Here is a 113799-nt window from a genome sequence, read left to right as displayed (position 1 = left end):
GGGTGTATGTTTTTACAGTTCAAAAAAATAATAAGTATGCTAAAACATATACTCTGTTGCTCTCTCGACTTTTTTTGTTGGATCATTTAGAATTTAGGCAACAAAAAAAAATTAGGCAATGTTTTAAAATTGTCTCACTTCAACTTAAGTCATGCTGTAATAATAAATAGTTATTTTTCCAATACCTTTCACGCAAAGAAAGAAGCTCAAAGAGTGGTTCAAATAAATATAATTTTAAACAGAATGAGGCAATAGTTCTATAATAGGTTTTGGGGCCTTCATATTCACATAGGGCCCAACAGTAACAGAAGTTACAGGGAGCCCTCATAGTTCAATTGCCTTGTTTATTAAGAGGTCTTGTATAGGCTATGGGACACATATATTACAGCATAAATAAACATTTGTTTTCATTGTTAATGGGTTTTCTGAACCAAACTGGATCACGTGGCCATGATGAAGGATCAAGAGACGGAAACATCCAGGAGAAGTACCGACGGTAAATGACAATGTTATGAGAATATATGTTCTCTGCCGATATGCAATGGGCCGTAAGCTGGGGCAAGGTGGTTTTTGGTGCCGTCTATGAAGGCACTCGTTTGGCGGATGGCCAGAAGGTTTGACCTTTTTTTTTTTTTTACTTACCACTACTAGTTTAGCAAATTGTTGATCTGAATTATTTCTCATCCTTTGATATCTCACTTTATCCTGCAAGCCATCTTACTGTATAATATATTCTCTATTTAGTGAATATATTAAACTACTTCTTAACCTGTTACGATTTAAATTCTTGGTAGGAATTTATGATATTACCTCTACACACATTAATTGCTTTTTTGTTTTGTCCATCAGGTGGCAGTGAAATTTGTCAGAAAGACGAAACACACGGAAAGTATCAGCATTGTGAGTATAAGTGATTTTTCAGCAGACTTTTTTCAGCAGACAAACTCATACAAACTGAGTAAAATCCATATTTAAAACCATCTGACATCAAATTATGTTTCTTTCTTCCAGCCAGAAGTCGCTCTGACAATCCTGGCCAGTAAAAAAAGTCCAGCGATGGACATCATCAAGCTGCTGGACTGGCAGAACCTCTACATCATGGTCCTCGTAGAGGTGCCTATGGGCGGCAGTGGCTCAGTGGTTCATGTAGGTTGTCTACAAACCGGAAGGTTGGTGGTTCTATCCCTGGTTCCACCTGACCAAGTGTCGAGGTGTCCATGAGCAAGACACCTAACCCCAGCTGCTCCTGACGAGCTGGATGCCGCCTTGCATGGCTGACACCGCCGGCGGTGTGTGAGTGAATGGGTGAATGTGAGGCAATATGTAAAGCGCTTTGGTGGCCATTGGGTCTGTGAAAGCACTATATAAATGCAGTCCATTTACCATCCTCGAGCGTTTCTCTCACTGCATGGATGTGTTTGACTTTGTGAAAAGCAACGGTGGCAGCAAAAAGCAGTTTGCACGGCACATCATGTGGTCGGCAACACTAGCCGCTGTCGCAGTGGAGTTTACAAGTACAGGAATGTTACAGTGACATTACACTTTGGCTTTCTTGCAACTTTCTCCAATTAAATGAGAGTAAAACTGAGGTTTCTCCCATCTCACCTACCTTTCCTGATCATTTAGGTTCCTTGTCCTTAAAGATTGAAGATCATGTAAAGAGTTTAGGGGTAATTATGGACTCATCACTAAATTTTAATAAACAGATTGGTGCTGTTGTTAAAGGTAGCTTTTTTAACCTGAGATCAATTCCTAAAGTAAAGCATTTTCTATCCAGTAAGGATTTGGAAATTGTGGTTCATTCTTTTATCTCATCAAATATTGACTATTGTACGTCTTTATAGATTGGTCTCCCCCAGGCTATGCTAGTCCGCCTACAGTTAGTGCAAAATGCAGCAGCAAGGCTTTTAACGGGGGTGAGAAAGAGAGACCATATTACCCCTGTACTGCAATCCTTATATTGGCTTCCTGTTAAATTCAGGATTGATTTTAAAGTTCTCTTGTTTGTCTACAAGGCCCTATCAGGCGTTGCCCCCCAGTACATCAGCGATCTTATTATTCCCTACTCCCCTTCTAGAGTTCTCAGGTCCTCCAATCAATGGCTTTTAAAGGTCCCTCGTTGTCATTTAAAATCAAAAGGAGATCGTGCCTTTTCCGTGGTAGGTCCCAAACTCTGGAATAGTCTCCCATTCCATGTGAGGTCAGCTCCATCAATTGCCACTTTTAAGTCTTATTTAAAAACATATTTATTTTCTTTAGCTTTTGAATAAGTTATGTTTGTTTTGTTGTATGATTTTAATGTTCTCATTTTTGTAAAGTACATTTTGTAAAAATTGTTTGAAAATGTGCCATATAAATTAAGTTGCTTGCTTGCTACTACCATGGCGACATCAAATTAGAGAACCTGCTGATAAACGTTAAGAACCGCGATGTCACACTTTGGACATCGCCGGCTTTCTGACCTGAAGATCTTACAGCTTAGAATAATGAAAGTAGAGCGGATGTAAAGTTTACGGTAATAATCAGACGTCTCTCCATCTTTCTCACAGAATGCTGCCATTTGATCTGCTCCCTTCAGTAGCAGAAGCCAGAGTGTCGGCTTGATCTGGACAAGATTATTCAACACAAATGGTTTTAGGTACTGAGCCTTGAGCTAAAAACTATTTAAGATGTATTTTGAAAATCTCACCTGTTCTAAGTGTAATGAATTTAGCACCCTTATTTCTGTTTTTTTTTTCCAGGTGTAAAACCGGTCAGAAGTGTCATCTGTCCAGAAGATCTCTTTCCGTTTGATGAAAAAATCCACCAAAAACAAGAGCTCAGGATGAGATGATGGACCTGAGACGGAAACATCCAGGAGAAGTACCGACGGTAAATGACAACTATAGCTCCCTCCAGTTAACAGATACGGACACAAGGCGTTCTTGTTTACGGGCATTTATTAGTCAAATGATGTCCTCGATGCCATCAAACATGCCGTGAGAACTAAATAAACATAAAAATCACATGACAAGTTACAGAAATAAGAATATTCTCACAGAGAATAGCACATTAATAAATAAAAAACACGTTAGATTGACTGTTATTAAATCGTCACACAGTTATGCTTTACATTGATAATTACACATTAAAAGAACTATGCATACCTCATTGGCCGCGTTAACTCCAGGGGAGTGAAACAAACAGGTAACAAAGGCAACTTCTCTTCCGTGTGTCTCTCGGTGAACTTACAAATGTAATGACATTACCAAAAACGTAACGAGCCGCAGTTAGCTCTGATGCGCTATGACATTCTCCGATGCTACGATGCTGATGTAACATCAATAAACGTCTGAACCAACCGAACCTCAGAACAATAGTTCCGCTATATAAGCCTACATAAACAAATCCGCTTGTACATATATTTCAAAATAAAAGAAATGCAGATTAATATAAATATATTATGATATATTTAAACGTGGTTACTTATTAAATTAAAACTATTATTTTATGGAACTTAAATTATGCAACTGTCTCTGCTGGCAGCTACACTCCCACCAAATCACTGGTGATTTCTTATTAACTTAATAAACATAAGATTCCAACTTAAAATTATGAGACTTGGTTTAAGTGAGGTAGCAACACCCAAGGCTGCATTAATCAGCTTCAAGCAGAGTTACCGTCTTGTGAATAGGCCGTTCTAGGTAAGTCTGCTTTGTGAGCCGCTTTCCTTGGTCATCCAGTGCTGATTCACTGATCAGCAATCGCAGCTTTCTCACATGTCCATCTTCACCAGGATACACTTCCGTGACCTTGGCGAGTTTCCACTCATTTCGTGGTGCATTGTCATCTTGCACGATCACGATATCGTTGACCTGCGCATTTCTGCGGGTTTTGTGCCATTTTTGTCTCTCTTGAAGATTTAACATGTATTCCTTTTTCCACCTAGACCAAAACTCATTGGCTAAGTGCTGAACTTTATGCCATCTTTTGCGAAGATAAAGATCTTCTTTCACAAAGTCCCCAGGTGGTGGCAAGACTATGGAAGACTTCATCGTCAAAATGTGATTGGGCGTAAGAGGCTGTGGCCCAGCTGGATCACTCAGCAAATGTGCTGTTAAAGGTCGGCTGTTTATAATTGCCATTACTTCGTAAAGGTAAGTTCTCAAAGATGAACTGTCAAGTCTTTGGGATGCCTGATCTAGAATGGATGTCAATACACTTCGTATTGTCCTGATCTGCCTTTCCCAGGCTCCACCCATGTGGCTAGCAGACGGAGGGTTCATGACAAACTCACAGCCCAATTTCTTGAGGCATTCCTGATCCATCTCTTTAACCCCTTCCAGGAATTCACGCCTTGCGCCAACAAAGTTGGTGCCCTGGTCAGAACGAAGTTGTCGAACGTTACCACGCAGAGCAATGAGAGCACGAAGAGCATTGATAAAAGCATCGGTCGTCATATCATCAAGCACTTCTATGTGCACAGCACGAGAACACAGACAAGTGAATAGCAGGCCATAACGCTTCACTTCCCTCCTTCCATCTTTGACGTAGAATGGCCCGAAACAATCCATCCCACAATATGTAAAGGGGGGCGTTGTCTCCATACGTTCACGAGGTAAGTCTGCCATTCTTTGTTCCTCAGTACACCTTCTGAACTTTCGACACTTGACACACTTGTAGATGTAGGACGACACTGCATGACTGCATCCAAGTACCCAGATCCCGTTAGCTCTTAGCTCATTCATTGTAATGCCACGTCCTTGGTGTTGCACTCGCTGATGGTAATGTGCAACCAGTAACTTTGTTATGTGACTTGTCTTTGGTAAGACTGCCGGGTGCCTGATGTGAGGGTGCAGAGCAGCATGCTCCAATCGACCTCCCACCCTGTGGATACCTTGTCCATCCACAAAAGGATTTAGCCTTTGCAGGTTGCCTTTGGTTATTTCCTTCTTGCACTGAAGACTTTGAATCTCCACAGAGAAGTTCTTCCTCTGGACGATGCTTATGATGGTAAGTTCTGCATCTTCTCTCTCTTCCAGACTGCTGGCTTCGTTGGTTCTTAATGTCAACCCTTTGAACTCTTTGACACATCTCTTAAGTCTAGCGATGGCTTTGACCAACCTCGTCCAGCTGGAGAACTTGAGAAAGCGTTTAATCAGTGAATCTTCTGTTGTCAATGTCTTTTGCACAAAGACCTTACGAACTTCTGGGTCTTCAACTGCAATGTCTCCCACCTTACTATCTCCACTAGGAAGCTCTTCACACCAAAGAAAATCTGGACCGTTAAACCAGTTAGAAGCAATCAGCTCTTTTGCCTTAAGGCCCCTTGAAGCATGGTCAGCTGGATTTTCTTCCGAGGACACATATCTCCATTGACTTGGTTTGGTACTGTCCTTGATGCGCTGAATGCGGTTTGCCACAAAAACATGGAATCTTCTTGCATCGTTGTTGACGTATCCAAGGACGACCTTGGAGTCAGTCCAGAAGAATTCCTGAACCTCTGCTATATCCAACTCCTTTCTGAGCAGATCACTTGCACGCACAGCAACAACAGCTGCTGACAGCTCAAGTCTTGGAACGGTTGTGACTTTCGTAGGAGCCACTCTGGCTTTACCCATCACCAAAGCACAGTGAGTTTGTCCTGATGTCCCGATCACTCTCAGGTAGCTGCACTCTCCATATCCCGTGATACTAGCATCAGAGAAGTGATGGAGCTCATATTTCCGGTCTTCTGGAAAACTAGCTGGAAGGTAACATCTGTCTATCTTGAGATCATCTAAATTCTGTAGGTCCAGGAGCCAGGATTCCCATTGTGGTCGAAGATCATCTGTCAGTGGTTCATCCCATCCGACCTTGTCCCGGCACATATGCTGAAGCATTTGCTTTCCGACTAGAACGAACGGTGCTACAAAACCAAGAGGGTCATAGACAGACGCAACGGTCGATAACACTCCTCTTCTAGAGAACGGTTGTTCACTCACCACTATTCTGAATCTGAACTGATCTGAGGTAATGCACCAGTTAACCCCTAGGGCTCTCTCCATTTGGTACTCTCCCAAGGCTAGGTCGTGATGTATTGCTGTTTGAGCACACTCTTCTTTGGGAATTGATTCTAGCACCTCCTGGCTGTTAGAAACAAATTTGTGGATGCGTAGCTTGCCATCGCTACAAAGCTGTCTTGCTTCACTGATTAGCTGTTTCGCTGCTTCTTCTGTTGACACACTGGTCAGCCCATCATCCACATAAAAGTTTCGTTCAATGAAGCGGATGGATGCTTCACTGAAGCGACCTTGTCCTTGTGCAGCAATGTGTTTGAGGCCGTAGTTCGCACAGCCGGGTGACGAGGCTGCACCAAACAAGTGCACTTTCATCCGAAAGACAGATGGTTCGAAGTGGTAGTCCCCATTCTCCCACCAGAGAAACCTTAGATAGTCTTGGTCTTCTGCTCTTACGTGAAATTGATGGAACATGCGTTCTATGTCGCACATTATTGCTACTGGACCCTTGCGGAATCGACAGAGAAACCTACCAACGTATTGGTCAGCTCTGGCCCAGTAAGCAGATGATCGTTCAATGACACGCCTTGAAACTTTGCTGAGCAGTCGAACACAACGCGTATCTTGCCTGGTTTTTGTGGGTGATACACCCCGTGATGAGGGATGTACCAAGCAGGGCTCTTGTTGATTTCCTCTTCAGGAACTTTCTCAGCATCTCCACGCGTCATTGTTTCTTTCATGAAGATTAAGTAGTCCTTGTGGTACTGTTTGTCTTTCTCAAATCTCCTCCTCAAACACTTAAGGCGATGAACAGCACATTTCCTGTTGTCTGGTAGACTCGGTCTGTATTCTTTAAATGGCAAAGGCATTTCACAGTGACCGTCAGGCTTAATCTTGATTCCTTCCTCCATTATTGAAATGAAGCGAAGATCTTCTTGTGAGAAGTGAGAATCCTCCACGCTTCTTTCATTAAAGTCTGACTCCAACATCTTCATAACATTTGGCGGAGTGACTAACTCCTTGACTTGTGTTCGACATATGTATCGGACTTCACTTGTCAGATTGGCAGACGACTGAAAGCATGGCATTACTTGTCTGACAATAGTTCTGTGGCTGCTTCCAATTGCATCTCCGTAGTCGACACAGGAACTTCCAGAGCCAACAATACTCCAGCCGAGGTCTGTTTTTTGAGCAAAAGGCTCCTCATCTCTGCCTGACACAACTTCTCTGGGTAACAGAGCTTGAGAACAATTGTAACCTATAAGCAGACCAACGTCACAGTCAATTAAAGGAGCAATCTCTTCTGCAAGATGCTCTAGATGAGGCCATGCTCTTGCTGTCTTGGGTGGGGGAATGTGACTTACATTGACAGGAATAAAGTCTCTTGAATAGGTTACCGGAAGAGTGATTTTCTTCGCTGAATAAAAACCTCTGATCTGCAACCCAGTTACCTTCTGACTTGGAATGATTGTACTTCTAGATGACAACGTTGAGAGTTTTAGTTGCACTGGCTCCTTCTGTGTGTCCAGAGCGTCTGCCTTTTCTTTCAGGATAAAGGTGGTGTCACTTTGGTTATCCAGTAAAGCATATACGAGAACTTCATGCTCTGGGCTACTTGTTGTTGACAACCACACTGGAATAATGGTGGACGTGTATGTTCCATTCATGTTTTGCACCACACGGTTAGAGGTGGCTTCCTTAGAAGCTCCATTTGACTGCTTAGAATCCGTCCTTTCCTTTGACCTCTCTTTGGCTTGGTTCCAACACTCCTTTCTCTCGTCATCTCTGTGATCTTTCTTTCCATCATCCTTGACCCGGTCTTCATGCAAACAGGTTGGGTGCTTCCTTTTACATGTGTCACAGACACTCCTCCTTTCACAGTTCTTAGAACGGTGTCCTGTCTTCAAGCATCCAAAACACAGTCCTTTAGTTTGCACAAACTTGACCTTTTCTGAGATTGACTTTTCTTTGAATTTTCGACATGTTTGAATGCCATGGTGCAACTTCTCACAAAAGAGACATGGTTTAGGGTCTGGGTTTTCTTCTGAGCTGCTTGCCAGAACCTTTGCACCAACATTTCGAGGCTTTTGTGTCTTAACCTTTTCACTATCACCAGACTTCAAAGCATGAAGAGATGTCACAGGGTTGCATGCGATCTTGGCTTCTCTTGCAACAAACTGAACAAATTCGCTAAAGCTTGGAAAATCATGTGTTGATTCTTCAACCGCAAGGACCTTTCTGTTCCATCTGGCAATTAGCCAATCAGGAAGCTTGTTGAGCATTCTTTGGTTTTCACCGCAGTCATTTAGGACTGCAAGACTCTTTATCTGCAACATTGCTGCTTCACAGCTTCATAGAAAATCTGAGAATTCTCTTAGTTCAATGCTGTCCTTGGGTCCTATTTTTGGCCATGAAGTTATCTTATCCCTGAAGGCCTTGGCAATCACAAAGGGGCTTCCATACCTTTCTTCCATGATGTCCAATGCTGAATAGTAGGCTGCATCCGTGCCCAGCAGGAAGTAACCTTCAATAGCTTTCCTTGCAGGTCCTCCAACATACTTGCGGAGGTAGTAGACCTTCTCATTCACTGGAATATTCTTCCTACCGATCAATGTCTCTATACTCAACTATACCATGTTTTGGATCACTATGCGCTATGACATTCTCCGATGCTACGATGCTGATGTAACATCAATAAACGTCTGAACCAACCGAACCTCAGAACAATAGTTCCGCTATATAAGCCTACATAAACAAATCCGCTTGTACATATATTTCAAAATAAAAGATTAATATAAATATATTATGATATATTTAAACGTGGTTACTTATTAAATTAAAACTATAATTTTATGGAACTTAAATTATGCAACTGTCTCTGCTGGCAGCTACAACAACCATGTTATGAGAATATTGAACTCTATGTAGGCTAGTTTCCCGTAGCTCTTTACATGAAAAAGCCACTTCATAATTTACACCTAAAAATGAGAAACTGGACCTTTTCTCACCTGTTCTAAGTGTTCATTTGTGTTTTATTTGTTCCAGGTGTAAGACTCCAGAAGTGTCTGATCAGCTGTGTGTCCAGCGGACTGAATCGACTGGTCTCTCCATCATCCGCTTTAGCCTCTTGCATCTTGGCTTGAAGAAGCAACATTAGCATCTGATGCTATTGCTTTCAGAAGGATGTGAAAATAAATCATTGTACTTTTGTAAATAATTTGAGAGTTGATTAGTTCCTCAGAACAGCCACAGAGGTTCCTGTCAGAGCTTCAAAGAGATCTACTCTCAAGTCACTGCTCCTGCATCTCTCACTGCTCCTGCATCTCTCACTGCTCCTGCATCTCTCACTGCACCTGCACCTCTCACTGCATCTCTCACTGCTCCTGCACCTCTCACTGCCCCTGCACCTCTCACTGCCCCTGCACCTCTCACTGCTCCTGCACCTCTCACTGCATCTCTCACTGCTCCTGCACCTCTCACTGCATCTCTCACTGCACCTCTCACTGCTCCTGCATCTCTCACTACTCCTGCACCTCTCACTGCATCTCTCACTGCTCCTGCATCTCTCACTGCACCTCTCACTGCTCCTGCATCTCTCACTGCTCCTGCACCTCTCACTGCATCTCTCACTGCTCCTGCATCTCTCACTGCATCTCTCACTGCTCCTGCATCTCTCACTGCTCCTGCATCTCTCACTGCTCCTGCACCTCTCACTGCTCCTGCATCTCTCACTGCTCCTGCATCTCTCACTGCATCTCTCACTGCTCCTGCATCTCTCACTGCTCCTGCATCTCTCACTGCTCCTGCATCTCTCGCTGCTCCTGCACCTCTCGCTGCTCCTGCATCTCTCACTGCTCCTGCATCTCTCACTGCTCCTGCACCTCTCGCTGCTCCTGCATCTCTCACTGCATCTCTCACTGCATCTCTCACTGCTCCTGCATCTCTCACTGCTCCTGCATCTCTCACTGCTCCTGCACCTCTCACTGCTCCTGCACCTCTCACTGCTCCTGCACCTCACTGCTCCTGCATCTCTCACTGCATCTCTCACTGCACCTCTCACTGCTCCTGCATCTCTCACTGCTCCTGCACCTCTCACTGCTCCTGCACCTCTCACTGCTCCTGCACCTCTCACTGCTCCTGCATCTCTCACTGCTCCTGCACCTCTCACTGCTCCTGCACCTCTCACTGCTCCTGCACCTCTCACTGCTCCTGCATCTCTCACTGCTCCTGCATCTCTCACTGCTCCTGCATCTCTCACTGCTCCTGCATCTCTCACTGCTCCTGCACCTCTCACTGCTCCTGCACCTCACTGCTCCTGCATCTCTCACTGCATCTCTCACTGCACCTCTCACTGCTCCTGCATCTCTCACTGCTCCTGCATCTCTCACTGCTCCTGCACCTCTCACTGCTCCTGCATCTCTCACTGCTCCTGCATCTCTCACTGCTCCTGCATCTCTCACTGCTCCTGCACCTCTCACTGCTCCTGCATCTCTCACTGCTCCTGCATCTCTCACTGCACCTGCACCTCTCACTGCTCCTGCATCTCTCACTGCTCCTGCACATCTCACTTCACCTGCACCTCTCACTGCATCTCTCACTGCTCCTGCATCTCTCACTGCTCCTGCATCTCTCACTGCTCCTGCATCTCTCACTGCACCTGCACATCTCACTGCATCTCTAACTGGGCCTGATCTTCTCCCTGGGCCCCTTGCTCTTACTCTTCCTTGTCCAGACATTACAGTGTTTGTCTTTTTCTGTTTCCAAAAAACATCACTCTTCAAAGTCCTCCTTTTACTGTATAAGTGTCAATGTAATAGAAAAAAAAAACCCTGCCACTGAGTCTAAGCCAGACTGGAATCAGCTGTGGTTGGCCCAATTTACCCAACATAAATAAGCTGTGGGTCAATTATTCAATTGTTTGTTTATTATCAGCTGAGATATATTGTTTTTGAACTGATATCATTGCAGGAGCAGAGGTTTTTATACTGTATCTAAGGTTTGGAATATTGTTTTTGCAATTGTGGGATGGTGTGTGTTAACATTTGTAAATAGTATAAAAACAATCCATAATTTTGTTGGGAGGTATAACTTGTCTGTTAAGAAAATGTAAGCATTGAGGAAATGTGTTCACTGACTGCATATTGTGTGAAAATGACATGAAATGTGTGAAAGGTATGGCCACAAAAGACCGATGCTGTGCTAATTGTGTTTAGAGTTTTGAAAATGTGACAACTGGTTGGACAAACGCTTGTTAGCGACTGAAAAAAACTGTAATGTCATAACCGCAAGGAGCAGTGTCATTTTTATGCTTTGGTCTAAAATATTGCTTGTGTAAAGTCAAGCTTGCGAGTCATGGCAATATCTGATTAGTGAGCCATATTGTATCCGAGTCAGATTTTTACAAGTATTCATTCAAAAATGAAGTGATTCACATATCGGTCTGAACAGTTCAATATCAAATGTGAAAATCATCTTTAAAAATCCTTATCTTTTAAATCACAAGTGAATGGAAATGTCATAGGAATTCATTATTCAAAAAGTGTGGTAACTGGTAACCCTAAAAAAAAAAATCCATTCTGCTATCTCAGTTTAATGACAAAGAGACAACTCTTGGCAAGACAATTTCATGTTGACTTCCCAAAAATAATGTAGTGTCTTTACCAATCTAGAGATCTCCAAAACTAAGGCAAAGAAATATTAAAGACTATTTTTGGAAAGCCAACATGAAAATGGCTTGCCAAGAGTTTTTTAGCAGTTACCTAAGATTTAACTGTGTTTAATGCATGCAACTTGTTTCCATTTGTTTAGATGTAATGGAGTGCTGACACACATATTAACAGCAATTGCAATATTTAACAAAAATTGTTTATTCACAAGTGCACAAGTCAAGTTACACCATGGTTGTTTTTAAAAAATCAAAAAACAAACAAACTTAAGCGCAAATGTGAAAACATGCACCAAAATGTGAGTGAACAGAAAATAAAAACAATTTGAAGAAAATGGAAAAGCATCTTTACATCAGCTTGCCCAAATTAAAGTCTTCAGAGATCCAGGATGTCCATTTCAAAATAAACTCACTTCTTTTTCCGGTTGATGATCAAACTGAGAAAGTAGATGACAAAATGTATCAGATATTGGGTAAAAATTCACATGACATTAAAGGCTTTTACATTAAACTTGTTACACAAAAAGTTGCTGAACAGTTTGATGCACGAACTGAGGCTTGTAAATGAGCCTCTAAAGAAAATGATGATGTATGAACTTATGTTCAGAGACCTGAAGAGGTGCTTGTGACTAAAAGGAGTAAAACTCACACCAGCACACAAGGGAAGGATCTGTTATAAAATTAGTTTTTGACACCTTGTGGTTTACCAGGCTTTTTGTCTTGTTGCTGTCCACGACCAGTTCCCGGCATGCCTCTACCACGGCCACCAAAAATACCTTAAAAGACAACAAAAAGTGTCAGTCAATTGTGTATTAGAGATGCACAGTTGACATCACCCGAATCCATATTATCTAAGAAAAAATTATTATCATCCACCCGCCACCTAACTTACCTATGAATTTCTCTGATTTAGATATCTGCACCCGATCGTCACATTACAAATATTCTAATTCTCAGTGTGTTAAGTGTGATATGGTATGATATTACACTTAAGTAGGCTGCTTTTAAATGAACATTTATTAAAAGTAAAAGTTCTTCTTTGGCAAAATTGCATTTCCTTAATAACCTGAAAACACAGGCTTTACTCCCTTCAAACTAGAGATTTTAATTTACACAAATCCCCATGACCGATCGTCATTCAATTGTAGGGTCGTCTACAATCCGTTGCATCAGAATGGTAATGTGTTTTAGCCTATGTATCGCTCTCTACAACGTCAGACACATAGCGGTAATTAATATGATTAGCCTTTTGCTTGACGTTATCAAACAGCTAATAATGTGTTGCTAATGTTACACAAACCATGTTCCCGTTCGTCATCTCAGAGTCAGGAAGCTGCCTTCTAAAAATCCTTGAAAAGCTTTGAACGTCAGTGGAGAAAGTCATACAGTTCATCATAACATCGTCATATACATCATATACGTGATTCACCTGCTATATTACTAAATGTACCCGATTTGTCATATCAACAGAAAAATGGCTTCTCTTGAGACTCCCCTGCCTCGTAACAAGATATGCTAAAGCCCGCTCGGACTTTAATGGGATCGGTTACCATTGTATTTGTGACGTCAGAAACACCAGCGGTTTCAAACTGCATTTTTGAGTCTTTGGTTCACTGTAGTTTTAAGGAGAAAATACTCAGCAATGGTGTTGACTTGTGAATTTGCTCATGGTTTGTTTTAAAGCACAATAAAAACACCACATAGACATATAAACAACATTAAAAACTTGATTTGTACCACAGGGGCTCTTTAAAACTGCAAGTTGCATTTAACTGCAGTATATGCAAATGCAACTCAAAACGCCAGCTTCCTCACTCGAATGAAAAGGTTATTAGTCTTAATAAAAGGCTAATAGTATTGTGAAATGAATCGATGTAAATATGATCATTTGATAAAATGAGGCGAGCGCACCGTAGTTACATTTGAAAGTAAAATAGTGACACACGTTTGTAGCATTTTACAGTGAAATGAGATTTTGACTTTATTAAAATAAACACATTATGATTCATCTCATCCACCCGCAATAAATTGGAATGTTATTTTTTCATTACTTGGCCCACCGACCCACTGATTATCAGCAGTGTATGCAGATATTACCGTGATCCGTGCATCACTAGTGTGTATGCATTTCACAAATTATGACCGCAACATTTAAGTTAACCCAACATTTTTGACAATTTTGTCACACTATTCCTTTAACAAGGGCTTTGAATTGTGTCTTACCTCGGCCGGTTCCACCACCTCTTCCAGGTCCACCTCCTCTCCCTTTTCCCTGTGGCTTGTTCTGCTGCATACCTCCCCGGCCACGTCCCTTTGATTGTACTTCCTCTTTCACCATATCTATGATCTCATCAGGGATTCGCAAGTATTTGATGGTGCTTCCTCTGATGTAGCATTCCGGCATCCTCCAAAATTTATCTCCATCCTGCAAATCAAAATCAGCAGGCAGAAAAAACCTTTACATTTCAGCACACACACAAACGCCATAATCGCTCAATCAAATTTGCAATCAATAATATTCAAAGAACCCCTCATCTCGAGGAATGAGGATTTAATTACCCTTGAAGTGCAAATAACTTCTCTCAAGTTGATGTTCATCCAGTTGTCACAGCTGACCAGATGGCCATTGTACGTCTCACCATTCTTTAACTCCACCAGCTAAAAACAAAAGCAGACTAAATTAAGAAACAGGTAAACTTTTTAATTGCCATTTCTTTGTATTGGTTATGTTAGTTGGGTTTAACTTCCCTTATAAAACAGCATAAAACTGAATGCCCCCTTTTCAGGGGTTCTTTTACTCATTTTCACCATAGGCATTTAAAAAAGATTCAATTAATTGTTTTAAGCCTTTAAAGGTGCTCTATGTAACTTTTCTACTAAAATGAATCCTTTTTTTATTGCCTGTGTGTGAAGGGGTTGTAATCACACATTAAAATGATCCACTTGTCGAGTTTTGCAAATACCTCTGAAGGCCAGTATTCCTATTTCTATGTGAAGTCTCCGGGTCGGATTTACAGCGAAATCCAACGGATGTGACGTGCAAGCGCGCTCCCGAGCCTCTCTCCTTATATACAGTAGACGGTCAGGGAGTTACGTCCGGTTAAAGGCGCACGGTTTTCGGCTTATATCTCGGTCAATCTTTGATCAATATTCCCAAGACTCTAATCGTTCGTAGTGCTGGACGGGGCCTTTCGAACGAGCCCACCCCCGAGGTCCAACTCGCCCGGCTGCCCGAGTTATAGCCGTTCGAAATCGGGGGTCCCAGCGAACGGGGATCCGGTAGGGGGCATCCCCGAGGCCCGCCACTCTAGCGTTCGGGCAAGGGTTCCCCTGGGACCTCCTCCCCCGAATTTGAGCTCTCTGGGTCTTTGCGTTCCAGAGATACGAGCGATTTTCTTCTGAGATCGTGACGTCACCGGCGTCCGCAATTTTGCAGCGCGCCCGATGGTTTTCTGCTAATATCTCCGCGAAAACACCACCAAAAACTATGGAACTTATATGGTTCTTTTCAGCTCGACTAGATGGTCCCAACGAGCTCGGTGCTCGCCGAATCCGTCTAGTATTCGCCGAGATATTTGCGTAATAGACGGTATTGTCTATGAGTTCGAGCACGAGCGCTCTTGTAAAATTTGGTTGCAATCTGAAACATCACCACTAGAAGCCGCTAAAAGTCACAGAGCACCTTTAACTAAACCAACCAGAATCACCAGAAAACTTCGATTTGAAGAAGAAAAAAATGGTACAACACAAAACTATTGACAATATATTTGGTTATTCTAAAATATTCAGATATATCAGTTGATTAAGAGTGATGGGAGGCCTTACATCATTTTCAATGCTTTATGGATGTGGATGGCCAATGCAGTGCTAGAATTTCCATTCCTATGGTAACAGTGACTTTTCTGATTGATTGGTGGCTGGCTTTTCATAATTTTGGGTAGTATAGTTTTTCACAGTGAATTCAGCAAGTACTCTTTTTTTATCTTGTTAAAATTACATTTATAGTTTATGACTTTATACTGAAGTTAAATACTTATAAGTACATAATCTTGAAAGTTGTCTGGAATGTACTATATAATTTTGATAATAAAATAAAGACATTTCTCTATGAAGAAAAGTACATGTACTATGGTATTGCTACTGTACTCCATTCCAAAAACAGCAAAGACCATGGCATGTTACTCAGGACATGGCTATGATAAAGTTGCACAAAACTGTGCACACAGCGCACATAATGTGAGTTGCCTCATACTCACCATCGGGTGGTTCTGTGCCGTCTTCAGTAAAGATAACGGGAGCTAGGAGAGAAGACATCAACCAGTAATTTGGGTTAAATGTTTTACTGGTGTCAATTCCAAAATCTACTGAAAACCCTTATGAAAATTAACCATGGTTTTACCACAAAAAAAGGTTATTAAACCATGGTAACTGCCTGGGTCAATGATATTACGTGCATATTTTTGTGTCCAAATGCATTATTTCCTTTTGAACATACATCACTTTATTGTTTATTCTATATGCCTATTTAGTTTGAAATTATTTTTAGTACATTTAAATAATAGATGTTGTTCATGTTTTGTTATCTTTAACCCCCAGAATGTTAGCTGGTGCAACTTTCTGAACAAATGAACAGACTAATAAATAATTTAAAATGGTGTCTTAACAACAAATTTAAAACTATATACAGTACTATGACATCATTTTAGGTTTGAAACCTTTCATATAAACATTTTATAAATATCAGTAGTTTTAAAGCTGTTGAGATAGCCTAATTGAAAAACTTTTGTCTAGAAATTAGTATATTCTCAAATGTCAGGGTGGCACATCTGCTGCAAACATGGCTCTTTTGTTATGAATTAATAAGGTAATAACAGTAAACATGATGATGCATCATCCAGAGGACCCCGACTGATCTTTGAGGCAGAGTGAAAAGGTTTGTGGATCTCTCTCAAATACTACTAATTTCAAGTATGGACATTCTATGGTATGGTACACTTTCCATGTCATGTGGTACAACTACAGTATAGGCCTATATTCACACAAATATTTAGTTGAACCGCCTAACATAAAAACAGTCACAAATTTAATTTAAACACTTTGAAATGTTATTTAACAACTGAAACTTGTAAAACACATCGTTCATGACTCAAAAATATGCATTGCATCAGTTAAAAAAAAAAAAAAAAAAAAAAAAAGCTTCTTGTCAAAGGCCCAACCACAAATTAACCATGGTTTTGCTACACTAATCATAATTTAACCATGGTATTTGCAGTAAAACTGTGGTCAAACAAATAGTAATCAATCCACCAAAAAAATAAAATAATGTTACTACACTTTACTATAACAAAACCATGGTCAATTTTCGTAAGGGAGTGAACATCATTCATGACACCATTCATCTTTTTAAATATTTCTTAGTAATGGGAGTAAGTTACATAGTGTAAACTAAATGTGTTATATTGCTTCTCTTTAGCTGACATTGAATTGTATTCTGTCGGCATTGGCCTTTGAAAACGCATATTCTGTTCACTACTAAAGCGCATCGCGTGTCTGTAGCACTGGTCTATAATATATAGATTATATAGATAATAGATTATTATCTATAATACATAGATCAGTGGGGTCTGTAGTGGTTTGTAACGGATATTATTTTTTAAAGCAATAAGTAAATTATTATTTAAAACCCGGTTCTACGTCTACCGCAAAGATAAAAGGTGTTCGTCTATATACGACGCTGCATTAGGGCGCGCTCGAGAATGCAGATCAGTAACTTCTCTACTAAACACAGGAACTGAGCTTCAGTTTGACTAGTCTGTACGTTTATAGACGTTCGCTTACCATGTCAGCTGAACGACTGATCAGCCCTTATAATCTCTAGTAAGGTTTAATCAGCTGAGGTCTTAAATCACGAATGTTTGTTGTGAATCTTCTTTGCAGCACAAGGTGGTCTGCGAAGTGCGAACCATTTACTGTTGTACTTCCAGGTGAAAGCGGAAGTTGTCAAGATAAAAGTCCACCAATTTATTATCACTGCAGTTTCAGCATTGTGATATTTACTGCAATAATAGTAAACATTTACGGTACACGTGGCCGGTTTCACAGACTAGGTTTAAACCAAGTCCCAGACTAAAATGAAAACAACTGAAAACAACTTACACAGATACATTTTAATATATGCCAGTGCCATTGTTTTGTCTCAAGATGCACACTAGAAATGTTATAAGGTGTTAGTTGTAATCAGTAGTAGCATTTTATTATTATTATTATTATATGTTTGTGATTGGTTGAAACTATTTGTTATTGATGTTTGTCAAAATAAAACTTTTGGTAAATCATATTGCTTGTTTTCCCCATTCCACCTAGCCTATAGAAAACCTTGGAGTTTTAGTACCCTCATAGCAACAAAAAACTAAATCTGGTTCAGGGGTGGGGGGTATATTATGATGGCTATATATTATCAGGGACCCCCAAGTTCCCAGAAAATGGGGTGAAATAATCCCCCCCCCCCCAAAATAAAAATGAATGCGGTAAAATGTCCTAATTTAACTAAATTTAATCTAATCTAAGCCCCGACTGAAACCCGGCTACCATGTGTTTATTAATTTAAGAACACACTCAACATAGTTCATAAAATGCAGTTTATTTTGAAATATTGATCAAAGATATTTTATACATTCGTTTATGCTATATACACACCCATGTAAATGTACAATATCAAGAACACTTTAAGAGTCTACTTCTGTCGTTTTTGCATTGTTTTTTTTCTTTTCCTTTTTGTTCTGGAGGCTTTCTTGATTTTTTCCTTTCAGTTTCTTCTTGTTTCTGTTGATCTTATCTAGTTCATTTCTCCTTTTTTCTTCCAAATCTGGATCCTGTGATTGATACAAAAGGGACAAATTCGTAATACATGGTTAATTCGTAAGCGTTTATTTATGCATTATATTTACTTAATATCTGAAGAATGTGAGAGAAAAAAAAAACAAGCACCACAAAGTCATTCTGCAAGTTCTTTAAAATCCTGTCATCAAATCTAGACAAAAAGGCAACTTCTATATATTTTTTTGATAATCTATAATCTTTTCTGATAGTGTAATATGTTTAAAGCATGCATTTAGAATAAAAAAGTTTACTTTTCCCTCCAGAATCATCTGTTTCCTTTTGTTTATCTTCTTTTTCTCATCAAAATCAGTGGACTCCAGTCTCTATAACATAAATAACAATTATAAGATTATGGTTGCATGTGTTATATAAAATGTATATTGAAAAAAAAATCTTCTCTCACAATTTCACACTGTCGTCTTGTTACGTTGACTTGGGTGAGGATCTTCAACACCTCTTTCTCTTCAACAGGATACTCCTTCAGTTTCACCTCTAAACAGTAACCATAAACATACTCTTACAGCAAGTAATTTCATAGAAAGTCCATTACTTGCATTTACAATGCTTTTATCACAATAGAATATTTAGATTCTAGAGTAAAGTTCTCTCTAAATGAGAAAATCTGTTTTAGTTGTGAACTTACGGGTCTGTTCCTCAATAGCACTGACGAGGTGGATGTCATACTGTGTGACTAGAGTGATTGACACACCATTTCGGCCTGGACAACAGGAAGAGGACGTTATAAAACAGATGGTCCAATTCTGAATTTGTATTTGTTACAGCAATCCAATTAGATGTAGTCCTGCTGCTTCAAAATATGCTGTTTACATTGTTGTTTTTGCACTGGTTCAGCATTGTATCCAATCACATACATTTATTTTAATAACCAGGCAGCCCTAAAGTGAAACGAGTGTACAGCGACCATAGCAGATGTTATGTCACGTCAGAGATGATATATTTTAGCACAGTGGCTTTTCAACTGGTGGGTCACACTCACAACCCAAAAATGGGCCGCAGGTCTTTTGAACAAATTCATCTGTCACTTGGTATGGCTAAGACTAACACAACATCTGACCCAGTGTTTGTAAAATCCCAGTTTTCCATGCATATATAAAATTGTCGCTTTTTGTCATGTCATGTTCATAATTTAATTTAGTGGTTGGAAGTTCACAGTAAATGTTAGAACACAGGGGTTGGATAATGAAACACTATTTTAGTATGGTGGGGCCATACTGTGCTATTGATGCTGTAGACAATACAGCATCAATTTGTCCTGGGAATGACAGATACAAGTCCTTCACAGTGGCCAGAGTGATTTTGAGCCACAAGTCTCTATATGATGCTGACTTGCTCCTCCAAAATACCCCAAAGTAGCTGGCTTCAACTTCACTTTCATGTTCATCAAACCATTCTGTCACAACAAAATTTAAATACAGGTACTGCGTTAGATTAAACTGGGAAGGGTCACAGCACTTGCATATTGTATATGCAATATCCAATTCATCTTTGCATAAAAGCGTCTGCTAAATGAATAAATGTAATGTAAGACTGGCTGTGTATTGGTGCATTATCATGCTGATACACGGAACCCCCTTCAGGGTACAATGTTTGAACCATTAGTTTGCACATGGTCCTACAGAATGGTTCGGTAGTCCTGGGCAGTGACGCACATCAAGCACAGTATGGAATGCCATGATATTGAAGCCCAAACCATCAGTGGTCCAACCCCGTGCTTCAATCTGGACTCATCAGAGAACAATACATGTTTCACATGGTCCACAGCCCAGGATTTGCACTGTTGGCACCAATGAAACTGACATTTGGCACTGGCACGAGTCTGTGGAGCTCCCGACCAAAGGTTTTGGTGGAAAGAGGAGAGTTGAGGTGTGCATTTAATTCTGCAGCAAGTTGGGCAGCTTTTATGTTTTTTTTTGTTGGATAAAATCCAGGTTGGTACTTGAACATCCCTTTCAGACAGCTTTCTCTTGCGTCGACAGTTACTTCTGTTGGATGTGGTTCATCCTGCGTGGTGGTATGCCGACATTATCCTGAATACCAAAGCTATCGATACACCTCAAAGACTTGCTGTCCTGGTCACAGATGAATTTGTCATCTTTTGTACTGTGATATGTCTCCCATTATGTTGTGTGTATTGCAATATTTTATGTACAGCTGTGCTATTGCTCTGCTAACACTCTGCTCTTACAGCATATATAGGCGCAAAACCTCCAATAATATATTGGCCAGTGTTTCAGTTCCATTGTCCAACCCCTGTATTTCATGTGTAATTTTAAAGGTAACTTTTGCTACTTCGTATGATTCTTTTATAGAAAATGTTTAATTATACTGTATATTATAAGGCTGTTAGAATATTTAAAATGACTGATTTTAGTCTTTAATGTTTTATAGGTTTAATACATATTACAGAAACATAGTATAGAATTTGAATATTAGACCTAACATTAAAATAATCTGCTTATTGGTATAAGCCAGAGAAGAATAACAATGTCTAATTTGCAAGATAACAAAACTTTAACTGTGGGTTGACATTTAGTTATGTTACACTGGACACTGGTGCTGAGATTGAGGAGAGAACCCCTGATATGATTGTAAAGCGCTTTGGGTGTACAGTAGTACATATGAAAGCGCTATATAAATGCCTCATTCATTCATTATGTTAATAGAGCTCTAAACTCACCAGCTCGAGCGGTTCGTCCCACTCTGTGGATGTAGATTTTTGGCAAACCTGGTGTGTTGTGATTAATAACAACTTGCACTGTAGGAATATCTAAACCCCTTCAGATAAGAACAGAACAAAAACAAAAAAACATGAGAAAGTGGAGTAAATTAGAAAATGGCAAAGAGGAATGGTGAGGTGTGTTGAGAAATGTTTGCTCTGTACCTGGCAGCCACATCTGTGGCAATAAGAATTTTAAAGACGTTGGACTTGAACTTTGCAAGGTTGGCAAAACGCTGTCTCTGAAAGGGGAAGAAAATAAAAGCCATTAGTAGACATTAGGCACTGAGTGAGAATCAATTTTAACTTCATAACGTGTCACTTACCTGCTTCATCATTGAGTGCAGAGAGATGGTTGGGAAATTGAATTCACGCAGCATCATTGTGAGTATTTGGCAGTTCCTGGAATATTTACACCACAATATCACAACAATAGCAACATTATCAAATTATCACTATTATTGGTTTCAAATAGATTTGTACATTTTCCTTTTAAAATGTGAGTGGTGTTTGCCTGTGCAAACTTGCTAACATAATGCTAAGGAAATCTGGGCAATTTGGGTGTTCAGTTGGTTTACCAGTTCAAAAGAGCCCCTTAGATATGACTCAGTTTCTTCCTTTAATGCAAGTCTATGGGATTTGTCCACCAAGTAAAATGTTAAGTCCGATTGCTTAGAAAAGCTCCTCAACAAGATGTCCATTTTGAGGTAGCATTCATGCCCACTGTACAAGCAGTCTGGTTATGATGTAAAGTTGAATACTTATAGTAGGGATTTGCCTTACCAAGCACCACTGATAAACCCTGTAAATGACTTTTTTCGGCAAATGAAAACTTACTTGCATGTGTTAGTGAATATTATGATAGACCAATCATCATGTTCATCCTGGAACTTTTGGATGAGATTGACCAAGTACGCATCTTTGACTTTCTCAGGAGTGAGGATGAATCTCTGATCCAGTTCTTCTACAGTCCGCACACTGTGAGAGAGAGCCATACATCATAAACATAATATTAGGCCTTTGTCAGAACAGCTTTAATGCCTATGATAACACTCTTCCACCAAAATAGTGTTGGTGAACATCTCTGAATTAGGGTATGACTTCAGAACCAAATGACGACGTAACTGCCTACATTACAACATAACCTGGCCACAAAGAAAGTCTCGCTCCTATTTGAGAAAATACTTTAACATCCTAAGTAATTTAATCCAGTGTCTTTCCATGAGTTAGAAATTCATATATATATATATATATACACACACACACACAATGCTGGTCAGAATTATTTGGCCCCTTGGTAAATATGATCAAAGATGGCTGTAAAAAATAAATCTGCATTGTTAATCATTTTGATATTTTATAAAAAAAAAAGGGGGGAAATCACATTATGAAATAAACGTTTTTCTCCAAAACACATTGGGGACAATTATTTGCCCCCTTTTATTAAACAGTTTTTGCAACCACCTTTTTCCAAGATAACAGCTCTGAGTCTCTGTTGTATACCCATATAAACCCATATACGGCACTGTATATATATATCAAAATATTTATATTTCAAATAAACACTGTTTTCTATTCATCAAAGAATTCTGAAAAGAAAATTTATGACAGTTCCCTTAAAAATTTTAAGCAGCACAACTGTGTTGTGTTTATGAGTGAATTGTGTTGTGGACTCCTAGGCCCTGTTTACACCTGGTATTAAGGTGCATTTTGGTCGATCGGATCATAAGTAGATGATACTAAATACAATGTGAGAAATGGGGTTTTGAGCTTGTCCACTTTCGACGACTGCCTAGAGGTAGTCAAAAACGTATTTGACCGGATTGCTTTCATAGTGTAGACACTCATGTGATCGAATGTGTTCAAACAGCCAGAAAAGACCGTCTACTCTCCGCCTACTGACCTAATGCTTAAACATTATGGGAAGCGCACTAGCCAGGCTGGATTTAAACTTTGTCTGCTGGAGAACCAAAGTTTGGTTTGAAGACGAAAAATGTCCCAAGCACAATGTTCTCTCACCATTCCTGATTTCTAACACACACTCTTGTAGTGTTGGTCTTGCGGCTGTCAGAGCAGAAACGAAAGCTGCTGCTTTCCGTATGTTTTTCCTTCGTCTGCTGGCAAAGTAAATTGGGGGGCAAGCTTATTTTGTCCATAGATTAGCCGACCACAGACCCTCTCCTCTAAGAAATCAGGACAGAAGTGGTTAAAAGTGGACAAAAGAGACGGATTAAAACACCAGGTGTAAACGGGTATGTCTCCCTCGTCTACTTGTGATCTGATCGAACAAAACACATCTTACCAGGTGATAGCAGGGCCCTATTTTGAAAGAGGAAGTCAGAACTGTTGATGTTGTTCCTGAAGTGATGTACTGATGTAACGTGTGTAAGAACGGAAGTGACAATGAGTAAACAATATGGATGAAGTTTGCTCCTCCTGGCTCACGCGTTTCGTTGGACAATAACTTCTGACAGACACCACAAACTGTTTTCAACACTGATAATAATTCAAAATGTTTCTTGAGCATATTAGAATGATTTCTGAAGGATCATGTAACACTGAAGACTGGAGTAATAATGGTGAAAATTCAGCTTTGCCATCAGGTGAAAAAAATACAATTTATTCCTTTATATAAATATATATTTTTTAAACAGATGGGGACAGTGAAGTGACTGCAGTAACATTGTGGGACAACAAACATAGGAATGGATGTCTGTTAACAAAATGTGCAATTCATTACATTACAGTGAGTACTTGGAAGTGTTTAATAGGAAGAAATATAGTTGTACTTGCTCAGGTCTGACATCCTTATTAATTATTATGAATTGTCAAGTAGCCAGCATTAGTCAAAGATGATTATGAAGATACTTAATATGCATTTGATCTGCAAGTAAGAAAAAGTTTTATTTTACTACCGAAACTTGTCATACACTGATCACTACTACTACTGATAATTATTGACAATTCAAGTGTGCAAACAAGTGAAAAAACAAACAAATCCACCATATAGTATATAAAAATGAAGAAAAACTAAATGCGTGTTGACAAATATAAACATACACTATAAAAACAGACATGACACTATGCAAATATATTAGTTCTATATAATTTGAAACTGCTACGGCAGCAGGGAAGATGCATGAGCATTAATTTGCGTTTTTTAAATGTTATGTTTTAACTAAAACCTACCCTGTTCAGACAGTAATACACACAAATGTGGACATGTCCACATTCAAGCATTTCATACAATGGGCTTACACAGCTCGTCCTTTTACAGCAGATTTAATTCAGGAACATCATCAGTCACACGTGCACTCAAGCTCAGAGGATCTCCCGTTCTCGGCTCATTTTGAATCGGACTTGTGAACCCAGCGAATTGTTAACTGGAGACTCGCTCTGACCAGATCATTTGAGTCAAGCCCCTTTCACACAGAGCGTTGATACCAGAAAATTGCCATAGAATTCCTTGAGTGCCTTCTGTGTGAATGCATACACGTCCAGGGATTGATCCCGGAACGTGCCCTGTGTGAACAAAAGGCAGGACCAATGCCGTAAGGGGTGTGTCGTAGTGATGTGTCGTTGAAATTACGTTGTTTTTGTGCGACTCTTTGACCGGGGGTTTAAAATCAACGTTCACATTGCACATTAACAAAGAAAAAAGTTTGTGTTCGTCAAAGAACAAAGGAAGAACCATGAAGCAGAGACCAGTGAGCTCCTCACCATCAATGCTGAAGTGGAGATCGTTCGCCAGCTTAGTGGAACGTTTTGACCCATACATTACACATACCTGCCAACTTTTGAGTTTTGCTCGGCGTGAGATTTGTTTAAGGGGGGGGGGGGGGGGGGTAGAGACGAGTGAGATTTGTTGACGGGGGGGGGGGGGGGGGGGGGGGGGTGGTAGAGACGAGTGAGATTTGTTGACAGGGGGGGGGCGGTCTCGCTCGCGCAAGGTCTCTCGCTCGCTCTTTTGAGCACAATCTCTGTCTCGCATGCACGCTCGCTCTAGATAACGGGAGATTTTTAACGAATTTGCGGTATAACTAGTCGATCACGAGTGGCTCAACAGGTAGATATATAGATAAACTCATCTTCCAGGCATTTGACCGCCCGGGTTGACACTTCAGCGTGAGAAATCGGGAGTGTGGCGTGTGAGCGTGTGAAACCAATCAAATGCGGGTGTCTCACGGCCAATGCGTGAGAGTTGGCAGCTATGCACACGTCACATCCTGATGCCACATGTCTTTACAGGATTTGTGTGAACGCATGCACAGATTCCAGAAAATCAATGTATTGTCCCTCTACACTCCGTATTCAAGGACACAACTCTCAGGATGTAAACAGATAACTTTTTATTCTTCTTCTTCCTCTATCATCACCCCACCTTCAACCTCTCCAGTGCCCCACTGTGGCCATAACCTGCCATTACAATCACTGGCAGTGTGAATGAACCAATATCAAATGATCCTGGGAAAAATCCCAGGACACATTATCAGTGTATTTTCTGGAATCTCCGGCCAGTGAGTTGTTGACTCGAGAACAGATGGAATCGGATTTAGTTCCGTCCAATTCACAAATGAATCGTTCAGGGATTCATTTAACAGGCTAGTTGATGAAAAAAATCAACAATGAGCAATTAAATACATTTTAAGATGATTTTAGGCTAAATGGGTAAAAAATAAAAATATATTATCACTAATATTCACTAATATTATCACTAATATATAAAGTCACTAATATTATTATTTAATGGTTTGTTACTTTTGACCAATAGGTGGCACAGTTACGATATTGATGTGATGTGGTCAGAGTGAGGTGACAATGACACATACAAAATTTGGTGTCAATATGTCAAGGCATTGCAGAGATAAAGCCTGAATAGTAATTTTTGCAACATGCCTCATCGTTGCTGCTGCGGTATACGAAAACAGTTTCTTCTATCGATACAAAATCCATAACATTTTGTCGGCACGGTCTGGAGATGATACGATTCGATTTTGGTGAAAATCGGACAAACGGTATAGGAGAAGTTTGAAAAAGTAGATTTAAAAAAAATAATAAAGATGGCTGACAGGAAGTTTGGCTGAATATGTCAGAATTGGTATCTATGTTTTTGGCATAACTCAATGAATCTATTAAGACCAGTGTCATTACAATAGGTATATTTATTCAAAAGTTATTAGCATTTTGGGAAATTGTTATAACTTTTTTACCACAAGGTGGCGCTACCGCAAAACTTTTGGAGTATCTTCAAGGCATGGTGCTACTGACTCGTATGACTGATGACTCGTGTATTGAAGTCAATGGAAATATTATATTTTTCTATTATAGCGACAACAAGAGGCACAATCCCACTTTTTTGTGTGTGTCCTCAGAGTGAGCCAGTACATAGGTGTGTCAAATTTGGTGAAAATATCTAATTTTGTTTTGGAGTTAAAGACATTTATATGTATAAACACATTAAAAAAATGACCCATACGTGACTTTGTTTGTATATTCTTGCCACTTACTATTAATATTTTGACATTTGGGCATTAGCATATTGCCAAAGACCTATGTTTCCGAACTTCCTAAGGTGTTTTCATCTCGATCGGTCTAACGGTTTCAAAGATATTGGCAAATGTTTTTTAAGCGCTAAATCACAACTCTACAAAAACCGTAAGGAAAAACCTAGCATGTTTGATATCATTGGACTCGGCAAGGATTCAGGAATCTAAGGAGAAGATCTAACGAGATCATTTTTAACATTTTTGGACAAACCTTTCTGAATACGATAAAGCGTTGCGGAGATACAGCCTTACGTCTGTTTTCGCAAGAGCTACGTAAAATTAGTTTGCGCGGTATTTGAGAATGGTTTGACGAATCGACATGAATTCCATAACTTTTTGTCGGCATGGTCTGAAGATGATCTGGTTAAATTTTTGTGAAAATCGGAGTAACGGCCTAGGAGGAGTTAGAAAAGGTAGGTTTTTCGGAGAATTCAAAATGGCGGACAGATTTTCATGACGGAAAAATGACGTCATATGGTGCAATCAAATCGCCTTGAGCCGATTTCAAGACGTGAATTTCAATTTTTTTTCAGTTTTGTTTCTAGCGCTTATGGTTCAAAAGTTATTAGCATAAAAATGAGTGAAACTTTAGACAGTTGGTGGCGCTAGACCACACAGTTCCAACCACACAACTTTGCGATGCTGTTTGCGAATGTTTGTTAGAACTATGTTTTCAGGAAACAGCAACTCGTTGAACTATGCTGATAACGACAGAACTTGCGACCATAGTTGGCTAACGATGCTTTTGGGAAACGCACCCTAGGGCAGCAATATTAATAGGTGTGTTCAACTTGAAGTGGCGCTGCACAGACATCAAAGAACCGCGAGAGCAATTCGAAAACATACAGAGCCGTCTGCTCTCTAATCGCTCTCAAGGTACTTTGATGATCGGTCTGCAGAGCTTCAAGCTGAACACACCTATTTTCTCCTTTACATCTCAAAACATTCTCCTGACACACTTTTGAGCATGACTTACTCTGATTTGTGCTCCCAGAAGAAGGGCCTGTTCATGGCGATGCTCTGCAGCTGCTGTAGCGTGTCTGTGAGTGTGGCACTGAACAGCAGCGTCTGGCGTTTTGCGGGCACAGCACTGAGAATGACCTCTAGATCTTTAGTGAAATCAGTGCAGCCCTGCTCTAAAAGACGGTCAGCTTCATCCAGGATCTGCAGAGAAACACACAACGATTCAATGAAAACTTCTTAAAAACAAACTAGCTTAAGAATTTAGGTAGATAAAACAACCATTTGAAAATACTTCAAAATCTTACTAGAAATTGGATTCTGTTCAGGTTAACTGTGTCAGAGCTTCGGATGTGATCAGCAAGTCGTCCCGGAGTGGCAACAACAACATGCGGCTTTTTCGACAACTCCAAACCCTGAGTGACCATGTCTAATGGAAGAAAAAAATAAAATAAAGTTTGTCTCTTAAAGTGCCCCTAATATTCTTCTTCGGATATTACCTTCCATGCAGTGTGTAATATAGTGGTTTGTGAATGTAAAAGGTCTGCAAAGTTTCAAAGATCAAAGTGCACAATAAATGAGTAAAGATTTATTGTCTCCCAAAGGAAAGAACCGAATTTGAACTGCCTGAAGCGAGTCGTCATTAATTCTAACCCATGTAGGTTTGTAACAAATTTGCATAATGCCAGCCTATGGCCTTCCAACAACATCTACTTTGACTCGCCCTCAAACTCTGTAAGTGTGGCCAGGAAGAGTTTGTTTCATGTAGTCGACATGTTGAAAAGACGCTATAATCTGTGCTGAGAAAACAAATCCACTGCATGCACTTCCATAGCATGAGGACTCGGGCTCGAATTGATGCGGTAAAACCAACGCCATCGTTACTGTTCATATCACTGTGTACTGTATCAAGTGCTGAGGAAGCCTCTGGAGATGAAATTCAGATACGGTAATGGGCGTTTCGCTTATAGCATGAGTTGTAAGTAGTAGACCAATCAAAACAGACTGGGCCATCTAACCAATCAGAGTAGAGTAGGCTCTCAGAAAGGACAGGTTTAGAGAGACTGAATCCTTCATCAAACAGTTTCAGTCATAAAGTAGTGATACACTGCAATGTATATTATTATTAGAGTTAATTAAAGGTTGTTGTTTTTTACCCTGGATGCATGTAAACCTATTGTCGGAGACCTCCTAAACAAAATTCGGAACCTTTAAAATAGCATAATAAGAACACTAATACATATGCATTCTATAAATGACAGTTTTCTATAAACATTAAGCACTGTTTTTGCTTTGTGAATAAATGAGCCCTAAAGGATGACAAAGTAGAGCTCTGCATATTATCTTACCCATTCCTCCCACAATGATACAGTCCTTTAAGCCTAGGGGCTTCCCTAATGCTCTGAACTGTTCTGCAATCTGGTAAGCAAGCTCTCTGGACAGAAAACAGACAAAAATTAAAACATGTTAACTAATAAATTTGTATAGATTTTAAAGTGATTTCTCTTTAGTTAATGAACTATGAACTAACATGAATGATCAAGGTATAATAAATATATTAATATTTTTTATATTTAATAACATTTTCATGGTTCAGTACTGTTTTTCAATTTTTGTAATAAAGTTCAGCACTATTTTATGTGTTATGTTTGTTTTAATTCAGTATCCATGTTAAAAACTATCGGTTGATTAATCGGTTATCGGCCAAACTTTTCATTATTGGAAAAATTCACTATCGGTTGACCTCTATTTGAAATATCTTTATGTAAATAAATAAAGATTTGAATGTTCTGGCAAAAAAAAAAAAAAAATCATAAAGTATAAAAGTTAACCTGGTGGGTGTTAACACCAAGCAGAAAACACCATAAGGGTCCTCAGATAACTTCTGCACCACTGGAAGAACAAATGCTGCCGTTTTTCCACTTCCAGTTTTTGCACAGCCCATGCAATCCCGACCTATGTGAAAGACAGAATTCAGATTAAGCAAATTAAAAAATAAAGAACAACTCGGTTTTGTTCAATATGACCCCCGATGACAGCCAAAATCACAATCACACTTTATTATTAACACACTTAATTCCACCAGTGACATTAGTTTTGAGTTTAAAGAGTGTAAACTATAAATGAAAGGCCAGATTGTCTCAATTACTTGAAAGATTTTTTTTTTTTTAAATGTGTAGTTGTCCATAAAAGCAAGAACGTAAATCCCGTCATGATACAGATGCAACAGATATATTGGGCACATATACATGATATCCAAATGCTTATTATTATTATATCATATTATTCATTAATGAGATTACTCGTAAACATGATCACATGTCATTCTGTTCACAAAAGTTAACAACAGTCAAATAACACAAAACAACAACAAAAAAGGTTTGTATAAATGTAATAATAGAAATATAAAGGCATAACTTACTAAACATAATTATTAGTATAGTCTAATAATTATAGTTATTATTGTGCCAAAAGCAAACATATACATTTCCCCCTCCAAAATACTTTCTAGTAAAATTATTAAGACAATATTAAACCAAGAATAAATACTTTTAAGTTTTTTGTTGTTATTGTTGTCTAGAAATGACACCGTTTGATTGTGCCATCCATGAATACATGTGCTTGCGAATTAATAGTTCTATTTGATCTATGTAAAGCCTATGAACGCGATCTGTCCATTTTCATTGGTGTTTACAGTTTTTAAAAAAGCAGATATATATCTGTACCCTCCAATATGGCAGGAATGCATTTCTCCTGTACAGGGGTCGGTCGGCTGATGCCCATCTGCTTACACTGCTGAATCAACCACTCACACAGCCCGAGAGACTCAAACGTGGCCATTTTACACAGGGTTATTTAAAAACGAAATGTCCAAAACATAAACTAATCTGTATAAATGTTGATTTGAGCGCATTTAAATATCCTCTACAAGTTGATAACAAGCTTCCTCGTGCGACTCTGTGACGGACGCGTGAATTGGACGTCATATGATGTCGCGTTGAAAAGGGAAATGACCACGCCCCTTACGTCAAGAACTGCGCTTTTTGACAGCGAGAGAGATTATGTATGATAAAAACATTGCAACAAACTCGCCAGGCTAGGTATAAATGCATTATTCCCCCCATGCAAATGTATTTACATGAATACACGTGCTTTATTCTGATTAGCTGTGTCATTTGGGGGCAGATGTAATGCGAAGGAGCTCGTGAGCGCGCAGCTGAAACCGCGGGGTCGAGCAGAGAGGGTGAGAGGCGCGTGCAGGTGAGCTGAACAACTCTGTACTAGTGTTCAGGCCCCACAATATTAATGCAGTAGAAATCATTACTTTCCTTTCTAATGTTCTCATTGTCTCGTAGCAGACTATGCACTTGAAACTGTAAGTATGATATGGGTTGTTGTTGTTGTCATTGACGTGTTGTATTCCCTATTTTATTAAGACTGAGAATGGTTTGCGGTTATTTGGGCTTCTGCACATGATGACCTTCCTCATCCTCATCCTCATCCTCGCTGAGCATGGCGGAGTCAGATGGTGTGGAGTTCTCTGTGAATCGAGCTCAAAGCAGGTATGCATCGGATGTAGCATGAACTGTGGCATACGAGGCGTTTGATGCATGCATAGAGAGAGGTTGCTCCAAAATTCAACAGGGTTAAGTGCTAATATTAGTAAAGAAAACTAAATTCATTGGTTTTATTATTCAGTCTTTATTTAGACATTTTTTGAATATTAGGTGCACTCAGTAATGTTTTGTTAAAGTTTTATACGTAAAGAAATGAAAAGTACTTTTGAAAAATATCATTACAATGATATTTACCCCAACATATATAATGAAGAAGGCTTCAGACATATTTTTCAAGAAAAAAATTGTTTTTGTTTTGCATGGAGTGGGTCGCCCTCTTATGGGCGCAGCCATGTTGACATCACATGACCAGCTGTGTAGGAATTGCATTTCATCTGTCCTGTATTGGTAATTCAGCGATATTAAGAGTTTTTTGGGTTTTTTTTTTACATTTATTCCTATCAGTTGGATATAAATTGAAAGTTGTCATTGTGCATGCTCTTTCCCCTATTTTTACGTTTAGATTGCCTTTCAAAACTAAAACACTAATAATTTAAGAATGTTTAATGTAATATTTAGCAAATTTTTAAATTAGTATCCATTATTTATACTGTACATTAGGGCTGCAACTAATGATTATTTTGTTAATCGATTAATCTGTTGATTATTTCATTGATTAATCGATTAATCAGATAAAAAAAATCCACAAATTATATTTTAAATAAAAAAATTAATTAATTTAAAACTATTATTTCATATCCTTCCCAATGTTGTCCTCAAAATAATGTGAAATATGAAGGCTATGAAAACAAATATAGGGAATGTATCTATGTAGGCTATACATTGTTTGTTCAAAAAAGGGTTAATTAACATTACATTCTAAACCAAAAAATATCAACTGGTTATTTACCATTTTAAAGCAGAAGTTAAAATGACTAAATCAAAAATTTTAATAAACGGAGCAATTCCAAGAGGGTCCTCAGACTCCTCACACCATCGGTGCTCGGGCCCTAATAAACAGAAACAAAAGCACAAAATGTTAACTTGTACAAGGTATGAGGAACACACACATTTACTCGACTGAACATAATAGCCTCAGGGCCGGATTAAGAATTCAGAGGCCCCTGGGCACAATGTCTTGGGCAAATGTAGTTTGTTCAAGGACATTTTAATTTGGCATTAACAGTTTTACTGACTTAAAAGGAACTTGATTGTACTATGCTGGAGTAAAGTTCATAAATGATCGTTCTTTCCCATAGGATTTTGTAAAACTATGTAGGGTGAGATAGTTTTGTAAACCTCTGTCCCTCAAGAGGGGGTTCGGGGGCATGCTTCCCCGCAAGAAAATTTTGTACATTTTAAGGTTAAAGGTGCTATATGGAACTTTTCTTCTAAAATGAATCCTTTTTTTATTGCCTGTGTGTAAAGGGGTTGTAATCACACATTACAATGATCCACTTGTTCCGTTTTGCTATTACCTCTGAAGGCCAGTATTCCTATTTCAATGTGAAGTCTCGGGGTCGGATTTTCTGCGAAATCCATCGGATGTGACGTGCATGCGCGCTCCCGAGCCTCTCTCCTTTTAATATACAGTCTATGCGACGGCACTGCAGCTAACGACATGAGTCTGATAACACCAAAAAACGACCTGCCTCCAGCACAACACACACTCCAACACAAACTCCACATAAATATAAAAAACAAAACAAAAATGTATCTGCTGAAGCTCGTCAGGCGAAACGTGAATCGGATCGGCTTAGGACGAAAACACGGATCAACATCGGCAGAGCGTTTGAATTATGGAGAGACCTCCGCTATTTATATTGTGATAAATTACAAGTTTTCAGATATGCTGAAATAAATAATGGTAAACTGTAATGAAATAGCAAGGTGAACTACAACATACATGAGACATGAAATTAATACAAAAGACTCTTCCAGGATAACAAAAAGTAGGTGCTTTAGGATGTAACTTTTATTTTATGTACACTCATCCCACTACTATCATATTGTTTATAATACACATTTCCAGACACGTTCAGTACAGTAATGTTACTTCCTACGATCTTACTGTTACACTGAAATTGTTCAGTCTAGTCACTAACCGTTTTCGTTATCATATTATACATTCATCTATGTTGACATTGCGCTGCCTGATTGTGAAAGATACACGAATAGTTAATGAAATGCCTTATGCTAACACCACATGCCGGCTAAATGCAGTCAATGTAACGTTATCATGGTCCGAGCATGGAGCATTAGTTCAACGTCAAGCTGATAAAAGTAGCCTATTATTGTAACGTTGCAGTGGGAGTTTACATGAGTTTCCAGCATGTTGTGTGATGCTTTCTCCGGTGTGTTGAAAGTCTCAGTGTGGCCGGTACCATGAGTGCTCGCTCGTGTGTTCGAGCACGCCCAAGAGCACGAGCGCTCTTGTAAAAATTGGTTGCAATCTGAAACATCACCGATAGATGCCGCTAAAAATACATATAGCACCTTTTAGTGCATCAATCTGGTGCACTTTGAGAGCTCAAAATTAAGAGCTTCAACCCATGAACTGTGCACAAAGAAAAAGCACTGACTTGTACCTGGACATTAAAGAGGGCTCAAACATTTTTTTTTAGTTATGATATAGAGTCTCAGTCTACATTACATTATCACTGGTGTTTTAGGATGCCAAACAATTATTATAATAATGATTTATATAATTATTCCTATGACGTAAAATCCATATAGCCTATAAATGTACTATATGAAAATAGAATATTTCAAAAGTATATTTTACATTACACTATAGTATAGGAAAATTACAATACTTTTGTCCTAATTTCACTTGCAAGAAATAAACCCTTGAGCTTTTATTTTGGAGAAACCACCAGATCACCATGCTGAGCAAAGTGCAAACTTTTCTTTAAATCACGCTGCACAAACAGACTGCCTATATAGGCTACTTAAAGTATTTTGCTGTTTTATAAAGGCGCAAAGCCATTTCACGGTTTCAATTTTAGTTTGTTGGCAAAATATAACGCTAGAGACCTTTATTTTAGTGTATAAATTTTACATCTCTTATGTGTTGGGAAAAGGGAGAAGAGCGAGTTCGGCAAAGCGCGGATTCGAACTCGGGTCGAACGCGTCAAAAGCTACTTTCAAGCACCTCATGCCCTATGACCTATGCCACTGTAGATATTTAGTGGTGGGCGTCTTTTTGCCAAAAAGACAGGAAAATATACGCTCCGTTATCGGAAATGTAAAAAAAGAAGGATTTTTTTCTTCCACTCGCATGGGTCCCATAATGCCCATTGGATAATCCGGCCCTGGGTGCCCCCCGATTGGCTGGTGCCCCTGGGCACTCGCCCAATCCCGTCTATGGATAATCCGGCCCTGAGTAGCTTAATGATTTTACATTTATAGGCTACTCCAACAATAGTCCCTTTACTGTTACTGCTCTCATTAAAATACTTGTGTAAATAAAAATACTTGTAAAATAAAACGATTACTTGTGTTAAATGTAGAAATTTAAATCTAGATCAAATTTCTAACAAGAAATATTTCAGGAAAATGAGAAAAGGATATAACTGTAAAATGTAAGTTATGCTTTGAGGAAAACATGCCTCAAAAGCATTAAACAGCACATGCATCTGTCAAAGCAGGAGAGGGCAAGCCGCGGTAAATGCGTAGGCTTTGGGTTGAAGCTCTTCAAGGTGTATAAGCCATTTCTGAGAAACACTGTTGATATTTGAAATTGACACCCAAATAAACACACCCCAACCCAGAAGAAACACACCCCTCCCTTCATTGGTCCACCCCCATAAGTATGCCATCAAGTGAAACAGCTGTGATTCAACAACTACAACATATATAACTATAACTTGGTTATATGAAACTATGGAAGTAAAATAATCACAAATGTTTTTTAAACAAAAAAGCTGGTTGAATTGCACTAAAAAAAAAAAAAAAAAAAAAAAATAGGCATTGCATTAACACTGCTTGCATTTTAATGCATTGTAATTTTAGGGCATTTTGAATATTTAAGCTGTGAATATTTCAATTCAAAACATTTCACACACATTTTCATTATTAAAAATTCAATAATTCATATTCAACTTTCAGATTTCACTTCGAAAGTGTTCATTCTGTTTAAAATACAACCTATAATATTCGACAGGCAATTTTCAGTCCATTTTATTTTTCCTTACAAATTCGCTTCCACAAATTCAGTGTTTCAAGTTCGACAGAAAATTCGACATTTGACATCTGGGAACGGCAGGAATAGAAGTAGATTACCGACTAACAATCTCCATTGCTGTTAGTCGACCTCACCAGCAGTTGGTGCAAGCGGCTGTCTATGAAGACCAGAGCGAGAGTCATTCATTCATTAAAAACGGATTTACAGAAATGGAGCAAGCGGTCAGTATGTGTGATGTTTATCAGGACCAGTAGAAACTATATATGGGAAAGCTGACAAAGACACAAAAGCTGTGTTTACATTTAAGTCTTCACAGTTAGTTTTGCACATTTGCAGTTTTCTCTACCGTGAACATAACGTTATTCCCCGATGCTGACGTACAGATCAAACGTTAAATCTGAGGAAGTAGACAGATTTCTCTCGGTTGTTTAGTTTCCTTAACTTTATATCGCGGAGCTGTGCTTCAGAACTGGGGGTTCCCTCAGTATTCCCTCCAGGACTCCCCTGCCGTCGCGTAAAGTAGCTTAATGGACTAATCGCCTATAGTGATATAAAATACTAAACTCGCACCTTATCAGGGATGTAGGCTAGGCAAGCAGATGGACTCAGAATATGAACGTATTGCGCAAAGTTTCACGCTTAGCATTTCCCAGTGAAATACTGGCAGGCTTGACATTGAACGTTTGATATTTGCAAGTTAAAGTATAAAGTTCCGTATTAATTACAAGGTATTGCTTTTGACCTATAAAGCTCTAAATGGTTTAGCTCCAGTCTATTTAACGGATCTTCTATCGCCCTATAATCCATCGCACTCTTTAAGATTACTAAATTCGAGGCTTCTGGTCATTCCTAGGATATCCAGATCCACCAAAGGAGGGAGAGCATTTTCACATTTAGCTCCGAAGCTCTGGAATAGCCTTCCTGATATTGTTCGTTGCTCAGACTCGTTCTCCCAGTTTAAAACTAGACTAAAGACGCATCTATTTAGCCAGGCATTCATATACATTTTTTATCTTACAGTTACTGTAAATTCGGCCTCTACTTCATAAACGCCAGAGGAGAACTGGCCCCGACTGAGCCTGGGTTCTCCCAAGGTTTTTTTTTCTCCATTGGGTCATCTGATGGAGTTTTAGGACACCATCTGGTCACTTGATGGAGTTTTTCGGTTCCTTGCCACTGTTGCCTTTGGCTTGCTCAGTTGGGGATATTCAAATTAAATGACCCATCATACCATTGATCAGCTCTACCAAACTTGGATGTCGTTTTCCAGTAATAAACAAACACTGTTAAGTTCTTTTGATTGATACTGTGAAGCAGCTTTGATACAATCTGTATTGTGAAAAGCGCTATATAAATATATTTGACTTGACTTGACTTGACTTAAGGGACTGTGTGAGGGACCAAGCAGTCAAGGGCAAAGAATGCAGGATTTCCAAACAAAGAAAATTATTTATTAAATGCCAAACAAAGTTACAAATTAAATTAATTGAAAACTGAACAAAATAAAGTCAGGTCTAGGCCCATAAAAAGGGTCAACTGAACAGAACCAAACTTAACATGTATTCAAACCAACTAAGCAAACCAAACTAAACAAAAAACATGACCTCCCAAATGACACACATGGGGAACTTGTATACACAAAGGACTAGTCCATTACTCATACACAGGGAATAACAAACATCACTTAACTTTAGGTCAATTAACTTGCAAATATGAAACGTTCAATGTCAAGCCTGCCAGTATTTCACTTTCATTTCACTTTCACTTGCTCCATTTCTGTAAATCCGTTTTTAATGAATGAATGACTCTCTCACCCATTGCTCTGGTCTTCATAGACAGCCGCTTGCACCTCCTGCTGGTGAGGTCGACTAACAGCAATGGAGATTATTAGTCGGTAATCTACTTCTATTCCTGCCGTTCCCAGATGTCAAATGTCGAATTTTCTGTCGAATTTGAACCACTAAATTTGTGGATGCGAATTTGTAAGGCGAAATAAAATGGACTGAAAATTGCCTGTCGAATATTATAGGTTGTATTTTAAACCGAATGAACACGTTGGAAGTGAAATCTGAAAGGTGAATATGGATTAATGAATTTGTAAAAATGATAATGTGTGTGAAATGTTTTGAATTGAAATATTCACTGTTTAAATATTCAACCATGTTGAATTTCAGCCCATACAAATGCAAGCCCTAAAAATACAATGCATTAAAATGCAAGCACGGTTAATGCAATGCCTATTTTTTTTTTGTCAAATAAGTGCAATTCAACAAGCTTTTTTGTTTCAAAAACATTTTTCATTATTTTACTTCCATATGAAACATGGCAAAACCAATGTTACTCTCATATCAAGTAGAAACAAAGCAACCCCGGCACCCGTTTTCAGGCCTACCCATTCTAACATCTCTCCAACGCTGGAAAACTTTTCCAATATTAACCACTGACTTTTTTCTCTTTGATAATATTTCAGCCATTTCACTTTCTTCAGTCTTTCAACAAATGTCCCACCTGCTCACTCACCCACTATTGCTGATTGGATACAAGATTTGTGGTGCTCGATCTGATCCACTTTTTTTGATCCATTTTCCACAGTCAGGATTATGTACAAACACCTTTTTTCAGCACACACAGAACAGACATCTAACAAATATTCACAAAATTGTTTGTTTGGGTGGTGATTTCAATTATCAACAGCAATTCTCAGAAGCGCTTACTTCACCTTTAATATAAACTAAAGCATTCTCGTGTTTTGGTTTGGGTCATGCACCTGTCCTGTAACAGTTCACTCTGTATCCTCCACTATTTTCCATATGCGTTTTGTCCATAGAAATGTGTTAATTCACTACACACAGACACGGCTAATCAATAATCAATTTCATTGTTGATTTTCATTATAATCAATTTTATTGATTAGTTTTTTCAGCCTAATGTACATTAGAATTATGTCAAAAGTTCACATGCAGAATATAGGAGATGATTGATTTTCATTTGAATGTTTAATTCAATTAATTTTGACAGACTAATATAAGGGATTAATATGTTGTTATCAGCCATAATATGATAACATTTTAGTCTACAGGGATGGGCAAGCTCTGTCCTGGAAGGCGACTGTCCTGCAGATTTCAGCTCCAACCCTAATCAAACACACCTGAACCAGCTAATCAATGTCTTTAGGATTACTAGAAAACTACAGGTAGGTGAGTTTTATCAGGGTTGGAGCTAAACTCTGCAAGACAGTGGCCCTCCAGGTAGGGTTAGGTATCATTTGAACTCTAGCGATTCAGCTTAATTCCCAGTTTCGATTCTAATAAGATGAATACAAACATTTAGATATCAAACATATTTATTCTGTGTTTTTTTTTTTTTTTGCTGTCTTTGGCTGCATTTACACTGCAAGTCTTAATGCACAGATCCGATCTTGTGACCATATCAGATTTTTTGGCCCACCTGTTTACATTCACTTTAGACAGGACTGGTATCCGATATGTGTTTACATTAAATCCTGGCCAAAATAATTTTTGGTGATCATTTACTATGCACATGCTAGACCCTGGTTTTGAATGGCCTTGCTTTTCAAATTATTTATATATCATGTTGGGTGATAATGATTATTTGCCAGCATGGATAAGATAACAGCTGTCATGACTCATGAATGTTTTAAAGTAGAGAGAGAGAGATAATTAATTACAGTGAAGTTATCACCTCATTGCTGAGAAATATAATGTAGCTTTCAGTAGTGAAGCTGTTTTGTTTATAAAAGTCACGGGCAGAGGTTGAAAACCAGCTCCTGATTGTTTCTGTGTTCGTGCAATTTCTTTTCTTTACAAAGATAAATATAAAGTTTCCTCCTCAAAAAGCTGTGAGCGAGTGCATACAGGCACGTCTGTCTTATAATACAACATTAAGCTATCTTTGTGAATAAACGTGTCATCCTCGCCTTGTAGTGGCTTTTTGATTGGATTTTTTTTGATTGGATTTTTTTGTGCCAGTGTAAATGCTTGTCTCTGTTGCAGCTGAATACCATGAACAAAAACAACTAGACTAAGTAATAGACATTTCAAACATTATTAAAGACAAGTAAGCAGTCAGTATTAAAATAAGAACAAATAAACTAATTAGAATTGGCTAAAATAAATACAACTGAACAAATTTCAGGAACAGAAAATAACTCTGCATGGTTTTCTTTTGTTATAAATACTATAGATTAATCCTTATTAAAGTTACAAAAATGATTCCATCAAGATCAGTCAATAAAATTCCAACGACTGCTTGTTGCTTGGTTTTTGTGGAGCTTATGGGTTCTGTATCCAAATAGGTTATTTATCCGTTCTTTTGAATAATTTAAAAGTAAGTGCTATTACAGGGATCATGTTGATGCGTCAGTTTAGAAACTGAGACCAATTGGTGGAGCGTCAGGAAACCGCAAACTCATCAAGCTACTTCTGAAGTTCTGTGGGCTGTGTAGCCAGAGACAATGATCAGGGAGTGGTGAGAGATACAATTCCTCGTAAACTGATTCTCTTTCTTTTCCAGCATGGCTAACAACAAGAATAGCGCGCTCCGTTGTACTTTCTCGGCCCCCAGCCACAGCAACACTCTCCTGAGGGGGTTGTCTGCGTTGCGTGATCAAGGTCAGTTGCTGGATGTGGTTCTGGCCATTGACAACGAGCGCTTCGAGGTTCACAAAGCGGTTTTGGCCTCCTGCAGTGACTACTTCAGGTGAGATATACACAGTTTGTTAACACCAGCCAACTGAGCTGTAAATCGAGAAATAAGTTACAAGGTTAATCCTTGTCTTATTGATGACCCAATTAAACCACGTGGCTACTGCATATATAGACTTAGATATATAAGATATAGATTTTGTCAGTGTTAAAGGGGTCATAACATGGATTTTTTTAATTAATTTAATGTTTCTTTAGGCTTTTTTTTTTTAAACAAACAAAAAGTTGTATATTCACGAAAAATATTTATTTTCAACCCTCATTCTGGCCCTTCTGTTGTGATTGGCTAACGCATGGGAAAAAAATATTAACAGCCCCCTGCTATTGTATGTAAGTGTAAGTAAAGCATTATCCATTTAAAACCACCATTTACAGGCAAAGCAAAGCATCATTAGTCTAATTACAGTTGCAAACAGTTGTCAGATCCAATACAGTTGACTGATTCATTTTTCAACAAAAATCTTTTGCAAACTCTTTTGCACTATGCCTTGTTTACAAAACAATCTGCAGTCTAATTCTCCAAACAAACATATAAACCTCCGACGCGATCCGGGATGCCATTAAAAATAATCTGCCAGTTCCTGACGCTGGGATCCTTCTGAAGGCTGTACAGATGCTAGCATGGTTTTTAAACTGGACGCATCAAAGCAAATGTTTTTTTTACTTTTCCATTTGTCCTGTTGTCGGGAGTAGAAGCACATGGAGTACATCAGAAATTGAACGGGTATACTGTATACTGTATTCGGCGTCAGTGATTACATTGGGTTCTATTTGCTTTTGACGTGTTAAGTGGGCCAAATATTCATCAGTATCTTGCTCTGGAGGCAGTCATATTCAAAAGTTCCCACAATATCCAAACAAGCTATTTTTGGAGCTTGGTTAAATTAATGCTCTTTTTGTACGTAGGAGGTTGTTTTAAGCTATACAACTTGGATATTTTAATGGTATACTCTTATATGCCAAAAAAATCAAGGACATTTTGATTTCTCATGTAATGCCCTTTTAAGGAGTACACTAACATATAGATGGTTTCAAAACTATTAGACATAAATTAAATATACAAACCTAATATAGTTATAAGCTGCGGGTCAAATGAGACACTACAGAGACACAAACCAGAACATTTGTTGGCATTAAAGCACTGAAAGCAGAATGAAATACCAAGAAGGATCTAGAATAGATGAGGTGCTGCTGTGTACACTCCCAAAATTTGAGCATAAGCCCAAAAATGATTGATGCTTGAAGTTCATTAGCCATTTGAACTACAGGCATAACCACTATTGAGTTGTTTGCATGAAATTGTTAAAGGGATAATTCATATAAAATGAAAGGTATGACATAACTTTCATTTTATATGAATTATCCCTTTAACATTACGAAACCTCATGTTTAGGACTGCATGATATTGGAAAACACTGTAAATGCGATATTTTGTTTTTTATATATATATATGAAAACAATTTCACCAGATGACTGGAAAAGCTCTATTGGGAAAGAATTAATCTTCTAAAATGATTGGGGGGATTTTAGAGTGAAACAAATTACAAAATAAATACAATAAAACAAAGATACAAATGAAATAAACAGGTAAGTCTAACAGTATTCAGTCCAACAGTATTCATTTGAATAATCAAATGTAAAATAACACTGCATAGTCTTCACTGTATACATTTAAATTATTCTTTGTTACAGCTACAAAAGTGATTTTCTCTTTGTATTTTGTTGTGATTAACATCTATGACACAGACAGCAGCAGGACAATTGTGCTGCTGTCACTTTAAGACCGAATGCACGGATCCAATATATTGATACGAATCCATTTTTCTTATTTGTCCCTTCTAGCACAAATAGGTGTGAATGGAATTCGTTATTCGCGTGGTGTTGCTCTGTTAAAACTATAAAAGAAGACGTGCAAGTCTTCTTTCGTGTCTTCTTACGCTCTGATAATTACAATCACTTGAATGTTTAAACTGACAGCTTTGCAATTAATCCGAGAATCATGTGCGTTTCAAACCGTGGTGCCTGGTCCGTACAGATCATATGATCATTATACTTGACATCGCACATCTTGCAATATGACTATCGTGGATATGCACATTGTGATATCGATGCTAAAATGATTTATAGTGCAGCCCTAGTTGGCATGCAGAGAGATAATAACTAGTATGTGAGCAATAGAGATGTGCTATATGTATTTCATGTTGATAAAATCCTTTGCACCTGCTTACCGTTGTTCATTGTGAGGTAATCATTCATCATAGTCTCTCAACCTGTTTTTAAGGTTGCAGATATAAATACACTTTGGCTATGTCTCATTTCAAAGGCTGTGTCCTCCGGAGGTCGCATTTGTTGGCCGCATACATCATTGAGGCTGCTTCATTTTAATAAACTGACCCCTATATTCCAAATTCAATAAGAAATTTATGCTTCACTAGGAATTTCGGTCAATTTTATAATGGTCACTGTTCTGAAATAAGACTCCTTTTATGACGTATGCGGCTGACAAATGTACCTCCAGTGGACGCAGCCTTCGAAATGAGACGCAGTGTAAAACTGAGAATTAAGCAGAAGCGTCAACCGAAGCGCACAGCTCTGATAATGTATTTTTGCAACTGCGCATCACAATCCACTACTAGTGTGACGCAGGACTCCAGTGCTGTATTAAATTTGCTCAATTTAAGTTACTAATTGCATAAGCAAATTTGTGCTGGGGTAACATGGCTCATATACAGTGCCTTCCGAAAGTATTTGTAATTTTTTTTTCACATTTTGTTGCAGGCTTAATTTAAAATGTTCCATGTTCTGCTCTGTCAGTGCGCGCAAGCCTTTCAAAGTATACTACTTTGGCCGTGAGTGCGGAAAGATGCGCTATCTAGTGGAATTTGTTTTCAAAGCGCTCAAGTTACTTGGACATGCGCTGTTGTACACGAACTAACTGCATGGTCACCAAAATTGGGCTGCACGCGAACGTCCGCGGACCCTCTTGATGTCGGAAATTATGGAGGAGACGACGACAATTACGGACGAAGTATACTTTGGGCTTTATGCTAAACTGTAGAATGATGTGCAAAAAAGTAATTAAAATCCCTCTATTCACCATAATGACAGATAAAAACTTTGCAAATTTATTAAAAAGGAAAACCTAAAATAATTACATTGCATATGTATTCATACCCTTAAAGGGTTAGTTCACCCAAAAACTAAAATTACCCGAATGATATATGATAAAAGTCCTCCACACAGCTCAGAGGGGTTAATGAAGGCCTTCTGAAGTGAAGTGATGCGTTCGTTTAAGAAAAATATCCATATTTAAAACTTTATTGACTAAAATAACTAGCTTCCGGCAAACAGCCGTACGCATCGATTTACGGTGGAAGAGTGACCCTTTATGCATGACGTAATGACTAACGTGGAAGCGCAGAGGATAGAGCAAAACAAAACACCAGTTAAGAATTAGAAGTCTAAAACGACACGAGAGGCGTCTAAACTTACGATACTCCTACATCCTACGTCATACATGCGCCACAAGAGTAACTTGTGACGCAAGTCGACTTGCGTAGTATGCGTATGGTCGTCTGCTGGAAGCTAGTTAATTTAGTTGATAAAGTTTTAAATATGGATATTTCTCTTACACGAACGCATCGCTTCACTTCAGAACGCCTTTATTAACCCCCCTGAGCCGTGTGGAGGACTTTTATCATGGATGGATGCACTTTGATGGGCTTCAAAACCGAAACAAACAACCATTCACTGCTATTATAAAGCTTGGAAGAGTCAGGACATTTTTTAATAGAACTGTCTCTGATTGTATTTGTCTGAAAAAAAGAATGCCATATACACCTATGATGGCTTGAGGGTGAGTAAATCATGGGCTAACCCTTTAACTAAGTAATTAGTTGAAGCACCTTAATAGCTTTTTGGGTTATGATGTGACACTCTGATGTGCACATATGCATTTTGGGGATTTTTTGCCATTCTTCTCTGCAGCAGCAGCTCTTGTATTGTCTTGGCTGTGTGCTTAGGGTCATTGTCCTGTTGAAAGGTGAATCATCTGCCCAGTCCGAGGTTCTGAGTGCTCTGGACCAGATATCTTTGTAATTTGCTGCATTGAGCTTTCCTTCAATTCTGATGAGTCCCGGGTTCCTGCTGCTGAAAAACACCCCCACAGCATGATGCTGCCACCACTGTTCTATACCTTTTGGATGGTGTTGTGCTGGTGATGAGCGGTGCTTGGGTTCCTCCAGACATGAAATTTGGAGCTAAGACCAGAGAATCTTGTTTCTCACAGTCTGAGAGTCCTTTGTGTGCTTTTTCCCTAAATTCCAAGTGGGTTTTCATGCCTTCACTGAAAACCCACTTCACTTTTGTTGACAGGTGTGTGCCTTTCCAATCATGTCCATTCAATTTAATTTGCCAAAGGTTAACTCAAATGGAAGTGTAGAAACATCCCAAAGATGATCCAGCTAAATTGAAATGCTCCTGAGCTAAATTTCAAGTGAACCAGAGAAGTGTATGAATACTTGTGCAATGTAATTACTTCAGTTTTTATTTTTAATAAATTGGGACATTTATAACAAATCTTTTGTTATTGTTATTTTGTTATTGCTTTGTCATTATGGTGTACGGATTGTAGATTGGGAAAAAATAACTTAATGCAGTTTACGACAAAAGATTTTTTCTGTTTTGTTTGTAATAAAGGGCCTAATATGTAAGGGATAATATACATCCAGCTTGTTACTTTATATTCCATAACAATCTACAAAACAATCATCCTGGCAACAAGACGAGTAGTCATTTTCAATACAGTCGCTAAGTGGACGAAAGCTGGCGTCAGTCACAGTTTTGTATACAGCGGTGTTGTTATTGGCAAAAGTCATTATCAGAAAATAACAAACCTCGGAATGTTTAAGTCAATAGAAAACTGTACGCATGCTGATTCCGATACGTTAAAATATGCGCTTTAAGTAATAAATGGATTAACATATTTTTCTCTTTCTCTTGGACACACTAAGAGAGAGAAAAGCTGCATATACTACGAAAAGATTGATAAAACTTTCTTGCTAGGTTTAAAGGCTAGATTTTTTTTCATGTTTTTTAACAGGCTGGCAATCCAAAGGAGACATATGCAGCTACACCACAGTATAATAGCTTAATGGTATCATAGTTAATGTGACTAACCGTTGTGGATGCGATGTCTCATAAAATTGTATATTGTCACTCCGGTGTCTTTAATTGTTTTCCCACATTCTTTGCATCTAGACGATTTGACATGTTAATAAAACCAAATGTAAGCTCCTGCCATGTTTAATAGGACTCTTATGACATTTCAGAGTTTACGCACAATACACAGACCTGCGTAATCGAATTCTATGACAAGGGTCCTATCTAACATGACATGTAGGGAAATATGTGACGCAGATCTTATAAAAACCAGTCATTCAAATAAAACACAAATTACTTTATGATATCAGTAGTTAAGGATTAAAGTCTTCAGTTGTTTTTAAAATATTCACGAGTCCTTTGTTGAGTCGGGTCAAGTCTGAAGTCATTTCAGGCCGAGTCCGAGTCAAGTCTGAAGTCTATTAAAGTGCGACTTGAGTCCTAGTCACTAACTCGAGTGCCCATCTCTGGTGCGAGCTATACTGTGTGTGTGTGTGTTACAATGCAGCAGCGCATAAGTTTAGAATGGCGATTAAATGTACAATAAGCGGTTTAAAACGTGCATTCACCCGATACATTTTGAGCATCCAGATGGTATAATCATACATATCTTGTGGAGGGCTCTGAGTATGCATTTATTGTTCCTTTTAACTGTTGGAAACAAGCGTAAAATGTGACTTCAAAGATTTCCTGTTGCGCTCCATAGGCACGAGTGGCTAGTCGACATCAAGCTTAAAGCGTCATGGCAGAGCATTAAGGTTGACTAGTCTGTGCAACCCCTAGGCTGCAACAAAAAACGTATAGAAAAAATTAAGGGGTACGAATAATTCCACAAGCACTGTATATAATACATTATATGGACAAAAATACTGGGACACCTGACCATTACACCAACATTGCATTCTAAATATAGACATTAATATGGAGTCGGTCCCTCCTTTGCAGCTATAACAGCTTCCACTCTTGGGAATGTTCCCACTCCACGTGTGGGAAGGCTTTCCACAAGATTTTTGGAGTGTTTCTGTGGGAACATTTGCCCATTCATCCAGTAGAGCATTTTTGAGGTCAGACATTGATGTTGGACGAGAAAGCCTGGCTAGCAATCTCCGTTCCAGCTCATCCCAGATGTGTTTGATGGGGTTGAGTTCAGGGCTCCATGTGAGGATTGTTTACATTAGACTAGAGTGCGCTCTGCGCCGCATGCACACAGTGCTTATACATGTGGGGATTGTTTACATCAGAGTGCGCACGTGTTTTGCGGAGCATATACGCAGTGTTTAAGCGGTTGATGGAAAATTAGCTAATGCGCGTTCTAAAAGTCTAAATTCGAATCTTTTATTTTTCACAGTATTTTGAAGTGCCCGCGATAACAATATCGTCCATATTCATTACCGCGATTTATCGCATTACCGAATACCGGCACATGTCTATTATCACATTACCACACTTGAATTCACTGATCTCTTCAGAATGTCTCATGTACTCCTGTGGTAATGGGTCTGATTGAAACATCTGAATTCAAGAATTACGAGGTGTGTCCCAATTCTTTTGTCCATATAGTGAATGTATGATATGTGAAATGCATCAGTGAATGTTTGCACCTTATGTAATAGTTATGTATGAGTCCCTCAGTTGTTCTCCTGTGTAAAAAGATGACATTGCAGTTCTTTTTAAAGAATGGCCAAATATGCGCTTGTGAACCATTCCCTTGGCCATTTTGTCAAGTTCAAACAGTGTGAAAAACGATGAAAGCTTGCTCGACCCTGCGCAGCTCGTTACAGTATTGAGTTCTGATTGGTTGATCACTGTTATTTATAGTTTGTTAATTACCACAAACACTAACAATGTCTTCTATGAAACACAGGTATCTGTTAACATCTCAGAAAATGTATCACCCTTTAAAGCACTGAAACAGCCCGAGACATCTTGAACATACAAATTGAAGATCTTGTGTGAACATATCCATCAAGTTTATAATGTTTTGGGTCAAGCCTTCATTTTTATTAATATTCTTTTTTTTTTTTAATGCCTACTTAGAAAATGACTGGGAAAAATATTTCCGGAACCAAGGCTGCTAAAAATGTGAGCAGTCACTTTAGGGTTAGCTTAAAAATTTGCAGATTCTTTCTTCACAATTTGAACAGAAGTGTAAAATCTTTTCTTCTTGATCCATACAGAGCCATGTTTACTGGAGGAATGAAGGAGTCAAACCAAAATACCATAGAGCTAAAAGGTCTTTCAGCCAGAGGACTGAAGCACATTATTGATTTTGCCTACAGTTCTGAGGTCACTTTGGACTTGGACTGCATTCAGGATGTTCTTGGTGCTGCTGTCTTCCTGCAGATGGTGCCTGTGGTGGAGCTTTGTGAGGAGTTCCTGAAATCAGCCATGAGTGTTGAGACTTGTCTCAATATCGGCCAGATGGCCACCACTTTTAGCCTCTCGTCCCTTAAACAGTCGGTTGATGCTTACACGTTCCGTCACTTCCTGCAGATAGCACAGGAGGATGATTTCCTTCACATTCCAATGGAACGACTGGTTTTCTTCCTTCAGAGCAACAAGTTGAAGAATTGTAGTGAGATCGACTTGTTCTATGCAGCGATCCGCTGGCTGCAGCATGACGGATCCAGACGATCTGCAGCCAGCGAAGTGCTCTGCCACGTGCGCTTCCCCCTAATGCGATCGTCTGAGCTTGTGGACAGTGTCCAAACGGTCGATATCATGGTGGAGGATGTGCAGTGTCGATACTTTCTCCTAGAAGCCTTCAATTATCAGATCCTTCCATTCCGACAGCACGAAATGCAATCACCTCGAACTTCCATTCGCTCAGACGTTACGTCGCTCATTACTTTTGGTGGAACACCCTACACCGACAATGATCGCACTGTAAGCAGCAAAGTTTACTATCTGCCCGACATCACAGTGCGACAGTTCAAAGAGTTGACCGAAATGGAGATGGGATGCAGCCATGCATGTGTGTCGGTTCTCGACAATTTTGTGTACGTCGTGGGTGGGCAGCATTTGCAATATCGCAGTGGAGAGGGCGCAGTTGACATTTGCTTTCGCTATGACCCCCATCTGAACCAGTGGCTTCGAATCCAACCCATGCAGGAGAGCCGCATTCAGTTTCAGCTTAATGTACTGCATGGACAACTTTATGCTACAGGGGGACGCAACAGATCTGGCAGCTTGTCCTCTGTAGAGTGCTATTGTCCAAGGAAAAATGAGTGGACTTATGTGGATTCCCTGAAAAGGAGAATCTGGGGTCACGCCGGAGCTACATGTGGAGAGAAACTCTACGTCTCTGGAGGTTATGGGGTGTCTGTGGAGGATAAGAAGACTCTTCATTGCTATGATCCAGCTTTGGATCAGTGGGATTTCAAGTGTCCCATGAATGAGCCGAGAGTCCTGCATGCTATGATCAGTGTAAACAACCGTATTTATGCTCTCGGTGGCAGAATGGACCATGTTGACCGCTGCTTTGATGTCCTAGCTGTAGAGTATTACATTCCAGAGACCGATCAATGGACAACAGTCAGTCCAATGCGTGCTGGTCAGTCGGAGGCTGGCTGCTGCTTGCTGGATAAAAAGATATATATAGTTGGAGGATACAACTGGCACCTAAATAACGTCACAAGTATTGTGCAAGTTTATAATACAGAGACGGATGAGTGGGAAAGAGATCTTCATTTTCCAGAATCCTTTGCAGGAATAGCTTGTACACCTATTATACTTCCCCAAACAACCACTCAGCGCTAAGCACATATACTTACATTTGCTTACATGATTTAAGGCCTGTTCATGTTAATGACATGAAAGCACAAACATTCCTGATGACCCTTTTGAGAATGTGAAGCATCTTTCTACACACCACTCAAGCAGTATGTTGTTTTTGGCCCTTCTTGTAGATTGCCCCATTTTATACTAATGAGGGTTTCTGACAAGTGCCTGTGGGATTTGCGTTGACGACAGACTTGAATGGACCAACATCATATATATATATATATATATATATATTACTGGGTAATAATGTTTTTAACCTACATACACTTTTGTTTTCTTTCACAAACTAAGCAAGCACATTTCATTAGGCACTTTAATGTTCAATCAGTGATTTAATGACTTAAAACGGTGCATTCTCATGTTTTTACAAGGTATATACAGTATGTCAAATGACTGGATCATGTACATGGAACTACAGCACAATTTTTTTGTCATGATAATTGCATGTAATTTGAATGTGTAAAAAACCCTGCATTCTAAAAACTACCTATGCTGTTTTTTGTGCATTTATAGTATGATGATGTGTTTGATTACATTTATGTGTTAATGTTTTTCCCCCTAAATCCCTTTAAAGGGATGGTTCAGCCAAAAGTGAAAATTCTGTCATTAATTACTCACCATACCTGCAAGACTTCGGAACACATGAAGATCTTTCTGATGAAATCTGAAAAAAGATTGCAAAACTAATCCATATGAATTTATTTATTTATTTATAAACATATCTTTATTACGAGGATTAACCCCTTGAGATGAAACATCTCGTTTTCGAGGGGGTCCTCCAATACATCAAAGCAAAAAAAGAACCAAAACAGCAGAGCAAATGTCAAAAACAGTACAACAAAACACAACAACACACACACACACACACCAGCTCATAATGCTCAACCCCACCCCACCCAACACGATCCCCATAGATAAAATGACAGAAAAACAACCACATAACTAGCATTGCACAAGGTCAAGGAGTAAGAGTAACACAAAAAAACATTGAGGATAAGAATTACAATAATAATAAATAAATGAATAAAAATGAAGACATAAAAATTAGAAATAGTAAACACATGGCCAATGAAGCCCATGGTCCAACAAACAAAACTAGAAACAAAGACAAATATTACGAAGATATTCCACGAGGGCCCTTCGAAAAGCTGTAAGTGAAGTTAAAGAACGGATAAAAAGAGGAAGATTGTTCCAATCATATGGAGCCTTAAAACAAAATGCATATTTCCCTACTTGTCTTTTAACTCTAGGAACAACAAAAAAGATCTGATCATTGTATCGCAGGCTGTAAAGCGAATTATAAAGCACCAAGTGTTGCTTGAGATAAACTGGATAATTCAAGTAAAAACTTTTAAAAATAAACTGTAACCAGTGAGACTGTCTCCTGGCAGAAGGGGCCAACCAGGACAACTTACTGTACAACACACAGCGGTGTGTCCTGAAGGGACAACGGAGAACAAAACGGCAAAGACTGTTGTAGACCACATCAATGGAGTGCAAACAAGAAGCAGTAGTGTTCTGATAAATAATGTCGGCATAATCCAAAATAGGCAGTAGCAGCTGTAAAACTATTCTTTTCCTGACCGGAAAATTAAAACATTTAACAGATTGATAAAGTATTTTAAGACGAGAGTAAAGTTTGTTTGTCAATGCTTGTACATGAGTTTTGAAAGATAAGTCAGTTTCCAACCAAACACCAAGATATTTAAAGGTCTCAGTTGACTCTAAAGGAGAGGAATCAAGAAAACAAAGATTAAGGTTATTTTCACCTGTATCCAAGACTTGTCTATGGAACAATAAAGAGTAGGACTTTGATTTATTAAGGAGAAGTTTATTCGCCAATAGCCACTGCTGTATAGAATTTAAGTCATGCTGTAAAGCGATGTTTATCCCGGAGATAGTGGGTTTACTACAGTAAATGACTGTATCATCGGCATAAAGATGAATATTACAGTCTGTACAGCATAAGGGCATGTCATTAACAAAAATAGAAAATAATAATGGACCCAAAGAAGAACCTTGAGGGATGCCTTTTACTATGCCTGTATAATCTGACTGACAACCCTTGTAGGACACACTCTGACGACGATGATGAAAATAGCAATTAAACCAGAGTAAAGATGATCTCGAAAGACCAATAGCATGCAATTTATCCAATAGAATATAGTGATCAACTAAATCAAAGGCTTTGGAGAGATCTAAGAAAATGGCACCGGTACACAGATTGTCATCAAAACTAGAGAATATATCGTTAGAGAGTTTTAAAAGAGCAGTGGTAGTGGAAAAGTGTTTTCTGAAACCTGATTGGCATTGAGTAAGTAAATTATTATCAGATAAATAACCAGATAATTGATTAAAAATTATTTTCTCAAAAACTTGAGCCACACTATTAATTATTGATATTGGTCTATAATTGTTCAAATTTTGTGAATCTCCACCTTTGTGCAAAGGAATAACTTTAGTACATTTCCAAGCAAGAGGCACTTCGCATGTATCAAATGACATGTTAAAAAGCACAGCCAATAGTGGTGCTAGTACATGCGATGCAAGTTTAATGAACTTACCCTCAAGACCATCAGGGCCAGGACTACTGCTATTGGAAAGCTTATTAATAGCCTGTTGAACTTCCGTTGATCTAACCTGTCTAAATTTAAAAGAGCTTCCGCAGGGTTGGCTGTTAAGACACGGGTCTGCGAGAAAAACAGGAGGTTGGATAAGCGGTATTTGAGAAAAAAGCAAACTAAAGGCATTAGAAATCACAGCTGGATCATTAGTTATTTCATTATTAATTATCATATTATTTGAAGTATTATTAGACTTACCAATTAGAGTATTAGCTCGCTTCCAGAATTGCTTTGGGTTACTTAGTTCATTTGACAGGCTATCACGATAAAAATAGGCTTTAGCGTTTCTTGTTTGAGTTGTACATAAATTTCGTAATCGTTTGTATTTTTCCCAGTCTTCAGGCAATTGTGTATGTTTATGTTTAACCCAGGCCCTATCCCTCTTTTTAAAAAGATTAATAAGAACACCATTTACCCAAGGCAGATGATGGCCTTTAACCTTAATGGATTTCCATGGAGCATGCCTGTCAATAACTAGCCCAACTTCAGTATAAAAAAAAATCCCAAGCAGCTTCAACATCAGGAATTAAGTAGAACCTATCCCAATTTATCCTACGAAGGTCATTAACAAATAGATTATTATTAAATGATTTAGTTTCCCGTACCTTGATATATTTAGGAGGAAGATGAGGAGTTGCAATTTTCCAGATACAATAAATAATGGAATGATCACTAAAACAGTCAGAGAGAACTCCAGAAGTCATTATTCTGTGTGGATGAGAAACAAGAATCCAGTCAATGAGAGATTTAGAGTTAGAGCAAATTCTAGTGGACTCAGTGATGATTTGAGTCAAATTAGCACCATTAACCATATTACGTTCTTTGACTGTAGAAGAATCATTCCAATTTAAATTAAAATCCCCCAGTAGAATAGTTTCTCTCGAGTCACCCAATAATGATACCGTAGCTAAAATGTTCTTAACAGACTCTAGTTTAGGAGCTGTAGGCGGTCGGTAAATATTGCCTATTATCAAATGTTTATTTGCATGAAGAGTTAACTTAACAAAGATACCTTCGAAAAGCTCAGGTTTCACCTCAGGAATAATTAGCTGTGAACTCAGATTAGATGAAATATAAGTAACGACTCCACCTCCCCTGGAACCTCTGTCAGCCCTATACATTACATAATTTTCAAGGTGAATAAAAGCATCAGTAGTACTATTAGTAAGCCATGTTTCAGACAAAGTAATTATATTGGGATTATTATAGGACAGCCAAGCTCTAAACTGATCAATTTTAGGGAGTAAACTACGGATGTTAAGATGGATAGCATGGAGACTTTTACCCATAGAATATATATTTGTAATCAATGAAAACAAAGCTAACTAACCTTGTGAGGTAAAAATCGTGAAAGTGAAGAAGAGGTGAACATGAGAGCCAACACCATATACACACACACTCAACCATACCTACATTTAAAAAAAACAAAAACAAAACAATAATACAGAAATCCACACACAAAAGCAAGATAACAAATTAAACTAAACTGTCTTCATTCACTCCCCTGATAATAGAACCACTGAGTTATTTTCCACAACGTAATTAAGTGCTTCAAGATTGATAATAAATCCCTTAAAGTTAATAGATAAGATAAATTAATACGCAAAAAGAATACACACTCAATACATTTTTGTTTGCTTTATAGACCCAGTGGTGAGATAAAATAAAACAGCATATATTGAACAACCAAAAACAGCAATCTGCAAGGTCAGAGAAAATCAAACACTCAAGTACACAAAACTTCCTTCCTTCCCTTTCCCTTAAAACAAAAAGAGAGAAAAAAAAAAGTAAACAACAAACAATCATTGTGATTGTGAATTAAGGTTTTGTTTTTCTCTGAAGAGACACAATCACAGATTTAATTTAGGCTTCTATTCACCTATAAACATTCATCAACACATTAATCAGTTGTGGTAAACGGAAGCTCAAGCATGTTCGCTTGACTAGCGAGAACCAATGAGGTTTATTCCCGTGTTACGCAGCACTTTTGAGCTTCAGCAAGAACCAATGAGGTTTGTTCTCGCGCATCAAGCAGGTTCAGTTGAGCTTGTGTTTTATGTTCTCTTATCAATGTTTATATGTGGATAAAAGCCTAAATTAAATCTGTTCATCATATAAAGCGATCGAGCCTCTTCAGAAACTTTGGACTAAACCTTTCAATTGATATGGATTAGTTTTACGATCACTACAAGCTTTTTGAAGCGTCAAAGTGGTAATTCCGTATAGCTACCAATGGAGGGACAGAAAGCTCTCAGATTTCATCAAAAAGATCTTCATTTGTGTTCCGAAGATAAGCAAAAGTCTTTTGGGTTTGGAACGACATGAGGGTGAGTAATTAATGACAGAATTTTCATTTTTGGGTGACCTATCCCTTTAAAGACCCACTCCGATGAAAATAATGTTTTTCTAGGTGTTAACATGTTCTTGTGGCATTTTTCTGATGTTACAGGACATATCTTGAGAAAAATCAGCTCAAAGTTGTATTTCTGAGTATTTCTACATTCAAATGGCTGTGAATCAGTAGCAGACGCTAAAATGCCGGCTAAAATCGACTGGAGTTGTGACGTAGTAACTCCACTGGGCGTCTCCACACGCGACGTCTTGGAGTGAAATAATGATCGGTGATCGGTGATAACTTTGATTAACTTCGGATAATAATAATTAACGTGTATATAATACTGTTGCCCCACCGGTATTGGGGGTGTAAGCTAGCGGGAGAGACAGAGCTCTCAGCAACGTGCAGGGGGAGGGTCGTCTCCGTGCCAACGGCTCCGCCCACAACGCAGAGGCGAATTGCTAATGAGCTACTGCCGCTCTGCTGAAGCAAAGTCCCAGAAAACGGCACAGGTTTTGTGATTTTGGCTAAAAATTGCATAATCATAATTTAAAGACCACTGGGAATGTTTAAAAATAGCTCAAAATATGATCGGAGTGGGACTTTAAGGTGTCAGAAACAGTGGGTCCCATTCACTAATAATTGCGTGGATTATTTTGTATTCGTTCGCACTTATCATGAAAAATTTCCACCTAATTCACAACACATGCGTAGTGCACACATGAATTTGTTCTTAATCTCTTTCTAATGTTAGTGAATTTGGACTATTGTAAATGAGCCGCTATGTGCACAAGGTTAGTCATTTGCATAAAATACGCCTAAATCATCTCCATATAAGGGCTTTCAGCACAACCTTTCCTTTACAGCTTTTCGTCACTCAAGTCAAACATACTGTATGCCGCTCTCTGCAGACGCACTCGCCAGATCCTCAAGCAATGCCAAGTGTGTCATTCTCAAAACCAGTCCAAACACAATAAACACCTTTTATACAGACCCAGATTAGACCTTTCATTGCTATATATGATGAATATATTTAAGATGAATTCTGTTTGCATTTAAATATTTTCCTTTTTATCATTTTAAAGCTGTATTTATTAGTTGTATTATGCAGTTTTATACAAAAATAATGTAATGTAATGCAATATAATTATAGTCGTTTCAAGTCACCTTTGTACTACTTTATACAATACAAATTGTTTCAAAGCAGCATTACAGTGAAAAACAGGAAAATGACGATTAAATGATGCAAACAGAATTCAACTCTGCTGTAAAGCAGCTCTAAAAAGACAATAGTAAACAGTCATTCTGTTGAAGTCAGTTCAGTGTTGATTCATTTCAGTTCAATAATTGTGTAAAGTACATCAATTATGAAATGAGTTCAATTCAGCTAAAGGTAAAACAGCTCTGTAGAAAACAGTGTGCAGAGGACATGTTCTTGTGGTCTTTGTGCCTTGTGGGCTGTGGATCTGTGCCGATGGCTGTCGTGTCGACGAGGTCTTCATAGGTGATTGTTCTAGTTGACACGGTATCTGCTGACATACAGGTCTGCGATGAGGTTGTGACTAGGTGCAGGTCCACCATCTGATCTGGATACGACCCGGATCTGGCTGACTACGGTAACCTCGGGAATCGGGATAAGGATGAGATAGACTGATATTAGCATAAATACCATTCTTCATACGATGTAACAAGTACATCTGGTGTTGTGGGAAGTCAGCAGGCTTTGTGAATGAGACCCATTGTTCTTTCCAACAACACAAATTACATTCTGTGTATGTATACAGATGGTTAATTTACCAAGGTTACAGCAGTAAATGACGTGTCACCCTTAGCTCAGGACTCATTTACCTGCAAGATGTAAAGCTAAATATGGACAGCATCTGGCAATACTTTTGAGTAAGTTAGCTGGGTCTTTACACATGAACAAATGGCCTTTTATCTTGTACTGGATTTATGCCACAGATCAGCCTTAATTTACCTGTTTGAAGTTCTGATTGATTATGTAAACAACAATTTCAACCCAAGCAGCTTTTAATCTAAAAAAACAATTTCAATAATTGTTTTTGTGACAAATTCTGTATAATTTTTATGTAAATGTACTTGTTACATTTTTAAATGTGTGTTTTTTTTTTTTTTGTTTTTTTTTTTTTTTTTTAAACACTGAATGTATTATAGCCTATTGGTAGCACTTTTGCAGTTATCCTTTGTCTTCCATGTGTGAAATTATGTTTTTGTTTTTATCCATCTGCTGTGTTGTGACCTAAAGTGTGGTCTAAATAAAAATACACACAAATGTGTTCTCAATTTCAGTGATACTATTACAAAAATAACGTTTTTTTGCAAGTATATAAAGTTTTTTACTTATTATGTAGGCCTGTTGTTATTGCTGTGTGCAAAACAGAAATTTATAGGCTCCTATTTTCTATTGCAATAATGTAAAACAAACTATAGTCAGATTTAGGGTAAACGCTTTATTTTGCGATATTTACCAAATAATATTAACATAAATAAATAAAAAACACTGATAGTGAATCGTGAGCAAAATTGAATTAGGCTACTAAATGAAAAATATATATATATTTCAATAGCCTAAATCTCAATATAAATGTTTATTTGTATTGTTTAAGTGTCCCCTAGCCCCCTCCCTATTTTGAATACCATGCTATATAGGCCTAGAACATTCATCATCACAAACACCTCTTATCTTCAACGCAAATCTTCTATCAACACATGAAACTAGTTCATTAAAAAATATCGGACTCAGCTAGTGAAGATTCTGGTGGGCTTGTTTGTTTTATCAATCAGGCGCTCCTCCAGTTGTCTCTGGACTCCAATGCCCACAACTCTTCCCGTGATGACGCCGCCGGAGCAGCGCACAACGCGTCTCACGCAACGCTCTGTGTTTTGGAGAAGAACAGAAGATGGCGACCTCAAACAATCCGCGGAAATTTAGCGAGAAAATCGCCCTTCACAACCAGAAACAAGCGGAGGAGACCGCGGCGTTTGAGGAGGTCATGAAAGACCTGAGCATCACGCGAGCTGCACGGGTACGTGTGTCAGAAACGGATACGTGTGTCGCGAATAAACGCGCGCTTAGCACAGCTGCTATGTATAGATTATAGCCTGTATATGATTTGAGAACACTTTTGTCGCCCGAGAGCCGTGACAAATCGGTGAAGGACGATAATGATGTCTCAGGGTTTGAGCGTAACGGGAGGCCGATCGGATGCATGAGATCAGAGATGCTGAGGATGCGGCCGGACAGATGTCGTGCACATCTGTTTTGGCCGCTAATGGATTGTGATTGCTTTTCGGTCTTTTATTTCTTGGCTAAATAATGAAATGTCATATAGAGTAGACCGTGGATAGTTGTCATATAGGCAAGTTGTCACAAAATATGTAGGCTATTATTGGATTTGAGTTAAAAGTCTACACGTGTGCATTGTAGCAGTTTTGTATATTTGATTAAATTCAACTAGGATTTAAATGTCATGTTTTTGTAAAGTAAGTAAATGTAGTAAAACCATACTGGGATGCATAATGAAGATATATTCAGTGTTACTATTGTTAAATACAACTAATACAATAAAAAAAAACATTTTCATTACTAAATATTTCAATTAACATTAAATCAAATTAAATTAAAAAACATTAAGGATCATTTTATTTCAGCGTGTTGAAACATTTCTAATTTTTTTTTGTTTAACTTGAAGTGATAATAAAAAAAAACTACAACAAATAAATAAGAATGAATAAAAACTATAGACATACAAATAAAAGACTAATACAAATGACAAAAATACACAACACTATTACTAAATCTTTAAAATGAAAACATCTAATTCAAAATATTAAAATCTTTAATATTATATCAATGATACTAAAATATAACCGGATAGATATTGGTATTTTTTATAAATGTCAGGTCAGGGAATGTTGTCACGTGTTTTATGTTTTTTTTTGTTTTTTTTTAATAATTTGTTCATTATAATTTGACCAAAACAATGGTTTGGTATGTTTTTGTATGGGACTTTTCCATTTTTATTATTGTTCCATTATGATTAATGTTATTTTATTTAAATGACTGATTACCTAACTTATACATACGTAAGTTGTTGAATGTCCCTGTTTACTTTTATTTGATAGGGTTTTATACATTTCTTCTTCTCAAATCATTGTCAATAGACGGTATGTTGTGACAACTTGCCCCACTATTGGTCAACATAAGTTAAATGAACTGTTGTTGTTGTTGTTGTTTTTTCTGTGAAATGTTCTAAACTTATTTTAGTCATGACTTCAAGTTTAACTTTTGAAAATAAAGAAATATTCACAGGAGGAAAATGTCTGGCATTTAGCCCTGGCCTCTATTGAAATACAGCCTATTATGTCCCTTGGTATTGAACTTATGACATTAGTGTGAGTCACATAAGTTGAAACCCATATTCTGCTACTTTTTGTTAACTCTCACTGGTCTGCTTTTCTCATTCTTCACTTGATAAAGTGTTTTTACTCCCCAGTATCTGGTTTACGTTTCATTCATGCTTTCATTTCGTCATTCACTGCTGCTTTTCACGCACTGTTATTTTGCACAGCTGCAGTTACAGAAGACCCAGTATTTGCAACTAGGCCAGAATCGAGCTCAGTGCTATGGAGGGTCACTGCCCAATGTCAATCAGATTGGAAATAGCAACACTGACCTCCCTTTTCAGGTGAGACCTTAGAAACTTCATAAGTTTGAAAATTCTGTCGTACACACATGCTGTCACTTTATGATTGAATTTCTCTTCAGCTGATCTAATTACAATTATATAAACATCATAACTGATGAAACTCATAGTGCAAGATGGGTCATTTCTCTTATGCAGTACCTTTTCAACTAACTAAAAAAATTTAATATGCTTGTGATGTACTCTAAGTTAAGCTTAGATGCTTTGAGACACTTCTACTCTAGTAATTATAGCTAGATTGACACAACTGGTAAGAAAATGAACCTTATGAAATAACACGATGGGCATAACAACTAAAGTTAGTCATTACTCAGTGAGATATTGAGCATTAGCCAACATGAGAGTATCTTTTTCTGTAGTGCTGTCAATCGATACAAAAAAAAACGAATTAATCACACATTTTTCTGTAATCTCGATTAATCGCACCTAACATTAAAGTTTTAAATATATTTTTATATTGTAATACTTTCACATTGAATCTCCAAAATAATGTTGATACAACATAAAGATGGTATATTTTAAATATTTGTTTAATGACATCTTTTTAGTAAGCCAGTATAAAGGACAGTATCACTGATATACTGATTTGTCTCTATAAAATTGATTTTCCCCCTCATTATTTACCCTAGTAAATAATAATAATAAAAAAACTATACCAAAATGTATTAAAAATACATTATGTTCATACTAAGTATATTAAAAGTCCATTAACATTTACTGACATATTGCTTGAGACTTACTGATATAAATATTATAATTAAGCTTTATTTGGGTTACTTTATTGCACAAAATATTCATGGCCCCCAGAATATTTTATTGTATGAATATTTGAACATGGAATACGTCAAAAGAAAGAACAGACCCTCTGCTTTTAAACAGAAAACTAGTTGTATTGTTACAGATCTATGAGGGAGGACTCAAATGCAGAGATGAGTGATCAGGGGTTTATTTGAAAGACAGCAGACAAGACAGGATATTGCGAGGGAGAGAAGGTGAACAGTCCAAACAGTAGGCAGGGATGAGGCACAAAGACAGGCAGGCGACCGCTGAATCCAACCTAGGATGACAGTAGGAGGGAGGGTAGACACAGAATGGCAGCAAGAGACTGGAGGAGAACAGTAAGTGGCAGGCAGGATCACACAGTACAAGGGGATCGACTCTCAGGGCACGAACAATTACTGCACCGGTCTTGCTGCTTGGCTGATGGTGTAAGTGGCCATGGGAAGCTCAGCTTGGAGGACAAACTAGGGAAGACAAAAGACACAGCAAGGGGAAGACAAAAGACACAGCAAGAACAAGACACGACGAGACTAGCACACAAAGTTTATGGCACACAGAAAGTATATACTGAACTGGCCAAAACCTGAGGGCAAGAGAACACATATAAAGGGAGCTGCTGCTGAGAACAAGAGGAGCAGGTGAGCACACTCAGACAAGGAACAGGTGAACACACTCAGGCAAACGAGGACTTAACTAAACAAGAGGGCGTGGTACTGGGAAACAAGGAGGCGCACATGGAACAGAGGAGCACATGGCCAACACAAACAAAGACAGAGCCATATGTTCAAGCACAACACAAACATAGGCTGCGTTTACACTTGGCATTAACATGCGACCTGTATCCGGATGTTGTCCACATACACATTGAAAAGACAAGTGTAAACGCGCTTCTGATCGGAATGTTATCCGATCAGCGTGTCCAGGTTCAGAGGTAGTCGAGGACTCATTGACCCCATTTACACCTGGTATTAAAATGAGATCTGTATCCAGATAAGTTATCCGTATAATAAGTGTTCTGATCTTACCTTTGCGTTTACACCTTGTATTTTTAATGCGTTCTCGTTATCCACATTGAGTTCGGATCTCTGTCCTCCAGAAAAAAAAAAGAAAAAAAAAAGACGTTTGGCAGGTACGAATGCCATCACGTCGTACGGATTGCGTTTACACATAGTAAAGATCCGAACACAATGGGAGCCAGACTACCTCCAGATGTGGTCAGGCAGATCCGATCACAATCCGATCTCAACATATTTACACCTTGCATTAACATGCGTTTTTTATTATCCGGATAACTTATCTGGATACAGATCGCATTTTAATGCCAGGTGTAAATGGGGTCATTGTGATCGGATCTCAGTGTAATGTAAACGCAATCCAGGCATCGTGGCTGCATTCACAGGTGGACGTCACACAAAACCCCGCCCACTGTCATTATTTACATTACTGCATCTATCCACATTATTAGTACTTGCAGCCTCTTCATACTCCTCATTTTCCGAGATTTGTAAAATGTACCCTGACTGAAAACTGTTTTTAGAAGAAAACCCACCACTTCAGGTCGACTTTGCCATCCTTTTTTTTCTTTTTTTTCGGGAATGTGAGATCCGATCTGTGATCCAGATACAGAAGCCACTTGATGTGGACAGGTGTAAATGCACCATGTCCTGATTGGCTTATGATCCGATCTGCTTGATCGGATCACGGTGATCGCATGTTAATGCCAAGTGTAAATGCAGCCTGAAACAAAGACAACACAGACAAAGCTGCCAGGGCAGAACCCTGACATTTATTCTAGCTTAACACATTCTTTCCAATTTAGCACAATCAAATGTACTTAAGTATATCTTTAGTTGGACCTCAGCACTATTTCCGGATAATTAAAGTGCATTTACAAAATTAGTTGTTCCAATTTAGTACTTTAAGTATATCAGTTTACTATACCAAAGGTACAATTGCAGGGTATTTATAGTACCATAAAGTTCATATATGGGGCGGCAGTGGCTCAGTGGTTCATGTGGGTTGTCTACAAACCGGAAGGTTGGTGGTTCAATCCTCGGTTCCACCGAGGCAAATTGTAAAGCGCTTTGGTGGCCATTGGGTCTGTGAAAGCGCTATATAAATGCAGTCCATTTACCATTTATATGTACATGCATTTGTTGTATACTTAGCATAACATAAGTGTATTTCTAATACATTTTGGTATATTTATTTTTCACCAGGGTATAGCCATTCAACATTACAGGATAATTGAATAGGCTATAAAAAAACACTTTTTAATTTAAGTGAACTTACAATCTTCACATAAACCCATTGTAATAAATGTCACATTTAGATGTGCTTTTAATATATTTGAGCTCAACACTAAGATTTTCTTTCTACTGGACCAGTCGGGCCAGTTCAGACTTTTACATGACCTGCTAAAATGCACAAAAAAATTATTGTTTTTATTGTTTTTGACCCAGGTAACCTTCTAAACAGTGATTTAAGATTTCCATGTACTGTAGGTCTTACAGGTAAATATACAGAAAATAAACACATTAATGACAGACAGCAGCAGGTTTATTAGGCTGCTGTCACTTTAATAACTGATACACATGAAGCGGATCTGACACCCTGTTTTCTCACAACTCTTTACGTTCATTTAACTTTTTAACTCATTTAAGACTGTGCTTACGAGGAATTTTGTGTGGTTTCTTTTGTCCGATCAAGTGTGAAAGAGAACTCAGTGGGGTGCTGCCGTGCTGTCTGAAGCGACATTCTGTGCACATGTTTCGGGTGTTAGTTCACAGAGAGACACTTCAAAGACAGCGCACCAGTACAGATTTGAGTTATTTTTTGTGTTTCAAATATTTTTATTAGAGCACATGTTCATATCGTTATAATTTCAACATCATACACAGGAGTATAATGTATAACCACATAGAAATGTGTGCAGTTAGGACATACAGTCCTCTTTTTGTTTTAGAACATACAACAATGTCAAAAACAAATAATAATATAAAATAAAAACAGAATCAACAGATAAACATAGAATATAGAGAAAAAACAACAACAAAAAAAACCTAAATAATCCCTCTTTCCCACCCTACCCAGCCTAATCCTTCCGTCTAGATATTACTTTATTATAGTTAGAGGGAAACATTAATTTCCACTGCCAGGAGAGAGATAGTGAATGAGAGGTGACCACACTTTTTTTTAAAGTGTGGGAGTTTATCCATAAGAATATATTTTATTCTCTCTAAGTAGAGAGTGTTAGTAAGATCACTGAGCCATAACTTTGTGGTGGGTGCTTCTTTATTTTTCCAATGCATGAGAAGTAGCTTCTTTGCGGTGATGAGACTATAGGACAGGAGGCATTGTTGATAGTTGTTTAACCTTTTAATATCCTCTGAAATTCCTAAAATAATGATGAGAGGATTAGGCTCCAATTGTATTTTAAGTATCCTAGAAATTAAACTGAAGATATTAAACCAAAAGATTTGAGTTATTTTTTGCGTATTATCACGCTTGAATGATTTAATACCACTTGAATGAATGATAGCGTGATCATATACTGTAGCGCAGCCAAAGGATGAAAGATAGAAAATGCATGCTGCGTTATAGTTGAACCGAAAAAAAATCAATAGCAAAATTAACGTGTTCATTTTGACATCCCTAGTATATTGTAATACCGATTTCTGTAATTTTATCAAACAGGACAAAATAGAGTGAGACACATCCTTTGCTAATACTTACTTATTGATGTTTGTCAAATTCCTTGGATGAGGTCATTAAGACTTTTCTTTTAGTTAAAGGAGAAAATATAAAATATCAGAAAATATCAAATGCAAAATAGCAATATTATCAAATCAAAGGAAATTTTAACCATTTGGATTTGAGATAGAAAAACGTCTCTGGATACTATCGTAACCTCAGTTCCCTGAGAGGCGGGAACGAGACATTGCGTAGCTACGCTGCGGGAACTCCTTGCTTCTCCACTTTTGTTAAAATCTTATGGGTTAACCCCAGCTTGGAGCAGCCAACCAATTGTTGCGAAGTATGCAAATACTGACAGGCTCGCGGGCAGTATAAAATGCATGGACGCGACAATTGCGTCAGAATCATGACTGAACGCTGCACAGCTGATCGAACAGTGAACACGGTGGCTAACGCAATGTCTCGTTCCCGCCTCTCAGGGAACCGAGGTTACGATAGTAACCGGAGACGTTCCCTTTAGAGAGCAGTAACTCTACATTGCGTAGCTGCGCTGCGGGAACTGTATTAAATCCTGCCGTGAGAGTAGTGAAGATAAGCCCGTGGAAAAACGGGGCCAAGCTACACCAGCCACGGAAGAGACAGACAGTCAGCCAATAGCCGCGCCACTAGGAGTGCTCGCATCTGATAGGCCGAACTAGACCAATGAGACATCATCCCTGACCCTATCAAAATGTGCATATACAAGTGCAATGAAAGCGAAGGCTGCACTGATCCAGGGCAGACACAACACAATAAGCACTCAAGTATGAAAGTAAACACAGTGTCAACGGCATTAGCAGTAACAGCTGTATTAAGCACTAGTAACCATATACACAGAGTCAACAGCATAGCGGTAACCACTGCGTACAACTAGAACAGTTCACAATACATGAGTAAGGAACTTAACTCACCGAAAGCACTTGAGACGCCACAGACGGTACATCCAGCTTGTAAAATTTGGCGAATGTGTTCTGAGAAGACCAGCCAGCAGCAAAACATAAATCCTGGATAGACATACCTCTAGACCAGGCCCACGAAGAGGCAACAGCCCTCGTCGAATGAGCTCATATGTTAGGGGGACAACCTTCCCCTGGCACGTGTAAACCAGCGCGACAGCGTCCACAATCCAGTGAGAAAGTCTCTATTTTGAGACAGTTGATGTCTTTCCCTTAGTACAGCAACCAAAGCACACGAAAAGCTGGCCCGACTGAAGGAAGGCGGCCGCGCGATTCACATACATCCGCAAAGCCATGTTACAGGGCAAACAGCGCTCTGAGCGTCAGCGTCATGCGAGGATGACAGCTCAGCAGATAAGCGGGCAGGGAAACATTATGTGCTTTAAAGTGTGTAACGTTAGAGAGGGACGTAGCCCCGTCTCGGCCGGAGAGTAACACTGTAGTCGCCGGGTCCGAAAAAGATAATATCACCGTCCATGAGAACACGTGTAAGTCTCCAATGCACTTAGCTGAAGCAAGGGCATGGAGCAGAGCCGTTTTTAAAAAAAAATTTTAGGGAGAGCTCCTTAACAGCAATCGAAACTAAGAGCTTTGAAGTTGGTAGAGAATGAGCCCTCAAAACTAGAACTAGATCCCACGGCGGCACTGAAGGCTGCAGTGAAGGACATAATCTCCTCGCTCCCCTGAGAATCTGACCACCAGAGCATGCCTTCCGATCGATTGCCTGTAACCGGGGAACGAAACGAAGCAGTAGCGGCCACATATTCCTTCAGCGCGGGTGCACTCACATTATTTTCCAGTCTGTGTTGTAGGAAGCGCCAAACATCCGACACGGGTGGGAACCATCGGGTCAACGTCAGTATCCTGGCACCATTTACACCAATCACAGAGTAGAACAACAGCCAATAGCGTCGCTCCTCTAGGAGGGCTTACAGCTGATAGGCAGGCCCAGACCAATAAGCTGCTCAGCTCAAGTACACCAGAATTTGCATATCAGCTAGAATCTTAGGCTGTACTGAAAAATACAGAGCAGCATAACAGCACAACAGCATAATCACATATCAGTATGTACATAAGCACAGCGTCAGCAGCCGTAGCGGTGACAACTGTGAATATACGCAGTTAGATCAGAACAGCCAGTTGCACTGAAGGATACAGGGCAACAAAACGGCATACATACACAACAACTGTGAATATACACAGTTAGATCAGAATAGCCAGTTGCACTGAAGGATACAGGTCAACATAACGGCATAAACACATATCAGTATATGTACTTGAGCACAGCGTCAGCGGGCGTAGTGACGACAACTGTGAATATATGCAGTTATATCAGAAGTTGCACTGAAGGATACAGGGCAACATAACGGCATAAACACATATCAGTATGTACATGAGCACAGCGTCAGCAGCCGAAGTGGCAACGACTGCACAAACCCGTAGTCAAGACTCAAGACTAGGAGATAATTGAGGATAATCATTTACCGAAAGCACTGTTCTGTGAAGATCAGCTGGTTGCAAAACATACAACCCTAAAGACGCGCTTACATGGCCCATGAAGAGGCGATAGACCTCCACGAGTGAGCTTACATGTTAACGGGGGTCTTTCCTCCTGAACGTGCGCTAGTGAAGTGCTTGGTTGATGGGTCTCGGGTCCAGTATCAGACGGAGTCCTCCATCCCTCTTGGGCACCACAAAATAGTGGCTGTGCACTTCCATTCTTAGAACGGGGCGTTTTAAGGCAAAGTCAGTGACGGGCCCACGACTGACTTGGGGTGGTCTGAGTCTGGACTGAAGAGAATACCTGTGTTGAATTATCGCCAGTAGCCAAGGTGAAACGCCTGGAATAATTGTCCACGCGTCTAGAAAATAACACCGCGGCCATATTAATTCTATGGCCAGTTTGTAGACTGGAGCCCTGCCCCAGCCAGGCTGGCTGCCGATCGGGCATGAGCGGTGTCGTACACGGCGGGGGAACATTGGCACTCTCGTGTTTTTCCATCAGGAGGCCATTACAGGCACAGACTGCGACTCCGTGCTGCTCTGGGGCAGGGTGAGTGACACAGTGTTGAGTGTATGAGGAGGAAAAGGCCCTTTGTGTGAAGGAATATGTTCTCTTATTGTGGAGCTCACACAAACAGCACACAAATATTGCAAATGTCGCCTACAGGAACAGAGGAGACATGATGCAGAACACAGCGCTTGGGGGTGGGGCCTCCAACGAACTCGGTCCTCCTTTTGGATGGTCCGTATGATGAAGGCTTGGCAGCCAAGGACGCCGCTCTCTGTGATCCGTGACGCTACATTCCAGATACGTTCCCGACTGCCTACGGCGAACATCTGGCTCAGCCGATCTTAGGCGGGACAAGGTGCCGACGAAGAGAGGGACCTCGACGAGGGCTGGAACGAGCGACATGGCAATATTCGTGATCGAGAAATGCTCAGTAACTGACTCCACGGCGTCAACAAGGAGGCCGGAGGGAGTGATTGGAGCCTTTCTTTTTTCAGCCAGATGAGCCGTGAACTTGCACGGCTTGGACTGCAAGCTGAGATCCGCGGCCAGAGACGAACGGACGGGCACAGATGCACGGCGACGGTCTCCTCGACGGGGGTCATGCCCAGAGAAACGTGAGCTTCCGCCTCATCCCTTTGGACGCGCGCCGCGTCCCTTTACCATGTGGTCGTGGATTTCGTGAAGAACGGAGTCCTCCAACGGAGACTAGAGTTACCAGACTTACTTCCTTTTTACCGGAGCATTTCGTGTCGAGTCCAGCGCGTCCACGAAAAGGAGTGTGTAAAGATCCACAAATCCTGCTAAAGTTAGCCATCGGATGCGAGGAAGAAAAGGTAACTAGTCCTCAGGTGCAACTTCAACGATGACAGCGTGAAGAAAGAGATTCTGATGCAATTGTCGCACCCATGCATTTTATTGTGCCCGTGAGCCTGTCAGTATTTGTATTCTTCGCGACAATTGGCCACCTATTCCAAGTTGGCGTTTGCACAAAATATTTTTAAAAAAGTGAAGAAGGGAGGAGTTCCCGCTGTGTAGCTACGCAATGGAGAGTTACCGCTCTCGAACAGGAACTATGAAGAAATATCTGGAATGTTTCTTAATAAGTTTACCATGTTTAATGTTCATAATCACTTGGGGACATTAATTGTTATATTATGATAAAAGAAAAACATATTTTTGTTAAATGTTTTGTTTGAAAAGTATGTTTATTCTATACTTCTTGTCACTTGCTTTGACATTCTGATATATAGTCCAAAGACGTTCGGACAACTTAAATACTTTTTGGGTACACTACTGTATATATGATGGAGTCACCCAGAACACCCACACCGAAAGCAAATTACTAACCAAAGATTCATATTATATTATTGGTTGTCCTAAGGAATGTCTATTTAATGATTTAGTTAAATGTAACAAAGCTGATGGAAACATGCATTTGCACAAGTGTCATTTCAAGTATCATTTTATCATTGCTATTCATTTATGATGCATTAGCATAAGAATGTACAAGATGGTTCTCATTGCTCTAAGCTTTCATACTGCTAGTCCATCTTCTGTGTGGAGCCTGTTTAATGATTTTATTTGCCCCACACTGCAGCAAAAGTTCCCATACCTTTTCTAAAGAAAATGCATCTTAGAAGATCACATAAACAAATCAGATTATTTTACAGTCGACAGTTCTAGACACCAGTCGGACGTCCCGACATCATGGCCTGGTGGACCGCGTGTATCGTGACAGGAATCGCATCGCTTCTCCACATCGTAGACCTCTCTCTGTGGACAAGCATGGACGTCAGATATCCTTTATCATACACAGCTAGTTTTACCCGACTGTGGTGTATTTTATGTGCGTGTACATGTGTGAGACATTGTCCTTAGCCCAGTTACATTGACAGCTGCCCCTACAGCTCGGTATATCTGTCACCACCTCCCGACACAAGTTGGAGGAGGTAAAGCAATTTTCCTCACAAACTATGAAACAAAACATGTTTAAAGGTCATGAATCATTGTTTCTTCTGTTCCCAACTCTACTACAGGACCAACTCTGACTCGGCACTACACCAGAGCGCTGTGAATCCAGCTCAACAGGACACTTTTGTTAGTGGATCTCAAGAATTGCAGTCAAAAGGAGTGAAAACATGTAAGAGTTTGGGAGGTTTTTTTTTATTAGTTTTTTTATTTGTGAAGATACATGTGAATTGGAATTAGAATGAATTTTGATATGTTTGTAGTGTGTAAATTCAAAAAATATTGTAAAGGGTGATACAACTGTCCTGATAAAAAAAAAAAAAAAAAAAACTTCAGAAAAAAAAACCTTACCTCATTAAAATTAAAATTAAAAAATCTTCAGAAGAAGTTAGTAAGTTTGGCATATCTTTTTATTATTTTATTTAATTATTTTAAAATAAAAGTTTTTCCCTGCTTTTTAATATTTAAAGTGTCCCTATTATGCTATTATAAAGGTACTATCTGACAAAGTCTGTTTTTGTATATAATGATTAAGATTATTTACACTCATATGGACAGGAAATTGTATAAAGGTTAAACACACACACAAAACCAGAACATTTCTTATCATGTGTTTTTAAAATATTTTTCCTTTTCTTTATCGTGGACACTCTATTTGTCATGTAATTGTAAGATATTGTTTTTCCTCATTTACAATGACTAGTTGGAGTTCATCCTCCTCTCCATCTCCCTCTTTCTTCAGTGCTGTTGCTCACCCCTCCAGATACAGAGGACACTGAGTCAGAGATGGAGAAAGACGAGCCCAAAGCATCTCTGCATACAGAGTCATGTGATGTTCCTGGGATTAAGTGAGTTTGTCATGACATGTTTTTTATGTATTCATTTATTTATTTATTTATTTATTATTATTTTACCTGTGTTCTGGACAAACATGTAACACTTGAATAATCTTTGATTTAGCATCAGTAGAGAAAAGGAGGTGTGGCAGCAACTTTAGATGCAAGATCCAAAATTAATACTCACCATGTGCCAAAATGGGGTAACATTTTTTTAATTAAAAATGAAATAATAAAATATAGTTTGCAGTGGCCATTTGTCGAGTAACTTTATTAGGAACTGAAATAGTACATGGTTTTAATTGAACATGGTTTTAATGGTTGTACAATGGTACAATGGTACATGGTTTTAATCGGAATGCAGAAGTGCTCCGTTTGAGAGGATTCCAGAGAACGCAGTCAAGTAACTTTGGTTCCGACCACATTAGTTCCCAAGCAAAATAGAGGAGAGGTTTATAATTTGAATTTGATAAGAAGGCGCGCAACACTATTTATAGGCAAGATTTTCGCGCTAGAACGCTTGTTTTTCAGCGGGAATGCAAATTAGAATAGCTCTTAACCATGAACACAAAAGCCACACCACACAAATGGCTTTTAATTGGTTTATTTCGTTAGCAAACATGTCACTATAATTGTTAAGTTCTTTCTATCGATCAATTTTCTGCAAAAATAACGATCGACATGCTTGTTTGCTTTACGGCCCCTTTAAATAAAGTTTAAAAAAAGACCAAACATTCGATCTACGTCAGAGCATCAGAGCGTCCACGAATCTATCCACGGCGTCGCTGGCAGGGCGGTGAGAGCGAATTTTGCCGCTCTCGCCGGCGGCGGTGTGAACGTACAGTTAGTATTATACTCTGTGATATGAGAGATTTAGACATACTGTACAAATCTGTCATGATTGTTATAAAATATTTTACCCTTGGAGCAAACTTCAATTTTTACATGATGCCTAAAGTTTATTTTTCTCCAGAATTTCATGTGGATTATTCCTCACATAGGCAACCATAACGAAACAATAAGAAACAAATCCACAATACTGTAGGCCTTTACATTTTTGTGATAGATGTAAAATGTTATTTTATTGCCATAAGGAAATGTTTAATGGCTGGTAAATATTCTCAAATCATCCTTCATTGGCAGGTAAAACAGAATGTTCATTTTGAGCCATATTTGGGTGAATAATTAATATAGAAATTATATTTTGCTTCAAGAAATATAATATTTGCCTGATTTTAAGCTTTTTTTTACTGTGAGATTATGTTCATGGTAATTTAGCACATTGTCCCTCCAGATTCCTATTACTGTAATGTGAAAATAAAACAATAAATAATTGTAGTTTGGAAAGTATATAGATTTGAAAGTATTTTAAACTGCCTTTATATAATTTTTCAATTGAAATTACATTTTGATCAGTGTTGTTTTTAGTTGAGATATTGATATGGTTGGCTTGGCAACTAGTTGAAAAAATTATTATATTTAAATATTTTATTTTATTTCAGTATTTTAAGTAACGAACGTTTCGTTTTAGGGTTAGCACAACCGTGGTTTAAATAATGATAAAAAATTGTAGAATTAGTTTTTGTTCTAAAAAAAAAAAAAATTGTATTTCAGTAATGACAATTTAATGAGATTTGGGGTGGGATGAATTGCGCTTTATTGTAATGAATCTTAATTTCAAGACAATTAAGTAAAATTAAGCTAACTTTAACCCTTAACCTCTTAATGGTAAATTTTAAATAAATAGCATTTTCGTCCAGCAAAATATACAGTAAATATTTATAGTTTCATGAGATTTAGCATATGGAGGGTATTCACAGCATATTCTGTTTAATTTTTCCAGCATATTTCCATCTCCTGATCAAGAAATGAATAGCTCTTTGATGCCAGCTGCTCACAGCACAGGCGGCTCCTTACCTGATCTGACAAACATTCAGTTCCCTCCTCCTCTCCCCACCCCGCTGGATCTAGATGACCCAATTACCTTTCCTACGTCCAGCTCCAGTTGTACCAGCAACCTGACCACCAACCTGACACACTTGGGCATCAGTGCTGCCAGTCACGTCCCTCCCTCCCCACCTGCCCAGCACACTGGCCCCGTCCCCTCACCCAATATCAGCCTACAGCAGCCAGCTCCCACGCTACCACCTGCGGTCTCACCTCAGATACCCATCGCACAGGTAAGCCAGCCTCCCTAAACAGCGCAGTCTGTTAAAGGGTTTTATTTTTATTTCTAGCAATATTTCCAGGTCTCATGAAAATCTGATTCTGATCTTTTAGTATACAGTATATATTGTTTTCGACAATAACACAATCAAGCAGTTGAGATTTGCAATTCAGTATTTACTATATAGCAAATCTCAACTGCTTGATTGTTTCATTGTTGAAAAATGGAAACTATATATTACCTGCTGATATATTAAAAGGTGGATATATAGTACTTCCTACTTTACCTGCATACACACATTACACTCATGTAAAGGAATACTATATAACAAATCTCAACTTTGTGATTGTTTATATCGTAAATAAATGTAAACTTTATCACACAGCTCTCTATATAAAATTGGATATATATTATATCCAACTTTATCCGCATACATGTTATGCACTCACGTAAAGTCGACTATAGCAAATATCAACTGCCTATTTTTTCATTTCCTTGCAAAATGTAACTATATTATTCAGATCTCTAATTGAGATCTGAATCAACTGAGAAATCAATCAATTATTTGAGCAATCAAGTATGTCTCTAAATGCATGAGTCTACAATTTGTCAATCAAAAAAAATTTATTCAAAATAGCAACAGATGATATAAAAATTGAAAAAAGTGCTTAATTGCATTTTTAGATTTTTCTTTATTGACCTTGTATTTTTTTTAAATGTATTTGTCACACTGTGGGATCATTGACAATGAACTAGTAATAAATGTATGGGTTTATGACATTTTTTTTAAGACCATTTTTTTTGTGCAAAATATCCTTGTTCATAACACGAACATCTGATTTGTTGACTGTATGTTGTTATCACAGCCAATCACGATGGACAGTCTGTCACTGGAGCAGCAGCTGTCTCAGTACTCACTGCTGAGTTTACTGAATGACCTGCAGAAACAGCCGCATACCCTTCCTCAGAACATTCGTCTCATACGGCTCCCTCCTCTCACCGTAAGCTCCACCGTCCAGACCTCTCTTGCCAGCCAATCAGAGACAGCCACAAGTGGAACTGCCAACTCAGTAAGTTTTTCTTCTAGTGTACGCACTTTGCTTTAGGTTGATATGTCAGTTATCTCAAATTCAACACATCACTTTTACTCCCAAAAGTATCGCAGTCAGACCGGCTCTTCAACCAATCAGTCACCAACATCTCCAGTGTCCAATCAGGGCTTCTCACCTGGCGGTTCACCACAAGTAAGCATGACACCTCTACGGTTTCATTCTTCATTTGATGAATTTTTGTAATTTTGTGTTTATTGGCATCTCAGAGTGTACTTCTCTATTGCCACCACTTTCAGTACACACACTTTCACACTGTTACAGTACATCTGTTTGTTGTTGTGTTATATCTGGCTAATTTCCTTTAGATATGATGTTTATCCCTGCGTGAGTTCCTGTGTTTCTCCTTAGTATTTTGGAATATAATAAAGAATGTCTACTTCATCTTCGTGCATGCTTACCACAGCGTTACATTGTTCTTAATGGATCTATTTTCATAGCATATTCAGGTGGTTGGGAGCATCTTTGGAGATTCATTCTATGATCAGCAACTTCCGTCCAGACAGACCAATGCCCTATCTAACCAGGTACATACATGTGTGGAATTTAAAATCACTCTTTAGATTAAGATATACCATTTTAAAACAAACAACAACAACAACAAAACTCTGAAACCCTTTCACCAATTGAAAATCAAGGCTGACTTCAGCTTAAGAGTGAGTCATGGCTGATTCAGAGAGGAAGTGAATTGCCTGATTAATTCAGTTCATGATTTAGACCGATAATTCAGTTCAGTTCAGATCCAGACAAGCAAAACAACTAGTTTAGGGCTGTTCTTTGTGATGAACCAATCAACCGATTTCTTCACAAGTTGGTCATTACATTATGGTGCAGTGCATGTTAGTTTTTGTTATTATAAATGATACATTTTTTTTTTTTAATTTCTCAAAATAGATAGATAGATAGATAGATAGATATTTTTTTGCATTTTATATATATATATATATATATATATATTGAGGTTGCACAATATTAGATTTTTCACACCATGGTTATCATGGGAAAAAGAATTCATGGTAACGATATATTGCAATATCTATAGAAACCTTGACAAAACAATGTTATCAGTCAAATTCATCTTTAGTTTGTTTATTTTGTGTTTTGCTTTCATTTTTTAGCCAATAAATCAGACCATTGCATGCAACAATTACAGTTTTTTTCAGTCGCTAACAAGCGTTTGTCCAACCAGTAGTCACATTTTCAAAACTCTAAACACAATTAGCACAGCATCGGTCTATTGTGGCCATACCATTCACACATTTCATGTCGTTTTCTCACAATATGCAGTCAGTGAACACATTTCCACAATGCTTACATTTTCTTAACAGACAAGTTATACCTCCCAACAAAATTATGGATTGTTTTTGTAGTATTTGCGAATGTTAACACACACCATCCCACAATAGCAAAAACAATATTCCAAACCTTAGATACAGTATAAAAACCTCTGCTCCTGCAATGATATCAGTTCAAAAACAATATATCTCAGCAAAATAATAAACAAACAATTGAATAATTGACCCACAGCTTATTTATGTTGGGTAAATTGGGCCAATCCAAAATTACCCTTTTTTTTCTATTACATTGACACTTAATCAGTAAAATTAGGACTTTGAGGAGTGATGTTTTTGGAAACAGAAACAGAAAAAGACAAACACTGAAATGTCTGGACGAGGAAGAGTAAGAGCAAGGGGCCCAGGGAGAATAGCAGGAGCAGTGAGAGATGCAGTGAGAGGTGCAGTGAGAGGTGCAGTGAGAGATGCAGTGAGAGGTGCAGGAGCAGTGAGAGGTGCAGTGAGAGGTGCAGTGAGAGATGCAGGAGCAGTAGAGAGATGCAGTGAGAGGTGCAGGAGCAGTGAGAGGTGCAGTGAGAGGTGCAGTGAGAGATGCAGGAGCAGTAGAGAGATGCAGTGAGAGATGCAGTGAGAGGTGCAGTGAGAGGTACAGTGAGAGATGCAGGAGCAGTAGAGAGATGCAGTGAGAGATGCAGTGAGAGGTGCAGTGAGAGGTACAGTGAGAGGTGCAGGAGCAGTGAGAGATGCAGTGAGAGATGCAGTGAGAGGTGCAGGAGCAGTGAGAGGTGCAGTGAGAGGTGCAGTGAGAGATGCAGGAGCAGTAGAGAGATGCAGTGAGAGATGCAGTGAGAGGTGCAGTGAGAGGTACAGTGAGAGGTACAGTGAGAGATGCAGGAGCAGTAGAGAGATGCAGTGAGAGATGCAGTGAGAGGTGCAGTGAGAGGTACAGTGAGAGGTGCAGGAGCAGTGAGAGATGCAGTGAGAGATGCAGTGAGAGATGCAGTGAGAGGTGCAGGAGCAGTGAGAGGTGCAGTGAGAGGTGCAGTGAGAGATGCAGGAGCAGTAGAGAGATGCAGTGAGAGATGCAGTGAGAGGTGCAGTGAGAGGTGCAGTGAGAGATGCAGTGAGAGGTGCAGGAGCAGTGAGAGGTACAGTGAGAGGAGCAGTGAGAGGAGCAGTGAGAGGTGCAGTGAGAGATGCAGTGAGAGGTGCAGTGAGAGGTGCAGTGAGAGGTACAGTGAGAGATGCAGTGAGAGGTGCAGTGAGAGGTGCAGTGAGAGATGCAGTGAGAGGTGCAGTGAGAGGTGCAGTGAGAGATGCAGTGAGAGATGCAGTGAGAGGTGCAGTGAGAGGTGCAGTGAGAGATGCAGTGAGAGGTGCAGTGAGAGGTGCAGTGAGAGATGCAGTGAGAGGTGCAGTGAAAGATGCAGTGAGAGATGCAGTGAGAGGTGCAGTGATAGGTACAGTGAGAGATGCAGTGAGAGGTACAGTGAGAGGTGCAGTGAGAGATGCAGTGAGAGGTGCAGTGAGAGGTGCAGAAGTGCAATATTTGATGAAAACATGTGGCCTAACCCTGAAGATCGCGAGATTAGATACAGTAATTTTGTGCTTTTTTGTAAGCAATACTGTAAAACTTTTTCTGTTCTATCATACCGTGTTTCTACTGTACCTCCTGTTGTAAACAGTAAAGGGAAAAACTGATTTGCTTTTTACTAGAATGCTTTTGAATGTGAACATTACTGTACATGTGGACATACAGTTCCCAACCAAGAAATTTAGTGTAAAAAGGTTGGATTGCATGTTTTGCATGCAAATACATGTAAAACTGAAACACCAAAGTCTATGTAGTTTTTGTAATGTCAACAATAGCCAGTATTTTGAAACCTGGTGTACTTTGATTGACTGCATGTACCGTGTGAAGTGAAAACAAGTGTTATTCTTTGACAGAATAATTTCATTTTGAGTCAGATTTCCAGTGTTTTGGTAAAGTTAGTGTGTGCAGAGAAAGATGTGTTCTATTTTGAAATGAAGAGTTAGTATATATTTAACAAAATGTGTTTTTGAGAAGAAAATTAACCATTTGGCCAATTGTGTTTTGTAGGTGTGAGTCTGTGTTAAGAGTTTAGAAAAAGTATCTGAAGTATGGGTAAGCGCTTGTTAGCGATTGAAAAAAACCTGTAAGACTGGCTTTCTCTGGCTTCTTTGACTGCCTAAGAAATAACCAGGACAGAGAAAATACTGTCAAGTTCAAAACAGTGTTATAAATAAGCTTTAACAACACAACTAATACCTTAACCTGTTTGACCCTTTAATCAGTCAAAACGTCTCTATCTGAATTTTATTCAGCTAAAGCAATAGCTGGATGTCTTTGTCCACATTAAGGATTTCCTGGAACATCAAAAGTTCAATACTTCTATGGGTCTCACTGTCTGCACGAGAGCGCAATCAGCTGTCGAGTATGAATTACATACATTTCATGTGGGAGTTTAGCGTGCCATAACGCTAACATCGCCCTATTTTAAATACAACAAAAACATTCCTCTCTAAAGATATTTGCAGTAAACATTCAATAATCCACAGTTTTTTATCCAAATGGTGCTGGATGGCAGAGGCAGGCTAAATACACATAAATAAATACATAGTACATAATTATTTATACAAATAAAAATAAACATGAATAAGTCACGTTATTATGATATGGCTGTCAAGCTGATGTATATTTAGTTTTTTTCGCCAGAGCACCACCTGAGTCTTCACGCTTGATTCAACTTCCCGCGTCTACTACCGGCGCAGAGTTGTAGGTTGCCAGGTTGAGGTCACAAATGGGTTGATATTTGTATGATGTGTCGATTGTGTGAGTAGGATGCGTTTTATACAAGATTTTATACTGTATTTTATATATATTAATATAACGAGGTTTGTTCATGTTTTGAATATGTTATCGTCAATACATTGCGTATATTGCGACATGCATAATATATATATATATATATATATATATATATATATATATATATATATATATATATATATATACACTCACCTAAAAGATTATTAGGAACACCTGTTCAATTTCTGATTAATGCAATTATCTAATCAACCAATCACATGGCAGTTGCTTCAATGCATTTAGGGGTTAGGTCCTGGTCAAGACAATCTCCTGAACTCCAAACTGAATGTCAGAATGGGAAAGAAAGGTGATTTAAGCAATTTTGAGCGTGGCATGGTTGTTGGTGCCAGACGGGCCAGTCTGAGTATTTCACAGTCTGCTCAGTTACTGGGATTTTCACGCACAACCATTTCTAGGGTTTACAAAGAATGGTGTGAAAAGGGAAAAACTTTCAAATTTAAAAAAAATCCAGTATGTGGCAGTCCTGTGGGCGAAAATGCCTTGTTGATGCTAGAGGAAAGAGGAGAATGGGCCGACTGATTCAAGCTGATAGAAGAGCAACTTTGACTGAAATAACCACTCGTTACAACTGAGGTATGCAGCAAAGCATTTGTGAAGCCACAACACGCACAACCTTGAGGCGGATGGGCTACAACAGCAGAAGACCCCACCGGGTACCACTCATCTCCACTACAAATAGGAAAAAGAGGCTACAATTTGCAAGAGCTCACCAAAATTGGACAGTTGAAGACTGGAAAAATGTTGCCTGGTCTGATGAGTCTTGATTTCTGTTGAGACATTCAGATGGTAGAGTCAGAATTTGGCGTAAACAGAATGAGAACATGGATCCATCATGCCTTGTTACCACTGTGCAGGCTGCTGGTGGTGGTGTAATGGTGTGGGGGATGTTTTCTTGGGACACTTTAGGCCCCTTAGTGCCAATTGGGCATCGTTTAAATGCCACGGCCTACCTGAGCATTGTTTCTGACCATGTCCATCCCTTTATGGCCACCATGTACCCATCCTCTGATGGCTACTTCCAGCAGGATAATGCACCATGTCACAAAGCTGGAATCATTTCAAATTGGTTTCTTGAACATGACAATGAGTTCACTGTACTAAAATGGCCCCCACAGTCACCAGATCTCAACCCAATAGAGCATCTTTGGGATGTGGTGGAACGGGAGCTTTGTGCCCTGGATGTGCATCCCACAAATCTCCATCAACTGCAAGATGCTATCCTATCAAAATGGGCCAACATTTCTAAAGAATGCTTTCAGCACCTTGTTGAATCAATGCCACGTAGAATTAAGGCAGTTCTGAAGGCGAAAGGGGGTCAAACACAGTATTAGTATGGTGTTCCTAATAATCCTTTAGGTGAGTGTATATATATACTGTATAGAGAGAGGGAGGGAGATAGAAAGAGAGAGATTCAGTGCCTAAGTAACTGTGCAGGAAACTTATTTCAGGATGGGCAAAATTAAATCCATTTGAATTCTTTAGCACTTTCACAGTATATAATGGTGAATCGTCTAGGACGCACTCACTGGACTGGACTACTGTTTGATTGAGTTTGAAGGTGCAGGAATAAAATTTGCTGCTGTATTACAAATGTTATTATTTTATTGTTCAAATGAGTTACAAACTTTCTAATGCTGATCGTGTAGCTGGAACAGTTCAACATGAACATGATGGAGAATCTGGGTGACTCCAGTCACTGTTCAACCCTGAACTACACACAGGCAGCCATGATGGGTTTAACTGGGAGCCACAGCAGTCAGCAGGAGGCACAGCAGCTGAGCTACAGTAGCCATGGCAACATTCCCAACATCATTCTCACAGGTATTGTGTATTTCAATTTAACAAGAATGTCTTTATGCAAATGTCTTTCTAAGAGATGTCACAGAGGTACAATAAATGCATTGAGGCTATTTACCTATACAGTACAAGCACACGTTTTTGGGGAGGACAGAATGCTTGCATAAAGTTATCATTAAAAGTTTGTTTACAACCCATTTTACTTTATTTTGTTAGTTTTTGAGTAAAACAGGATATTAAACTAGAAAAAAAAATTAGGATGGGACTTGATTTGAATAATGTAAATATTCTGATTTCATAATTATTTTAAAGAGTAACAACCAGTTTCATGCAAAATGTGTTTCTGTTAGTCCATCTGGAGACAAAGTTTTGTAAACAAGATTCAGTTTCAGTTATACCCACCCCTGAATGACATTTTAAAACAAAAGCTGTGATTGGTTTATTTACTTTATATGTCAGGCATTTCTTGGCAAGAATACATTGCGAAGTTAGGCAATAGTCTGGCTATGCAAGAATTAACGTAAGACTTATGTTCCGTTCACGCAGAAACGGAAAGCTATCAAGACCAAACTAAACTAATTATGCACCAAAATTATTATTATTATTATTATTATTATTTTATAAAACACCGAAACAATTTAGCTGAAAACCAAAATCGAAAAATAAAGTTTATTTAATAATCAGTTAATCAAATTTATTTAATAATCGACACTTAAATGAAAACTTAAATTAACAGAAACAGTATGCTGTTTGGAGAGTGTTTTTGTACATTAACAGGGCAGTGTTCAGAGGATTAAATCATTTACTAGATTAACGATTGATCAATCAACAAATTAAACTCACTCATACTGTCATACATTATTAAAACGTCATTTGAATTTGACAAATAATACATTTTCTTGTCCCTAATAGTCAACATAATGCAAGGGAAACTGTAAAATGAACTGCAGCAGTGCTAAACTTCCATCATAAAATTACAACACTCGAACTATAAATGTATGAATTAAACTCACTGAGACTGTAGAAACTTTCTTTTCCATGCATAATTTTTTTATATTCATGTATGTGGTTACAGTCAAATCTAATAAAACAGTGAAATCGCCTTCGAACTCTTCTGTCTTGCCTGCACTCGAGACGGTGACGTAAGCTCCACTGAAAGTCTTCTTTCCTATTGGTTGTCGCCCACGAAAATCTCTTCTCATTTGCATAAAGTTGAAATTTCTGAACTTTTGTCGCGTGTCTTTCATCGCTTGACATTGCCCACATTCTGTCGCTAACAGTCACTGTCGCCAATGGTCAATGTCGCTCTTGTCGCCGGAAGTCGCCAGCGCTCCATTGAAACGAATGGGATCGTGTCGCTTTGTCGCTGCGTGTCGCTGGCGGTGTGAACGGGGCTTAAGGGTCGCACCTGCGAGCCCCAAACACTTCTGATACTTTGAGAAAAGGCCAATTAGTATTGGCGAATGGAATTTCTATGCGCCACTCCCCTGGACATGAAAGGAGATGAGGACAACAATGGGATTGTTCCGCCAGTTCAGTCCCCACGGGCCTCTCATTCCTAGTCACTCTCATTGTGCCCAGTCAAGTTCATGGATGAGTTAGGCAGTTCGTCTTATGGCAAACCTAATTTTTGATTCAGGAATCCGGATGAGGACGAACTTTCGATTGCAGCATTATTATGCCTTCCGATGCCGAGGACTTGGCTGAATTCCTCCTTCCTTCGCAGCCTGAACCCACAGCCCGGACGCAGCGTTTAGCTCCCCGCAGGATGGCAACGCCGCCCATCCATCTGGCTAGCGCCAAGATCCCGAAGGCATCGAGTCGTCCCTGAGACGGGTGACCCAGAAATGACGGGAGCTGCTCTTTCCCAGGAGGTGATATCCAGACTGCTCCTTCCCCCGTTGGATCACACAGCTCGCAGTCTGAACATGTTGGACGCGAGTTTCCCACTATGACACATACAAATTCCCACTCAGGTCAATGTGATGTGTCTTGAAGATGCACAGATTCCTCACCCATCACAGGCTGGTTCTAGTCGAGGTACATGGAGCAAGGTAGGCGTTTCAGTGTACCCACAGGGTTGGGACGTGATGCTTCCCGACGTGGCGGCCAAAACTCTGTGTCACCGTACTACCACAGGTACATCAAAAACGATTGTCCCTCTGGTGCTTCTCACGAAACCATCACACTGGCTCATCAGGACAGGGGCCCGCCCAGGTTCAGTGGTGTCCTTTTTACCTCTGTGACAGGCAAAGATGATGACCCTGTCCTGCATGCAAAGAATGCAGTCCTTTTGGCAGAGGCAATAGAGCCTGTTCCTCCAGCCGAGTTGAAGAAAGGGTTTTACACCCCTTATATCATTATACCAAAGGAGTATGGAATTGGGCCCTGCACAAGCTCTTATTTAAGATGTTAACACAGAAACACATTTTGACATACGTTCGCCATCAAGATTGGTTCATAGCAATAGACCTGAAGGACACATACTTCCATGTCTTGATTCTGCCTCGACACAGATTGTTTCTTTGGTTTGCCTTCTGCAGAGGCTGCCCTTGCCCCGCTAAGATCACATCAATTATCTTGACGAATGGCTGATTCTAGCTCACTTTTGATATTTATTGTGTGCGCACAGGGACCTGGTGCTTAGACACCTGAGCTGATTGGGGCTTCAGGTCAACTGGGAAAAGAGCAAGCTCTCCCCAGTGTAGAACATCTCTTTTCTCTGTATGGAGTTGAGTTCAGTCACTTTGACGGCGCATCTCATGAGCAAGCATGCTCAGTCGGTGCTGAATTGCCTGAAGTCATTCGGGGCAAAGACGTCAGTCCCACCAAAACAATTTCAGTAGCTCCTGGGGAATATAGCGTCCACTATGGGCCACTCACATTCCAGAGGAACTCAATAACGCAGCGGATGCGCTGTCGCGATGAGCAACACTCCAGGGAGAGAGAAAACTCCGTCCCCAGATGGTCCAGCTGATCTGGAGTCGATTTCGGCTAAGCACAGATAGACCTGTTCGCTTCCCAGGAATCCTCCCACTGCCCGCTATGGTATTCTCTGACCTCTCAGCATGCGCGCGCTGGCACACAGCTGGCCCAGGGCCTACGAAAATATGCTTTCCCCCCAGTAAACCTGGTTGCATAGATGTTGTGCAAAGTCAGGGAGGTTGATAGACAAGTCGTGTTGGATGTGCTGTATTGGCCCACCCGGACTTGGTTTTTTGGAGCTCACGCATGTCTGCAGTCTCGCTGGGCCTACAGAGAGCTCCTTTTGAGTCCCTGGAGTCAGTTAAGTTTAGTCTCCTCTCTTTGAAGACAGCCCTCCAGACCACGCTCACTAACAAGAAGAGGGTTGGAGGCATTCTCTATCAGTGAAACGTACCTAGAGTTCAGTCCGGTATACTCTCACATGATCCTGAGACCCCGGCCAGGCTCAAGTGGTGAGCTTGCAAGTGCTGCCTTGAGATTAGGCAGACCCAGCCTTGTCATTGCTGTGTCCAGTACGCGCCTTGTGTGTTTACTTGGATTGCATGGAGAGCTTTAGATGCTCTGAGTCTGTTTTGGCGGACAGCAGAATTGGGAGGCTGTCTCCAAACAGAGGATTGCTCACTGAATTTTGGATGCCATTGCCTTGGCATACCAGCCCCAGGGTGTGTCATGCCCCCTAGGAGTCCTAGCACACTCCACGAGGAGTGTTGCATCCTCCTGGGCTCTAGCGAACAGCGCCTCTCAACAGACATCTGCAGAGCAGCAGGCTGGGTGACACCCAATACCATTGCAAGATTTTACAATCTCTGGGTTGAACAAGTTTTGTCCCGTGTGTTATCAGGTATGAATAGATAAGGTGCAGGAAACTAGCTGGATGAACTGCTTGCACACAACGCCTTTCCCCTCTCTGAGATAATAACGTGCACTTTTTTGTTCACATGAGTTCTCCAGGCTAGCGAACCCTGGGTGTACTTTTACTTTCCAGCGCCCTATGGCAGCTTAATTTGGTGGTGGAACTCACTGCAAGGCCCAGTACTCATGAAGTATTCATGACCTTTCAGGTAAACTCGTGTTGTTGGGCTAGGTACTCCATATGTAGTGATTGTCAAGTTAACAGGGTTTCTTTACCTCAATGTCTGCCCAAACTTGAAAAAAGGCTTCAATCAACTTCAGAGGGTGCATGGAATAACTCAAAACATCTGATTCTTTATCATAAAAGGAATTTATTAAATCTTTCAGCAACATCTTGATCTTCTTGTGCTTGTTTTCAGTGATTAATTCAGATGGTTATCTTAATAACCTATATAGAGAAAATATATAAATATATGAGTCACTACACACAGCATTGAGAAAAAATCGCATTTGATATTGAAGTTTAATTGAAATGTTAAATAATAGTAACTGTGTATTTTTTTATAACGAAAAAAAATGTATAAAAATAAGGCTTTTATGAAAACACTGAATAAAAAATTGCTTACCAACACAGAAATCATTCACAATTGCTAAATTAAGCTAAAATATAAGGCTCTGAGTGATACTAAACGAAGAGCCATTTGGGAGCCGTAAGAGCCGCCTCTTCTAAGGGAGCCGAGCCAAAAGAGCTGAATCTTTGAAAAGAGCCGGACTTCCCATCACTACTAGGAGAAGCACATCCACTTTTCAAACAAAGGCCCCTTTATATGCTGTCAATCACACACACCTGGGGCCTCAAAACGGGCGTACACCACTTCCGACGCATAAGTTGTGATTTATAAAAACAAAATTTTATTAAAAAAAAATAATAATAATTTGCGCACCTGCACGCAAACTCTGACCCATGCGTACAAACATTTTGGAGATGGAGCAGTTTGGCAACACCGATGGTGAGCTGGAGTTAAATGTCTTTTTGGTCCCTTTTAGACCGAAAATCTAAAGAAAATTATACATATACAGAAAGATAATACAAATATAATTTCACTCACCAAGCCTATCACTTGAAGCAAATATCCATCCCTTCTTAAATGTCCGCGCCAGCGAGCGCGTTGGGCCGTTTAGTGAAACTGACGCATATATAGCCTATCTAACGGCAGATGAAGTAAAATGTAAATCTTCATTATGAGTCCTAATCATAAATGCAGTGCATGTTCACAATAACAGTTTAAATAAATAATAGAATGATTTAAACTATGTTTTACTTCTGATATAAACATTTAGATTAAATATGCCATTCTCATTAATGGAGTTAAACACTTAAACTACATGAAATCATTTCTGAGAAGTGTTTTTTTATATTCACAGCATTTTTTTCATAAGAACAGCATTTTTTTATATTCACTAAATATAAATATTTGTTGTGGATGCAATGATTTTGAACACTTTTCCTCTGGCATGCTGTGTTTTAATGTTTTAACTACAGAGATAATTGCTTATCATGATAATAGCAGATTGTCTGAGAAAATAGTTTCGTGCAAATAATGCACAACAAGGTTTATCTGTTTCCATTAAAAATATAAATCAATTAAAAATACTATTTGGCCAGTGGAAAAGATTATGAAAAATTTCTCTGAAATGTATTTTACAATATTTGATTTATTTATTCAAAAACAAGGCAAGGATAGGCTACTAAAGGACTTTTATTACTGTAATGTGACGGCACATCCGTATTTCATATTTTCCCTAATGTCTTGTACCGTTAAACATGTTATCACGTGGATGAATAATCATATGCAAATGATATGCAGATGAGGATATGCATAGTAAAACTAGGCGTTGTAAGCTCCATATATGGTTATTTTGGGGAGTAGACGCATGTGCGCACAATCTTCTGCTGACTGGGATTTATAAAGTGAATTCTAGCGTACGCACGGTTTTATAAGTCTGAATATTTTTTTGCGAATGCCATTTTTGGCTTTCGAGCGCACATACACTTTTAGTTAGGATCCTACGCACAGTTTTATAAATGAGACCCCTGGATCTATGTGACATCTGCAGTTTCAATGGCCAATCAGCTTCCTTGTTTCTTCCAGGTTACACTATGTGAATTTAACAATGATGAATATAATTTATTTAATTATTTAATTTTTTGGGGCAATTTCAAGTTTAGCTTAAAAGTGATTCCCTGTTGACAATCCCATATGGTACGGTTTCCCTAATGGTAAACCCATGTCTTCCGCTCTGCCACCAGTCACTGTGTTGTAGAGCTCCTCCCTTTGCTGGATGTGGTCTCCGTAGTTTTCTTTTTTCTGCATAGAAAAAAGAGTGCTTTCCCCAGCGTTAACTTCTGGTCTGCACAGCTGTAAGTTTTTATTTTTAAAAAAAGAGAAAAGAAAAAAAAACGCCTGAAGCGATCCTTTTCCCTCTGTAAGTATACGGTCCTTACCGCCCCCTTGTCGTACGGGGGATGACGTTGCTATGTGGAGCATTGGAAAGGTCACGACATTGTGAGTACACTTGTTACCTGGCACGGAGCAGCTTGCCGACATCTGCACCGCCAAAACCTCATAACTTGGTTTAGCTGGTTGTGACGTTTTCAATAGGAACCCCTAATGTCAGTACATCGACACAATGTCAAAGTGACTGACAGATAGGAAACGTCTTGGTTACTACTGTATCCTCTGTTCCCTGATTGAGGTAACAAGATGTTGTGTCCCTCCTGCCAGGACATTAACTACCTGCTGAAATGGGGGTGGTGATGGCGCAGTGGATAAGACACATGCCTTTGGTGTGAGAGACCCGGGTTCGAATCCACTGTGAGACACCAATGTGTCCCTGAGCAAGACACTTAACCCCTAGTTGCTCCAGAGGCGTGCGACCTCTGACATATATAGCAATTGTAAGTCGCTTTGGATAAAAGCGTCAGCTAAATGAATAAATGTAAATGTAATGTAAATGTAATGAAATGGAGGGAACACTGTCTCGCCTCTTTAGCACAAACTTGAATGAATTGATGCACTGCATCTCCTTTTATACCTGCATGTATAAATGAGTGAGTGGTGCTTGCAAGTTCCACTTGTCAATTTTCATTGGCATTTTCTCAAAGTATCAGAGGTTTTTGGGGCTCCCAAGTGTGACCCCTAGTGTCAGTACATCGACACAACAAGGCCGTTTTATTAACGTCTTTCTGCGGTTGAAACACTGATTGAGCGATTACATGAGGCATGAATCATTTTAGTTTCTTTCAGTATACCTTCTGATGTACATTCATTTTTATTTAATGCTATAACTAGTAGTAAAGAGTAAGAGATGGTCGGTTCACTGCCGCTTGAACCGCCGCTTGAAACTAAACTAAAAATATGGGGGTGATATTTGACGCCAACTTAACATTTGACCATCATGTTCGTAACACAGTCAAAACATCATTTTTTCATCTCAGAAACATTGCCAAATTACGCTCTATGTTGACCTTCTCTGTGGCTGAAAAGTTAATCAACACTTTTGTTTTTTCACGTATTGATTATTGTAATGCTTTGCTGGCTGGGGTTTCTAAAGCTACCCTAAGTAAATTACAGTTGGTACAAAATTCGGCTGCTAGGGTTCTGACTGGGACCAGTGCAAGGGAGCACATTACACCAATCCTGGAAAAATTGCACTGGCTTCCTATTAGTTCTCGTATTGATTTTAAAATTCTCATGCTCACCTATAAGGCCTTGAATAACTTGGCCCCTCAATATTTGTGTGAGCTCTTAACCCCCTACACTCCTACACGTGCTTTACGATCTTCTGAAGCTGGTCTTTTAACTGTCCAAACAACACGGCTAAAAACTATGGGTGATCGGGCTTTTTCTTCTTTGGCTCTTAAATTGTGGAATTCCCTGCCCTCTGATATTAGGAATGCAGAATCCCTTAGAGTTTTTAAATCGTCCCTTAAAACTTACTTTTTTAGGGTGGCTTTTATGTGATTCGTGTGATTGCTGTGTTTGTTATTATATCGGCCTTGTATTTTTATTGGTTGTTTAGTTTTTACTGCCTAGACTGTTGTAAAGTGTAAAGTGCTTTGAGAATGCTACTTTTTTAAAGGCACTATATAAAATAAAGTTTATTATTATTATTATTATTGAACCGAGGGAGATACAGCGATCTGTCACACCACATTAAAGCACATCAAAACGACATTTATTGTTTGAATTTTGTAATAAAATTGACAGAATTTAAAACTAAAAACTAACAAATCACAAGCTTATTGTGATTTTTAGATGGTAGGCATGCTACAAGTAATGTCTAATGAAGTTTTGTTCACTCATCAACTGAAAACAGAATAGACTAAAAGATCGATTAAAAATGAGAAATCGATATTGTCGACCCAGATCTAGCATCCACACAGCTGACATGTTTACCTGTTGTAAACTTATCAATGTTGTGTGCATAAAAAAGTCACTGACACGGTCAAAATGTGCCATTGGAGAATTTGATTTATTTAATTGTATCAAGAATGCCTTACACATGAAACAAAAAAAAGGCATCAAATACAATCGAGGATAAAAACACAATAAAGTCCAGGACTTTAGGTCTCTAGGTCGTGATGTTTTGGGTCTCTCGCTCGCTTTCCCTCTCTGACTTGCGCGCGCTCTGCTTGGTTTGGAGTGCAATCTCTGTCTCGCGTACGCGCTCGCTCTAGATTCCGGGAGATTTTAACTAATTTACGGCATAAATAGTCGATCACGAGTGGCTCAACAGGTAGATATATAGATAAACTCATCTTCCAGGCATTTGACCGACCAGGTTGACACTTCAGCGTGAGAAATCTGGGGTGTGGCGTGTGAGCGTGTGAAACCAATCAAATGCGTGTGTCTCACGGCCAATGCGTGAGAGTTGGCAGCTCTGGATATCCTGCGACGAGTGTAGATGTTGTGTGTGTCCTTTACCTTAGTAATAAGACATGACAAAAAATTTGGGACATTACCAAACAATATTTTATGGATCATGATCAGCCTTGACATAATAACACGAGACTCAACAGGGAGTCAGTTGAGCTCAACAAATTATGACCTACCTATATGAGACCTATGGCCCAAGTTCAGAATTACTCTTATTAATTTATTCTGTGCTGTTTGCAGTCTCCCTTTAAGTCAGTTTGTTGTAAGTACATGCAAATTCAAATGATTTAAAATTAAGGCGTTGGCTACAATAATCATTGTTGACCTATCTAAAAATGTAGTGTTTCTGGCTAAAAACTTTGTGAGCCCGGTGACTTTACTCAGAACCTTATTGGCCATATTCCTGCCATCCAAGTTGTTTTCTAGGATGCAACCCAGGTATTTTTCTGACGCTTTTGTACTGACCACAACATTATTCAAAATAACCCTAAATTCCGAGCATCTATTCAATCTGTATTTTGAGACGAACAAGATGGCCTCTGTCTTATCAAAATGTAGGGGCAACCTATTGTCAATCAGCCAGTTGTTTACAGAATATAGCTCAGAGCTTAGGTTACTCTCTAGGGTGGATTGTTGTTAATGAGAGATTAAAAGTGCAGAGTCATCAGCGTACAGAAATAGTTCACATGAACAGGAGTCTGCCATACCATTAATGTATGTTAAAAATAAGGACGGTCCGAGAATACTTCCTTGTGGAACGCCACATTCAACTACACAAGGGTCTGACAGCACTCCCTCTAAGACCACCAATTGTTCCCTCCCTGATAGGTAAGATCTAAACCTGTCCCAAAGGCCTCAAGTTTGGCAATCAGTCTGTCATGATTCGCCGTAACAAATGCCTTTTGAAGATCCAATAACACCATTCTGCAAATATTTCCATTATCTATTTTCCTGCGTATTGTTATGGATTTTCTATCCTCAAACCTAACTATTTTAGATTTGGCTCCCTAAGACTAACTATTATAGTATAACTTATACGCTAGCGCGTCTAAATGATTGACAGTAGCTACGTTCACACATCAGCGAGTCTCCAGTCGACTACAGCATCCGCTCCCTAACTAGACTTCAGTGAGTCTCCATTCGACTACAGCATCCGCTCCCTATACTTCAGCGAGTCTCCAGTCGACTACAGCATTCGCTCCCTAACTATACTTCAGCGAGTCTCCAGTCGACTACAGCATCCGCTCCCTAACTATACTTCAGCGAGTCTCCAGTCGACTGCAGCATCCGCTCCCTAACTATACATCAGCGAGTCTCCAGTCGACTACAGCATCCGTCTAAATCTCCAGCGAGTCTCCAGTCGACTACAGCGTCGAGAGCCAATAATTCTAACTTACTTGTTCTCTTGCTGCGCAGCTTTAATGACAGACAGACTTGAGTAATTGTCCTTTAAATGTTCTTTATTATGGCCGGGAGTCTCGAGCAGTTCTCAGAGAGTCTCCCAAAAAGAAGCAATAAGCATGGCCGGTGGATCTCAGACAAATCCCATTGAGAATCCCCCGAGTAAACACAAATACAACAGTTTTATAGAATAAGGAGGTATGGCAATATGACATGAAACATTACTTAATTTGATTGGTTCTTCATTGACAAGCCCTTTGGTTACTAGGTAACCAAACTCTGTTTTTTGTTTCGAGTTTAGACACCTGTCTAGTTTAATTTCCCAAATTATGTTATTATACACACAGTCATGGGTTTTCTTCCAAGAGACATACATACATTCATCCAAAGGACAAAACATCTTAGTACATTGTTTCAGAGTGTTAGCATGTCAAATAAGGTCAAATGTTAAAACATGGTCAGCCCAACATTGAGCCTAAAATTTCCACGACAGTATGATGTCGGATATATAGAGTAGGCATGATTAGGTAGAATGTGACTTCCTGAATCCGGATTGGAATTTAAACACGAAGTTATTTTTATTAATCTATTCATTTAATTGCTCATTGACCAACCTTTCAATTTTTTTTGAGACTGTGCATAAAATAGAGACCGGTCTGTAGTTACCAGGATCGTGGCTGTTTCACTTTTTAAAAAGGGGAACTACCTTGGCCTTCTTGAGGTCATTGGGGAAAACACCAGTTTTAACAGACAGGTTAAAAAAATGGGAGATGCATGGGGCTATTTGGGCAGCGGCATCTCGTAAAAACCGAGGGGATAACCCATCTAACCCAGGGCCCTTAAAGCAGTCTAGCTGTAATAGCTTTTGTTCCATCTCCCCTACCTCAACCTTCCGTAAGGAAAATGAGTTAGGCAGTGCTCCAAGTTTATTATAGAATGATTTTACCCTATCAATGTTAAATAACCCATAGGAAGGTTGAAGATTTGAGACCAGCTGTTCTGCTATAGAAGTGAAATAAGTATTAAAATGATTAGCAAAAGCAACCTCTTACTTATTGAAATTTAGGACACCCTTAATTGTTAGTCCTATGCTTCTTGGTTTCTGAGTATTTGTCTTAGCGGCCCCCAATTCCTGTAAGGTCTTCCACAACTTTTTTGGGTTATCTTTGTTTGTTGATTTAGCATCTCTGATAAGTTCCTGAGTCTTATTTCTTGCTTGTTTATATAAAATAAAATCATCATGATTTTTAGTTCTATGAAAAGTTTTAAGTGCTTTTCCCCTAGTTTTAATAGCATCACGTATAACTTTCTTCAAACCATGCACTAGAACGCTGTTTAACCCTGATCTGTCTAAGAGGGGTCACATTGTTAATGATTTTAAAAAGTATCTTTAAACTGTGACCATGCTATGAAACACTAATTAATGATACATATCTCAGTGAAAGATTTCGGTCCTCCAAAACTGTTTCAGCTGAAACTTTCAATACATTTTTGGCCCAATATTTTCATTTACCAAAATTTCAGTGCATCACTAAACTGAACTTAATGAAATGTAAACTTACGCCAAACACACGTCACTGATCTCATGGAAAATCTCCAACTAAAAATGAATGACTTCTTGTCACTTTGTTGTCACTGTATGTGTGAACACCCGTTTATTAGTTGCTAACTGGCATTTTTGATTTGTCGCACACTAGTAACAGGGGAATCTCCACCCAGTCTCTCCAAAGACCTCACCAGCTCATTGGCCAGCGTTGGTGACGTCAGCTTTGATGCAGACTCTCAGTTCCCATTGGACGAGTTGAAGATTGACCCCTTGACACTAGACGGACTGCACATGCTCAACGACCCGGACATGGTTCTCGCCGACCCGGCAACTGAGGACACATTCCGCATGGATCGACTGTGAACCTGTGAATGCAATTTTAAGCGAGACATTCCCCTGCATGGCCTCTCTGTTCACCATCTGGTGAGTGGCTGACCTCGTCCTCCCAACCACCCACACAACAGCATGCTGCCTAACCGCTCATGGCCAGGAGCTGGTGATGGCAGCGAGGGTGGAGGTGGTGGAGGTGGAAGTCCTGTATCCACACTGGATAGTTTCCAATGCGCAATACCGTCCACCATCCACTCTCTTCATGTATTCATGTTTTGTTTTTGTTTGTTTGCATTTCGTTTTCTTGGTTGGTCGCCAACATCCATTTTCTGTTTGTCTTGATGTATTTTGTGTTTTGTTTATCTGTTTGATTCCATCGGCATATGGATCTTTTATGGTTCACACCATTTGTGTGTTATGTTAATTAATTCATATTTACAGTATGTTTATTAATTATTTTGTCACATTAAGTGAATTGCCAACTTTCATCTATTTTAAAATGTTTACATAATTATGGCATATGTCCATGAAGAATTATCCGTCTGTATAATAATGTGTGTGAAATCGACATATTATTTATAATATGTATTTATTTTAATTATTTTTTTAATTATAGATATATGTATTATTTTATTATATTTCTGTAAGGAGCACTACTCCCCCAGATTGTGTATTAAGTGTTTAAGGGAGCATTGCTCATTGTACACTGGAAGGCATAAAGTTTGCTTTTACAAAATGGCTTCCATGGCATTTCAGTTTGCTAGCATTTTGTAACATCCAAACATCTCAAGATGTCACGATTGGTGTTATCATTCTTTTTTTCTTTTTTTTATATTTGCCAGTAATTAATGAGATTTTCTAGCAAAAGTACAGCAGTCTCTTGATAGAAATATAACCCATATGTTGGTGTTTTTGTGGACTGTCATGTGACTTTCTGTATGTTCTGCATATCTTATTCAAATTGAAGATTTGATTACTGTTATCACTGTAATGTACGCTTCAACAGTGGTCAGTAAACGGGATACAAGAGCTGCTGCAGAAACCTGCTGAACACTACACTGTGAGAGGACCTGATTTTGCCTTATATGAACAAAATGCTGTTTTTAACTGTCGATGTGATTTTCTAATCTCCAAAGTGTTTTCCTCTCGATATTCTTGTTTTACCAATGCCATTTTGTTTGGTATTGAGTGCTGTAGAGTTTGTACTTGTACTGCCAAACAAAACTCAAGTTTCTGTGTGAAGATGATGTCATTCATCTGGCATGGGGAGAGTAATGCTCCTTATTCTGTGCTGTTTACCGGAGTTTGTATTTTTCATTCCCACATGTATGTTCGAGCCCTGTCGCACTTTGATCAAGTGACGTTTTTTGCCCTGTGTGCTATAGCAAAGGTCTTTAACCCTGCTCTTGGAGACCCACTGTCCTGCAGAGTTGAGTTCCAACCCTAATCAAACACATCTGCATCAGCTAATCAGATCTTCGGGATCACTTGATAGCACACAATCAGGTGTGCTGAAGCAGGTTGGAAATAAAATTTGCAGGACAGTGGGTCCCCAGAAGCAAGGTTGAAGACCTCTGTGCTATTAGAAGGAATGAACGAATCACTCATTTACAGTTCAGTGACACAGTTATGATCTCTATATGCAGTGGGGTCTACAAAACACCACTTTTTTTCATTCAAACCTGGAAAGTTGTAGGATTTAAAAAAAAACTAAACTAAAACAAAGACAATTAAAAAAAGAAATTGTTGTATCTGAGCTAACAGAAATTAATAATGACCAGTAATGTATTAGTAAATGTTGAAATTAACATGAACTAAAATTAATAAATGCTGTAGAAGTATTTTTAATTGTTAGTTTGTTAAATGTTAACAAATGGAACCTTGTTGTAAAGTGTTACCACAAAATCTAAGATATTTTTTTTTTTGTCAAACTGTTATGCGGATGATATAGTTTAAATAGATGTTTTACATTTATTTAAAGAAATTATACATTTGGGCCCCACTGTATCTAATTTGTCAGTCCAAAAACATATACCAAAAAATAACGGTAACGCTTCCTTTTACAGTCCTGATACCCATGTACTTACTATGTACTTATTATAGTAATTATAATTACTGGGTAATAACTAGGTACTAACCCTGAACCTACCCCTAAACCTACCCCTAACCCATGTACTTACCTTATATTAGCCAGTACTTTCTAGGTAAGTACACTGTAAGTACACGTAAGTACTGTATTGTAAAAGGCAGCGTTACCAAAATAACCTGGTGAAGTTTAGCCCTTTTTGGCCAGATACATTTTGGACATTTGGATCCTTCAAGGAAATAACTCTTAAATCGGTGCAAATCCCATTTGTGATTCCTATGCAAACTAAAAGCATTAATCAACTAACAATCTGGAATATTTTTGTTTGAATATGAATTGTGTACTAAGGGCTGAGAAGTAGGGATTGGCTCAGATGGTGGATATTTATTAGACAACAAAAACTGCAATACTCACATTTTATTCTTCAAACTGTGCCATTCAGAATATTTCTTCTATTGTTTTCACGTTTTCCATGAACGTGTTTGTCTCAGACACTTTTTTTTCCTGAAAACAGTGTACATAAAACTTATCACAGGAACATGACGGCAGCATGTCAAAACGAGAAAATACCTTTAGAGAACGAGGTCTTCATTAGCTTGGCTGATTCCAGTAAAAAGATTCACTGAACATAAAACAAAATAGATTCCAGAGACACAATGCATGTTTTAATTAATGCTAGTGGTATCATTTTACTGGTTTGACACTGATAACTACGTCTATGATCATGTTTAGAAACGGAATGTATTTATGGGGCTCCGTGTTATTATAGTGCATTACACCAAATTACCTGCTTGGCAATGCTTGACCAAAGCTCTTTAGTTTCTTTGTTGTTGTTTTTTATGATCTGTTATGTTGGCTTTTTTTGGGTCACAGTAGCATTTTTCTGTTCATCACAGTTATAGCATGTTTGTTAACTTCAGTTGGGTCATTCCCCCTCCCTATCGATTTGTTCAGCCCTTGCATCTTGAGTTTCCATTTGAAATCCTGTCAGAAATCTGGAAGATATGGCAGCTTTCATACTGACATATGTGCATTACTTCAAAATCTTCTGGCTGTTGCTCCTAGGGGCTTCAGCTACGGCTTTGCTCATGAAACTTGGACTGTTTTACTTTCTGAGAATGCCGACTGTTCAACCCTGTACATGCATTTTCCCCCAGTTTATTGTGAAGATGTTCTTTGTGAACTGTTCTCTGTATTGCAATGATAATTCAGAGGGAAAACAATTCTGGAAGCGTATATGTGACTTCCCATGCAAACTGAAAAAAGGGCTCAGTCTGTTTGTTGCTTTACCATGTTAAACATCATGAGATGTGGGCAGACTGCATGTGTTTATTGGTCAAATAATCTGTTGTTGATGAACATGCAGCATGCAGCCAAACTGCCTGTTTGGGGCATTTTATTGGAGCGGTTTTAGCTAACAGCACTTACATGTATGTTGGACTTGTTCATTTGTGTCCTGGTTATTTGTGTGCAGAGCAAACCCCCTTTAGCGTAAATTCCCCTTTAAGCCTTAATAGAACTGCTAAGCAGTTAGTTACCATGATTACCATGTCCGTACCATTAAGACTAATAAGGACGTAGTTGACTAGATGGGATGTACTTCTTGATAAACATAATGATAGTGACCCATAGGATAGCGCTGATCAGTATAACAAACCTTCCCCTTAACTCATAGCATTAGCATAAACTAAGTGCCATCTACATTGATTTCTTTCTGTAAAGATGATATATTTTTTAATTCGTCAACTGTCATATCACTTAAGGCAGGTTAATAAGTATTAAAAGGCATTGTAAACAGACCGCTCATGAGAGTGTTAGATTACAGAATGTGCATCAAATCTTTGTGATCTTTCATTTTGTGAGCATAAACAGTGCTAGCTCTTTATTGGAATTAACGGTATATTAGGACATATAATTTGTGGTTGCCTAGAGCTTTCATTGTGTTGGATCTATCCAGAGGCCCAGTTCTATAGTCGCTGTGCTGGTGTGGTCATCTTTGTCTCCTATTTGTGGTTATTGATTGTAGAAGGAACTGATTTTGTCTTTGTCGTATTGCTGGTCCTTTTCCTTTCTCAGAAAAAAAAGCTAAATATGGATGTGCATGATGTCTCAGCTGCATATATCAGAGCCTTCTTGTTATATCATTTATATTTTGTAACCTGTATTTCTGTACGTGTTTTTAAAATACATATATATATTTAAATTCTGGTGTTTGTGACCTCAGTGCTAATGCAGTGTCATCAGTGTATCTGTCAGTCATTTGGGGTTTTGAGGAAGGCTTATCTACTGTTGTTCTTAAAGTATAAAAAGTTGAGTATGAAATATGACACACATGACAGAAATATACAACTCAAAACACATTAACCTTGTAAAAAATAACTCTGATGTTGAGTTTGGGTTTAAAAAAGCTGGATTTGCTGGGTTCTGAATGTTTCAAAGTCCTCTGGGATTGTGTCTGCAAAAACAAAGAGGAAATACAATAGAATTTAATAATTTTCTTCTCAGAGACTGTGAATTTTGTATACCCATATTACACATTTTACCTTAATAATACAAAAAATGTATGATTCTGCACTTTTTTCAAGGGAAAATCTGCTGGATTCTGCAGAATGTATAAGGTCTTCCAAGTGAAAGGATATTCATTGAAAGTCCAATGGGAACTGGATCATGAAAAACGAGGAATTACCCTAAAATTATATATTGCTTTTTGTCATAAATTTGAAATAACATGATTCAATGAATCATGCTAAAAAAAAAGACTTGAAATAAGTATTTACCTTTATTTTGTATAAATACATATCGATATATTTTTTATTTCATGATAACTTAAAAAAAAAAGTAAAATATGTTAAATATTTGGGAGTACTATACTCCTATTGGTAGCTTTAAGTATTTTCAAATGAGCCAAAATAATAAATGAGCAAGCAAGTGGCAGAGGATGTGTAGAACGGTTGGGAATTCAGATTATTTATATGCCTGAGAGTAAGCTCTTTGAGTGAGTGTAGACTGTTTACTTATTTTCTAATGTATGCAAAATATATTTTATCAAAATAACTGACCGTTGCATCTGTAGCGCAGGTTGGCCCAGATGATGTTCTCCTGAGAGAAGCAGAAAACTCCCAGTCTGCCTCCTCTCATGGTTGTGTCAATAATAATTCCTGTGTCTGCTACCATCTGCTGACCTTCATAGAACCGAACCCTGCATGCAAGATATACAGAGTATTTACCTAAACATGCATAAAACAATATTGCAAATAAAAAACAGCAGGATTTGCAGATGAAACATTGTCCATCTGATTATACCTAATATAGCCTTCTTGGGGTCTGTGCTGCAGGAACCAGCGGTAAGAAGTCTTGTCTTTCCAGCCAACATTTCTGGAGTCTTTCCACAAGAGTTTCACCTGGTTGGTTGAGTCACCTGTGTGCCAGAGTGAATTCCGCAAGTTTTCTCCAGGTCCCGTGTCTGATTTCACTGCCTACCAACAAAAAAAACAAAAAAAAAACAACAACTGATACTATATTTGATCCGAGCCATAAAAGTTGTTACTCTGCACTTAAAGAAACCAGATCACACCTTTAGTTGGATACCAGGCTCAGCTACAGCTCGGAAAGGATTGGCTTGCCAGTAAATCTGCTCCACTTGCTTCCACATTACCACGTAGAAGCTTGAGCTGTCCTGATAGCCAAAGATAAAGCCTGCATAGTCGTCATCCGTCTCAGTATTCACATGAAACGTCCCTTCGAAGTCCACACCATTGAATGCTGTGTAGCCTGTTAAAGTAACCAGAGAGGTTAAGCTTGGAATCAACTTGACAGCACATCCACTATGCTGTTTTTCCTTGTCATAGTCTCTTACCTACAGCCAGTCCAGGGTCACTGTTCATGGTCTGAACAATCTCTCTTCCCTGTTAAAAAGGATGAGCATTCCTTAGTAAGTTCACACTGTGAGAACTTTGACTGCCACCATCTATGAGGCAGAAAGAGGCAGACAGACCTGATTAAGCACCACCCAGTTTGGATCGATCTGCGCATCACCCTCTGGATCTAGAACTACAGTCTGATAGGTTCTGAAGTCTGTGAGAGTGACCTCAGCATTCTCAGGACAAACGTCAATGCTGTCGCTATATGTGTCATTGTCAAAGTCATTCTCACAAACGTTGCCAATGCCATTACCTGCAAATCAACAGTCAAGAAAATTATGCAGATGATTAAGATCTGACATACACATGACAAACCAACAAGATCAGAAAATGGCTGAAAACAATCCACAAGAAGGGTTGTAAACCTGCTGAAAAAAAAAACTTTCCATGCTAATCTAGGTTTGTTGGTTTGGTGTTTGTCAATATGGTTCATAAAGTCTTTTCAGTTAAACTAGTTAAGAAGGCTGGTTGAAACACCAGCATTCCATATTGGGGACCATCATCCAAAACACAACATATGTTGGTCTTTTAAACAGGAGATTATTTAATTCAGAATAATGCATTAGTATAACAGTTTGACGTAAAGTAAGGTTTCCAAGCTTTAAAACCTGACCATCAAAGTCCTCCTGCAGTGGGTTTGGAATCAGACGACAGTTGTCTGGACCAGGTGGAAGGAGATCAGGAATGCCATCGTTGTCATCATCATCATCACATTCATCTCCAATGCCATCCTTGTCTGTGTCTAGCTGGGAGCTGTTGATAACTGCAGGACAGTTGTCTCGTGAGTCCTGATGCCCATCTCCATCACTGAGGATAGAGACCAAAGCATTGGATTGAACATTCTGATTATGGATGTTACCAATGGGAACCAACATTTGGAGTTTTGTAATACCTGTCTTTGTTGGTGTCACAAGGATCACCAATTAAATCATTATCCACATCCATCTGTAGCAGAAAGAAGGAGAATCATGAGTTATGTAGGCTTTTTTAATACCTCAATTTCTTGGATTCAGAGTTGTATTCCACCTCTATCACTCTGCAGTCCTTTTTTTACATTGTACTTTTGAGTCTAGACAACCAGAACCAGACAAGCAAGACCACACCAAGACCACTTTTTTTAAGCGGGCTCGGGTGTGCACTCTAAAAACAAATTCTGACATCAAACAATTCTGGGTAAAGAGAGAAGAGATAAGTTAGAAGTGAGAAATTAATTAAGAGTTAATCAGACCTGATCAGGGTTGCGGACGTAGGGACAGCTGTCACAAGCATCACCAACATTATCACCATCTCGATCTTTCTGATCACGGTTTGGTACCTTTTTGCAGTTATCCTTATCATTTTTTATTCCTAGAAAGCAAACCTTCTCAGTTGGACCAATGCAGCTGTTCATAGTAACCCAATGAAGGAAATATCTAAAGTCTTACCATCCCCGTCAATGTCATCATCACACTCATCCCCCTGACCATCACCATCTGTATCCTTCTGATCATTGTTTTTCATTAGACGGCAATTATCACAAGCGTCTCCATAATCATCTTGATCAATATTCTTCTGATTGATATTGGGGACGAGCACACAGTTGTCCTATCAGGGAAGTAAGCAGTAAGATGGTAATGCGAACTGGTAGTTTAGGATTACAGCTCCCCAAATGCCCATGTAGACAACATTGGGCATAATCAACATAAAGTAGGCCTATGTTTTAAAAGGTAAGCACTGCAGCAACCTTCTAAGTTAGCATTTGACAAAATTCTAAGGCAGCATCACAAATATCTTTATGAAGAAGGCAAATCAGGAAATTTCCCTTAATGAGCTTTGTCTGTGATATGCATTTTAATGAATTTTTTTAAGTGTAATATTAGCTGATCAACATGCTAACATCAAACTCTATTAGAATCAACAGTGAGTCAAGTCTCCTCTCTATTTACATGCAGCATTATGTATGCTGTGCGAAACTGTTGCCTATGTAGAATGTTCAGTCTAGTTCAGTCACTTGAATGAAGTTCCATTTGGATTAGGATGCTTCCTTAGAAGGCAGCTGTCTATGCAGGCAGCAGACAGCAAGGCAGCTCACCAGGTTTTAGAACAAAGCATACATACAGTTTTAATCAGAATTATTCAACCCCCATTGCAAATCTGAACCTGCGTTCTCAGAAATCTGGTTGCAGCCGTTGATAGCTTCCTTTTTCTGCCCGTCCAGGTAGTGTAACCACTGTTCCTTTAACTTTGAACTCTTGGAACATTTAGTGCATTCACAATCTTTTTGTATCCTGTTCCTTGTTTGTGAAGGGTGATGATATCTTCTCTTAACGTGTTGGACCATTCTTTTGACTTAACCAAATTTCTAACATGCAGTTAAATGTGACACTTAACAAACCTAGCCAGTTCAGATATTTCATGTGTTCTAGCTCAAGCAAACATAGTGAAACTATTGAAGCCCTTGATTAGTTGCATCAGGTGTGCTTGAGACAACGCCTGTTTTGCAGATGTGTGCTGTTGTGAGGGATTCTATTCGGAGGGGTTGAATAATTTTGAGACTGCAAAAGTCATTAAAAGTTGCATTTTCAGTTGAATTTGGGGAAACCACTTGAAACATTTTTTTGTGTTGAGCTATTTCAATTACTTTTGTTTGATTTGTTCATTGCAAAAAGCTGAAAGTCTGTCAATTTTGCCAATAAACCGGATTTGCAATGGGGGTTAAATAATTTTGATTACAACTGTATATGTGGTGATAATATAACACTGCATTTAACCAAGATGGTGTGGTGACCTCTGACCTCTGTGTTTAGAATCCCATCTCCATCTGCATCATCATCACATGCATCACCGATGCTATCTTTGTCTGCATCTTCTTGGCCGGAGTTTGGAACAGTGAGGCAATTGTCCTAGAAAAGCATTTTACTGAGATCTCAACACTAAGTTTTTAACAAGTTCTTCACTTTTTACTTTGTTTTTACTTAATGCTTAGTGCAAGATATCTTTATTCTTGGTTTCATTTTTTATTAAATTTTTTACCTTTGCACAGTTTCTTTCCACACATTCCAACTTTTCATCAGGAAAGCCATCAATATCAGTGTCTGTTCCGCACAAGTATCCATTCCCAGCCCAACCAATTCCACACTAAAACAGATTTTATCAGTTAGGCCAGTCACATCTATATAGGAGTTTGTCAAATATGATCATTGACTTAACTGCACATTCAATCTGTCCATCACGATGAACAATGCATTCTGCGCTGGCATGGCAAGGATTGGGCTGACCATTTCCACAAGACCGCTCAGGTTTGCAGCCTTTCGCCTGGTCCCCAACAAAACCAGTCTTACAGCGGCCACAACGAAAAGAGCCCTGCAATAACCATAAAATGATTCATATAAACACGGTTAATGTAAAGTATGATGATCCCACTGATTGATATGAATCAATTTCTCCAGTGGTCATCATCTGGTTTGATTACTTTTTATGTTGCTTTGTGGTGACCCCACACAATAGCTGTGATCCAATTCAGGGTTCACAACTTATGTAAATATGTTCACCTTGATCAATTTATGTACATAATAAAGAGCAGAAATTATCTATAAAATTGTATCTTGGTAAAATATGTCAATATCTTGTGTCCTTTGAACCTCTTTGCCCATTTTCTGTTATCCGGGAGTGATGCACGGTGACGTGCTGCCAAGATGGCGACGGTCGGCAGCCTTCAAAGGATGCAATTGGGATGCAGCCAATATCAAATCTATAACCAGTATTTAATTAAGTCTAGCTCTATTTTTGTTATTTTACACAGTTCTATCAATTATTTTTAAGGACAAGGGCATGTCACGCAACCTACATATGTTAGGATCTGCCTAATTTAGTTAGCTTTAGCTAGCTTAAGTGACAGACGAATTTGTTCCAAAATACCTTATAGTTTGGATGCATATATTTTGCATGAATTAGGAATTTGTTCCCACACTTATTCATTTGTTTCCTCAATTTATTAATTTGTTCTCTTGTTTTGTTGTGGTCACGTTTTAGTAATGTGTCCATGATTTAACTAAAACGAGGGAACACTATTACAACATGACCACGATTTACCTAAAATGAGGGAAAGAGTTAAAACAATTTGGCCATGATTTGCCGAAAATGTGGGAACAACTTAATAAAAGGTGATGAGTACCGGAACATATAAAACGTGGCCATAAATTAATTGTGCTCAAGTCATGGGAATGAATTCTTAATTTCTGTCCATGATATCAAATTTTTGTGCATGTCATGTCTGTGACCCTTGAACTGAAAACATTTTGAACCTAAAATTAAATGGGCACCTAATTACATGGGCATATGTAAATTAACTGATTCAAGTCAAACTGTTCCTTAAGGGTTCCATGCCTCACCACATTAGTTGATAAAAGTAATTTTTAGAGTCAGATCAGGTAGAAGTAACTACCGGCAGATGTCTCTTTTTACAGTGAATCAATAGCAGAACCAATCCTTGGGCTGCAAACCACCAGATAAGAACCACTGCTTTAAATGTAGCTCTACTGCTGTGACCAGACCATAAAGCATCACTCACTGGTGTGTTGATGCAGTTGGAGTTCTCCACGCAGCCTCCATTTGACTTCTCACACTCATTAATGTCTGCGCAAACCTGCATATAATAGTTTCCATTTAATTTCCAACATTTTATCCATTGATTGCCTCATGATTATTTTCATATAAAAATGATACCTGTTTATTGGCAGATGCATAGGCGAGTCCAACCCCCTGCACCAGGGGGCCCATGTACCCAGCTGGACAGGGCCCACAGCGAAAACCAGGTGATGTGTTAATGCATCTCACCCCCATGTGACATGGCATTACAGCACACTACAACAAAGAAATAGTAGAGAACAAAAATCTTACTCTGCAGTGAAGTACAAATTAAATATTTGTTCTTTAAAAATATTTAGAGACATTATTCCACACAGCACCACAAATCCTTAAGAGAAAATGACTAAGGGATAATTCAAAGCGAAATTTTAGCACCCTGGAAAGGCACCTCAGGAGGCGGATGCCATTTGTAGTGACATTCCAAATGAAAGTGAATCCCTTAAAGGCCCCTTCCACAAGTCCGTTAGTGAAGGGTACATGCAATTGAGGAAATAATTTTTACCGTTTATGTAAACGTTAGTTGTTCAGCGAATTCCAAATGTCGTTTTTCGCCCTTGAAAGGCACTTTGGGAAGGGGACATCATTTGTAAGGCCGTTCCAAACAAAAGGGAACAACTGAATACCTTCACGAAGGGCCCTTCAACAAGGCAGTTGGTGAAGAGTGGATGCGATGGTCACTTTGAGGAAGTAATTTTATCAATTTTATCATCCTTGCTATTCATTTTAAAACTACTGTAGAGTTATGAATAAATATAATAATATAAGTTGAATCAGTTTTTTTGTTTTGTTGTGACATGAATTAATTAATTTCATTTAATTTTAGTTTTAGGTCAAGTATTGATTATTTATGGTTTTGTCATTTTTATTAGTTACTTTAAAAAATGTCTATATAGTTTTTAGTTATGAATTTTGTTATAAATAGAGTTATTCGTTTTTATTTCAGTTTTAGTTATTTTAGTACATCAAGATGAACTACATGAAAATGACAAATGCTTTGACATCTTGCTTTAATGAAATTAGTTAACATTTTGTATATTTATTTTATTTCAGTTAGCATTTATTTTATTTTGAGTAACAGTTTTTATGGTTTAGTTTTAGATAACTAAAATAACATTGTTACCACATATTTGTCATGCATTTCACATGCAATTTCAATTAGTTTTTTTTTGTAAGAAATGTGCTTAATATTAGATACAGTAGGTAAAAATGACTACCTGCACAATCCTAATAAGAGATGGCGAGTTTTATAAAGAGAACGGAGAGGGAGGAACATACACACACACACACACACACACACACACACACACACACACACACACACACACACACACACACACAAAAAGCATATTTTAAAACTTAATTATGAATGTATATTTATTTGCAACAACTATATTAACAGCAGTAATAAGAAATTAGTTGTAAGAACAGCTAATGGGGTGATGGATGCTGTATTGTCATGATTACGTTCCAGGTAAAGATAATAAGTTACAGTGTCATTGCTCCCTTAGCCAAGTGTGTTCCAGACTGCTACCTTATAAGACACAATTTCCCTGCTCCCTCCAGAGTCCCCACTTCAAGAGCCCCCTTTGGAATGAGTTTGGATGCTCACCTCTGACTGGAATTCACCCTATTTCAGCTCAGGCAGCCCACTCACCTCATCAACATCAGTACAGTGAGTTCCATTTCCTGTCATGCCCTCCGGGCACAGGCCACACTTGATGCCACTGGCTGTCATAATGCATTCCACACCAGGGTGGCAGGGGTTGGGAACACATGAAGGCTGTGGATCTACTGGTCTCATGCCTACAATGGCAAGAGAGAATCAATATCCAATATTTAGCAGTTACAATCTTGATTATTAATCTGATGCAATGATAAGCTTAGAATTCCTCACCACAGGCTTCACACTCCATAACCGTGTTCTTCAGGAAAACTATTTCCTGTATCTATAAAACAAATTGTTCATTTGTCGTTCATTTTGTTATGTAATAATGTATAAGAACTAAAATGTGATTTAACTTTTTAATAGGCAGGAATGTTATTAAAAAATATAATATAATTATCAACAAGTAAAATCATAACATGATGATACCTTTGCAAATCATTATCTAATGATTAATTAAAGCAGACATCTGGAAGTTGAAATGTGGCTTCGACCCATTGAGGTAATTAACACATTCATTTACACTATTAGTTAATACTACCATATAATTTATTAATTAATACATCATGACACATTTAATTAATAGCAATTCATATATTACTGAATCTATTAATCTTAGTTCTTCGTGGGTCATACATTAACACATGATTATCTGTGCATTATAGGTAGTGCCCCTGTATTGTGAAGTATTACCAAATATATTTGTGTATCAGTTCTAACACATTTTCATATCTTTGTTCAACATTTTTCAATTTTCTTGTTGTACCATTTGTATCTCCAGGAATACATTGCTCATTTATACAATAAGTAAGTCTTTGAAATATATATACAGGCTGTTGAAATATATATTATATATATATATATTTAGGCCTATTTTAAAAAATGCACAACTGGAGGTGGTAATGCAAGTGTCTGTGTGTGTAGTATGTCTCTGTGAGTGTTCAACAGCTCTGTGGTATACAAGGGATACAAGTGGTATACATTCCAACAACGGAATTCCCTCCAAATATAGTTAAGATATCAACATTTACATCACGATCTTTGACCTTATCACAGCATGCTGTCATTATATCCTCTGGTGCTCTTCTGTCACTTTTGAACAAACATTTTGAAAGTTTAAAAAATCGTAGCTTCATCGGAATGGTATGAAACATGGTGACTTTTATGGCACTTGGTATATGAACACAAAAAAATTGAGGGCATGATTTGAAAAGGCTAAGTGGTCGTAAAAAGAAGAGTCACACTTTGTGGTCTTCACGGTCAAAAAGCCTCTCTATGGAGAGCTGTTCATAGTGGTTACATGGTATTAGGCCTACATGTTTTTCTTTCTTTACCCTCACCAGATGGCACTAATCTGCCTTCAAACATTGGATTTTAAATGCCTTGTATCTAGACAGAGGTTTCATAAAAAGTCATTTACCCTGAGAATTTACAATGACATACTTAAGGAAATTATTGAAGAGCCCGTTTGGTTTGGTTTCTGAATTACCTGTTGCTTCAGTAGTTCTTTGATTTCAGCAAGCTCCTGGTTTGTGCCTTTAATCTGTTTGATAATCTCACCATCTGCAGTAAACAATGTAGAATTAGAAAGATGATTTAGCAACATACTGATTTATCGAAAGGAGAATTCTTGGTTTGGAACCTTCATGTTTCCAAACCAAACATTATGTATTAAGTTTCTTTCTGTTCACACACTACAGTATCTAATGGCTTACAATAAAGCATGAAACACGATACTTTTATGGTTAATTATTATTATAATATTTTTTGAGCTCATTAAATATTATGCTAAATGTCTTTCTTCTGCAGTATAAAGACAGTCATACAGGTTTAGAATGACATGAGGGTGTGTAAAAGTTTATATTCATTTTTGGGTGAAATATCCCTTTGAAACCTGTTTCAACAGTAAACTAAGAACAACAGGACAGTTTCATGATTAATGCTTGTAAGGCCCAGCTCAAAATATAATGGCTTTTCCTGCAGGCCCTGTGGATGATTTTTCAGCATCTGACATTTTAGCAGTCAGGAACTGTATTACAGTAATTTGCCAAGGACTACATCTGTGTCTCACACACATTTTGAGTGTTTATGCTGTGTGTTTGTGAATAGCAAAGGTCAAAAAGTTTGTTGCCTAATGGTGGATCCTGCTTTCTGTGTTTCAGCATTACCATAACATGTAACCCAAATATCATGCGTCATTTTGATTAATCTCATGGGTGAACATGTTGTTATGACAGGAGATAAAATGTTGCAGTTTTGATTTATGAGGCTGGATTTTATGAGCCACAGGAGCAGCAACACTAGAATGATCAAATCAACCTGAGACCATTTCTTTCTCAGCTCTAGATGTGGGGTCAGGGTCCTAGTAAGGGTTAGGTTTAGCTTTTCTTCATTGATGATTCTGGTAAATTTAAAAACTTAAAAAATGTTAAATAAAAAGAAATTCAAATAAGCAAATAAAAATCTAAGATACAAACTAGTAGGAGGGGCTTGTGTCAGAGGTTCCCCTCCCCAGAGAGCAGTCCAGACAAACAGAAGGGAAGTATGCTCTTTCCATTAGCGGCATCAGTGTTTTCCATATGCATTCCAGGATTCCATAAGCTCAACTTATCAGTTTTTCATCTTGACTGGTGGGCCACTTAAAATGTTGATCTTTATCTTGCAACTCGGAATGGAAATGTTCTATTCAGCTTTATATATGTTATTAAAGCATACCAAAACAACATGATAGGTTCGCTTACTTGGCAAACAGTATAAAGATTCTTAGCATAAACCCTTCTAGGAGCTTTGTAAAAAAAAAAAAAAAAAAAAAAAAATTGTTTACATTATTACATTATTATATATAAGTCAACATATGGTTATGAATATACTCTGAAATAATCTTGCAGTGTACTTTAGTTATTCCTCTACAAAGACTTTCAGATTTCAGAATATATATAAGATACAACAAAAATATACATTTTATGAAGAAAGTCAACTCACCTCTGGATATTCCTTGAGCCGAAACCAGATCGCTGTGCAGATAAAAGCTGCAGCTGAACAAGAGAGTCCACAGCATGTTCAGTGCCTGTGTCTGAGGAGGGCAGCAGATCTGAGGTTCTGAGTGTCTGTGTCTCCTCTGCTTTTATACCACGTCTCTGACGTCATCTGCAGTCTGGTTCTTCACAGATCACACCTTTCGTTCCATTCCAAGGTTCACGTGTAAAGCCGGGGAAAAAAATACTTGGATTTGAGTCTCACACACTCTGTCTCTCACACACTCTCCTCTCTCTCACTCACTCACTCACTCACACACACACACACACACACACACACACACACACACACACACACACACACACACACACACACACACACACACACACACACACACACACACACACACACACACACACACACACACACACACACACACACACACACACACACACACACTCTCTCTCTCTCTCTCTCTCTCTCTCTCTCTCTCTCTCTCTCTCTCTCTCTCTCTCTCGATCAAGAGTTAGCCTACTTGTTTTCTGAGTCTTATGAGAAAATGCTAATGTATCTTACACCTAAAAGTTAAGTTTTTTTAATGTTTTACAGCAACTTAAGTTCTCATTAATAGTTTAGATTTTATAGGTTTTACTTCAAGAGCTTAAAGGAATATTCTGGGTTCAATAGAAGTTAAGTTTAATCAACAGCACTCATCCTCCAAAAAAAAAAAAAAAAAAAAAAAAAAAAAAAACAGCAAGGCTTTAACAATGCAAGTAAACAGGGACAATTCTTAAATGTTAAAATACTCTGTTCCAAAAGTATAGCAACAAGACAGAGACAATAAGGGTGTTAACACAAACTTAGTGTGAAAATTGCTTACAGTAATAACTGTTTCTGTGTAAAATTGTATTAAATTTTACAATTGTTTTGCCATGACAAAAATAACATAAAACAACTTTACAGCTCAAATAATACAATCATTTTAACAGAGCAAGAAATGGAAAAGATTTTATAACATTTTAAGTTCCACATTTCTCTAAAAATACTTCCATTGTAAGTGCCTCAACATAACCTTACTTTTTTTTTTTTTTTTTTTTTTTTTTAAGAAAACTAGAGATGAGTCAAAATGTTGTTTTGTGGTAATAATATGACACAAATGTTGCCAAATGAACTGAACCGGAAAAATAATTTAAACCTACACTGGTCAAATATTTGGAAACACCATGCTTCATCATTACTATTACTATTTATTTGAATGAAAATAATAATAATATGCTGAACACTTTTTGGCTGCTTCTCTTTTTCGGGATATTTACAAAAAACTGTTTTGCAATGAAATTCAAAAGAAGGCATAATGTACATTCATCTGCAAAACAGATTTCAAACATTTAAACATAATCCATTAAATCAAATTATTTTTAAGGCCATGAGAAACATAAATTCAGTTGACTATGCAGACACATTTGGCTTTAGTTTAATTATTATTAGTTTAATTACGGTAAGCTATTGTTATTAGTAATTAGTAAATCAAATTATTTCTTTTTTCTAACTTTGAAGAGTCTTAATGTTCTCAAAAATGATTTTGCTTTGTATCCCCCCCCCCACACCACCACCACCACATCACAGTTATTTAGGCAAATATTATAGATGAACTATAAAATGTTTGCTCTTGCATGACCATATATATATATATATATATATATATATATATATATATATATATATGTCTCACTTTTTTTTTCTATTGTTATTCACTTACACCACAGATGTTCTCTGCACATTTAGGTTTATGTGTTTCATTAAAAGCCTTCATTAGAATGCCTTGTTTGCTGATAATTGCATTCACAGACGTGGGTTGAATTACAGCTTGTAGACCCTAGAGCCACATGTGGTGCAACCTGAGGTCTTGTGCCTCAGTACATTCTTCAAAACTCACCTCTCTCACCATGAGCTCTTCTGGGAAAGACAAACAGAGGTTGTATAGCCTAGTGGTTTTCAGCATTTTGGGGGATGACACAGGAAAAAAAAAGAAACAGCTGAACATTTTCATCTAAATGTCTTTTGTTTTTGAGTCATTCTCTTTACATGAAAAATGCACTTGATGTACTGATAATTCAAAAGATTCTCTGGGTTTTACTGAGATTTTTTTTATGCAAGGGTGTCCATTTAAAATGAATATTTTTATCTAAAAACCTCATGTACAGGAATCAATTGGCCGTTGTTCCTGGTTAATGAGCTCTTCTATTGGTGTGGGGCAGAAGTGAAAGGTCAGCAAAGGCTCAAAGGATGTAGGTTTTCAAGGCAAGTAAACAAATGTGTGCTCACAAATCATCCGTCTTTATTTACAGTACATGGATTACTAATTACTTTAAAAGATGTTTCTCACATGAAATCTCATTGGCATTTACAGAAAGATACCCCAAGAACACATCAAACACTTCACCTAGTTTGAATCTATCATACAGTAAATGTCCTCCAAATTAAAATTCTAGTATCATCTTATTGCAATAGCTGTTGGGTAAACAATAAAACAGAATAAAATGACACTGGAATGAGATTTGGAATGGAAACAGGAATATTGGATCTAATCACCAGACCCCACCAGAAGATATCCATTTAGTCTGGTATCCAAAACTTGTCAGGTGCCCAAAATCAGTATTTTATTCTAGTACCCCAAAACTGTATGAACAGTCTTTTATCGGCCTTAGAGGTTTACTGAGAAAGCCATAACAGCAGATAACAGGAGACAAAGTGATGATTATAAAAAATGTGAAGGGTTTATTAAATAATCTTAGTTGCATATGTTTTAATGCCTTTGTCTGAGCATCATCCCAACTTTTTCAAACTGAACTTTGTCCTGTACTTCATCTGACCAGTCAAGTGTTATTTACCAAAGCAAAATCAATGGAAAATTACTGCTTCACAACATCGTCCTGTCTTAAGTTGGAGACATTCTCTTATTTCTAAATCCTGAAGACCATCAAACAATCATTCAATCATCAATATCAAGGACTACAGGAGCAGGGAAATTGACAAAACGATAAGTTTTGTGACAACAAAAATGTGATAAAGGTATACATGATTAAATTGAATAATTAAATGATAAATTACTATAATTAAATGAAAAAAGAAAAGAATACAACAGATGAATGGTTGCTTTCTTGTAGCAACACACACAGGTTGCTATTGAGAATCCATACTTCACATTTAATGCTGTAGTGGCTTTCTTATAAGTCAGGGCAAGGTGGTAAGCAGTTCTTCAAACACAGTTTGGAATAAACAAATAAACAATGTCCACACAGTGATATTCTTTTCAATGCTTTGCTAATGGAAAATATAACTTACAGGTTTAAAAGCACATGGATCTGGTAAGAACCATATGTTCCCACCACCTGTCCCTCCTGATTCAACCCATGGGAAGTGTAACTATCATGTGATATTGAACAGGTGACCACACTTACACAACTGGTGCACACCCCCATCTAGTGGTTGAACAATCATTACATTTGGCTCCTACAAACATATAACATTAAAGGAGAACTCCGGCGCAAAATGAACCTTTGGTCTAATTACACATTGTTACCTAGTCAACCGTTATCTGAGATTTGTTTTCATGATTATCGAATGTAAATAGTTTTATCTCTAAAAACAGTTTAGCCTATAAAGCTAGTATAACGCTAGTATATTGGGCATGGAGTAATGACAAATAAAAATCGCTTGTTAATACCACTAACAAGGCTCAAAATAGCCCCACACTAGCACGGTAGCATAATGAGGGTCCCTACCTTCAAACGAAGCATTGAGAAATTTTTCAGTGTCCAGACAGTTTAATAAGAAGATATTTTACACATACAGTCAACGTCGCGTATACAGGCAGAAGCCATCTTTGAAAAACAGTCTCTACCAGTTGATCTGCGAACGCCGATCCAATTGCGCTGGTGAGATGTGAACAAACTGTAAGTTGTGATAAGGTGAGCGCGAACAGCAGGCTTGGATCGGCGTTCGTAGATCAACTGGTAGAGACTGTTTTTTGTATTTTGAGCCTTGTTAGTGGTATTAACAATCGATTTTTATTTGTCATTACTCTATGCCCAATATACTAGCGTTATACTAGCTTTATAGGCCAAACTGTTTTTAGAGATAAAACTATTTACATTCGATAATCATGAAAACAAATCTCAGATAACGGTTGACTAGGTAACAATGTGTAATTAGACCAAAGGTTCATTTTGCGCCGGAGTTCTCCTTTAAGGGTGTACTCACACTAGGCAAGGTTGCCATGAACCGGGCCCGAGTACGATTGTCCCCACTCCCCCCTCCCCCCTCTGGCCTGCACTCACATAGGGTTTCAGCATTCGTGCCAGAGCACGCTTACGTCATTATGGTGCGACGGTTTCGGGATAAACAAGAAGAGCGGCGCTCTCTGAACACAATGGAGTCCACTGCTCTGTTTTCTTTGTGGATAATTTTGTGTCGTTTGGTCCACGGTGGTCCACAGCTCTCTCACAGCCTGTTGTTAAACAGATGTGTCGCCTTAGTGGCACGGTTAGCGCTCACACTGCATGCGAACCGTGCCCGAGTCCAACTGAACCGTGCTCTGGCCCACCTCTTCCAAGCGGGCCAGGGCCGGCTAATCGAGCCGCGCCCGGGCACGGTTCGGAGCACTCACACTAGTCAAACGAACCGCGTTTTGGTGGTCAAATGCACTCGGGCACGGTTCAAACTGGCTAGTGTGAGTACACCCTAAGGCAAGTGTCAACTTTACTGTACATTGTTTTTAACTGAAAGGCAGAACTGTTTTCTCAGGTCAAGGGTATTTTTCATAAATGTCAGACTTTTAAATGTTGAATGTTTGAATGTTGTAATTCTGTGCAATTGATTTGTTTAATTTCCTGTTGATCATCAATAATGGTTTAATCAAATGTTCAATGTTTAATCAAAAATCTAACCATCACCAAATACAAAAATGCACATTACATATTTTAAATACTTGGCTGGTCACTAGTGTCATGAACTGCTTGGTGGAAACAGACAGTGGTGATCCAAATGCAGGCTTTATTGAGAGGACAATCCAGAAACAGGTACGAGAGAACAGGCAGAAGTCAAAACCAGGTAAGCAGTCCAGATCAGCAATCATTCAATGCAGGGATAAGGCAAACAGGAAGACCAGATACAGGCAGGGAGTCCAGGAACCGTGAAACTAGAAAACACTCAGAAACTAGGAACTAGGAAAAACGCTTAGGATGCAGTCAGACACATACAATACTGAGCCATGGTACAAAGGGCCACTCAGGCTTAAGACAGGTGCGCTAAACAAGATAATAAAACACAGGTGCATAAAATCAAGCATAATCAGTCCAGGGTAAAACATAATGGAAACAATAAACTAGGAAAGAGTGCCCCCCAGAGGCTCAAGAGGGCACTACGACTGCCGATCGTAACATAACCCCCCCTCTAAGGAGCGGCTCCCAGACGCTCCTAAGAGCTCCGGAGGGAGGTCGACGGGGGATGGGATGGAGGGCCAGGCCTGTGGAGAGGCAGGGGGCCAGGCCCATGGAGAGACCTGGGGCCTGGAGACCAGAGCAGGGCAAGAGACCATGGGTGAGCACACTTGGAAGGGGACCAGGACGGAGCAGACTCGGACGGAGACGAGGGCGGAGCAGACTCAGATGAAGGCGGAGCAGACTCGGAGGGAGACGAGGGCGGAGCAGACTCAGATGAGGTCCATGTCAGCGTCGCCTCCATGGCCCTCACAGAGTACCTACTGCCCTCCCACAAAAAATACTTGGGGAAATTCACGGGTTCAAGAAAGGCCTCCCGGAGCTTGAAGGGCGCAGGCAGGGCGAGGTGCACAGGCGGGGCCGGCAGGGCAAGGCGCAGAGGCGGGGCCGGTAGGGCGAGGCGCAGAGGCGGGGCCGGCAGGGCGAGGCGTCTGGATACGCTCACCGGAGCCTGGCGAGCCGAACGAGTCCTCCTCCTCCTCCTACGGCGGCGCGTCACAGGGCTTGATTTACTCGACGATGCACTTGATTCGGGATTCAGTTCACTTGACTCGGGATTCGGTTCACTTGACTCGGGATTCGGTTCACTTGACTCGGGATTCGGTTCACTTGACTCGCTAGACTCGGCAGGGCTCACGTGAAGCTCGGGCTCGGCAGGGCAGACGAGAAGTGCGGGCTCGTCGGGGCTCACGTGAAGCGCGGGCTCGGCTGGGCAGACGAGAAGTGCAGGCTTGTGGAGCGCGGTCTCGGCTGGGCTGAAGTGAAGCGCGGGCGCGACCGGGCTGACGTGAAGCGCAGGCTCAGTAAAAAACTCTTGAGGCAGGAATACAACGGAGCTTACATGAAGTGTTAGAACGTCGGGATTCACATGTTGCATGGATACGGCGGACCCTTTACGAAGCGCTTGTTCAACTGGGCTTTCATGTAGTGCAAACTCGGCGGAGCACGTGTGATGCGCTGGTTCACCGGGAGACAATTGATGCGTGGATTCAGTGGGTACCTTGTAAAGTGGCGAATCGTCGGGTCCTTTGTGAAGCAAAAGTTCCAAAAAATCCACAGTAAAAAGCGAACCGCCCATGGAAAGGGCCAGATCAATATATTGGGTAAGAGTCCAGCTTGAACTCGGAAACGGTATAGCAGAGCCGAGCGGTTCAGACAGTCTTCCCCGAAAGAACATCATTAAATCATTAAACAGAAATCATCTAAGTAGGACTGACGAGAGAGCTTCAAAAAATCTGTCACAAAAACCTTGAGTGGACGTTCTCCTTGACGGAGGCTTACGATCTGCGCTGTGGGATCCATATCGAGGTCCGTGTTCCTCTCAGCTGCTGGATCAGTAGTGGCTCAGTATTCTGTCATGAACTGCTCGGTGGAAACAGACAGTGGTGATCCAAATGCAGGCTTTATTGAGAGGACAATCCAGAAACAGGTACGAGAGAACAGGCAGAAGTCAAAACCAGGTAAGCAGTCCAGATCAGCAATCATTCAATGCAGGGATAAGGCAAACGGGAAGACCAAATACAGGCAGGGAGTCCAGGAACCGTGAAACTAGAAAACACTCAGAAACTAGGAACTAGGAAAAACGCTTAGGATGCAGTCAGACACATACAATACTGAGCTATGGTACAAAGGGCCACTCAGGCTTAAGACAGGTGCGCTAAACAAGATAATAAAACACAGGTGCGTAAAATCAAGCATAATCAGTCCAGGGTAAAACATAATGGAAACAATAAACTAGGAAGGAGTGCCCCTCAGAGGCTCAAGAGGGCACTACGGCTGCCGATCGTCACAACTAGCATAAGTGACCAGCCAATTATTTAAAATATGTAATGTGCATTTTTGTATTTGGTGATGGTTAGATTTTAAAAGGCAAGAATCAGTTGTTCAAACTAATAATTTCAGTGAAATTATTCAATTCAAATATTTGATGTAAACTGGTGACGTGCTGATAAAACATTTGATAAAACATGCTCTTATATAAACAAAAATATATCCATGAAAATCAATTCTAGGGGGCATAAAATCCAAATGCTGAAAGAACTGTGATAAACTGGGATAATAAGCTCCATTAATCTTGTATACTGTACATTTTTTCCACACGTCTTTACTGCTGATGTTGTATTTTAGACTTTTGTTTGTAAGGTGTGATTTTACAGTGCTTTTTTGTGGAATCCATTTTTAATATATTGCCAAAGGTGGATGTTATGCTGGCTTTGATGTGATCCAGCCTGCTTAAAATGTCTCTGCCATAAACAGCCAGTATCCACCTGTGGGAAGGAATAGTCACTGGCTTCGGAGGGTCGTAGAACTTGACAGGGAGCAGGCTTGGCTGAGCAACAAAGTCTGAGCATGCGCCAAGGTAGCAACAAACATGCTTAAGCCAATCCTAACTGTGATTTTCCCTCACCTGCCTGACCAAGCGGCTGGGGCTATTACCCAAGGTCCTCTCCCTCAGAAAACTGATCACCCCCATGTCACAAGCCTATCTGTACTAAGAAAGAAAGTGAAAAAGAGACTATAAAAATGGCAAATATTAAAACAACC

The 113799-nt window shown here is 39.0% G+C and overlaps 5 protein-coding genes across 9 annotated transcripts; 2 read left to right on the top strand and 3 right to left on the bottom strand.

Annotated features, from left to right (window-relative positions):
- Window positions 1–11552: 11552 nt before the first annotated feature.
- On the bottom strand, window positions 11553–17619 carry lsm4 (LSM4 homolog, U6 small nuclear RNA and mRNA degradation associated). Of its 2 annotated transcripts, XM_056266485.1 has the most exons (6): window positions 17482–17619; window positions 15900–15941; window positions 14203–14301; window positions 13867–14068; window positions 12339–12419; window positions 11553–12080 (listed from the first exon to the last, which is right to left on the bottom strand). In XM_056266485.1, exons 1-6 carry the CDS (start codon window positions 17482–17484, stop codon window positions 12076–12078), a joined length of 432 nt encoding a protein of 143 aa, XP_056122460.1. In that variant the 5' UTR covers window positions 17485–17619; the 3' UTR covers window positions 11553–12075. The 2 variants fall into 2 exon arrangements, with proteins under 2 accessions (XP_056122460.1, XP_056122459.1); XM_056266484.1 differs by lacking the exon at window positions 11553–12080 and having other exon boundaries at window positions 12325–12419.
- Window positions 17620–18264: 645 nt separating this feature from the next.
- Window positions 18265–30759, bottom strand: ddx49 (DEAD (Asp-Glu-Ala-Asp) box polypeptide 49). The gene is made up of 13 exons (XM_056266476.1): window positions 30492–30759; window positions 29598–29721; window positions 29115–29200; window positions 28074–28195; window positions 27782–27969; window positions 22097–22237; window positions 21586–21661; window positions 21425–21501; window positions 21221–21318; window positions 19166–19240; window positions 18926–19014; window positions 18774–18845; window positions 18265–18515 (listed from the first exon to the last, which is right to left on the bottom strand). Exons 1-13 carry the CDS (start codon window positions 30604–30606, stop codon window positions 18369–18371), a joined length of 1410 nt encoding a protein of 469 aa, XP_056122451.1. The 5' UTR covers window positions 30607–30759; the 3' UTR covers window positions 18265–18368.
- Window positions 30760–30850: 91 nt separating this feature from the next.
- Window positions 30851–49596, top strand: klhl26 (kelch-like family member 26). Of its 2 annotated transcripts, XM_056266533.1 has the most exons (5): window positions 30851–30866; window positions 30952–31026; window positions 31203–31328; window positions 40042–40227; window positions 47570–49596. In XM_056266533.1, exons 3-5 carry the CDS (start codon window positions 31279–31281, stop codon window positions 49149–49151), a joined length of 1818 nt encoding a protein of 605 aa, XP_056122508.1. In that variant the 5' UTR covers window positions 30851–30866; window positions 30952–31026; window positions 31203–31278; the 3' UTR covers window positions 49152–49596. The 2 variants fall into 2 exon arrangements, with proteins under 2 accessions (XP_056122508.1, XP_056122507.1); XM_056266532.1 differs by having other exon boundaries at window positions 30857–31026.
- A 7381-nt stretch (window positions 49597–56977) lies between these two features.
- On the top strand, window positions 56978–90812 carry crtc1b (CREB regulated transcription coactivator 1b). Of its 2 annotated transcripts, none has more exons than XM_056266531.1 (12): window positions 56978–57181; window positions 58727–58843; window positions 68017–68144; window positions 68236–68295; window positions 68383–68486; window positions 69057–69162; window positions 70994–71330; window positions 72184–72318; window positions 72475–72561; window positions 72867–72953; window positions 78279–78453; window positions 90305–90812. In XM_056266531.1, the coding sequence occupies exons 1-12, from the start codon at window positions 57056–57058 to the stop codon at window positions 90514–90516; spliced, it is 1674 nt and encodes a 557-aa protein (XP_056122506.1). In that variant the 5' UTR covers window positions 56978–57055; the 3' UTR covers window positions 90517–90812. The 2 variants fall into 2 exon arrangements, with proteins under 2 accessions (XP_056122506.1, XP_056122505.1); XM_056266530.1 differs by having other exon boundaries at window positions 72184–72387.
- Window positions 90813–94379: 3567 nt separating this feature from the next.
- comp (cartilage oligomeric matrix protein) lies at window positions 94380–105890 on the bottom strand. Of its 2 annotated transcripts, none has more exons than XM_056266490.1 (19): window positions 105761–105890; window positions 104268–104341; window positions 103010–103061; window positions 102770–102918; window positions 101194–101331; window positions 101039–101113; window positions 99679–99831; window positions 99502–99606; window positions 99264–99371; window positions 97914–98073; window positions 97718–97836; window positions 97382–97434; window positions 97103–97296; window positions 96564–96742; window positions 96426–96474; window positions 96144–96340; window positions 95873–96045; window positions 95629–95768; window positions 94380–95024 (listed from the first exon to the last, which is right to left on the bottom strand). In XM_056266490.1, the coding sequence occupies exons 1-19, from the start codon at window positions 105834–105836 to the stop codon at window positions 94969–94971; spliced, it is 2250 nt and encodes a 749-aa protein (XP_056122465.1). In that variant the 5' UTR covers window positions 105837–105890; the 3' UTR covers window positions 94380–94968. The 2 variants fall into 2 exon arrangements, with proteins under 2 accessions (XP_056122465.1, XP_056122466.1); XM_056266491.1 differs by having other exon boundaries at window positions 103013–103061.
- Window positions 105891–113799: the final 7909 nt, after the last annotated feature.

The sequence above is a fragment of the Rhinichthys klamathensis genome, unplaced genomic scaffold (assembly GCF_029890125.1).
Source record: "Rhinichthys klamathensis goyatoka isolate OS25496 unplaced genomic scaffold, OSU_Roscu_1.1 h1tg000249l_1, whole genome shotgun sequence".
NCBI classification, from domain to species: domain Eukaryota; kingdom Metazoa; phylum Chordata; class Actinopteri; order Cypriniformes; family Leuciscidae; genus Rhinichthys; species Rhinichthys klamathensis.
This window is presented reverse-complemented; position numbering and strand designations above follow the sequence as displayed.

Bases quoted from the DNA above. Each gene is read 5' to 3' on its own strand.
- klhl26 (XM_056266533.1), top strand. From the start codon at position 31,279: ATGGCGGAGTCAGATGGTGTGGAGTTCTCTGTGAATCGAGCTCAAAGC. The intron at 31,329-40,041 runs GTATGCATCGGA...TTTCTTTTCCAG, and splicing joins GTGAATCGAGCTCAAAGCAG to CATGGCTAACAACAAGAATA. The intron at 40,228-47,569 runs GTGAGATATACA...TGATCCATACAG, and splicing joins TCCTGCAGTGACTACTTCAG to AGCCATGTTTACTGGAGGAA.
- ddx49 (XM_056266476.1), bottom strand. From the start codon at position 30,606: ATGGCCACGTTTGAGTCTCTCGGGCTGTGTGAGTGGTTGATTCAGCAG. The intron at 29,201-29,597 runs GTTAACTTTTAT...TTTTCTGTCCAG, and splicing joins TTGGTGTTAACACCCACCAG to AGAGCTTGCTTACCAGATTG. The intron at 21,319-21,424 runs GTACAGAGCAAA...TCTTATCTGAAG, and splicing joins GCCACAGATGTGGCTGCCAG to GGGTTTAGATATTCCTACAG.
- crtc1b (XM_056266530.1), top strand. From the start codon at position 57,056: ATGGCGACCTCAAACAATCCGCGGAAATTTAGCGAGAAAATCGCCCTT. The intron at 68,145-68,235 runs ATCCTTTATCAT...GCCCAGTTACAT, and splicing joins GACAAGCATGGACGTCAGAT to TGACAGCTGCCCCTACAGCT. The intron at 68,296-68,382 runs GTAAAGCAATTT...ACTCTACTACAG, and splicing joins CCCGACACAAGTTGGAGGAG to GACCAACTCTGACTCGGCAC.
- lsm4 (XM_056266484.1), bottom strand. The intron at 14,302-15,899 runs GTGAGTATGAGG...TTTTGTTTTTAG, and splicing joins CGGCACAGAACCACCCGATG to CTGGTGGAGTTAAAGAATGG. The intron at 12,420-13,866 runs GTAAGACACAAT...TTGTCTTTTAAG, and splicing joins AGGTGGTGGAACCGGCCGAG to GTATTTTTGGTGGCCGTGGT.
- comp (XM_056266490.1), bottom strand. From the start codon at position 105,836: ATGCTGTGGACTCTCTTGTTCAGCTGCAGCTTTTATCTGCACAGCGAT. The intron at 101,332-102,769 runs GTGAGTGGGCTG...TCTTTGTTGTAG, and splicing joins ACTGTACTGATGTTGATGAG to TGTGCTGTAATGCCATGTCA. The intron at 101,114-101,193 runs GTATCATTTTTA...TATTATATGCAG, and splicing joins ATGCATCTGCCAATAAACAG to GTTTGCGCAGACATTAATGA.